Here is a 144,179-nt window from a genome sequence, read left to right on the forward strand (position 1 = left end):
TTTCTATTATTTCACTTTACCATGGCCATGGGCTTAAGGACTTGATCTTTCGATCATCATAGGACTACTCCTCTCATCTATTGAGGTTGATAGATCCCATCTTGGTGTGACCTAGTTCCTACAATGAATATGCTACAGCCAACATATACCTCAGGATTTTAAATGGCTAGGAGATCGAGTTATGGTATAGTCAAACTATAACACACTCAAAGTGAACTATCGATGTACTTTAGATCAAAGAACTAGACATACAACTGCAGCATCGAGCTAGTCATTGATGAGAAGGTAGACTTCCTTATGACTGCTCGAAGTGGTCATGCTCAGTACTCTTGTTCTCAATGAATACCTGTACTCTCACTCTGGTGTCTCCACACTGTAGACTCAAGATATATCTATCCTAAGAAAGTGATCATACACCAACCTTTCAGATCGATCACCATCCTCGTGATGATCCTATGGTCAGGAGCTGTTTATGAGTTAGTTATGTAAATTCATGCTTTAAATTTTTAACTCTTAAAAATATGAATTGACATTCCTACTAACTTAAAGGATGTATCACAGATACAATGTACATAATGTGATAGAAGAATAACTCATTTATTGATTTATAATCAAAATTATAAATTTGCCCTTAGATTTGTACAGGAATGTGTCAGCCAATCTGGCATCTAGGGCACACATTTAACACCAACACCCACATGCCAAGCCTCTTCTCCATGTCTCTTTGGAAGAGATTTTTTAGAGCTTATGCTGCTGGTTCTTAGGTGTCAAAGAGAGGCTCCTCTGTTGATTTTATAGTAGAAAGTTAGAGAAGAAAAGTTTTTTCTAACAAGAGAAGGAGAAGGAAGAAGAAGGGTCTTCTTTCTTGTGCGCAGCCTTGGAGAAGAAGGAGTTCTTCTTTCTATTTTTTTTTAATTTTTTTTAGAATAAAAATTAGATTGGATTAGATTTTTAACATAAATATTTAAAGAAAAAATATCAAAAAAATATGGTTGGATGTTTGGTGCTTCCTAGAATTCTAGATCAAGGAGAAAAAGGGAGAAGAAGAGTGAAGAACGGTTCTTCTCTTGGGTCTCTCTTTTGGGTTCTTCTAGGGCTTAGAATTTTATATAGTTTTTAACATGAGAAATTAGATTAGATCTGATTTTCATCATAAAAAATTAGAGAAGAAAAGTTCTTCTTAAAGGTGCGAAAGGAAGAGAGAAAAGTTCTCTCTTATGTGTGGGAGAATTGAGAAGAAATGGTTCTTCTCTTTATCTCTATCATTGAGATTTGATACGTAGATCCAGAAAGAAAAGGAGAGGATCTTCTTATTCTTCATCTTCTTCATGGTCCTCTTAGATTAGCCAAAGCATAGTATCTTCATGAGTTAGTACTCTCGGGTCATCGATCAGCATAAGGGCTTCATGTGGATACCGTAGACATCAGACATGTGTGCGGCTGTCGAGCATCATGAATAACCAACTATTACAGATTTTGGATGTGGTGATCTACTACCCACACTCAGGTATAGCATTTTAAACTTAATTCATATTTAGATATGATCAAATTACGTATAGATATGATCCATACTTGCTGAATTTTAGATTTCAGATTTACATACATATATATTAGCTCATGTCATAGATCCTGTATGGTAGTTTTAGATTTGATCTATGCATGTATTATAGATTAAATTATTTAATTTATATATATTTTACTATAAAATTTAAAAAATACATATACAAAACTATCACGCTTCCCTTCAATTGCTTGGCCAGCTCTATGAGAGTTTCGAGAATTAGGATTTTTATTCCTAAAACAATCATGGCTGAGTTTTGATAATAATATGATTTTGGATATTAGATTTTAAAAGAGAATTTTTGGGACTAGTTGGATTTGTCAACCATTGTTCATGCAAGAAGGCTCCATATCAGATAAAAAAGATATCTTGAAGTGCTGCAAGGAGATATGATACCAATAAGATAGTGGTACCGCTCAGTAAGTTAGTAGCATGCCTCAACATGGGGGAGTCATTAATCCTGCCAGGAACACTTTGGCTGAGTAGCAAGAACTAACATGGCCCAATTAATGTACACCTTAGTTGCTTTGATACAATTATAATAGCAGTTGCAACAATAGTTATTGCAACAACGACAAGTGCAACGACAAACACCACCTCCATAAGGATGTGGAGAGCATGAGGAGCAACGAAGCAATATTATAGAATTTAAGAAGTTGTCTCCACCAGCTTTTAAGGGGACAATTAAACTTTTAGAAGTTGAAATTAGATTATGAAGATAGAGAAAGCATTTATTATTAAGAAATGTCATAATGATGGATAGATTTTATATGTATCGTACATGTTGCAAAATGAGGTATTCAATAGATGGCTGAGACTAAAACACAAATATAAATAAGATGGGGAACAACTTATCAGAAGAGATTCTAAAGGATATTTTATGATCAGTATTTTTTGTTAGACTATAAGGACTCAAAAAGTACAGGATTTTCTTTTTATCTCAAATAAAGTAATATGACAGTTGCAAATATGAAGCTAAATTTACAGAGCTTACTAAGTTTATCCCAAGATTAGTTGAGGATGAGAAGTTCGAGTGCATAAATTTGAAATATGACTGAGGATAGAAAATAGAAAATAAATGGTACCATATGAATTAACTATTTATACAATGTGGTGAATAAAATACTGATAATTGAAAGAGAAGTTAATAAAGAACACATTGAAAGAAGAATGTTAATCTAAAAACTGATTTTGATGATATCCAAGGTATTTGAGCATAAATTATATTTACTAATGATATTTTTGAGAGTGATTGTAGGATTTCTCAATGTGCTCCATTGGTTTACTCAAAAAGAGGTCTTCTCAAGAAATTTTATGTTCCCAAGTTAAAGACCTTCAGTTGCAAGTAAAGAAACTAAGTTTTCAAAGGAAACTTTAGTCTAGAAGTACCTCTTAATAAGCCAACATATGCATAAATTAAGTTTGAGAAAATAAGTCTAGTCTGAAATAAGACTGATCAAGAAAAGCTATCTAAAATATTTTGTGGCACTCTTGGTACTATTGGAATTTCAATGTCAGGGCATGCATGTATGTTTCAATTTTTTTTTTCTAAACATTACAGTAGAATAAAAGATTAAAATATTTTTTAATCTATATCATGCATGTATAAAACATAAACTATTAGGATCTACTTTATATGCTGAAATTGAACATATACTGAAATTAAATATGTGATCGAATCACATACCTATTTCATATTTTTTTTTTTAAAATCTATATCTGAAAGAGAAGAGGCTCTCTCTTAACCACACAAGTATCCGACCTCTATGGATATCCACTCAGGACCAGTCTAGCATAGTCTTCTTTAATATTAATTTTTTTTCTCTAAAAAAAATTAGCCTGTGAATCTGAACGAAATCTAGATCACAATCAACTCTTTGATCATTTTCTTGATCTTCTTCTTCTTCTCTTGCTTTTCTTTACTAGATTATGAGGCAACCAGATATTAAAAATCAACAATCAATATGGGACACCCAAACACCTTGGGGCATTGAAGATGGAGGATGCGAAGGTATGGGCGTTGGATCTCCAAGGGAGAAGAGAGAGAGAAGAGAAAGAGGGGGCATGAGCTCTTCAAGGGAGGCATGGGGGCTGCTGGTTGAATTACTTAGAGGCTTTAGAGAAGGCCCCTTTAAATAGACATAATGTTTGAATCCTATTCAAAACCAAACAACCACTTAATACAACTCCTACTTGCATTAGGAATCCTTATTCCTTTAGTTATTTGACTCCCTTTAGGAGATCCTTTAGGTGCCAACTATTAGAGCCTTTGTACCCACAAATACACACACCACATGGCACCCATGGGACACCCATGCTGGTTCCACACATCCTCTAATAGGTGGGCATGTCCAACTTGATCAAATCAGGTGGTGCCTAATTAAAACTATCAAGAAAATTAATTAAGGGCTTGAATCTTTAATTCATTTGATCCAAAATCCTAGATATCCAACTATTAGAATCCAATGAATCTAATTCATTTAAGTTATTAGTAAGTAATTAAATTTAAATTAATCTTATCAAATAAGAAATTCAAATGTAAAAAGAAAATAGGTCCAACCATGTGCTAGCAAGGTTATCCTGAATCCAGTAAGATTTCTCTAAATCCAATTAAGACTTTATAAGTCCAATTGCTTATTCCAGATCTAATTTCTTTGTTGTGTAATCTCATAGGTTCAATTCTATCTAGTAGTGAGATATACAATGATTACTATCATAATATCATTGAAACTCTTTTCAATGGATCGAAATAATTTCACTCTAACTCATCAAGAATTGTTGATCCTAAGCAATCCTAGTGAGTTCTCACAACACCTAATAGTATATAGTGGCAATCCAGTAGAATCGAAAAAAATCTCAAGGTATAGTTCATGTGTAATTCAGTCCCTTTATCGTGTCCGGACTATATGGTAGGTCATAGATTCGATCAGCTCAAGTCTAATTGTGATCTTTATGGAAACTCTTTTCCATCAATCACATTGTTGTGGCCACAGACTCTGAGACTTAGCCTCTCAAATCCATAGAACTACTCCTTTCTATCAAGATCGATAGATTCCATCTCGATACGCATTCTACTCCTACAGTGGATCAACTATCGCCAACATCCATTACAAGAGCTCATTGAGATCATGTTTATATATCAGTCAAACTCCAGTAGCCTCACTGTGAGTAGTCATATCATTGTAGGTCAAAGGATCATTCATACAACTACAGCATCAAGACAATCACTGATGATCGAGTAATAATTCAAGTGATCTCTCATATGGTCATACTCAGTACTAGTTATTCTCTAACAACTATCCGCACTCATCACTTAGTGTTTCTAGACTGTAGATCAGAGACTCATCTATCTCGAAAGAAGCAATCTGTGTGTCAGTCTATCCGGATCGAATATTGTTCTTATGATGATACTATAACCGAGAGCATTTATGAATTAAATACATGTCTCTAATTTTTAATACTTTGAGAATATGTATTGAAATATTAATTTCATGGACGATTCAAGGACACATTACACTTGAATGAAAAGTAAACTTATTTTTTTATTAATTAAATCAATGTATTAAGTATAAAATTATGTTTTAGTTTATTACAATGCGTCAGTCATATTGGCTTTTAAGACATACATCTAACAATCTCCCACTTGGACTAAAGTCAATTGGCCATTAATCTAAGTCCCATCTTCTCAAGGTGGACTTCTATTTTTGGCTGGCTCAATGGCTTTGTCAGCGGATCAGCCACATTGTCCTGGAGTCTACTCTTCGCACCTCGATATATTTCTTTTCGAGGTAGTCACATATAATATAATACCGCCGTTCGATATGCTTTCATTTCTGATAAGACCTTGGTTCTTTAGCAAATGCTATGGCTCCATTTTGTCGCAGTAAAATGATATGGTATCTGATGTCATAACCTTAAGTTCCATAATAAATTTTTTGAACCAAAAGCCTTCCTTTGCAGCATCCGAAGCAGCAACATATTCAACCTCTGTGGTCGAATCTGCTATGATGGATTGCTTGAAATTCTTTCAGCTGACTGTGCCACCATTATATATGAACATATATCTTGACATAGACTTTCTATCATCAGGATCAGACATGAAGTCTGAATCATTATACCCCTCGACTCATAATTTAAAACCTCCTTCAAAGATCAAGAATAAATCCTTAATTATTCTCAAGTACTTAAGGATATTTTTTACAGCTATCTAGTGCTCCTCGTCTGGATTCGACTGATACCTGCTTGTGACACTCAAAGTAAGAGTAATATCAGGTCGAGTATACAGCATGACATACATGAGGCTCTCTATGGTTGAAGCATAAAGAATCCTACTCATGCACTGAACTTCCTTAGATGTGGTCGGATACATTGTCTTGAAAAGATAAATACCATGCCTAAGAGGTAAAAGTTTTTTTTTAGAATTTTTCATGCTGAACCTCTTCAGTATTTTCTCTATATACAGCTTTTGTGATAGGCCTAGCATCCTTTTAGATCTATCCTTATAGATCTTTATTCCAAGAATATAAGATGCTTTTTCTAGATCTTTCATGGAGAATTTCTTAGACAACCATCTTTTGACCATGGTCAATATAGAAATATCATTTTCAATAAGAAGAATATCATCCACGTACAATACGAGGAATGTTATTACGCTTCCATTGACCCTTTTGTATACACAAAGTTCCTCTTCATTCTTGATGGAATCAAACAATTTGATTGCATCATCAAAATGATGATTCCAACTCCAAAAAACTTGCTTTAATCTGTATGTAGACCTTTGCAGCTTGCAGACTCTATGATCACCATCACCAGATGTGAAACCCAAAGGCTGCACCATATAGATATCTTCTTCAAGATATCCATTCAGAAAAGCAGTTTTCACATCCATCTATCAGATTTTATAATTATAATAAGTTGCAATAGCAAGCAGAGTGTGGATGAATTTCAGCATGGCTACAGACGAAAAGGTTTTTTGATAGTCAATGCCCTCACGCTGGCTATAATCTTTTGCTATAAGCCTAGCTTTATAAGTCTCTACCTTACCATCGATACCTATTTTTCTTTTGTAGATCTATTTACACTCAATGGGTACTATACCCTCGGGCGAATCCACCAAGATCCATACTTAGTTCGAATGCATTGAGTCAATTTCTGACTTCATTGCATCCAACCATTTCTCGAAATCGATATCAGATATCACCTAGTCAAAGATATTAGAATCATTACCATGACCCTTATCTCCCATAAGGAATTTTCTTTACTCCCTCCATAAGTATACTTATGTACCTTTCAAGAGGTCGGGAGATCTTGCTAGATCTATGAGGTGGTAGAGGAATATTAACTACTGACTCATGAATAATGGATTTCTAAGGATCTATAGCTCTTTGCTCTTTAGAGACCTTCTCTTCGAGCTCAACTAATCTTCCACTGCCACCATCCTAGATAAACTATTTTTTTAGAAATATGGCGTTCTAACTCACAATCACATTATGATCTTGTGAAAAGTTGAAGCAGTATCTAATTGATTTTTTTAGATAGCCTATAAAATGAGCTATTACAGATCTATTCTTCAATTTATCAACCATTTGTCTCTTGACATAGGTCGGACATCCCCAAGTCTTAAGATAACCTAGACTCGGCTTTGATGGAATCCTATTCAACGGGTGAATAGCAGTTAATAAGGCATATCTCCAAAGATATAAGGGTAGATCAGTGAAGCTCATCATAGATCTGATCATATCTAATAGGGTTCTATTCCTCCTTTCGGATACCTCATTAAGCTGAGGTGTTTCAGAAGGAGTCTATTGAGAGACTATACTGTTGTCTTTAAGATATCTCAAAAATTTTTAACTAAGATATTCTTCTCCTCAATCAGATCAAAGAACCTTAATGGGCTTGTCTGTTTATTTTTCTACTTTATTTCTGAATTTTTTAAACTTTTCAAAAGCTTCAGACCTGTATTTCATCAGATACACATACCCATATCTAGATAGATCATTGGTAAAGATAATGAAGTAGTTATAACCATCCCTACCGGTACATCAAATGGCCCACACACATCGGTGTGTATCAGAGCAAGTAACTCAATGACCTTTTGCCCATGTCTTACAAAGGATACTTGATCATTTTTTCTCGAAGGCAAGATTCATAAGCTGGATACGACTCTGGATAAAGAGAGCCAAGGATTCCATCTTTTTTTAGTTTGTTCATCCTATCCTCTCTAATATGGCTTAATCTATGATGTTATAAGTACTTCTGATTAATTTTATCTCTAGATCTCTTTTGACCTACAGCACTCATTATTTGCTCGTTCAAATTTACATTCGCATCAACATGCAAGTAATATAGATTGTCAATTAAAAGATCACGTGCAACTAATTTATTTTATAAATAAATAGAATAAATTTTTATTGAAATTAAATTCAAAACCATCCTGTGCTAGCACAGATACAGAAATTAAATTTTGACTAGCTATAGAAATAAAATAATAATATTTTAAATTTAATCTAAAATCTGATGGTAATTAAAGAGAATAAGTGCCAACAGCTTATGCAGCAACTTTTGCTCTATTGTCGATCCAAAGAATCATGTCATCTTCCCTCAACCTCCAACTTTCTATTAGACCCTATATTGAGGTACATATATGAGCACTCGAATCAGAGTCTAATACCCAACTAGAAGTAGAAGAAATCGTAATGTTAGATTCAATTACGAATATATCTTTTGAAGGTTTATCACCCTTCTTGATCTTTAGACTCTTCAGATAAAGTGGACAGTTCCTCCTCCAGTGGCCTTCAGCATCATAGTGGAGATACTTTCTTTTTGGTTTAGCCTTCTTAAAAATATCCTTCTTTGGCTTATTCTCTTTTTTTTACTTCTTAGTAGATTTTATCTTCTTCTTCCAACTAGATTTTTTCTTGGAAGAAGTCTGCTCCATAGTGAGAACAATGCCCCTTGAACTCTTCAAGGTTCCTTCTACAGTGACCAACATATTGACCAGTTTGGGTATAGTGCAATCGAGTTTATTCATATGAAAATTTATAATAAATTGACTATATGAACTCATAAGGGATTGAAGGATCAAATCCATCTGCAATTCTTTTTGCATATTAATCTCTAAATTTCCAAGCTCCTCAATATCCTTAATTACTGTCATACAGTGCTCATAGATTGTCTGTCCTTCACGCATCTTCAAATTGAAGAGTCTCTTGGATACTTCGAAGTGCACTGTATGGCTCTACTCACCATACAACTTTTGTAGGTGAGTGATCATAACCCTGATAGTAGGCATATGCTTATGTTGACTCTACAATTCATTTGACATAGATGCCAGCACATAGCATTTGACCTGACTGTCTTCATCCTTCACTTTTCATAAACAACTTTTTGCTCAGCAATAGGACGATTTGGTAACACTAGGAGTTTCTGATCGAGTACATGACCTAATTTTTTAGAAGTCAGAACAATCTTGAGATTTTTTAACCAGTCTTTATAGTTTATTTCGATCAAATGATTGAATTCAAGGATGCGGACTAGAGGGTTTGAGGCAGACATTGTTTAACTGCAAGAGTAAAAATTCAAGTTAGACTTTTGTACTTTAAAATTATATTTACTTCTAAAAACTTTAAGATGCAAACAATGACTCCCACTAATTTGTCGAATCCCTCCATTCTTCGGGTGGAAAATGAAAACCCTAACGTGATAAATAGATTTTTTATGGTGCTGCAGTCCCATCGATACCATGTACCTCATCTAACAGTTATTGGTAACATGCAAACTGATGTATGGACAACTCTTTGCTCAGATACTTCTCTAAGCATGTTGCAGCGACTTGGTCTCTAAGTTATGTGGGCTCACCTAATAGTTATTGACCACACTTCTTAGTTAAGCCCGACCCACTATTCACAAATAGGTACAAAGCCATTATTGGATCCCTCACCTAACAATTATTGGGGCCCAACCCCATCCTTACCTTGGAGTAACTTTTTGCTAATAGAGTAGTTGCATATTTTCGGTGCAACTGAACTACTGTAATCAGCCGAGAACAATCAACACCAGTAGCATACCCGCACATCTACAATGGTGAAAGACCGATGAACTTAATATTTATGAAGAGGTTTAGGTTTAGATCTTATCTAATCAATCATCATATGACCGATCTAATTGGCATAGACTAAATCAAAATGCCAAGCAACCTTATTCTAGACTCAATCTTTCAAATTGGCCAGATAAGTGGAGATCGGTTGGGATCCCTTTGTTGCTTTTTATAGACACCAATAGATTGGCCAGATCAGCTAACAGAACTAATTAAATAATCACTTTTCAATTGCTCTTCTTAGACACCAATAGATCAATTGATCCAAATAGATTAGCTCAAGCGAATCAAGCTCAAGCCATCGAGCTGAATTAGGTCCTTAGGTTAATCGATTTTACATAGAATTCAATCGATTTGATCAATAACAATTATATGATCATATAACTTAATTGATCTAGTCCTAATCAATACTTAACTCGATTTGATCAATTACTTAATCAAATTAAATTCATAACGTTAAAATCAGAAGCTCTAGATGTAATCTAATTACATGACCTAATTTTTGATTTTTTTATAACCAAAATTCTTATGCACAAACATAAATTTTAGATTTCAAAATTAAATTTTAGATATAAATTTATATAAAAAATAAGTTTTAAATCATGAAACTAATTTTCAGATTTAACATACAAACATATATCTCATATATGTGTATAAAATTTAGATCTAAATAAAATTCAAATCATAACATGATATCATATATCTCATATACAAATCATGAATCATATTGAAAATAATTTTTTAATCTAAATATGTAATCAGATATCTTATATATAAATCATGAATTAGGTCAAATAAAATTTTAAATTTATGCATGTATCTATATATCACATAATTATGAACTAGAAACCATTCTAGAATAAAATTCAGATTTATGTATGCTTTTACATATCCACTATATATTTTAAAAATTAAATCTAAAATAAATTTTGGATTCAAAATACTCATCTATATATCTCATGTATTAAAGAAAATCAGATTTTGAAACTCCTTTCAAAATATATATGTTAATTTTATGTATATAAAATCCATGGCTTTGATACCACTATTGGAATTTCAATATCGGGGTATGCATGTATGTTTTAATTTTTTTTTTCTAAATATCATAATGGAATAGAAGATTAAAATATCTTTTAATCTACATCATGCATGCATAAGATATAAACCATTAGGATCTACTTCATTTATTGAAATTTAACATATGCTGAAATTAAATATGTGATCGAATCATATACCTGTTTCATAATTTTTTTTTCAAATTTAGATCTGAAAGAGAAGAGACTCTCTTTTAGCAGCATAAATGTTCGACCTCTATGGATATCTACTTAGGATCAGCCTGGAATAGCCTTCTTTAATATTAATTTTTTTTCTAAGAAAAATCAACCTGCGAATCTAAATGAAGCTTGAATCATGATCAACTCTTTGATCCTTTTCTTGATCTTCTTCTTCTCTTCTTCTCTTGCTTTTTTTTCCTAGATTATGAAGCAACTATGGACTAAAAATTAGCAATCAATAGGAGATGCCCAAATACCTTTGGGTGTTGAAGATGGAGGATGCCTAAAGTATGGGCGTTGGATCTCCAAGGGAGAAGAGAAAGAGGGGGTGTGGGCTCTTTAAGGGAGGCATGGGGGCTGCTGGTTGAATTGCCTAGAGGCCTTAGGGAAGGCCCTTTTAAATACAATATTTGAATCCTATTCAAAATCAAACAACCACTTAATATAACTTTTACTTGCATTAGGAATCTTTATTTCTTTAGTTATTTGACTCCCTTTAGGAGATCCTTTAGGTGCCAACTATTAGAGCCTTTGCACCCACAAATACATACACCACATGGTACCCATGGGATTCCCCATGCTGGTCCCACACACCCTTAATGGGTGGGCACGCCCCATCAAATCGAGTGGCATCTAATCAAAACTATTAAAAAAATTAATTAAGAGCTTGAACCCTTAATTTATTTGATCCAAAATTCTAGGCACCCAATAATTGGAGCTTAATGAATCTAATTCATTTAAATTATTAGTAGATAATTAAATTTAAATTAATCTTATCAAATAAGAAATTCAAATGTAAAGAAAAAATTGGGTCCAACCATGTGCTAGCAAGATTATTTTGAATCCAATAAGATTTCTCTAAACTCAATTGAGACTTCATAAGTTCAATTGTTATTTTAAGTCTAACCCCTTTGTTGTATGACTCCATAGGTTCAATTCTATCTAGTAGTGAGATATACAATGATCTCTATCATAATATCATTAAAACTCTTTTCAATGGGTCGAAATAATTTCACTCTAACTCATCAAGGATTGTCGATCCTGAGCAATCTTAGTGAGTTCTCACAATCCATTAGTGATACCAACAGTATGTAGTAGCAATCTAATAGAAACAAAAAGAACCTCAAGATATAGTTCATGTGTGATTCAGTCCCTCTGTCGTGAGTCCCGACTAGATGGCAGATCATAGATAAATCATCAAACCTCATCATCAGTCATATGATAGATTCGATCAGCTCAAGTTCAATAGTGATCTTTATAAAATTTTTTTTCATCAATCATATTGCTATGGCCACAGACTTTCAAACTTAGCATCTCAAATCCAATAGAACTACTCCTTTCTATTAAGATCGATAGATTCCATCTTGATGTGTATCCTACTCCTACAGTGGATCAACTATCATCAACATCCACTACAAGAGCTCATTGAGATCATATTTATGTATTAGTCAAACTCCAACAGCCTCACTGCAAGCAGTCATACCATCCCAGATCAAAAGATCATTCATACAACTACAGCATCGAGATAATCATTGATGATTGAGTAGAAATCTAAGTGATCTCTCATATGGTCACACTCAGTACTAGTTATTCTCTAACAACTATCCATACTCATAGCTCAATATTTCTACACTGTAGATCAGAGACTCATCTACCTTGAAGGAAGCGATCTGTGCATCGGTCTATCCAGATCGATCACCATCCTCATGTTGATATTATAATCGAAAGTATTTAGAAATTAAATATATGTCTCTAATTTTTAATACTTTAAGAATATATATCAAAATATTAATTTCATGGATGATTCAAGGATACGTCACACTTGAATGAAAAATAAACTTATCTTTTTATCGATTAAATCAATGTATTAAGTATAAAATTGTATTCTAGCTTTATTACAATGTGTCAGCTATATTAGTTTCTAGGACATACATCTAACAGGCACGCCATTGAGTCAACCATGTGAGGAGATTAGCGAATTTGATTTTAGTTTGAGAGAAAGACAGAAATCAAAAAAATTTAGAGAATCTTCCTTAGTAGATCCAGTTTTCATCTTAGTCGATCAAGATAGGATCTCAGGTGAGTCAAAATTTTGGATAACCGATCAAGTCTCAGACTCAGGATGAAGTCAAAAAGATAAAGATTCAAAATATTTTGTGTGAGCCGACCCTGTGATCAAGTTGTAGGAACCAGATCTAGGGTTTTAGGGTTAGATCTTGAAACTTTTTCAAGATCATACGGCGGAAGATTAAAATAAATTAAAATTTATTTTTGAAAACAGAGAATCTCTAGATCTAAGATCTTATTATATGATTATTACATAGCATTAAATCAAAAATTAAAATATATAAATATAGCATGAACTACATGTTGATCATATCAACATGTTTCTATACCACATCTAATGTATGTATTAAATAATAGATCAGATCTATTACCTTGCAAGTTAGATGCTCTAACCTCTCTGATCTGGGCTTAAGGATGATGTTGCAAGACACACACACATCCGGCCTCTAGGAGTCATCCACACGAGCCCACGAATCTCGATCAGAAGTCCTGCTTCAGGAAATCAGCACAGTATGCTAGTACTGCGCTGATCCTTCTTTGATGGTTGATCAGGTGCCTCCTTCTTCTTGATTTGGACTCTTCCAAAGATGGAAAGTAAAAGGAGGAGTTTCAGATCTGAGACGCTCTCAGAAACTCAAGATGGAGGGAGGAAAGATATGAAAACAAAAAACCCTAGAAGAAGACCCTCTTCTTCTTCACATTTTTTTCTCTAAACACCCTAACTTGAATTTTTATATCTCCATGACCCAAAGGTATTTCTCTTTATTTTTGGATGGCTTAAAGGTCTCTCAAATATCTATCTTCTCCAAAACTTTTATTAAGAAACTCATTTTATACAGAGAGATATGATAGAGTCCTTGTCTAGGTCAAATACCTAGTCAAGGCTTATCCAAACATGGCAAGTTAAGGGGCACCCAACTCTTGAGCACCTCCTGCATATTTTCGTGTATGGATCATTAGCAAAGGGTGCACAATGTGTACCCTAAAACCATGAAAATTTTAAAAAAAAATTGAATAAATTCGGTGCAAAATTGAAAGAGTTTTGGATTTCTAAAACTCTATCTCATAGAATTCGAAATCCAAACTTATTCCTTTTTGATTTGATCCAAACCACCTTCCATGTAAGAAAGAAGAGAGAAATCTTTTGTGAATGTGGGAGAGACCTGGGAGAGGGCTTTTGTCGAACAAAATAAGTGGAGATTGGCGTTGAATAAGAGAGAGGGCGTGGGGAAGGCTTATGTGGCGCAAGGTGGAATCCTAGTCTTACTAGGATTCTATCTCATGACTTGTTTTAATTTGGTTTTCCAAACCAAATCAAACCAAAATTAGATCAACCCAATTAAAATAGATCTTAATCCAATTAAAAACTTAATTTAATCAGATTAAATTAGATTTAAATCTGATTTAATTTTCTAATCAAATTAGAAATTAGATTGACCCAAGTCCTAGTTGAACTAGGACTAGTTTTTTCTTACACTTGGCTTATCCAATAAACCAATTGGACTTGATCCAATCAAACCCAAACCAAATATAATTAAATAATATTTAATTAGACTTAATCTCAACCTATTAGCTTAATCAAATTAAGCCAATTAGCAATCGAATTGCTAATCGATCCTCCTGCAACACTTACACTGGGTTAAATATCAATCGTATTGATCATTTAACCCTAGAATGATTCTTAATCATTGATCAACCATCCGATCGGATCATGAACTCTAATGTGTGTGACCTCATAGGTCCGAACTAAGTCGGTAGCATAGAAAAAATTTTTTACCAATCAAAGTGACCATCTAGCAATGGTACCGACGACCGGATAGGTCGAATGTGTAGAACAACATCCTTAGAACCCATGCGGATATAGTTTTCATATAATTCATCCCCTTGACCAAAATAATCATAGGACACCCCAGAGTTCAACTGTCAACTCTGATCAGGTTGTCCACATTGTATTTCAAAATATCAAATCCATCTGATGGATTACCCTGGCCAAGGTTTTGCTAAATTGAAATACAGCGACTCATTCTTCTCCAACTCTTGGAGTGGTCAATCCCATCTCGATCACACTCTGACTTCGCAAGTACTTGACTGTGCCCAGAAGCCTTCCGTCCTGAATTAGAAATTCAGTTAGTCCAGTACCAAAGTACAGTGAGTTGCTTGCAAGTCACTGAGGCGATCTCAGGTCTAAGGGATACTTATACCTATATCCCATCAGAGATATTCTCGACAGCAGAATACTCTGGAGTTGGTCACGTTCAATGATGATGTACCCTTATATCTCATCTGTATGCCATACCAGTGTCTCCACACTCCTTGGTTAAGAGGACAACCAACCCATATGGCCTACAGCGACCTATGCTCGATAGAAGCTGTCGTCCTTATTAACAGCTTATCATTTGGTCATGAATAGTTTTAAGGACTAATCGATAAATCCTCTCTTTATCGAACTTAAATAGTCCTAAGGACTTCATCATAACAACGGAGTTCATTAGAAGATGAAACTTATGATGAAGATGCCAAATGTATTTTATTTATTAACAAATCAATTACAATACTTGGTTGCTCAACCGTCAACAGCTTGACGATTGGCTTTTTGGGACACATTTCCCAACAACTCCACTTGTCCTAAAGCCACTCGGCACAGTATCTAATACCCATCTTTGACTTATGGTTGTCGAACTCCTTTATTGCCAGGGCTTTAGTGAAGGGGTCGGCCAGGTTCTCCTTTTCGTCGATCTTCTGAAGGTGATGTCACCTCGATCCATGATCTCTCGGATCAGGTGGAAGCGGCGCAAGATGTGCTTCGTCCGCTGATGTGCTTTGGATTCCTTCACCTAAGCTATGGTACCAGTGCTGTCATAGTAGAGCAGGACTGGACCATCGAGGGAGGGTGCTACTCCGAGCTCGTTGATGAATTTCTCTGCCACACAGCTTCCTTCGCAGCTTCGATACTGCGATGTACTCCGCTTCACAAACAGAGTCCGCCACAGTATGTTGCTTGGAACTCTTCCAGCAGATGGCTCCACCATTCAGAGTAAAGATATAACCCGACACGCTCCTGCTGTCATCATGGTCAGATTTGAAGCTAGAGTCTGTGAACCCCACAAGTTTCAGATCTGACTCGCCATAAACCAACCATTGGTCCTTAGTATTTCTCAAATACTTAAGGATGGCTTTAACCACTTTCCAGTAATTTTTTTCAGGATCAGATTGGTATCTACTCACTACTCCTAATGAGTATGCCACATCTGATCTTGTACATGTCATGGCGTACATGATAGATCCCACGGTTGAAGTATATGGGACTCTACTCATACGCTCTCTCTCTTCAGGAGTTATCGGACAATCCTTCTTAGAGAGAGAAATTCCATGGCCTATCGGTAGATAGCCCTTCTTGAAATTCTCCATGCTGAACCTCTTCAGCACAGTGTCTATGTACATGGACTGGGATAATCCAAGCATCCTTTTAGATCTATCCCTATAGATCTTCATCCCTATGATGTAGGATGCTTCACCCAAGTCCTTCATGGAGAACTTGATGACAACCAAACTTTTATTCCCTGTAGTGCGGGGATGTCATTTCCGATTAAGAGAATGTCATCCACGTACAAGACAAGGAATACCACAACTGGATCATTTGTCCATTTATAGATGCAGGGCTCTTCTCCATTCTTAATGAAGCCATACGTTTTGATTACCTTATCAAAATGCATGTTTCAACTCTGAGAAGCTTCCTTCAGTCCATAAATAGATCTCTGAAGCTTGCACACCTTGGACTCATCTGTGGATGTAAACCCCTCAGGTTGTATCATATACACCTCTTCGGTCAGCTCTCCATTCAGGAAAGCTGTCTTTACATCCATCTGCCAGATCTCATAATCCAGATGGACAGCTATTGCAAGTATTATCTGAATGGATTTGAGCATTACCACAAGGGAAAATGTCTCATCATCGTCAATACCATAACGTTGACGATATCCCTTGGCGACCAGACGGGCTTTATAGGTCTCCACCTTTTCGTCTGCGCCCCTCTTCCTTTTGAAGACCCATTTACACCTAATGGGTTTAACCCCTTCAGGTGGGTCAACCAATGTCCATACATCGTTGACCTTCATGGACTCCATTTTGGATTTCATGGCTTCAAGCCATTTCTCAGAATTAGGTCTCTGCATTGCATCTATATAGGTGATCGGATCCTCATTATTCTCATCAAGTTCGATGGGATCACCATCCCGGACCAAGAAACCGTAGTATCTGTCCGGCTGATGCGGTACTCTACCAGATCGCCTTAATGGTGCAGGTATATTGGGCTCCAAATCTGATCTAATCATATCCGACTCAGGTTCAGCTATTGGTGTCGATCCTTCTACCTGTTGAACTTCATCAAGTTCAAACTTAGAGGCAACGGTTCCTTCACCAAGGAACTCCTTTTCTAAAATGATTGCCTTAAGGCTGACGAACACCTTTTGTTCATCAGCATGGTAGAAAAAATATCTTTTTATCTCTTTGGGGTACCCTATGAATGAGCATTTGTCAGATCTAGGTCCAAGTTTGTCTGTGACTAATCGTTTGACATAGGCCGGGCACCCCCAGACCCTAAGATGTGAAAGTACTGGCTTACGCCCTGTCCATATCTCATATGGAGTCTTAATTACAGACTTACTTGGAACCCTATTTAACAGATAACAGGTCGATTCGAGTGCATATCCCCAGAAGGATATCGGCAAGCTAGCAAAACACATCATGGATCGGACCATGTCTAACAGAGTCCGATTCCTCCTTTCAGACACACCATTATGCTGTGGTGTTCCTGGAGGAGTCCATTGGGAGAGAATCCCATTCTCTCCTAGATATGTAAAAAATTCACTAGAAAGGTATTCTCCTCCTCGATCAGATCGAAGAGTTTTAATACTCTTCTCAGTTTATTTTTCTACTTCACTTCGGAATCGTTTGAACATTTCAAATGAATCTGACTTATGTTTCATCAGATAGACATATCCATATCGGGATAGGTCATCCGTGAAAGTTATGAAGTAGAAATATCCACCTCTAGCACTGGTGCTCATGGGCCCGCATACATCAGTATGTACTAGGCCCAAGAGCTCAGTAGCTCTCTCACCTTTTCCAATAAAAGGTGACTTGGTCATTTTACCAAGAAGACAGGACTCACAGGTTGGAAGTGATTTACAATCACTGACTTCGAAGATTCCCTCTTGAGTCAACCTGTTTATTCTGTTTTTGTTTATATGACCTAGCCTCCAATGCCATAAGTAGATATCTGACACACTATCTAATCTAGGGTGCTTGCCAGTAGAATAGACTCTTATCAGGCTTGATCTTTTTGGTCTGGCTCTGCACTGATGTCCCAGTCTGAACTTGCACCTTCTTCACTTTCTTCTTCTTGTTCTTCTTCCCTTTCTCAAAGGGTCGAGAACCAGAAGATGAACCTCCCACTGAGTTCACCGACTCCTTGAGGAATTGGTGATCCTTCTCAAAGTTCTGAAGCAACCCCAGTAATCCATGGTAGTTTACTTCAGGCTTTGTCATTCTATAATGAGTGAGGAATGGGAGATAAGACTTGGGCAGTGAGTTCAGTATTGCATCTTTCCCAAGCTGCTCATGCAAGGGAAAGCCGAGCTTGCTCAATCGTTCCATCAGCTCGATCATGTACAATACATGATCAGTGACAGAGGCACCATCCCGCATTTTGGCGTTGAAGATGGCACAACTAGTCTTGTGCCTCTCCACATCATCGGGTGTGCCAAAGGCATCCTCCAACACTTGAAGTATATCCTTTGACTGAGTCATCTCGAATCTGCGACTGAACTCGTCGCTCATGGCAGCCAGCATGATACAGCACACTGTGGTTCGATCACTGAACCACTTTTGGTAAGTATCTCTGACTGTTCCACGTGCATTGACAGCTGGCTCCTCAGGTGTAGGATCCATTATCACATATAGGATCCGTTCATGCTCCAGGACTATCTTCAACTTTCGGTATCAGCTATCGAAGTTGGGTCCCACCAACTTATCATTGTCCAACAATGATCGGAGCGATAGGGAAGTGGCCATATTTGCACAAAGGAGAACCATAACCTAATTAGTAATTGATTCATTAAATCTAAAGATTTGGACTTTAATCAAAAGGTTTCTCCCACTATTTTATTCGAATTGGTAGCCTCTACCTCTAATTCGAGGAATTACCCTAATTCCTTAGTGGGTACTAGAATCCACTTAGACTGCACACAAGCCCAACTTTGGTTGGCCAACCTATGTACATCTAAGGATAGGTTCATAACCAATTGTTTCTCTAAACAATTTCTAGTAATATCAATTTTGCCCCAGAAACCTAATCAGTAGGCTTTGGCCTCCACTGTAAGGATCCGGTTAGGTCCAACCATTAACATGATCATACTTGGTGTATCTAACCAACGAATGATTAAGCCTAACTTTGGTTGGCTCACCTAACCACCATTAGAGAGACACTTTCAAGTCATCATATGATGAGTGATAATTCCATTAGTCAACAAGCACCAGGCCTTTGGGTCTGTAATGATTATTGAGTTAATGGACTCATTATCAAATACCTTAATGGGAGGCTATGACTCAGTTATCTCCATAACTTTATCATTTTAAGGACCTAATAATTTTAGAGGATTTAAATAATATAGAGGATGAGGTCAGATGAACCAGCTTATCATGATCCTCCCACTGGCTTCACCAAGTCAGCTTAAGGGAAACCATTAAAAGGGCTGGTCTAGGAGCACCTAAATCAGTCACACTGATTTACCTAGCTGACATGGGTCAACTCGAACAGTCAAGTGATCCGATCAAAACATAATTTCACCAAGAGGTCAGGTAAGTTCGATCAGTGGGAGGATCTGCCAAAACTTACCTTAGACACCATCAGAAATGGCCAGGTAAGCGGGCTCCCAATTAAAAACCACCGGTCTGGTTTACCTTAGACATCAACTGGTTTAATTAGTTTCGATTAGATCAACCTATCAGTTCATGCTAGACCGCTTAGCCAAGAATCAAGTCCATTTGATTCTCGTTAAAGACATGGACTTGACCAACTACAACTATTGTAATTGATCTAGAGAATCCTTGACCTAATCTAAGACAACAATTGATTAGATTTAGTCAATTCTCTAATTAAGTCCATCTTTAATCTAACCATAGGTCTAACCCAATTAATGGACCTAATTCCCACTAACTCATTAACCCAATGTGTTATGATTTGTGTCTTAGGTTCTTCAATTCACAATCCTAGAACCTAATCAAACAACTTCTTAATTCTTAATTAAGTTTTGGGCTGAGGGTTGGGTTCGGCTTTTCAAAAAATAATTTTCATATTTGTAAAATAATTTTACAATATGATTATACCAACCATATTGCATGTTTGATTCATAATCAAGATACAAGTGAATTAAACATGAAACTACTTTAGATCTAATCTAAACAGGTTCATGTAATTGAAACAATTTCAACTTTAAATAATTTCTTTGCACAAAAATTATTAACAAAGAGATTTTATTTTAGATTTAAATATCTTTTAAATCTAGTAAATCATAAATTTAATCTAGATCATATCTAATAAATTTATGATTAAAGATAGATCTACACAAACTAGGACAACCTTTGCACTGTAAGGGGTAAACCTTACAGCAGGACAACCTTGCAGTTTGTGATTGATCTAAAATTTTAATTTTAGATTTAATAATCAGATTATAAATTAAATCTAATCTAAGAAATAATTTAAGCATATATAAATAATCATGTAATAAAGAACCTGGGCTCTGATACTAATTGTAGGAACCAGATCTAGGGTTTTAGGGTTAGATCTTGAAACTTTTTCAAGATCATACAGCGGAAGACTAAAATAAATCAAAATTTATTTTCTAAAACCAGAGAATCCCTAGATCTAAGATTTTATTACATGATTATTACATAGCATTAAATCAAAAATTAAAATATATAAATATAGCATGAACTACATGTTGATCATATCAATATGTTTCTATACCACATCTAATGTATGTATTAAACAATAGATCAGATCTATTACCTTGCAAGTTAGATGCTCTAACCTCGCTGATCTGGGCTTAAGGATGATGTTGCAAGCTGCACATGCATCCGGCCTCTAGGAGTCATCCACATGAGCCCACGAATCTCGATCAGAAGTCCTGCTTCAGGAAATCAACACAGTATGCTAGTACTGCGCTGATCCTTCTTTGATGGTTGATCAGGTGCCTCCTTCTTCTTGATTTGGACTCTTCCAAAGATGAAAAGTAAAAGAAAGAGTTTTAGATCTGAGATGCTCTCAGGAAACTCAAGATGGAGGGAGAAAAGATATGAAAACAAAAAACCCTAGAAGAAGACCCTCTTCTTCTTCACATTTTTTTCTCTAGACACCCTAACTTGTGTCTTTTATATCTCCACGACCCAAAGGTCTTTATCTCTGATTTTTATATGGATCAAAGGTATCTCAAATATCTATCTTTTCCAAAACTTTTATGAAGAAACTCATTTTATACAAAGAGATATGATAGAGTCCTTGTCTAGGTCAAATACCTAGTCAAGGCTTATCCAAACATGGCAAGTTAAGGGGTGCCCAACTCTTGAGCACCTCCTGTATATTTTCGTGTATGGATTACAAGCAAAGGGTGCACAATGTGTATCTTAAAATCCATAAAAATTTAAAAAAAAAATTGGATAAATTTGGTGCAAAATTGAAAGAGTTTTGGATTTCTAAAACTCTATCTCATAGAATTCGAAATCCAAACTTATTCCTTTTTGATTTGATCCAAACCATCTTCCATGTAAGAAAGAAGAGAGAAAACCTTTTGTGAACATGGGAGAGACCTGGGAGAGGGCTTTTGTCACACAAAATAAGTGGAGATTGGCGTTGAATAAGAGAGAGGGCGTGGGGAAGGCTTATGTGGTGCAAGGTGGAATCCTAGTCTTACTAGGATTCTATCTCATGACTTGTTTTAATTTGGTTTTCCAAACCAAATCAAACCAAAATTAGATCAACCCAATTAAAATAAATTTTAACCCAATTAAAAACCTAATTTAATCAGATTAAATTATATTTAAATCTGATTTAATTTTCTAATCAAATTAGAAATTAGATTGACCCAAGTCCTAGTTGAACTAGGACTAGTTTTTCCTTGCACTTGGCTTATCCAATAAACCAATTGGACTTGATCCAATCAAGCCAAAACCAAATCTAATTAAATTATATTTAATTAGACTTAATCTCAGCCTATTGGCTTAATCAAATTAAGCCAATTAGCAATCAAATTGCTAATCGATCCTCCTGCAATACTTGCACTGGGTTAAATGTCAATCGTATTGATCATTTAACCCTAGAACGATTCTTAATCATTGATCAACCATCCGATCAGATCATGAACTTTAATGTGTGTAATCTCATAGGTCTAAATCTAAGCCGGTAGCACAGAAATAAATTTTTATACCAATCGAAGTGACCATCTAGCAATGGTACCCAACGACCGGATAGGTCGAATGTGTAGAACAACATCCTTAGAACCCATGCGGATATAGTTTTCATATAATTCATCCCCTTGACCAAAATGATCATAGGACACCCCAGAGTTCAACTATCAACTCTGATCAGGTTGTCCACATTGTATTTCAAAATATCAAATCCATTTGATGGATTATCCTGACCAAGATTTTGCTAAATTAAAATACAGCGACTCATTCTTCTCCAACTTTGGAGTGGTCAATCCCATCTCGATCACACTCTGACTTCACAAGTATTTGACTGTGCCCAGAAGCCTTCCATCTCTGAATTAGAAATTCAGTTAGTCCAGTACCAAAGCACAGAGAGTTGCTTGCAAGTCACTGAGGCGATCTCAGGTCTAAGGGACACTTATACCTATATCCCATCAGAGACATTCTCGACAGCAGAATACTCTGAAGTTGGTCACGTTCAATGATGATGTATCCTTACATCTCACCTGTATGCCATACCAGTGTCTTCACACTCTTTGGTTAAGAGGACAACCAACCCATATGGCCTACAGCGACCTATGCTCGATAGAAGCTGTCGTCCTTATTAACAGCTTATCATTTGATTGTGAACAGTTTTAAGGACTAATCGATAAATCCTCTCTTTATCGAACTTAAATAGTCCTAAGGACTTCATCATAACAACGGAGTTCATTAGAAGATGAAAGCTTATGATGAAGATGCCAAATGTATTTTATTTATTAACAAATCAATTACAATACTTGGTTGCTCAACCGTCAACAGCTTGACGATTGACTTTTTGGGATACATTTCCCAACACAAGTTAGCTGATCAAAACTGAAGGTTAGCCAACTCAAAAAGAAAGATAGCCAACTCAGCCTCAAAGACAGAAGAATACAACAAACAATATAAATCAGCAAGTCTTTTGCACTGACCTAAAGAATCAGTTAGCTGATCTAGTAATGAAGTTAGCTAATTAATAAGAGATCTAAACTGACCTAGTCTCAGATAGACAGAATAGATAGAAAGATAGAATATTGGCATCTACTATTGAGCCATCTTAGAGTCTTCACTCAATCGATTTAATGTTGAAAGTTAGTTGACTAAGAGCTTGGGTGAGTTGACTCATAAAATTCTGATAGAATAATAAATAATTTTTTTAAATTTTTAAAATCTATCTAAAATAATTTTAATTACTATTTTTAAGCTTCTAATGTCTAGTGCATTAATTGTAGATATTTTGAGACCATAATTATGAAGAATTCATGGAGGGAACACAAGGTTTTGAAGTTTAAGAAGTTTATTGAGTTATTTTCTTTAAGCTAGTGTGTGGAACTCAAAAAGAAAAAGGAAGGAATTCAAGAGTGCACTAAATTTAGTCCTTCCCATATTTTATTAATTTGAAAGAGAAGAAGATAGCATTAATTCAAGCCAACTACTCTTGAGCAAAAGCATTGAAGGCTTCTTCAATCCTCTCAAGCATTCAAGGAAGAAATCCAAGCATTGAAAGATCATCTATCTCAACTTTTTCAGAGCTTAAAAGAATTTTATTATTTTTAAATTTTTATTTCTATATATCCTTATTTGTTATTATTATGTCAAGTTTCTTATATATAGAAACTTGGGGTCGGTCCAAATCTAAAGTTGGATAATGTAAGGTTTTGATTGATATCTCCATAAAAATCAATTGGGGTTGATTGTGAACTGAGATAAAATAATCAGATATAAAGTTATGGTTGATAATCCAGATAAAATTAATTGGGTTAGATTATGAACTTGAGAAAATAATTAGGCTATAATCTTAAAAAAATTATAGTTAAAATTTTTAAGTGGGTTTTCTTGGAAAGTGGACGTAGGTACTGAATTTAGCATCGAACTACTATAAATCTTTATGTATTTATGATTGTATTATTTTACTTATTTTATTATTTTGGCTATTTTTTTAATTTGTTAAGCATTTCACAATACTTTTGAAATTATTATTCGGCATAAGTAGCTTAATTTATTTTTAAGAATCCAATTTATCCCCCTTTTGGATTGCTATCTCTGGAAAATAAATGGCATTAGAGTAGGTACTCAATCCAATTGATCTAATCATCAAGAGTTAAAGATCAATGGCAACCTAAATTAGTATATCATTGATTGGGGGCCAATCAACCAATAGACCTCTATTATTTAATGGCATAAATTATACACACTGGAAAGCATGTATGAAAATATTTATTCAAGCCAAAACTATGATATGTGAAATATTATAGTAAATGATCCTCACAACTCCATAATTTTAATTGATGGCATGCCTTCACCCAAACCTGAAAAGGATTAGGATGAATTAGATAAAAGGTTAGCATAACTAAATACCAAAGTTATGAATATTTTGTATTGTGCTTTAGATGCTAACGAATTCAATCGTATTTTTACTTATTTATCTGCTAAAGAAATATGAGATTGACTTGAAGTTATCTATGAGGATGTGAATCAAGTCAAAGAATCTAAAATAAATATGTTTATTCATAAATATGAACTTATAGAACCTAATAAAAATATCACTGATATGTTCACTAGATTTACAGCTATATAATTAATGGTTTGAAAAGTCTTGATAAGGACTATACTAATATAGTAAACTTGTTCGTAAAATTTTTAGATCATTATCAAAGAGTTGGGAGGCCAATTAACTATAATTCAAGAAGTCAAAGATCTCAACAAATTAGTCTTGGAAGAACTCATTGGCACACTCATGACTCATGAGTTGAGCATGAATCAAAATATTGAAAAAGAAGTGAAGAAGAAGAAAATAATTGCTGGGAAATCAATGGCAATCTTAGATTTGAAGTATGAACCAAAATGTGAGATTGTTTATCGATCTTAGATATTATACTCGAATGTTCATTTATTGAGAATATAGTAAAGTTTGTTTAGGATCTTATGATAGATCAATTAAATCGAGAGCAGTTGATATTTTGGATGAGAAACTTGATATCTTTATTTGAAATTAAGATATTAATTTTGATTTCAAGATATGAATGGTTTTGATTCAGATCAATTCTTGACTTATTGATCTTTTTTCTATAAAATGATTTAATGATGAATTTGCATTGAGAATTAAAATATTAAAAAGTTTGAGGTTTAGATCAGAACTGTAAATCCTTATCTTTTGGAGGTACAGATAAGAAAATCTTGAGGATGAAATTTTTTTTTAGAGGAGAGAATGTAATACCCCAGCCCAACTTTTAAAGCACTAAAAAAAGAAGAAGAAATTTTTAAGCTAGCACATGCTCTACATGTGCTGGGCTATGGATGCTTTGCTAGAACTCTCATAGGAGTTCTTTTCCTTCCCGATTGATACTCCTATCTTAGATGGGAGTCAAATTTCTTTCCACTTCTACATCCTTTGATCGGCCATATATTTAAAGGATTGGCCTCTTCATAGAGGTAGCCATCAGAGAACATCACTGATCAATCCCATCTCTTTTCTTCTTCTTATTTGTGAAAGCCTTTCACCGTGCTTGATAGAAATTGGGTTGGAGAGGCCACCGAAGCCCAAGGTAAGCCCTATCCCTCCTTCGTCTCTCTTTTCCCCTTCTTTCTTTCATGTTAGACAATGCCATTGGCCATCGATTTCACTGGGAAAGTTGAAAACGAGAATCCCCTATTTTTCACTTACTTTCGTCCCTCCTTTTTTTTATTTTTCGATGACGGTGGTCACCACTGACCATCGATTTGGGATCTTTGGGCTGCACCACTGTAGCCCAACCATTACTGGCTAGACGGTGCTCTTCTATTCCAAAAATAAAAGGGAAAAAATTATCTCCTATTTCATCGTAGAACCAAGAGAGAGAAAAAGAAGGAAAAAAAGAAAAGAAAGAAGGAAAAAAAGAAAGAAAAAGAGAGGAGAGTTTCTCTCTCCTCTTTATTCCCACTTTTCCTCTCCACCTTCTCTCTCTATTTTCTCTCTATAAATTTCTCTCTCTAAAATTATTTCTCTCTCTATAAAGTTTATCTCTCTAAGATTAATCAAGTAAAGGGCATTCTTTCAATGATTTTGATTGAGCTTAGTGAAGGATTCTAATTTGCGATCACTGGACAATATTATACTAACATCCACCTTAGCTGGATCCGGATACCATTATATTTGATCTATTTAACCTCTATGAAGCCAATTGTATCTTAATTCGATCTTGATTAAATAAAATTATTTAATCAAACCGACTTTTGATTGTCGAGCACCATCTTGGCCTCCATCTTGACTTTTGTTAAACTCTGTTGATTTGACATCCTTAATTAAAAAAAGTTAACATGATTGGACCAATCTAGATTGTAGGATGTGACTATCGTTCATCATATCTTCCTTAATTATTCATATCTTTTTTTATTATTAGACTTAATTATGTATAGAGGTATAGTTGCCTCAACAAAAAGATGTATAGTAGTGAGATACTGCGATGTGATATATGAATTAAAGATTTTGAAATTTTTTTTTTAAAATTATATAAATTCATTGGAGTACATATAAGGTAAGTAATGATTCACTTTGTATAGATTTTTTATTTATATAATATTATTTTAAATATCAAATAAATTATTATGGATTTATATATGATTTATCAATCTTATGAAATATATTTTGAATAAAATTTGATATAAAATTTTGAAGTAATATTTTTTTATACTATTACTGTACTTATTTATTGATCTAAAATTGTGCATGCATATTTTGATTTGATTATGAAATATATATTATTCTATGAAAAGAATTTTGACACGAATCAGACTTGGACTCTTAGCCTGACTATATTCTGAATCCTGTCAATTGGAGGTTATGCATTGATACTTTGAGCTTATGATTCTATTTTTGATCTTGCTATAAGATATAAGTGTAGTATCTTAGTCCTGTCATAGGATATAAGTATGATATTTTGATCCGATCATAAGGTACAAGTATGATATTCCGTCCCGCCATAAGATACTAGTATGGTATTTTGACTGGGTCACAGGATATAAGTGTAGTATTTTGATCTGACCAAAAGATATAAGTATGGTCATAGTTAAAGGCTGATGAATTAAATAAAATTTATTTTGAATCAAAATTTTGAATATGATTGGTTTCAAAATAAGATATATGATTATATATATAAATATTCGAAAGATACTGGCATCATTGAATTCATGTTTTGAAAATAAGTTTTGATTGTGTTTGTGCACTGATTAATAACACATTATACTTTGATATTTACAATTGATATTATCATATTAATTATGTAATCAAGGTATTCATTATTTACTGGACTATCTAGTTTATTACTCTATATTTTATTATTTTTACAGATTCAAAAGACCAGCTTGATTCAGAGATTCGATATTAGAGAGCAAATTAGAGGTAAACTTTGATATTTTATTTTAGATTATGATTTATAAAAATTTAATGCAAGATTATTTAAATATTATTTTATAAGATATTTGATTTAACTATTTGATATAAAGTTGAATATTAATTATTTAAATTTTGTTGCATTGTTACTTTATGATATCATGATGAGATGTCTTGCATACTTATGGAGAGAGTTGTCCATGAGTATGCGGTGGTTGCTATGACTTTTGGCTCATGATCTCGGACTGGAGGTGTAACAATTTTGGTTTTGAAGAATTTATGATCTAAATCTTATGGTGGTGTGTGTTTTCTTTCAGACAATATGGAGGGTGCTGGCCTTTGGTTTTTAGGAGATGATAAATATCAAAAGTTGATTTATTTACATGCAAATGGCGTTGGGCTACTAATATATCCAAAATATTTTAGGGAAATGTCAAAACTTTTTTCCAATATCTTTAAATGGACTTGCAATAGAGAAAGGTTGGCTAGATTTTAAGCAAAGATCATAAACTTTCCTATTTGTAGGTGAGGTATAAAAGATCATAACCATAAACATTATCAACCAAGATTTGCCAAATTGGTACCTGGTGCCATACCGGTTGCCCACTAGTATGGTATGGTAATTGTTTGGTTTGTCCAACACTCGGTACAAGCTGGCTTACCTATCATCTAATTGGTATGCCATTTTCTTTTTTCTTTTTTAATTTTTCTATTTCCTTAAAGTTTTCACTTATGAATTTGATGTTTATGGTTGTTTAATTTGTAACTTTAGCATTATTTTCATGTCTTTTGACCATAAAATGGAATTAAAGTATAACTAAAGTATTTAAAGGTGAGCATGCATGCAATACAACATATGGAGCCAAGTTAATATATTTAAAATATAAAATATATGAGTCGATTTAATTAGCTCAGGTGGCCAAGATCAGCCATCCCTCATCATCAGAGATGACCTTGAGGACTTTAGATACCTGAGACTCCCTCTCTGCTCGTGTAGCAATCCATAGGATTTTTATCAGTTGGAAACCCCCTCCCCTAACCTATCTCAGAGTCAACTTTGATGGCAATGTGATGGTAGTAGAGATGGTGCTAGTTATATGATCCATGGGCTAGATTCTAGATTGGTGGCTATAGATAGGAGTCATTTGTTTGAGCATACCATCCTAAGAGCAGAGTTATGGAATGCTTGGGTCGCGATCGTATATGTGAGGCTTATGTCGGGTGCTAACTATCTCATCAAAAAAGGGAGACTCATCTATTATGGTGAGATGGATCAAAAGGTACAAAAGGGGGACTTCACTCATCCCCTCTTGTAGGATATGTTAAAGCTACTGACGGGGACTACTCTTGTTGTTAGATATGTCTTTCAAAAGGTGAACAGCATTGTTGAGAGTGGCAACATTTGTTGTGGAGCACTTAGAGGATGTGTTGTGGATGGACATGAAGTCGGCATCGAGGTCATTCTGTGACATTTTAATTTTTCCATCCTTTTGGTTGTAGTCATACTAGACTTGTATGAATGCTTTGTTTTATCAAAAAAAGTATAAAATATGTACTATCATTTGAATTTCTAGAGTATTAATCTAGGAGAATAATTAGACTCAATGTGGACTGCTTTAGCCACTATAGATAAGACTGGACAAGGTCCAAAAGCAAGATCCATCATATTGTGAAGCTGAATCATATACTAAACTTTTAAAGATCATAACTTGGCTATAGATACCTAGTTGAGATGATCTTTTTTTTTTTTAAAAATGATAACTTTTCAAGATATGTAATGTAGCACTACCTGTAAAGGATGTAATGTAACTAGTATTTAGGCTCAAATTTCATCACTCGGGCTCCATAATAGGCTAATCAAATTAAAACCTTTGTTTTCAAGAAAGATTTTGAGTGGACATATCTCCTCATCCAATAAGAATTAGACAGAGTTATAGAAGGCAAAGTAGATATAAGAGTCAGGACCTACCACTTGTAGGATTTTAGTTTTTTGTATTTATTTCTATTAGTAATGCCCATTTTAAGCAAGCTAATCCTATTCGAACTAGAAGAGGAATCCGAGCCAAACCATGCAAGGGTGGACCTCATTATTGTAAATATAGGCTATGTATCCTAATTTATGATCATCAATGAAATAAAAAGGGATCTAGATCATATTTTAATTAAATTCTGTATTTTTCTTATGGCTTTTGAGAGATTCAAGTTGAAAGAGTTAATGAAATTCTTCCTTCTCCCCGATCGAATCAAGTTGTTTGTGGTGGCCTTAGTTTATGGTCTTGATACATCAATGATACAAGTACATATGAGAAGGGCATCAATGTCTTAAGTGCATCGAAGGATGAAGATAAATATAGCTATTAATTCTACCTTAATAGATGATGAGATGAAGAGATGTCTCATATAATTAGAAGTAAAGATTACTTAACTCACTAAGATTATGTCTTGATTGGTAATGTCTTCAACACAAGCACCAACAACTCTTGTGATAAAGTTGTTTCCCACATCTAAAGATGAGGATCTACCCTCTAACAAGGAGGATGGGCCCTGTAGGTCCTCAAAATTTTTCTCTTCATCCTTTTAAAGCTAAGGATTGAATCAAAATTCTTATATGTGATGGGACTATCAACACCAAGAAGGTGGATAACTGGCTAGAACAGTTAGAGATCTACTTCATCATCTATGAACATACAAGAATTTAGAATGTAGCTTTTGTCCATCTCAAACTTGCTAATTATACCCTTGCTTCATGGAATTCATATATGAGAAACAATGACATCTCTAACCTAACATGGAGCAAATTAATGGCTTAGTCAAGAAGCAATTCTACCCAATTGGCTATGTGAAGGATCAGTGAATCAAGTGGCAATACTTATAATACAAGTATGACCAATCTATCAAAGAGTATACCATCAAGTTCGACAAGTAATCTATCTCACTCATGATCTCTATCAATAATCATGTGGTCTTCATGAAATGCATATTGGAGGTCTCTATCTCTTTAAAGTTGAAGATATCATGAAGCTATCCCAATGGTATGGGATCAAGGAGAAGAATCAGCCAAACTAAGGCAAGAAAGGTGATGAGCTTAAGAAAGGCGGTAGAAAGCCATGGCAAAAAGCCAAGCCAAAAAGGGGAGCAAAGCAAGAAGCATGCTAGCATGACTCAAAAAAAATTATTACGACCACTATAGGATCAATGAATATATCAAAACTGCATCTTAAGTTGCAACTAAATAGGAAGAAGTCAAAAGATGAGGATCTTAAAAAGAAAGGAAGATAGTTGTCAATGTAACAGAGGTTGAGAAGCTGCTTAAGCTTGAGAAAGCAGATTCAAAATGAAGTTTAATATTGAGGGAACCTAAGAAGCAACTAAAGTAGATCCAGAAGCATGAGAGGACCTCTTCCACCTAAGCATTCAGGTGAACCAAAGAATTATCAGAGCTATTATAAATCCTAGAAGCCAAAAGAATCTTACCTCTAAAAGTTTGGTTTAGAAACAAGGGTTCAAAACAAGCCTCACAGGCATCCCTAACCTCTTAAGTAGATTCAGAAGAATATAAAGTTGAAAATCACTATGCAGTATACATCCAAATTCACAATAACTAAGAGGTACATTGATGAGATGACTTGTAAAGTTTCCCTTGGATGTTTTTAGTGTCATCCTAAGAGCTCATACCTTTGAGATGAGATGTTATCTTCTATAGATGGCAAAAAAATAGTGTGTCATAAAGAAAGAGGACTTTATGATCAACACCTCTAGAATACAAGAAATATAGATCTTATGACCACTGCTCAGCTGAAGCAACTTGTTAACATCTGCAATAAGTTTATGACAATAATATAAGAAGCCAATACCATATGAGAGGCCAAACTCTTGCCCCTTGTTTTCATAGATTGATCATCTTAGTTCGAGATTGAGGGAAAGCTACCATCACCATCATTACAAAAGAAAGATGGTGAAGAGTATCCTTTGTTAGATGTGTGCCCTAGAAAGTCAATTGTTGGCTGACACATTTATATTTTCAGGACTTGTATTTGAACTTGTAAAACTTTTATTATTAATAAAGGGCATTCTTATTTCCAATCATGTTTATGTATTCATGATTTATCCTAGAAATTAACAAAGATAATTTTGCATATTCTTAAGGTATTGAGAATTTGAGAAATATACTATTAGTGGTTAATTTTTAAATACTTTCGATCAAAAAATCATCATAGAGGATAGTGATCGATTCAGTTAGATCGATGCACGATCACCTCCTTTACAAACAGATGAGTCTCGAGTCTGTAGTATGGTGACATTAGGGTGATAATGTAGGTAGTTATTAGAGAACAACTGTAGGGTTCTAGTGGCATAGCAGAAGAATTAGGTGTTTAAAATTTTTATTAAAAACACCCGATGCATCAAAAATTCTAAAGTCCCGAAACTCTTGACTACTTCAATCAAAGTATAATAAAATAAATTTGAATTAAAAAATACCTATAATGCTAATCTAATTTTCATGAGACATCCAAATGTCCACCCTCCAATGGTGATCCATACGAAAATTGAACCAAGGACAGTGCTCCTTCTTCAACTTGCTTCAAGAGTTCTAGTCCCTAGAACTCAACCAACTACCAATTGATCAGATCTTCCTCCAGACCTGAGTCTAAATCTTTCTGAACTATTCACTAGACCTGACCACCTTTTTCTAGACCTCTTAAACCCTTAGAGTTATTAAGATTAGGCTTGTCTTAAAAGAACAAGCCTTGTCCTAAAATCTAGAGTTGTAAGAGAGGGAGTGGATAGGGGATGTAAGAATTGAATGATCAACCCATCTGTCGTCCCCTATTTATAGCACTAGATAGGGCACTAATAGAGAAGGCATGCCTCATCTGGAAAGGTATATCAAGTCCTCATATCACTTATCTGAGAGTCCTTAAACAAAAGGACTCTTCAGGGGGTGATATGTCGATTCCTGCCTTCTCACGTGTGCACGCCCAGAATGAGATGCTTTTTGCATCTCTTCACACATCAGATTAGTATGAAATTTTTCCACATAAACTTTTATTCAAATAGAAAGGCCATCACTAAATGACACATTATTTGGATAAGAGTTCATATGTGAGAAGGATTCTTCACCGAAGAGATGTGCGAGGACCTTGTCCCTGTCGCACGCATGCATGCCCAGAAAAGGGTGTGAAAAGCAATCTTTCTTAATCTGATAATTTTTTATATTTTTACCACATGATTAGTATTTAAAAATAATCTTTATTACAAAAATTATAGATAAAAGTCTAAGACTCCCTAAATAGGAGTCTTCGCGTCCCTTCGTGCATCCAGAAAAACCTGTTGCACATGCAGCAATATTTCAAGAAATTTTTTCATACACAATCTGGTAGATTTTTCATACTTCAAAAGATGTGGTAGGTGGCTCATCATCTGATTTACTTATCATAAAAAAATAGAGGCCCAAAATAGAAGGATTCTTAGTCCTTCTCTACACCACAAATAAAGTGTGCAAGCATTCTGCATATTAGTGCCAAGAGTCCTTCTTAAGTTGGACTCTTAGTTATTTGGCATGTACACCAGATATGGTGCCTCTTTTTAGTTGCTTCCAGGTAGCTTAATCTGACCCAAATGTCAACCAAATTGAGCTAGCAAATAAGCAAGGCATGAGACCAAATTGATCTCTAAAAGAGCTAGGGATTCCACACATGCTAGCATGCTTACCGAAACCCCAATTGAATCCAAAATTCCAATCAACCTTTTTAAAAAGGATCCTTGGCCAATTTCTATATATGTGTGACCTATTGAGTTCCATATTTAGTTAGTAGTAGATTTGGATACAAGTTGATCTAATTTGATTAGAATTTAATCTAACCGATTTAGGTCCAATCGAGCTAACTCGATTTCAGTAATTAAAACTCTTTCTAATTGATGTATGAATTAAATTTTTTAATTTGATCAAAAATTTATAAGTCAAGATTGATATCTAACAACATATCATGACTATCCAAAAGATATAAAAATTTAGTAAAAATACTAAATATGCCATTCAGTGGCAAGTTACCGTGCAATACAATCTTTCGATCATCCCAGCACCTTGAATATGTTCATGAGTATGGAATCATGTCAAACTCAAACACACATTCATATTGATTCTCAATTAACCAATGATGACTCCAATGAAGAAGAATTAGAAACTCTTTCTAATCTCCTTCCTATTTTTGACCAAAAATTTTTTTTCTGAGTCATCTATGAATGAGAATACACAGGATACGATCTCCTCTTACTAGGAGTGATCGATTTCATATTGACCTACTCATAACCTTCGTACATACTCCTACTATATCCAGAACACCCCGTACATATCTTAAAGCCATGCTTGACTATGAACCAAAATATGGATTCATGTGCACAAGATTTTATGGTGATCTCAGGTCTAAGGATCACTTACATAACTCTCACTTAGAGAATCATTTTGGACATGCAAGTAAGACTTTCATAAGATGTTCTTTTTCATCGAGTCAATTCAATGGATTTATTTCTCAAATAAGTACTCACATCCTTGTATTAGTGTCCTACATAAGTGGCTAGTGAGATCTGCCACCCTCTCCATCGAGCATACATAGGATATGCCATTCTATTCGGAACATTGATCTCCGACTCAATATTCCTATGATCAAGAATATTTAAGATTAAGATTTTAAGATTTTAGGTCTTACTAGCATGACCCATTCATGTCTTCTAAAATTATTGTCATAATATTTGAGGTTTATCATAATCTTAGTCATAATAAGAAGCAGCTAATATGATGAATCAATGCCTCATTTTATTATCCAATAATAAATATCATTACATGAGTTGAAAAATTACAAAGAAAAGTTTCATCACAATACACTTGTGATTGGCTTATAGGGCACTCTTCTTTCAATCTCTCACTTGCACTAAAGCTAATCGCCTTTCTATCTCAATCCCATACAATCAAGATGGCAATCAAATAGCTGTTGTGGTATGACCTTAGTGAATGGGTTTGTTATATTATTCTTTGTATCTACTCGTTCAAGGGCAACATCTTGTCTCTCTATAATTTTTCGAATGAGATGGAAGCATCTGAGGATGTGCTTGGATCTTTGATGAGACTTAGATTCTTTAGCTTGAATAACGACCCCAGTGTTATCACAATAGAGTGGCACCAGTTCTTCAATCTCAGGAACTACTCCTAAATCTATGATGAACTTCTTCATCCAGATAGCTTCCTTAATGACTTCATTAGCAGTGATGTACTCTACCTCAGTAATTGAGCCAGATACTATCTGCTGCTTGGAGGTCTTTCAACTCACTATCCCATCATTTAAGGTAAACACATATCCTGATATTGACTTGCTATCATCCGCTTTTCAATGATCCTCCCTTGGATCAGCTTGAAATCTGATAGCTATGCCCAAAGTATAAGCTATATCAGGCCTGGTACATAACATGGCATACATAATTGATCCGATAGCCAAAGCATAAGGAATTTCATTCATCCTCTTTCTCTCCTTTAATATCTTAGGACATATTTTCTTGGAGAGACGTATACCATGACTTGCAGGCAAGTAATCTCTCTTACTAGCCTCCATATTAAACCTCTTTAATATGAGATCTATATACCGTGACTGAGATAAGCCTAACATCCTTTTAGATCTATCTTTATAGATCTTTATACACAGTATATAGGATTCTTCACCCAAGTCTTTCATAAAAAACTTATTCGATAGCCAAGTCTTGACCGATTGCATTATTGGGATATCATTTTCAATGAATAGTATGTCATCGACATACAAAATCAAGAAGAGAATAGCACTCCCATTTATCTTCTTATACACACATGGTTCATCCTTATTTTTGATAAAGCCAAACTCTTTGACTGTCATATCAAATCAGATGTTCCAGCTCCTCGAAGCCTGCTTTAATCCATAGATGGATCTCTTTAGCTTGCATACTTGATTTGCCCTCTCACTTGAGATAAATCTCTCTGGCTGAGTCATATAGACTTCTTCCTTTAGATTATCATTAAGGAATACAGCCTTGACATCCATCTGTCAGATCTCATAATCGTAGTATGCTGCTATAGCAAGCAAAATTTTGATGGACTTGAGCATAGCCACTGGTGAGAAAGTTTCATCATAGTCAATTCTTTACTTTTGTCTGAAATCCTTCGCCACCAACCTAGCTTTGTAGGTTTCTACTTAGCTATCTGCTCCGATCTTCTTTTTGAAGACCCACTTGCACCCTATTGGGGTTACATCCTTAGGTGCATCAACCAAGGTCCATACTTGGTTGGTGTACATCGAGTCCATCTCAAATTTCATAGCTTCTAGCCATCTATCTGAGTCTTTACTCATGACAACTTTCGAATAGGTCAGTGAATCATCATCTTGAATGATATTGATCGAATTGTCATTCTCAATGACAAAACCATATCTCAGAGGTGCTTGACGTACTTTATCTGATCTTTGGAGAGGAGATGTGTATTATGAATGTACCTTATCTTTAGGTACTTCTGATTGAGGATCTTCTTGTGGTCCAACCACTGATATTTCTAGATCGATTTACAAATCATGAACTTTAGTAAGTTCAATATTCCTCTCACTGCTTCCTTCTTGGATGAATTCATTCTCCAAGAAAGTGACGTATCTACTAACAAATACTTTTTGATCAGTAGAGTAGTAGAAATAGTATCCATTAGTTTTCTTAGGATATCTTACAAATCTATACTTGTCTGATTTAATACTAAGCTTATATCCAAAAATATTTTTGACATAAGCTAGACAGCCCCAAATCTTAAGATGTTTAAGATTAGGCTTCCTTCCCTTTCATATCTCATATGGTGTACTTGCAACAGACTTTGAAGGTACTCTGTTTAATATGTATGCGGCAGTCTCTTGGATATATCTCCAAAAAGATATTGAAAGATCAGTGAAGCACATCATAAACCGCACCATATCCATTAAAGTATGATTTTTTCTTTCTGCTACACCATTTAACTGAGGTGTATAAGGAGGGATCCATTTAGAGAGAATACTTTTACTTTTAAGATGATCAAAAAATTCACTGGATAAGTATTCTCCTCGATCAGATCGAAGAATCTTGATACTTTTTTTAGTTTGTTTCTCAACCATACATTGATACTCCTTGAACTTATCAAAGGCTTCAGATTTATGTTTTATAAGATATACATACCCGAATCTTGATAAATCATCTGTAAAGGTAATAAAATAGGAGTATCCACCTCTAGCCTGAGTTATCATTGGTCTACATATATTCATATATACTAGGGCTAACAACTCACTTGCCCTCTTTCCATATTTAGAAAATGGAGTCTTGATCATCTTATTGTGGGAAAAATTCAGTGCAAGGGTAAAATAATAATTTTAAAACTTTTTTAAAATTATTATTTTATAGTAAAAATTATTAATTAATCTAATTAATTAATAAAAATTTATCCTACACTAGAATCTAAATATGATATATAGCATGCATGCATTTAAATTTGAAATTCAAATTTGAACAGTAAACACTTTACTGTAATGTGTTTAGAACATAATACTTTTGTGCGGGTAGTAGATCATCGTAATCTGATCACCGTCAGAAGAGTTTGATCATCGTGATGCAGTCACACAGTATGTCTGACCTCTGCAGATCATCCACACGAAGCTCCCAGTCTGATCGACTCCTCACGAGTGCTAGCTCGTTGTAGAGCCCTTTCGACGATCGATGCTGATCGAACTCTTTCGATCGATGTCTGTCGATTTTTTAAATACTCCAGATCATCAGTAGATGTGCTTGAGAGGATGTTGAAGATCTGTCTAAAATTTGGTGGGCTCACGCACTCGTAGCTCACCTTCTCACTTTTCGAACTCCAGGCTGAAACCCTGAAGAACTCACTGAAATCCTGCGCACACTTTTTCTTTCTTTTCTTTCTTTTTCTCTCAAAAGGATATTGACCTTCACCTTGCACACAAGGATTCCTCATGCCTAGATTTTCTCTCTAAAATTTTTCTTGCACACATCCCACTCTTCTCCTCCTTTTAAAATAATGTCAAACATCTTATCCACGTGAGAGGATAAAGATGAGTAATTGCACATTTAAATTCAAATCAAATTTTGAATTCAAATAGAAACCAATTTATCCCTATCCACTAAGGGCTGAGAAGAGGAGGGTGTGGATTAATTTGTGTGTGAGTATTTTCATGAGAAACATTCTCTCGTGTAATAAATGGGGCGTTAAAAGAGGATAAGGTCAAGGCGCTAAGATTGGTTGCTCATTCAAATTCAAACTTTATTTTGAATTTGAATGGCCAACCAATCATCCTTATCCACTCATAAGGTGCATTAAAGTAGGGCATGAGGAGGGCTTTGCATGAGAAAAAATTCATGAGAACTTCCTTCTCGTGAATTCAAATGGGCGCAGTGGAAGTGAGGTGGCGCAGGGAGAATGGGTCAAGGTGGTTTCATTATTTAAACCAACCTAATTGAACCAAATAAGTTAGGCCCAATTATACTAATTTAAACTCAACTAAATTAGGCTTAATTAGGCTCAATAAAATCCTAATCAAATCAGAATTGATTAAGCCCAACCCCTGATCAAACAGAAACCAAACCATCTCGATGATTAGGTCAACTCTTAGCCTAATCGGGTCAAACCCAACTGAATCCAATTCAATTAGACTTGATCCAAAAATAATTACTCAATAAATTGAGTTAATTAGTGATAAAATCATTAATTAAACCTCTCATAAATATTGAGTCCAAATCTGATGGATAATAGGGCATTAGAATTCATTGATATGTAACCCTGATCGAAGAGTCCCAAACCAGTGGGACTCTTGACCTGGTACCCAAAATATGTGGAATTCATGATCAGAGAATCTTGATTCTCGATCACAGAATCTCAGACATGAAGGACTCTTCACCAGCTATCAGATCAGATAGGAATCTCTAATATGTGTGACTCCGCAGGTTCGAACCTAAGCCAGTAGCACAGGAACCAATTCCTGTACTAATCGAAGTGACCATCTAGCAATGGTACCCGACGACCGGATAGGTCGAATGGTCGCAATCGCAACATTCAGAACCTATGTGAATATGGTTACTGTATAATTCATCCTTTTGACCTCTGTGTTTAGGATGACTCAGGGTTAAACTGTCAACCCTGATTAGATCATCCAAATCGTTCTCAACTCAAATAGTCCTGTGACTCCTCACAAAGACTACTCTGGCCAGGATTTTGCTAAATTGAAACATGACTGTACACAGCTCCTAAACTGGAGTGGTCAATCTCATCTTGACACACGCACCAACAAGTCAAGTACTTGACTACACCCAGCAGCCTTCCATCACTGAATTAAAAATTCAGGTAGTCCAGTGCCTAAGTGCAGTGAGTTGCTTGCAAGTCACCGTGGCGGTCTCAGATCAGAGGGATATTTATACCCATATTCCATCGGAGCAAATTTTGACAGCAGAAATAGCTCCAGAGTCGGTCACGTTCAGTGCAGATGTATCCTTACATCTCACCTGTATGCCATACCAGTGTCTCCACACTCATTGGTTAAGAGGACAACCAACCTATATGGCACACAACGACCTATGCTTGATAAACGTTGTCGTCCTTGGTAATAACGTATCATTTGATCGCGAATAGATTTAAGGATTAAACGACAAATCCTCCTTTGTCGAGTCTAAATAGTTCTAAGGACTTCACCACAACATAGGAGTTCATTAGAAGATGAAACATTTTGTGATGAAAAATGCTAAAATAATTTTTATTAATTCATAATTTATGTACATATACAAAAATGAGCACAACTGTCAATAGATTGATGATTGACTTTGGGACACTATTCCCAACAATCTTCCACTTGGCCTAAAGCCAATTGGTGCAGTATCTAATACCCATCTTCGACTTGTAGTCGTCGAACTCCTTCACCGCAATGGCTTTAGTGAATGGGTCGGCTAGGTTCTCCTTTTCGTCGATCTTCTGAAGGTCGACGTCACCTCAATCCATAATTTCTTGGATGAGATGGTAGCGGTGCAGAATATGCTTCGTCCGCTGGTGTGCCTTGGGTTCCTTCATCTGAGCAATGGCTCCAGAGCTGTCACAGTAGAGCAGAACTGGACCATTAGCCCACTTATAAATGCAGGACTCTTCTCCATTCTTAACGAAGCCATACGTCTTGATCGTCCTATCAAAATGTATGTTCCAACTCCAGGATGCCTACTTAAGTCCATAAATGGACCTCTGTAGTCTGCACATCTTAGACTCATCAGTGGATGTGAATCCTTCAGGTTGTATCATATACACCTCTTTATCCAGCTCTCTGTTTAGAAAAGCTATCTTCACATCCATCTGCTAGATTTCATAGTCCAGATGGGCAGCTATCGCAAGCACAATCCAAATGGATTTGAGCATTGCCACAGGAGAAAATATCTCATCATAGTCTATACCATAACGTTGATGATATTCCTTGGCAACCAAACGGGCTTTATAGGTTTCTACCTTTTCGTCTGCGCCCCTCTTTTTCTTGAAGACCCACTTACACCCTATGGGTTTTACTCCTTCGGGTGGATCAATCAATGTCCACATATCGTTGATCTTCATGGACTCCATTTCGGATTTCATAGCCTCTAGCTATTTCTCAGAGTCGGATCTCTGCATTGCATCCATGTAGGTGATCGGATCCTCATCATTTTCATCAAGTTCGATAGGATCGTCATCTCGGATCAAGAAACCATAGTATCTGTCCGGTTGACGTGGTACTCTACCAGATCGCCTTAAGGGTGCTTGATCAATGGGCTCCGGATCTGATCTAATCAAATCTGGTTCAGCAACTTGCGTTGGATTTTTCACCTATCGAATTTCATCAAGTTCGACCTTAGAGGCAACAGTCTCTTCACCAAGGAACTCCTTTTTCAAAAAGATTGCTTTAAGGCTGACAAACACCTTTTGCTCATCAGCCAGGTAGAAATAATACCCTTTGATCTCTTTTGGGTATCCTATAAAATTACACTTGTCAGACCTAGGTCCTAGTTTGTCTGTAATTAAACGTTTAACATAAGCCGGACACCCCCAAACCCTAAGGTGCGAGAGTACTGGCTTACGTCCTATCCATATCTCATATGGCGTTTTGGTTACAAACTTACTCGGAACTCTATTTAGAAGGTAACAGCCAATTCGTGCGCATATCCCCAGAGGGAGATCAGCAGACCAGCAAACCCCATCATGGATCGAACCATGTCCAACAAGGTCCGATTTCTCCTTTCAGATACACCATTATGTTGTGGTGTTCCAGGAGGAGTCCATTGAGAAAGAATCCTATTCTCCCCAAGATATGTCAGAAATTCATTGGAAAGGTATTTACCTCCTCGATCAAATCGAAGAGTTTTAATATACTTCCCAGTTTATTTTTCTACCTCATTTCAGAATAGTTTGAACATTTCAAACGACTCCGACTTATGCTTCATTAAATAGACATACCCATACCTCGATAGGTTGTCTGTGAAGGTTATGAAGTAAAAATATCCACCTCTTGCACTTGAGCTCATGGGTCCACATACATCAGAATGTACCAGACCCAAGAGTTCACTGGCTTGCTCACCTTTTCCAGTAAAAGGTGACTTGGTCATTTTACCAAGAAGACAAGACTCACAGGTTGAAAGTGATTCACAATCACCTAATTCAAAAATTCTTTCTTGAGCCAACCTGTTTATCCTGTTCTTATTGATATGACCTAGCCTACAGTGCCAAAGGTAGACTTCTGACATATTATCTATTCTAGGGCATTTACTGGAGGTTTGAACCATATTAACAAGTTATGATAGAAAGTAAATTCCATTATTAAGTTATCCAACAAACATTGTAACACCATTCAAAATGATATTGCAAATATTTTCTTTTATTAAAAAATGATAACCGTATATGGCCAAAAGGCCTACAGAAATAATATTTAATAAAAAGCTTGGACAATAGTGACATTCACTCAGAATTATATTTCGAGAATTGATTACAAGGTTCATGATTCCTAATGCTAGAACTGAAACTTTGCTTCCATCTCCAACGTTCAGGAACCTCTCGCCTTCATCAAATCTCCTACTGACCTGCAGACCCTGCATCGAATTGCAAATATGATAAGGACTTTCAGTATCCAATACCCAGGTAGTAGTTTCACAAATGGAAAAGTTGCAAAGTATTATCATATAAGTACCTTGCTTCTTCTTTGGCCTGTTCGGGTCCAGTGAGGTAATGTATAGAGGACAGTTCCTCTTCCAGTGCCCCTGCTTCTTGCAAAAGAAGCACTCCGCCTGGCTCTGATCGGGCTTGCGCTTCTTGGTCTGACCCTGTGCAGACGTCCCAGCATGCAGCTGCACCTTCTTATTCTTCTTCTTCTTGTTCTTCTTCCCTTTCTTAAAGGGTTGACGACCAGAAGAAGACCCTCCTACAACATTCACCAACTCCTTATGGAGTTGGTGGTCCTTCTCAAAGTTCTGCAGCAACCCCAATAAGCCGTGGTAGTTCACTGCAGGCTTTGTCATTCAAAAATGAGTAAGGAAGGAAAGGTAGGACTTGTGCAGAGAATTAAGGATCGCATCCCTACCGAGCTGCTCATGCAAGGGAAAGCTCAGTTTACTTGGGCACTCAATCATTTCGATCATGTACAGTACATGATCAGTGCAAAAGAAGCACTCCACCTGGCTCTGATCGGGCTTGCACTTCTTGGTCTGACCCTGTGCAGACATCCCAGCATGCAGCTGTACCTTCTTATTCTTCTTCTTCTTGTTCTTCTTCCCTTTCTTAAAGGGTTGACGACCAGAAGAAGACCTCCAACAACATTCACCGACTCCTTATGGAGTTGGTGGTCCTTCTCAAAGTTCTGCAGCAACCCCAACAAGCCGTGATAGTTCACTACAGGCTTTGTCATTCGAAAATGAGTAAGGAAGGGAAGGTAGGACTTGGGCAGAGAATTAAGGATCGCATCCTTACCGAGCTGCTCGTGCAAGGGAAAGCTCAGTTTACTTAGGCACTCAATCATTTCGATCATGTATAGTACATGATCAGTGCAAAAGAAGCACTCCGCTGGCTCTGATCGGGCTTGCGCTTCTTGGTCTGACCCTGTGCAGACGTCCCAGCATGCAGCTGCACCTTCTTATTCTTCTTCTTCTTGTTCTTCTTCCCTTTCTTAAAGGGTTGACGACTAGAAGAAGACCCTCCTACAACATTCACCGACTCCTTTTGGAGTTGGTGGTCCTTCTCAAAGTTCTGCAGCAACCCCAACAAGTCGTGGTAGTTCACTGCAGGCTTTGTCATTCGAAAATGAGTAAGGAAGGGAAGGTAGGACTTGGGCAGAGAATTAAAGATCGCATCCTTACCGAGCTGCTCGTGCAAGGGAAAGCTCAGTTTACTTAGGCACTCAATCATTTCGATCATGTACAGTACATGATCAGTGACTGAGGCTCCATCCCTCATCCGAGCATTGAAAATGGCACAACTAGTTTTGTGCCTTTCAACATCGTCAGGTATGCCAAAAGAGTCGTTCAAGATTTGAAGCATCTCCTGTGGCTGGACGTTCTCGAACCTGCGACTAAACTCATCATTCATTGCTGCCAGCATTATGCACCAGACGTTGGTGTGGTCGTTGAGCCACTTCTGGTAAGTGTCTCGGACCGTCCCTCTAGCGTTCAGGACTGGCTCCTCAGGTGTCGGATCCATTACTACATAAAGGATCCGCTCATGCTCAAGGATGATTTTTAATTTTCGATACCAGCTATCGAAATTAGGTCCTATGAGCTTGTCATTATCTAATAATGACTAGAGCGACAGGGTAGTGGCCATAGCTGCATAAAAGAAAACCAGACCTATATTAGTACATAAATTATTAATACTAAAGACTTGGACTTTAGTCTAAAATTTCTTCCAGTATTTTTACGAATTGGTAGCCTCAACCTCCAATTCGAGGAATTACTTTAATTCCTTAGTGGGTACTAGAATCCACACAGACTACACACGAGCCCAACTTTGGTTGGTCAACCCATGTGCATCTATGGGTAGGTTCATAACCAGTTGTTTCTCTAAACAACTTCTAGTAATTAATTTTGCCCCAGAATCTAATCAGTAGGCTTTGGCCTCCACTGAAAAAATCTGGTTAGGTCCAACCATTAACATGATTTGATTTGGTGAATCGGACCAATAAATGATCAAGCTCGACTTTGGTCGGCCAACCTAACCACCATCAGAAAGACTCAAACCAAATTATCATACTATGAATGATAATTCCATTAGTTAATAAGCACCAGACCTTTGGGCCTCCAATGATTATTAAACTAATGGACTCATTATCACTCACTTAATGGGAGGCTATGACTTAGTTATCACTATAACATAATCATTTTAGGGACCTAATAATTTTGAGGATTTTATTAAGGGATAGAAGAGAAGAAATTAACCAGCCAATTTCAATCCTCCCACTGACTTCACCAAGTCAGATTAAAAAGAATTTACTAAAAGCTGGCATTAGGAGCATCTAAATCAGTCAAACTAATTTACCTAATGACATGGGTGAGCCCTAATCACTAAGTGATCTAATCAAAACCTAATTCACCAGGTTGGCCAGGTAAGTGAGATCAGTGGTGGGGATAAGCCATTAACTCGTTAGAGATCGAATCACTGCGAGTAGCTCCTGCTTAAAAACCACTGGTTAAATTGCCAAACTTACCTTAGACACCAATCGGTTCATTAGTTTCAATTTGATCAATTTAGTAAATAGAGTTTCACCGCGTAGCCATGAATTAAGTCCATCTTGGTCTAGTTAAAGACATAGACCCTGTTGGGTATAAAATACCCACAGTCGAAATCCTCGACGGAATCGATTACGAACAGAACGGCTCCGCCCGGACTCCTACGGGAGTCGGGCTCCGCCTCCGACATCAACTACAGAACAGCTCCGCCCGGACTCCTACGGGAGCCGGACTTCGCCTCCGACATCAACTACAGAACGGCTCCGCCCGGACTCCTACGGGAGCCGGGCTCCGCCTCCGACATCAACTACAGAACAGCTCCGCCCGGACTCCTACGGGAGCCGGACTCCGCCTCCGACATCAACTACAGAACGGCTCCGCCCGGACTCCTACGGGAGCCGGGCTCCGCCCCCGACATCAACTACAGAACGGCTCCGCCTGGACTCCTACGGGAGCCGGGCTCCACCTTCGACATCAACTACAGAACAGATCCGCCCGGACTCCTACGGGAGCCGGGCTCCACCTCCGACATCAACTACAGAACAGCTCCGCCCGGACTCCTACGGGAGCCGGACTCCGCCTCCGACATCAACTACAGAACGGCTCCACCCAGACTCCTACGGGAGCCGGGCTCCGCCTCCGACATCAACTACAGAACGGCTCCGCCCGGACTCCTACGGGAGCCGGGCTCCGCCTCCGACATTAACTACAGAACAGCTCCGCCCGGACTCCTACGGGAGCCGGGCTCCACCTCCGACATCAACTACAGAACGGCTCCGCCCGAACTCCTACGGGAGCCGGGCTCCACCTCCGACATCAACTACAGAACAACTCTGCCCGGACTCCTACGGGAGCCGGGCTTCGCCTCCGACATCAACTACAGAACAGCTCCGCTCGGACTCCTACAGGAGCCGGGCTCCACCTCCGACATCAACTACAGAACAGCTCTGCCCGGACTCCTACGGGAGCCGGACTCTGCCTCCGACATCAACTACAGAACGGCTCTGCCCGGACTCCTACGGGAGCCAGGCTCCGCCTCCGACATCAACTACAGAACAGCTCCGCCCGGACTCCTACGGGAGCCGGGCTCTGCCTCCGACATCAACTACAGAACAGCTCCGCTCGGACTCCTACGGGAGCCGGGCTCCGCCTCCGACATCAACTACAGAACGGCTCCGCCCGGACTCCTACGGGAGCCGGGCTCTGCCTCCGACATCAACTACAGAATGGCTCCGCCCGGACTCCTACGGAAGCCGGGCTCCGCCTCCGACATCAACTACAGAACAGCTCCGCCTGGACTCCTACGGGAGCCGGGCTTCACCTCCGACATCAACTACAGAGCAGCTCCGCCCGGACTCCTACGGGAGCCGGGCTCCGCCGCCGACATCGACTGCAGCACGGCTCTGCCCGGACTCCTACGGGAGCCAGGCTCCGCTCTCAGTATCAACTGCTGGTAAGCTCCGTCCGGACTCCTACGGGAGCCGGACTTCACCTCTAACTTTGATTGCAGAGGACTCCACCCGGACTCCTACGGGAGCCGGGTTCCGCCCGCAATTTCAGCTCCGAGAGGGTTCCGCCCGGACTCCCACGGAAGTCAGACTCCACCCACGACCCCAACCGCCAGGAGGACCTCTCTCGGACCTCCACAGAGGCTGGGCTCCGACCGCTGCCGAGCTTCAATCAATAGATCCGTGCCCCCTGGCAGGCCACCATAACGGCCGCGATCCTGCTCCACTTCCTGTGGCGGATTCCGTGCAGCTCCATCATTCCCTGACAGGCCGCAGTAACCATCGCAGCTCTGCTTCACTTCCTGTGGCGGATTCCGCACAGCTCCACTACCCCCTGGCAGGCAACCATAACGGCCACGGACGCTGCTCCACCCCTCGTAACAGATTCCACGTGGCGAGCTGCGGTGATGGCCATGATTCCGCTCCACTACCTCTCGCAATAAATTTCCCCTGACTACGGGCAGCTCACGATCCGACGGTTACAGACGTCGCCATCGATCCGTTACCTCCTCCGCCTATAAAATGGGGGGGATCCAGATACGTTATTCTCTAAGCTCATTTCTTATCTCAAAACTCTGCTAAATTCTCCGTTCGAGCACTCCATTCTTGTTGAGGCAGAGAACTGACTTGAGCGTCGGAGGGTCTTGCCGGAGCAACCCCACCTCCGGTTTAGACTTCCTTTGCAGGTCCCGACGGCGACCGCGGCTTCCCCGACTCCAGCTTCTCCGGCGCAAGCAGATTTCTGCAAGGACAGATAGAGAATTACGACAAAGGCTGAGTGACCGTGTAAATGAATATCTGCTTACCTCGAGGAAGGACCCCAAAGAGTCCCAAGCCCGCTGCTCAGGATCGGCGCGGTCGATCCTCTCCACGACGTCGGACAGGATGCAGCCATCGAGCAGCCGCCTGATCAAGTCCCTATCGTTGAAGGGGTTCTCCGATCCTCCCTCGGAGCAGACGGACTCGTCTGCAGCAGCTCGATGGCTACTCGCCCTACGAGCCACCAATTTCCTCCTCCTCCCCGCAGCGGGCGCCTCCGTGGGGCGAACCCCCGGGGCGGGGGCCCCAGTCGGCGGGCTCCTCGAGGAAGCTCGGGGAGCCGCTGGCTCGGCATCTGAAGGAATGTCGATGGCCGGGGCCGCCTGGACGGGCGTAGCCAAGCTCGTCTCCTCCGCCCTGGCCCTCTTCGCCGATCCGGAGGCCGCCGCGCCCTTTCTCTTCTGAGCTCTCATGCCCTTGGCGAGCATCCGCGTTGCTTCGGCGTCCATTGCTAAAAAAAAAAAAAAAAAAAAAGAAGAAGAAAAAGGAAAAAAAGAAGCGACACCGATCAGTCCAGAGTCAAAAAAAAAAAAAAAAAGAGAGAGAGAAAAAGAAAGAAGAAAGAAAGAAAAAGAAAAGAGTGGGAAGGAAAAAGAAGTAAAGAGAAGAAGAAGAGGAAGGCAAGAAAAGAAAAGATAAGACAAGTACTCGCTGGATCCTGGGGGCTCAGACCGATGTTGAAAAGAAGCTGCTCCCTCAGAAGGTTAGGAAGGGAAGGAGCGGGATAAGTTAGAAGCTTCTGGGCGGCCTGGAGGTCGTCCTCCCCCAGGCTGGGAGCCCGGCGAACGGAATCCCTCAGAGAACCCCAAGGGGCAGGCCCAGTTCCAAAGTCGGGCAGTGGACGAAGAGGTATTTCCCCTTCCAATTGTGAATCGAAGAAGGGGCGCCCTTCAGCAACCCCTTCTTACCGAACTGGGGAAAGAAGTACCACCAGTCCTTCGCCGAAGGATGGCGTTTGAAGGTATAAAAATGCCTAAACAAGGAGAGGGATGGCTGAACCTCGACTATGTGGCAGAGGGAGAGAAACCCTATCAGAAACCTAAAGGAGTTCGGGGCCACGGAAGCAAGAGAGATGTCTAAGAAGTGGAAGAAGGCAGCGATGAAGGCAGAAAGCGGAAGCCGGAGTTCGGCACGGAACGCTTCCTGATACAAACAGAAGCGACTGGGAGGAGGAGTGCAGGCCCGGTCAGAGAGACCAGGAAGCTCCAGGTCGTACTCCGGAGGAATCCCATACCGAACCCTTACCAGAAGAAGCTCCTCCGAAGTCGACGAACATGGAATAACGCCCGGCGCGAAAATCGGGCGAGGCTCAACCCCGGACGCGGGTTCGTCCACAGGGAACTGGGGATTTGAAGCAGAAGAACTCTCGGAACTGCCGGGGGCAGAAGAGCCAGAGGACATTTTGAGAAGTCTAAAGGACCCTAAAAAGACAGACCGAAGGGGGAACGAGTAGTCGGAGGCTAACTCGGAGGGACGCACAAAAGTGATGATGAGAGGAGAAGCCCCTAGGCGGTGAGGGGAAGGCTGGCACTAACCTATGTTGCTCTGAGGGACCTGGGGGACGAGAAACAGGAGGCGCCTACGGCTCGAGAAGACGCTCACTAAAGCAGGGCTCTCGAAGAGAAGACGGACACCAGCGAAAACTCAGAAATGGAGTGGGACGCCTGAAGGAGGGAGGACGGGTTTAAATAGACCCTGGGATCCGGTGCCATAATGATCGCGAATCCCCCAGACCAGTCCGCATCCGACACGTGTCCCACTCCCCCTGGCAGACGGCTAAAAGTGGCTGACGGTTGGCAGGATCATAATTGCATCGTACCTAGGCCAGTGTACCTGCAAGATTTTCGAAGCATCTCCTCGTACCGCTCCAATTCGAAAAGACTCCGGCACGCGCTCATTTAATGCCATAATATCTGGAGGCGGCAGTGCGCAGGATTCAAAGGGACGGTTCCGGCTGTACCCATCTCTCTCTGTGTACTTCCTTCGCTTGAAATTCAAACTCGGAAGTAGGGGGACTGATGTTGGGTATAAAATACCCACAGCCGAAATCCTCGGCGGAATCGACTACGAACAGAATGGCTCCGCCCGGACTCCTACGGGAGCCGGGCTCCGTCTCTGACATCAACTACAGAATAGCTCCGCCCGGACTCCTACGGGAGCCGGACTCCGCCTCCGAAATCAACTACAGAACGGCTCCGCCCGGACTCCTACGGGAGCCGGGCTCCGCCTCCGACATCAACTACAGAACAGCTCCGCCCGGACTCCTACGGGAGCCGGACTCCGCCTCCGACATCAACTACAGAACGGCTCCGCCCGGACTCCTACGGGAGCCGGGCTCCACCTCCGACATCAACTACAGAACGGCTCCGCCCGGACTCCTACGGGAGCCGGGCTCCGCCTCCGACATCAACTACAGAACAGCTCCGCCCGGACTCCTACGGGAGCCGGGCTCCGCCTCCGACATCAACTACAGAACAGCTCCGTTCGGACTCCTACGGGAGCCGGACTCCACCTCCGACATCAACTACAGAATGGCTCCGTCCGGACTCCTACGGGAGCCGGACTCCGCCTCCGACATCAACTACAGAACGGCTCCGCCCGGACTCCTACGGGAGCCGGGCTCCGCCTCCGACATCAACTACAGAACAGCTCCGCCCGGACTCCTACGGGAGCCGGGCTCCGCCTCCGACATCAACTACAGAACGGCTCCGCCCGGACTCCTACGGGAGCCGGGCTCCGCCTCCGACATCAACTACAGAACAGCTCCGCCCGGACTCCTACGGGAGCCGGGCTCTGCCTCCGACATCAACTACAGAACAGCTCCGCCCGGACTCCTACGGGAGCCGGGCTCCGCCTCCGACATCAACTACAGAACAGCTCCGCCCGGACTCCTACGGGAGCCAGACTCCGCCTCCGACATCAACTACAGAACGGCTCCGCCCGGACTCCTACGGGAGCCAGGCTCTGCCTCCGACATCAACTACAGAACGGCTCCGCCCGGACTCCTACGGGAGCCGGGCTCCGCCTCCGACATCAACTACAGAACAGCTCCGCCCGGACTCCTACGGGAGCCGGGCTCCGCCTCCGACATCAACTACAAAACAGCTCCGCCCGGACTCCTACGGGAGCCGGGCTCCGCCTCCGACATCAACTACAGAACGGCTCCGCCCGGACTCCTACGGGAGCCGGGCTCCACCTCCGACATCAACTACAGAACGGCTCCGCCCGGACTCCTACGGGAGTCAGGCTCCGCCTCCGACATCAACTACAGAACAGCTCCACCCGGACTCCTACGGGAGCCGGGCTCCGCCTCCAACATCAACTACAGAGCAGCTCCGCCCAGACTCCTACGGGAGCCGGGCTCCGCCACCGACATCGACTGCAGCACGGCTCCGCCCGGACTCCTACGGGAGCCAGGGTCTGCTCTCAGTATCAACTGCTGGTAAGCTCCGTCCGGACTCCTATGGGAGCCGGACTTCACCTCTAACTTTGATTGCAGAGGACTCCGCCCGGACTCCTACGGGAGCCGGGTTCCGCCCGCAACTTCAGCTCCGAGAGGGTTCCGCCCGGACTCCCACGGAAGTCAGACTCCACCCACGACCCCAACTGCCAGGAGGACCTCTCCCGGACCTCCACAGAGGCCAGGCTCCGACCGCTGCCGAGCTTCAATCAACAGATCCGCGCCCCCTGGCAGGCCACCATAACGGCCGCGATCCTGCTCCACTTCCTGTGGTGGATTCCGTACAGCTCCATCATTCCCTGACAGGCCGCAGTAACCATCGCAGCTCTGCTCCACTTCCTGTGGCGGATTCCGCACAGCTCCACTACCCCCTGGCAGGCCACCATAACGGCCACGGACGCTGCTCCACCCCTCGTAACAGATTCCACATGGCGAGCTACGGTGATGGCCACGATTCCGCTCCACTACCTCTCGCAATAAATTTTTCTGACTATGGGCGGCCCACGATCCGACGGTTACAGACGTCACCATCGATCCGTTACCTCCTCCACCTATAAAAAGGGGGGGATCCAGATACGTTATTCTCTAAGCTCATTTCTTATCTCAAAACTCTGCTAAATTCTCCGTTCGAGCACTCCATTCTTGTTGAGGCAGAGAACTGACTTGAGCGTCGGAGGGTCTTGCCGGAGCAACCCCACCTCCGGTTTAGACTTCCTTTGCAGGTCCCGCGGCGACCGCGGCTTCCCCGACTCCAGCTTCTCCAGCGCAAGCAGATTTTTGCACCAACAGACCCATTCAACTACAACTATTGGAGTTGAGTCTAGAGTATCCTTGACCTAATCTAATTCAACTTTTGATTAGATTTGATCAATTACTCTAATTTAGTCCATTTCTTTAAGCTAACCTTAGGTCTAATCCAATTATGGACCTAATCTATTTAACCCATTGACCCACAAGTTTATGCAATTGTCTTAGGTCTTAATTCACAATTCTAGACCTACTAAACAACACTTAATTTTTTTAATTAAGTATTTGGACTGATGGGTCAGGGTTTGGCATTTCGAAAATAATTTTCAAATTTGAAAGATTTTATTTTTTATTCATCAAATATGTTAACTCATTACACAAATAGATCAGCACATTCCATAAATAGCAATCCTATTGCTAATTACATAACAAAAAATAACTCAATCAAAATAAATCATGAATATTTCTTTAGATCTAATCTAACACATTCATGATAAAGTTCACAATTAAACCTATACAATTAATTTCTTTCACTGCTTCATCTGCATGGGATATAATTACAGCGGCACCCCTACCGCCATAGGAGACCCCATCGAATGGGAGGAGAGGGCCTTTAAACTCTACTTTTCTCCTATGACTGGACGACCATGGAAACCAACCCAATTCGATTACTTGCTACTTGAATCAAGTATATCTAAATATACCAATTTTAAAATTTAAATTTCAAATTTCAAATTTTAAATTTCAAATTTTGAAATTTAAATTTCAAATAAATTTCAAATTTTAAATTTCAAATTTTGAATTTCAAATTTTTGAATTTTGAATTTCAAATTTTAAAATTTAAATTTCAAATTTTGAATTTCAAATTTTTAAATTTTGAATTTCGAACAACTTTCAAAATTCAAAATTTAAATTTTGAATTTTAAATTTTAAATTTAAATTTTTAGATTACAACTTAATCTGCGCATGCAAATATATATTTCATATCTTAGAACCTTGCTCTGATACCATTTGTGGAGAAAATTCAATGCAGGGGTAAAATGGTAATTTTAAAACTTTTTTAAAATCATTATTTTATAGCAAAAATTATTAATTAATCTAATTAATTAATAAAAATTTATCCTACACTAGAATCTAAATATGATATATAGCATGCATGTATTTAAATTTAAAATTTAAATTTGAACAGTAAATACTTTACTGTAATGTGTTCAGAACACAATACCTTTGTGCAGGTAGTAGATCACCGCAATCTGATCACCGTCGGGAGAGTCTGATCATCATGATACAGCCACACAGTGTGTCTGGTCTCTACGGATCATCCACATGAAGCTTTCGGTCTGATCGACTCCTCACGAGTGCTAGCTCGTTGTAGAGCCCTTTCGATGGCCGATGCTGATCGAACTCCTTCGATCGATGTCTATCGATTTTTTGGATGCTTTGGATCATCAACAGACGTGCTTGAGAGGATGTTGAAGATCTTCCTAAAATTTGGTGGGCTCACGACACTCGTAGCTCACCTTCTCACCTTTCGAACTCCAGACTGAAACCCTGAAGAACTCACTGAAACCCTGCGCATATTTTTTCTTTCTTTTCTTTCTTTTTCTCTCGGAAGGATATTGACCTTCACCTTGCACACAAGGATTCCTCACGCCTAGATTTTCTCTCCAAAATTTTTTTTGCACACGCCCCACTCTTCTCCTCCTTTTAAAATAATGTCAAACGTCTTATCCATGTGAGAGGATAAAGATGAGTAATTGCACATTTGAATTCAAATCAAATTTTGAATTCAAATGGAAACCAATTTATCCCTATCCACTAAGGGCATGAGAAGAAGAGGGCATGGCTTAATTTGTGTGTGAGTGTTTTCATGAGAAACATTCTCTCGTGTAATAAATGGGGCGTTAAAAGAGGATAAGGTCAAGGTGCTAAGATTGGTTGCTCATTCAAATTCAAACTTTGTTTTGAATTTGAATGGCCAACCAATCATCCTTATCCACTCATAAGGTGCATTAAAGTAGGGTGTGAGGAGGGCTTTGCATGAGAAAAAATTCATGAGAACTTCCTTCTCATGAATTCAAATGGGCGCAGTGGAAGTGAGGTGGCGCAGGGAGAATGGGTCAAGGTGGTTTCATTATTTAAACCAACCTAATTGAACCAAATAAGTTAGGCCCAATTATACTAATTTAAATCCAACTAAATTAGGCTTAATTAGGCTCAATAAAATCCTAATCAAATCAGGAATTGATTAAGCCCAACCCCTGATCAAATCAGGGACCAAACCATCTTGACGATTAGGTCAACTCTTAACCTAATCGGGTCAAACCCAACTGAATCCAATTCAATTGGACTTGATTCAAAAATAATTACTCAATCAAATTGAGTTAATTAGTGATCAAATCACTAATTAAACCTCTCATAAATATTGAGTCCAAATTCGATGGATAATCGGACATCAGAATTCATCGATATATAATCCTGATCGAAGAGTCCCAAACCAGTGGGACTCTTGACCCTGGTACCCAAAATGTGTGAAATTCATGATCATAAAATCTTGATTCTCGATCACAGAATCTCAGACATGAAGGACTCTTCACTAGCTATCAGATCAGATAAAAACCTCTAATATGTGTGATCCCGTAGGTTCGAACCTAAGCCGGTAGCACAGGAACCAATTCCTGTACTAATCAAAGTGACCATCTAGCAATGGTACCCGATGATCGGATAGGTCGAATGGTTGCAATCGCAACACTCAGAACCTACATGAATATGGTTACTGTATAATTCATCCTTTTGATCTCTATGTTTAGGATGACTCAGGGTTAAACTATCAACCCTGATTAGATCATCCGAATCGTGCTCAACTCAAACAGTCCTGTGACTCCTCACAAAGACTACCCTGGCTAGGATTTTGCTAAATTGAAACACGACTGTACACAGCTCCTAAACTGGAGTGGTCAATCCCATCTTGACACACGCACTGACAAGTCAAGTACTTGACTACACCCAGCAGCCTTCCATCACTGAATTAGAAATTCAGGTAGTCCAGTGCCTAAGTGCAGTGAGTTGCTTGCAAGTCATCATGGCGGTCTCAGGTTCGAGAGATATTTATATCCATATTCCATCGGAGCAAATTTTGACAGCAGAAATAGCTCCAGAGTCGGTCACGTTCAGTGCAGATGTACCCTTACATCTCACCTGTATGCCATACCAGTGTCTCCACACTCATTGGTTAAGAGGACAACCAACCTATATGGCACACAACGACCTATGCTTGATAAATGTTGTCATCCTTGATAACAACGTATCATTTGGTTGCGAACAGATTTAAGGACTAAATGACAAATCCTCCTTTGTCGAGTCTAAATAGTCCTAAGGACTTCACCACAACATAGGAGTTCATTAGAAGATGAAATATTTTGTGATGAAAAATACTAAAATAATTTTTATTAATTCATAATTTATGTACATATACAAAAATGAGCACAACCGTCAACAGGCTGACGATTGGCTTAGGGACACTATTCTCAACACTTATCTATGAGACAAGATTCACAAGTTCCGAATGATTCATAATCACATGGATCAAAGAATTCCTCTTTGTATAACTTGTTTATCCTTGACTCACTAATATGATCAAGGCGGCTGATGTATTGCATTTTTATAGTAATTATTATTATTAGTTTTTAATAATTTTGATGAAATTGGTATAATAATTAACTAAATAAATGTAAGAACATGATATGTTTTATGTCAATTGCAGGTAATTGAGCCAGGTCATACCTAATTGGGCTTAACCATATTTTAAAGGTTAAATTAAGTGAAATTGGTTGAGTCCGATTCAGCAGGGTTTGTCATCCGGAGTTATCAGGTCTTGCATCAAAATCAGAGTCTACCTCAAAGCAGAATAACCAACTCAAGATATCAATGGACCCCATACCTTATCCTTTTTGGCATCATCAGTCAAAAAAGAAACTAGAGATGCAGAAAATAAATCAAGCAGTTAATCTCTCCCATCTAGTCAACCAATCTAAATTCTGGATATTTTGGTGTGAGGACCCCTAAAAGGCAAGCTACAGGACTCCAAATTGAGCAAGATTAGATCCTACAGAATTTTGAGAGAAGCAAGAAAGGAACATAATTTATAGAATTAAATTTGAATTTCAGATGAGGTGACTACAGTAGGTTGAAGTTGGTAACAATGTTGGACACAACAAGAAACACCCGATACACCCAGATTCTTCTTAGTGTTTCTTGGCACAAAGATCTGAGATGGCAACCAATTTTGGGTGGCAAAGAGCTATCTTGGAAAGAATTAAATAGAAGAAAATCAGAGTCCAAACTAATTCTGCATGAGGAGCAAACTGAGAAAGAATTGAAACTAATTCTTGAAAAACTTGATTTGGACAGCCGAAACCTTACCTTGTTTTGCAGATTCTGTGGACCCAGAAAGGAAGAAATTCTTCTCCTCTAATTAACCATGCCTCCTTTCCTTCTTTTACTAGCGGCAATGCCAGAGATATGTGATATTCACATATTCTTTCTTTCTTTTCATATTTTTTTTAATATGAAAAATATTTTCATTGAGTGCAAGAATTAAAAGATTGTTATCAATATAACCACTACCATAAAATTCATTAGAAAAGAAAATGGAGCATCCATTTTCCATTAGCCTTATTTCATAATCATGTTTTAATAATAAAGGTATAGAATTAATATTTCTAATGACCTTTGGCATGTAATAACAGTCTTTCAATACTAAAGTTTTACTTGAAGGTAAATCAAGCATACAGATTTCTACAGCCTCTGCACTAATGGACTCTCTACTTGCACTATAAAGCTCGAGGTCACCTCTTTTCAGACCTTTGATATTCTGTAGTTGCTGTAATGAATTACAAATATATGATCTACAGGTGGTATCGAATATCCAGATATCAGAGTCTGAACCACTCAATGAAAAATAGATCTGTATCATATACATATCTTTTGGTGCTGCAGATGTATCCTACTTCAATCTTGTAAGATTATTCTTATAATTATACTCTCAATGACCAAATTTTTTACAAAATGAATAGATGATATCCTTAAGGATATCTTTTGACCTTTTCATTATTACTGACCATCCCAAGGTCAGGAATATCCAGAACATCAGAGTTCTTCTCCAATACGAACCTTATTTGCAAGTTCCTCAACCAATCTACAAAATTGGATTGGTCAACATATTTTTATTTATGATATTATGCAATAAAAATAAAGAAGCCATAATATAGACTTAAATCTACATAAATAAAGAACAATAGTATAAGTAGACCACTCATATTTGACATGCATAACTAAATAAGAACTTTTAAACTAGTTATGTCTCTCACTATTTTATCAAATACCATAGCCCTCTTCTATAGTAAACAAGAAATCTTAATCTGATTTCTTAATGGGATTGAGATCCTAATCCCTCAATGAAGCCTTGTGGATATCACAACAAACCTCAATGAGTTCAAAGATAGAAAAATCTATCTAATTACTTCTCATGCAACTATTAACATAACCTATCTCTAAAAATACTCATAGCTTATGGATATCACAATAAACTATAGTATTTTTTAGTTAAGTTAGACCCTTCATTTTCATACAGTCATATCTAAAAAATGATGCCCTTGTGGATATCACAATAAAATAACATATCTAAATATGTCATAAAGCATATAATATACACCAAGATAAATCTATATCAATCCCCATAGCAAGTCTTGTGGATATCACAACAAACCTACTATGATTTTTAATAGGATATTGACTAGGCATGAAAGAAGGCATATATAGTGTTCAAAATACTAAGCTACCTTCATTCAAGATTTGAACTAATTCAATTAGTCAGAAAAGTGTTAAGATTAGTGGGGGTCCTCCCGTTGCTTTTCTTAGACACCAATAAAATTGGTCAGGCCAGCAATGGAACCAATTAAATAACCACCGTACTTGAAACACTCCTTAGACACCAATTGATTAATTGATTCAAAAAATAGGTCAGCTACTGATTCATAATACTACGACTTAATATGATTTTTATGAGGACTTTAACGATCTCAAGCACATCTTAAATCAATCAATCACAATGATGCAAAAATATAGTTGTATCTTAAAAATCATAACAACTAAACATAGCATCCAGTCATATCTTTAAGATATGAAAAATATAATCATACAATATGACTATAACTAGAATTTTAAGCATATCACATATACATGAAGTTCTAATAATATGCATGAATATAAAATACTCTTTTTACAGTTCTTCTTCTTGGGCATCACAGTGGCACCTGTACATATCATAAGAATATCCTATTGAATAGGAAGAGAGGGTCTCTGAACCCTACTTGCTCTTATGATCGGACGGCCTAATGATAAACCTCAATTAGAGTACTAAGCTACTAAAAAAATTCTATACATACATCATACATTTTATATTTAAAATATATCTCTAAGACATACTAGGGTTTGGATGTTCAATCAGGTTCAATCCTTGAACCGACTTGAACCAAACTAAAAATTCATGCTTGATCATAATCAAGATAATAATTTAATCTTTGATTATATAGATCAAGGTAGGCTCTGATACCACTATTGGGTTTCAATGGTGCAGCAGAAGGATTAGGTGTTTAAAATTTTTATTAAAAATACCCGATGCACCAGAAATCCTAAAGCCCAAAAACTCTTGACTATATCAATCAAAGTATAATAAAATAAATTTGGATCAGAAGAATACGTATAATACTAATCTAATTTTTATAAGATGTCCAAATATCCACCCTCTAATGGTGATTCACACAAAAATTGAACCAAGGACAGCGCTCCTTCACCTTGCTTCAAGAGTTCTAGCCCCTAGAACTCAACCAGCCACCAATCGATCAGATCTTCTTCCAGATCTGAGTCTGAACCTTTCTGAACCATCCATTAGACTTGACCATTTTTTTCTAGACCTCTTAAACCCTTAGAGTTATTAGGATTAGGCTTGTCTTAAAAGAACAAGCCTTGTCCTAAAATCTAGAGTTGTAAGAGAGGGAGAGAGGGAGTGGATAGGGGATGTAAGAATTGAATGATCACCCCATCTGCCATCCCCTATTTATAGCCCTAGATGGTGCACTAACAGAGAAGGCACGCCTTATCTGGAAAGATATATCAAGTCTTCATATCACTTATCTGAGAGTCTTTAAATAGAAGGACTCTTCAGGGGGTGATACGTCGATTCCTGCCTTCTCAGCGTGCATGCCCAAAACGAGATGCTTTTTGCATCTCTTCACACATCAGATTAGCATAAAATTTTTTCACATAAACCTTTATTCAAATAGAAAGGCCATCATCAAATGACACATTATTTGGATAAGAGTTCATATGTGAGAAGGATTCTTCACCGAAGAGACGCACGAGCACCTTCTCCCTGTCACGCGCATGCACGCCCAGAAAAGGGTGTGAAAAGTAGCCTTTCTTAATCTGATAATTTTTTAAATTTTTACCACATGATCAACACTTAAAACCAATCCTTATCACAAAAATTATCAAATAAAAAGTTGCTTAAGACTCCCTAAACAGAAGGAGTCTTCACATCCCTTCACATGTCCAAAAAAACCTATTGCGCGTGTAGCAATGTTTCGAGAAATTTTTTCATGCACAATTTGGTAGATTTTTTATACTTCAAAAGATATGCTAAGTGGCTAATCATTTGATCTACTTGCCATAAAAGATAAAGGCCCAAAACAGAAGGATTCTTAGTCCTTCTTCATGTCACAAATAAAGTGCACATGCATTCTACAAATTAGCGCCAAGAGTCCTTCTTAAGTTAGACTCTTAGTTATTTGGCATGTACACCAGATATGGTGCCTCTTTTTAGCTGCTTCTAGGTAGCTAACCCAAATGTCCACCAAATTGAGCTAGTAAATTAGCAAGGTATGAGACCAAATTGATCTCTAAAAGAGCTAGGAATTCCACACGTGCTAGCATGCTTACCGAAACTCCGATTGAATCCAAAATTCCAATCAACCTTGTTAAAAAGGATCCTTAGCTAATTTTCATATGTGTGTGACCCATTGGATTCTACATCTAGCTAGTAGTAAGTTCGGATGTAAGTTGATCTAATTTGATTAGAATTTAATCTAACTAATTTAGGTCCAATCGAGCTAACCCGATTTCAGTAATTAGAACTCTTTCTAATTGGTGTTTGAATTAAAACTTTTTAATTCGATCGAAAACCTACAAGTCAAGATTGATGTCTAGCAACATATCATGACTATTCAGAAGATATAAAAATTTGATAAAAATATTGAATTTATCCTTCAAGTTACCATGCAATACAATCCTTCGATCTTTCCAGCACCCTGAATATCTTCATGAGTATGGAATCATGTCAAACTCAAACACATATTCATATCGATTCTCAATTAATCAATGATGACTTCAATGAAGAAGTATTAGAAACTCTTTTTAATCTCCTTCCTATTTTTGGCCAAAAGATTTTTTCTGAGTCATCTATGAATGAGAATACATAGGATGCGATCTCCTCTTACTAGGAGCGATCGATTCCATGTTGACCTACTCATAACCTTCATACACATACCTACCATATCCAGAACATCCCATACATATCTTAAAGCTATGCTTGAGTATGAACCAAAATATGATTTCATGTGCATAAAATTTTATGGTGATCTCAGGTCTAAGGATCACTTGCATAACTTCCACTTAGAGAACCATCTTTGACATGCAAGTAAGGCTTCAATAAGATGTTCTCTTTCATTAAGTCAATTCGATAGACTCATTTCTCAAATGAGCATCCACATCCTTGTATTAGTATCCCACATAAGTGGCTAGTGAGATCTGCCACCCTCTCCATCGAGCATACATAGGATGTACCAGTCTATCCAGAACATTGATCTCCGACTCAATATTTCTACGACCAAAAATATTAAAGATTAGGATTTTAGGTCTCACTAGCATGATTCATTCATGTCTTCTAAAATCATTACCCTAATCTTTAGGGTTCATCATAATCTTAGTCATAATAAGAAGCAGCTAATATAATGAATCAATACTTTATTTTATTATCAAATAATAAGTGTCATTACATGAGTTAGAAAATTATAAAGAAAAGTTTCATCGCAACACACTTGCGATTGACTTATAGGGCACTTTTCTTTCAACAACTTGCATTGAGCATGATCATTACAAAAAATTATTTGGATGTCTACTCACTCATCAGTGATATTCTCGATGCTATAGTAGTATGACTAGTTCTTTGACCTACAGTGCATTGGCTATTTATAGTAATACTATTATAGTTTGACTGCATGTCTACTTGGTCTCTAGCCATTCGAGTCTTTGCTGTGTTTGTTGGCTATGGTGGATTCAGGTTCATTGTTAAGAGTAGGATACACTTAGATGGAATCTATCAACCTTAATAAAAAAGATATAGTCCTATATGATTTACGAGACTGAGTTCAGTAAGTCTTTGGCCAAAGCAAGAGTGAATTTTGAAAAAGAGTTTCTATGAGATTCACAAGTTAACTGAAGTCAAGCTAATCTTGCATATGACTGGCGATGGAATTTGATGAGTCATCCGTGATCTCCGTCAAGTCTAAACTTTTGATAGAAGGAGTGAATCATATGATAACTGATCTAGAGGTTCATACTTTCATTTTACTGGATTGCCACTACATACTGCTAGGTGTCATTGGTAGATTGTGAGACCCACGAGTATTATCCTGATGATCGATGATTCTCAATGGGCAGTGTTGGAATTATTCCAACCCATCGAAAAGAATTTCGATGATATTATGATAAAGATCATAATGTGTCTCGCTATCAGATAGAATAGAATCTATGAGGTAACACACAAAAAAATTTATGTCTGATCCGATGATTGATCGATGATTATGCATCGTTAAGAATATAATTATCAATAGATTGATAAGTAACCCAATGCAAAAGTTGTAGGAGGATTAATTAATAATTTGATTACTAATTAGACTCAACTTGATTGAGAAATAAATTTTAGATTAAGTTTAATTGAAATGGATTTAGTTTGACTTGAATTGGGTTTGGTTTGATTGAGTTATGAGATGACTCAATTGCCATGAAATTAATTTTTGATTTGATCTGAATTTAGGTTCAATTAAATCTTAATTAGATTAGGATTTAATCTGATTAGAGATTTAATTAGATTCAGTTCAATTAGGTTTTGGGTCTAAACCAAATTACTTTTAGTTTGAGGCTCAATCCAAAACCCAAGAGTCCATTTTGTAAAAGACTTATCCATGCGCCACCCATTGTCCACGCCCTTCTCTCCTCATGCAAATTTTAGATTTATGTGAGGTTTTTTATTTTTTCCACCTCTTTATCCATCACTTATTTTCTCATTTGAATAAAGATAAGTTTTGGTTTGAATCTAAAATTTAATTTGAATTTTTGATAGAGTTTGACTCTATCAGGACTCTATTAGGTGCCACCTTAAAAGGATCTACCTTTGGGATGCCTCAAGGAGGCTTTTGAGATTAGAACAAAATTTGGCCGACCACTGAGTGAGAGACGGACTTTTTAGCATCCTCCCTTCTAAGTTTAAAGAGAAAACTCTATTGGTACAAAGCATGGGACTTCGAGGAAGAAAGCTGTGCTACTGCTACCTTGCTTCTACCTCCACTGCTTCTTCGATTGAAGATCATCTTCCAGATCTGAAGAAGGATCAATCCAATTATCAAAAGATCTTCTCTGCAAGGGAGTGAAGGAGGGAAAATCGCTTTTCTTCGTAGGATCTTTCAGATTTCATCAAATCTGGGATGGAATAATTTAAAAAAAATTATTCTACATACTTCAGATCAAATTCTCTAGATCTAATTTTATTATCTAATATTTAAAATCTAAAATTAAATCTAAATCTATGATGAAAGAAGAAGTACCTCAAGGGTAATCTGATTACTCTGTAGATGATCTCTACACAGCCCAAGGTTTTGATGTAGCCACGCAAGCACCTGGCCTCTACCGGTATCCACTTGAGTAGGATCTGGAACATCATCTCCTCATGAATCTATGCTCCAAAAATTAGATCTTTATCTGATTTGAAAGTACTTCATAACTCCTTCTGAAGTTGGAGCAGCAGCCTATCGAAGATGTCCTGCAGCCTTCTGTTCCAGGCATCACCACACCTTGGATCTTTGCCAGATGGATGTCCAACTCTTTGGATGTGAAGAGGGGAGAAAGGAGAGCAGGAAGGATATGGAGAAGAGGGGAGGGGGTAGCAGCTATTGGGTTTTGTACATAAAACAATTTCTTCCACGAAACCTTAGGCACAGTAGGGTTTATATAGACCTTGTATGCTGCGCAGTGCCACATCATTCAACCAATCAAAAAATTCCAATAAATTTTGAAAAAATTCTGATTGGTGGAGTAATATCATCTGATCATATTAGATAAGAACCCACCCTCTCTCCTAAGTTGGCGCCAACATTGGATAAGCTCAATCAAGGTGGCACCAAAGAGTCCATGTTTATCAGGACTCTTTGGTTCTTATCCATTTGGGGCGCCCACTTTAATCCAATTGGGCTCATGCCATAATCTGATTATGGCACCCAATTCAATTGGGTTTTGGCATATGGACACTTCACAAAAATCTTCCAATGAACTCTCTTCAGTTTAAGACCCATATGTCAACTTTTGAAGATGTCCTAAAATGAAATTGGCAGGTGCTAGAATTAGCAGGTGTTGTCTTAAATTCATCTCATGAATTAAGACAAACCTTTTCTGAGCTGGACAAGCTTCATTTAGACTGAGAGAAACTTCTAAAGGTTCTCTGGATGAGTCAAATCATATTTGGCTCAGTAGAGACAGAAAAGATTACACGAGGAGAAAGTTAGGCTCAATCATGTGCTAGCACGATTTCCTTAAACCTAATTGGATCTTATCCAAATCAATTGAGTTAGCCTAATTGATGACATCCAGACCCTAACCCTTGTTTGTGTGATCTAGTTAGGTTCAATTCTGTATGGTAATGAGACATGTCATGATCTCATCATCGACATCATCGAAACTCCTTTCGATGGACCAGAACTCTTTTGATTCAGACAATTAGAATGATCGATCATCAATATCATTCTAATTGCTCCCAAAATCTACCAGTGACACCTAGCAGTATGTGGTGGCAACCCATTAAAACTGAAGATGAACCTCTCGGTGTAGCTACCTGTGTGATTGAGTTCCTCTATCATGAGTCCCGACTGAATTAGGGTTAAGGTGAACTCATCAAACCCAACATCAGTCATATGAGTTAATCGATCGATCCGAGTTTGATGTGAAATCTTAATGGAAAACTCTTTTTCATTATTTCACTCTGCCATGGCCATGGGCTTAAGGACTCAATCTTTCAATTATCATAGGACTACTCCTCTCATCTATCAAGGTTGATAGATCCCATCTTGGTGCAACCTAGTTCCTACAATGAATATACTACAGCTAACATACACCTCAGGATTTCGAATGGCTAGGAGATCGAGTTATGGTGTAGTCAAACTATAACACACTCAAGTAAACTATCGATGTACCTCAGGTCAAAGAACTAGACACACAACTGCAACATCGAGCTAGTCATCGATGAGAAAATAGACTTCTTTATGACTGCTCGAAGTGGTCATGCTCAGTACTCTCGTTCTCAATGAATATCTGTACTCTTGCTCTGGTGTCTCCACACCATAGACTCAAGACACATCTACCCTAAGGAAGCGATCATACACCAACCTTCCAGATCGATCACCATCCTCGTGATGATCCTATGGTCAGGAGCTGTTTATGAGTTAGTTATGTAAATTCATGCTTTAAATTTTCAACTCTTAAAAATATGAATTTACATTCCCACTAACTCAAAAGATGTATCACAGACACAATGTACACAATGTGATAGAAGAATAATCTTTTTCATTCATTTATAGTCAAAATTATAAATTTATCCTTAGATTTGTACAGGAATGTGTCAGTCGATCTGGCATCTAGGGCACACATCTAACAAACTCCCATTTGACCTAATGCCAATTGGCTACATATCTAAGTCCCATCTTCTCAAGGTGGGCTTCGATCTTTTGTCAGCCCAATGGCTTAGTCATGGATCTGCCATATTATCTGTGGAGTTGACTCTCTTGACCTTGACATAACCCTTTTCGAGGTAATCACGGATCAAATAGAATCGCCGCTTGATGTGCTTGGACTTCTGGTGAGACCTTGGCTCCTTAGCTAGGGCTATGGCACCATTATTGTCACAGTAAAGAGGTATGGCATCCGATGACATCACTCCAAGCTCTACGGCAAACTTCTTGTACCAAAATGCCTCCTTCGTAGCTTCTGATGCAGCAATGTACTCTGCCTCCATTGTGGAATCAGCAATCACCATCTTTTTGAAACTCTTCCAGCTAACTGCACCACCATTGCAAATGAACAGACTCTCAGATGTCGACTTTTGATCATTTATATAAGACATAAAGTCTGAGTCTGTATATCCCTGAATCTGGAGTTCTCCATTTTAAAGACTAGAAACATATCCTTAATCCTTCTCAAGTACTTAAGGATATATTTCACAGAAGTCCAGTGCTCTTCGCCTGGATTTGACTGATATCTGCTTGTGACACTCACAGCATGGGCTATATTAGGTCGTGTACATAGCATGGCATACATGAGGCTCCCTATTGCCGAAGCATAAGGGATCTTGCTCATGCATTCAATCTCCTCAGGTGTGCTAGGGCACATCTTATTGGAGAGATGAATGCCATGTCTAAAAGGTAATAAACCTCTTTTGAAGTTTTCCATGCTAAACCTTTTTAGCACCTCCTCTATGTACATCTTCTGTGAAAGTTGAGCATCCTATTTGGTCTATCTCTATAGACCTTAATACCCAGTATAAAGGATGCCTCTCCTAGATCTTTCATAGAGAACTCCTTAGACAACCATACTTTGACTGAGGTCAACATGGAAATGTCATTCCCAATTAGAAGGATGTCATCTACATACAATACGAGGAAGATAACTGCGCTCCCACTGACCTTTTTGAACACACATAGTTCCTTCTCGTTCTTGATGAAACCAAACATTTTGATGACATCATTGAAATGAGTATTCCAACTTCGAGATGCTTGCTTAAGTCCATAAATGGACCTTTGCAGCTTGCAGATCTTGTGATCAACATCACTGGATGTGAAATCAAGCGGTTGTTCTATATAGATATCTTTCTCAAGATGTCCATTTAAGAACGTCATTTTCACGTCTATCTGCCATATTCCATAATCAAAATAGGCTACAACAGCAAGCAATGTGCGGATGGATTTTAGCATGGCTACGGGCGAAAAGGTATCCTGATAGTCAATGCCTTCACGCTGACTATAACCTTTTGCTACGAGCCTAGCCTTGAATATCTCCATATTTCCATCTGCACCTATCTTTCTCTTGAAGATCCATTTACACCCAATAGGTACAATACCTTCAGGTGGATCTACCAAGGTCCAGACTTGGTTTGAGTGCATCGAGTCAATTTCTGAACTCATTGCCTCTAACCATTTCTCGGAGTCGATATCTAATATCACCTCGTCATAGGTCTTGAGGTCATCACCATGAGCCCCATTTCCTCTACTTCCTCTTGTATGGTACCTAAGTACCTTTCAGGAGGATGGGAAACCCTAGTCATTCTAGAGGTAAAAGAGGTTGTATTGGGATTGGTTTTGATTGATTAGGTTCCTCAGGTTCTTGAGCTCGTTGCTCTTGGGAGACATTCTCCTTGAGCTTAACTATTCTTTCAATGCCACCATCTTGAATAAACTATTTTTCAAGAAAAATAGTATTTCGACTCACAATCACATTGTTGTCTTCCAGAATATAGAAATAGTATCCTAATGACTCTTTAGGATATCCTATGAATCGAGCTCTAAAAGACCTGAACTCTAACTTGTCCGTCTGCTGTCTCTTGACATGAGCTGGACAACCCCAAATTCTGAGATGATTCAGACTTGGCTTCTTACCATGCCATATCTCATATGGTGTGATAGGAATGATTTTAGAGAGAATCCTATTCAATACATAAATTGCTGTCATGAGACAATATTCTCAAAGAAATTCGGGGAGGTCCGTGAAGCTCATTATGGAACGGACCATATCTAATAGGATCCGATTTCTCCATTCTGAAACCCCATTGAGTTGAGGCATTCCAGGTGGAGTCCATTGAGAGACTATGCTATTGTCCTTAAGATAGTCTAGGAACTCCCGACTAAGGTATTCACCTCCTCGATCTGATCGAAGAACCTTAATGAATTTTTCTGTTTGTTTTTCTACCTCATATCTGAATTCTTTGAACCTTTCAAAAGCTTCAGACTTGTGTTTCATTAGAAACACATATTCATACCTAGATATATCATCGATAAAGGTAATGAAGTAGATGTAGTTGCCTCTAGCCGGCACATCAAATGGGCCGCACACATCCGTATGTACTAGGGCAAGTAGGTCTGTGGCCCTTTCCCCATGTCCCACAAAAGGAAGCTTGGTCATTTTACCTTGAAGGCATGATTCACAAACTGGATATGACTGAGAAGTCAACGAACTCAATAGCCCGAATTTCTCCAATTTGTTAACCCTGTCTTTCGCTATATGACCTAGCCTTAGGTGCCACAGATACTTATCATTTAGACTATCTCTAGGCCTTTTAATTCCTATGACATTCATATTTTGCTCAATATTAAATACAGATACATCAATATGTAGCTGATAGAGACCGTTAATAAGAAAACCATCTGCAACTTTATTATTTTCATAAAAAATATTACAATGATCCTTATAAAAGCTAATCACATAGCCTTCTTATGCTAAACATGAAACAAAAATCAAATTCCTGCTTGCTACAGGCACATAATAATAGTCTCTTAAAACTAAATCTAATCCTAACGATAATTGTAGAGGGTAGGTTCCCACGGCCACAGCAGTAATCTTGCTCCATTCTCGATGCGTAGGATCATCTCCTCATCCCTCAGTCTCCTACTCTCCTCAAGATCTTGCATAGAAGTGCACAAATGAGCACTAGAACCAGAGTCAAGCACCCAACTGGATGCAGAAGAAACCGTAAGATTAGATTCTAAAATGAGCATACCTCCAGAAGGACCATCCTTCTTGTTCTTCAGGGTAGCCAGGTACTGAGGACAGTTCCACTTCCAATGGCCGTTTGATTGGCAGTGAAAATATTTTCCCTTATCAGCAGCCTTCTTCTTCAGTTCTGTCTTTTTCTTCTTGCCATCCACCTTCTGCTTCTTCGCAGACTTCTTTTTCTTTCCAAAAGACTTTCTCTTGAAAGAAGTTTGCTCCATAGTAAGAACTGAGCCTTTTGAACCCTTCATAGAAAGCTCAGCCGTAATCAACATGTTCATTAACTCGGCCAAGATACACTGCATCTTATGCATATGAAAGTTCATGATGAACTGACCATATGCATCGGACAAGGACTGAAAGATCACATCAATCTGAAAATCCTTGTCTAAGATGATATCGAGCTTCTCAAGCTACTCAAGATCCTTGATCATTGTCAAACAATGATCTTGGACTGACTGCCCATCACGCATCTTGGCCTTAAAAAGTCTTTGACAGACTTGATACTTGGCCGTGTGACTCTGTTCACCAAACAACTCTTGCAGGTGAGCCAACATTTGGCGGGTAGTCAAAATATTTTCATGTTGGCACTGCAAGTCATCAGACATTGCACCCAACATGTAGTACCTTGTTTTGTTATCATCATCCATCTACTTTTTCAAAGATGCTCTCTGTTCAGCAGTCGGACGTACTGGCATGGTAGGTGGGTTTTGGTCCAAGACATGACTCAATTTTTTGAAACCCAGAATAATTTTATAGTTCCTCAATCAGTCCTTGAAATTGGGTCCAGTCAGTCTATGGGTGTCTAGAATTTTGGTTAGGAGGTTTGAGGCAGACATATTTTCTATAGAGAGTCAAAAATTTTAGTTAGATTTTGTAATCAGACTCAACCAATTTGTTTAGGATTTTTATTTTTAAACAAATTAGGCTCCCACTATTTTCTCAGATTCTTACACTCCCTTGGTAGAGATGTGAAAATCTCTGTGATCAGTGATTTTTAGTGGGTGGTGCGGTCTCACCGACTGGCTCACCACCTCACCTAACAGTTATTGGTGATGGGTCAACCGATGAGTGGACAACTCTTGTCCAATAATTCTCTTATCATGATGTACCCAAAACTTGATCTCTAATTCATGAAGCTCACCGTGTCTGGGATATTGCTCCAATCCTTAGTTAAGTCAAACCCACCATTTGCATGAACTAGATTTCTGATTGGGTTCCTCACCATATCCGAAATATTGAGCCCAACCCATCCTCTAATCTGTAGCATCCAATGCCTAATGGATATGGTTGCGTCTTCCCGATGCAACTGAGCCACTGTAACCAGTCGAGAACAATCAACCTCGGGAAGGGCCCGCACATCTACAATGGTGAAAGACCTAGACTTAATATTTTCTTAGAGAGATTTATTTAGGTCTCATTAAACTTGACTTGACATAGTCATAACAATTATGACTAACCTAGTGGCATGGGTTAGCTCGAATTGTTAGCCACCTCTAATCATAACTGAGTCGACACATATGGCCAGGTAAGTGAGACCGATGGGAGGGATATGCCATTAACTCAACAAGAACGCATTCGAGTAGAGTAGCTCCCAATTAAAAACTAGTTGGTCGCATCTGCCCAACTTACCTTAGACACCAAATTGTCGAACCAGAACTAATTAGGTTAGCCTACAATCTAGGCTCTAACCACTGAGCCAAATTAGGTCTTAACTTGATCGAGTCACATCTAAATATGATTCGATCTTGATCCAGACTTAATCTTATTAGGCTGGTCAATTATTAGCTTTCATGATCCCACCTAACCAACTCTTGATTCGATTTGATCAACCGCTAGACCTAATTGAGCTACCCAAGCCCGAACCCAATTTTATGAAAATATCTTAGATCTAAAATTTTTAATTTTAGATCTAATTTAATTTTATAAGCTTAATTTATTAATTAAGTTTGGATTCATAAACAAAGCATGTAAAATAAATCTTAGGATTTCAGGATCTAAGATTTTGCAGAAAAGTAAGTTTTGATTTCTAATTAAGGATGAATGCGCGGTACCCCTACACGTCATATGAACACCCCATTGAATGGGAAGAGAGGGTCTTAAAATCTTACTTTGTTCTTATGACTGGACGGCCATGAGGAACACCTTAATCAGAAATATAAATTTAACTACAAAACTAGTTAGATCTAAATTAACATATCACATATACAATTTAAGATCTAACTAATACATGCTTTGCATACATCTCATGTATCAAAAATTAATCTAATTAACATGCTTTCAGATCTGATACATCACATTAATATCTAAAAATAAAATTTAAATTAAACTATTCAAAATAAAAATTATTCTAGATAAGTTACTAGAACAATTCTACAACTAGTCTAGGCATGCAACAGATCAATTTTATGAAAAAATTAAAATTTTATTTTTTATTTTTTGATCTGATTATAATATTTATAATATCAAAAAAAATAAAAAATAAATTAGATTTAATTCATATTTTAATCTCATTAAAATATAAAACTTAAGACCATTCATGGATTCAACTAATCCTAGTCTAGTCATGCATCTTATGCATGTTAGATCTTTTTAGATTTAATTTTAAATATTTTAATTTTAGATCCTATCATATCTGATGTGATATCTAAAATCTTTTAATATTAGATAAATAAAAATTAAAATCAGATCTAAATTAGATCTGAAATAGAGCCAACAATCTGGCTCTGATACCACTTGAAGGAGGGAAAATCGCTTTTCCTCGTAGGATCTTCCAGATTTCATCAAATCTGGGATGAAATAATTTTAAAAGAATTTATCCTACATATTTTAGATCTAATTCTCTAGATCTAATTTTATTATCTAATATTTGAAATTTAAAATTAAATCTAAATCTATGATGAAAGAAGAAGTACCTCAAGGGTAATCTGATTACTCTGTAGATGATCTCTGCACAGCCTGAGGTTCTGATGTAGCCACCAAGTGCCTATCCTCTACCAATATCTACTTAGATAGGATCTAGAACATCTTCTCCTCATGAATCTATACTCCAAAAATTAGATCTTTATCTAATTTGAAAGTGCTTTAGAACTCCTTCTGAAGTTGGAGCAGCAGCCTGTCGAAGATGTCCTGCAGCCTTCTGTTCCAGGTATTACCACACCTTGGATCTTTGCCAGATGGATGTTCAACTCTTTGGATGTGAAGAGGGAGGAAGGAGAGTAGGGAGGATATGGAGAAGAGAGAAGGGGGCAGCAGCTATTGGGTTTTGTGCATAAAATAATTTCTTCCACGAAACCCTAGGCGCAGCAAGGTTTATATAGACCTTGTATGCTGCGCAGTGCCACATCATTCAACCAATCAAAAAATTCCAATAAATTCTAAAAAAAATTTGATTGGTGGAGTGATATTATCTAATTACATCAGATAAGAACCCCACCCTCTCTCCTAAGTTGGCACCAACATTGGATAAGCTCAATCAAGGTGGCGCCAAAGAGTCCATGTTTATCAGGACTCTTTCGTTCTTATCCATTTGGGGCGCCCACTTTAATCCAATTGGGCTCATGCCATAATCTGATTATGGCACCCAATTCAATTGGATTTTGGCATATGGACACTCCACAAAAATCCTCCAATGAACCCTCTTCAGTTTAAGACCCATATGTCAACTTTTGACAGATGTCCTAAAATGAAATTGGCAGGTGCTAGGAATTAGCAGGTGTTGTCTTAAATTCATCTCATGAATTAAGACAAGCCTTTTTTGAGTTGGACAAGCTTCATTTAGACTGAGAAAAACCTTCTCAAGATTCTCTGGATGGGTCAAATCATATTTGACTCAGTAGAGACAGAAAAGATTACATAAGGAGAAAGTTAGGCTCAATCGTGTGCTAGCATGATTTTCTTGAACCTAATTGGATCTTATCCAAATCAATTGAGTTAGCCCAATTGATGATATCCAGACCCTAACTCTTATTTGTGTGATCCAGTTAGGTTCAATTTCGTATGGTAATGAGACATGTCATGATCTCATCATCGACATCATCGAAACTCTTTTCGATGGACTAGAACTCTTCTGATTCAGACAATTAGAATAATCGATCATCAATATCATTCTAATTGCTCTCAAAATTTATCAGTGACACCTAGCAGTATGTGGTGGCAACCCATCAGAACTGAAGATGAACCTCTCGATGCAGCTATCTGTGTGATTGAGTTCCTCTATCATGAGTCTCGACTGAATTAGGGTTAAGGTGAACTCGTCAAATCCAACATCAGTCATATGAGTTAATCGATCGATCCGAGCCCGATGTGAAACCTTAATGGAAAACTCTTTTCCATTATTTCACTCTGCCATGGCCATGGGCTTAAGGACTCGATCTTTCAATTATCATAGGACTACTCCTTTCATCTACCAAGGTTGATAGATCCCATCTTGGTGCGACCTAGTTCTACAATGAATATGCTACAGCCAACATACACCTCAGGATTCTGAATGGCTAGGAGACGAGTTATGGTATAGTCAAACTATAACACACTCAAGGTGAACTGTCGATGCACCTCAGGTCAAACAACTAGATACACAACTGCAGCATCGAGCTAGTCATCGACGAGAAGGTAGACTTCCTTATGACTGCTCGAAGTGGTCACGCTCAGTACTCTCGTTCTCAATGAATACCTGTACTCTCGCTCTGATATCTCCATACCATAGACTCAAACACATCTACCTTAAGAAGCGATCGTACACCAACCTTCTGGATCGATCACTATCCTCGTGATGATCCTATGGTCAGGAGTTGTTTATGAGTTTGTTATGTAAATTCATGCCTTAAATTTTCAACTCTTAAAAATATGAATTTACATTCCACTAACTCAAAAGATGTATCACAGACACAATGTACACAATGTGATAGAAGAATAACCCTTTTCATTCATTTATAGTCAAAATTATAAATTTGCCCTTAGATTTGTACAGGAATGTGTCAGCCGATCTGGCATCTAGGGCACACATCTAACAGGGAGCTAGTATCTTGGGGAGATAGACAGGTCTTGGATCAGATCGAATCTCGTGTGAATATTTGTAGAGGTTGGATATTTGCGTAGCTCCAAGAACCTGTCAAGTTTTTGATCATCGACTACGGAGCTCTTCCACCCGCGATAAGGTATGAGATCTGATCTCTAAATTAATTTTAGATTTCATATGTCTTAGATCCATGTTAGGGATTAGATCTGACTTAATGCATGATAAAAATAGTTAATCTATTTTATTCTGCTGTGATTTCAAAATAGTTTTGAAATACATGCATGTAATCTGCCCTTCCCTTTTTAATAGTTTTGTTAGATATGTGCCCTAGAAAGCTAATTGTTGGCTGACACATTTATATTTTCAAAGTTTGTATTTGAACTTGTAAAACTTTTATTATTAATAAAGGATATTCTTATTTTTAATCATATTTATGTGTACTTGATTTATCTTAAAAATTAATAAAGATGATTTTACATATTCTCAAAGTATTGAGAATTTGAGACATACACTATTAAGTGGTTAATTTTTAAATGCTTTTGATCAGAGGATCATCATGGAGGATAGTGATCAATCCAGTTAGATCTATGCACCATCACCTCCTTTACAGGAAGATGAGTCTCGAGTCTGTATTGTGGTGATACTAGGATGATAATACTGCTGATTGTTAGAGAACAACTTACACTAAGCATGATCATTTTGAGAAATCATTTGGATTGAAGAAAAAATTAGTTTTTTCCTTGTAGGATCTTTCAGATCTAATGAAATCTGGGATAGAATATTTTAAAAAAAAATTATCCTACAATATTTCAGATCTAAGATCTATTAGATCTAATTTCTATTATCTAATATTAAATCTAAAATTAAATCTAAAAATATGAGCAATAGAGAAATACCTCTAGGGTAACTAGATTACCCTGTAGATGATCGCAGCAATGTTCGAGGTTCTAAAATAGCCACGCAGTCGCCTGACCTCTACCGATATCCACTCAAGTAGGATTTGGATCATCTTCTCCTCACGAATCTTTGCTCCAAAAATTAGATCTGGATCTGATCTGAAAGATCTTCTGAAGTTGGAGCAGCAGCTTATCGATAAATCTCTGCAGCCTTCTAATTAGGAAGCCACCACACCTTGGACAAGCACCAGATGGATGCCCAGCCTCTTGGACGTGAAGAGGGGAGGGAGAGGAGTAGAGGGGGCATAGAGAAGTGGAGAGGATTCAGGATTTTGCTAGTTATTGCACAGAGTCTAAACCCTAGGCACAGACAGGATTTAAATAGACCCTGCTGCGCCATGCAGTGCCACATCATTCGATCAATCAAAAATTCTAATTAATTCTGAAAAAATTTGATTGGTGGAGTGATATCATTTGATCATATCATATAAAAATCCCCACAATTCCTCCTACTGTTGGTGCCAACACTAGATAAGCACAGTGAGATTTGTGCCCTACAGTCCAAGTTAATCAAGGGATCAGAGTCCTCATCTCATGGGACTCTATCCTTATCCACTTGGGGCACACGCCTAATCTGAAAATGGCACCCACTTTGAGGCCCAATTTAGCAGGTGGACACTCCACAAAAATCTCCAATGACCTCTTGCCAAGTGGCCTTCAGTCCAAGGTCCATGGGTCAACGTTTGACCAATATCCTAAAACGAAAATAATCGGTGACAGAAATTAGCAAGTGTTGTCTTAAATTCATCTCATGATTTAAGACAAATCTTTTCTGAGATGGATTGGCTCCAATCAGACTGTGAGATATCTTCTCAAGATTTTTTGGGTGAGTCAATTCATATTTGGCTCAGTCGAGATAGAAAAGATTATACGAGGAGAAAGTTAGGCTCAATCGTGTGCTAGCACGATTTTCTTGAAACTAATTGGATCTAATCCAAATCAATCGAACTGGCTAGCTCAATTGATGACATCCAGACTTTAACTCTTATTTGTGTGATCCAGTTAGGTTCATTTCCATATGGTAATGAGATATGTCGTGATCTCATCATCGACATCATCGAAACTCCTTTCGATGGACCAGAACTCTTCTGATTCAGATAATTAGAATGATCAATCATCAAGATCATTCTAATTACTCCCAAAATCTATCAGTGATACCTAGTAGTATATGGTGGCAACCTATCAGAAATGAAGATGAACCTCTCGGTGCAGCTACTTGTGTGATTGAGTTCTTCTATCATGAGTCCTGACTGAATTAGGGTTAAGGTGAACTCATCAAACCCAACATCAGTCATATGAATCAATCGATTGATCTGAGTCTAATGTGAAACCCCAATGGAAAACTCTTTTTCATTATTTCACTCTGTCATGGCCATGGGCTTAAGGACTCGATCTTTCGATCATCATAGGACTACTCCTCTCATCTACCGAGGTTGATAGATCCCTTCTTGATGCGATCTGGTTCCTACAATGAATATACTACAGCCAACATACACCTCAGAGTTCTGAATGGCTAGGAGACCGAGTTATGGTATAGTCAAACTATAACATACTCAAGATGAACTGTCGATGTACCTTAGGTCAAAGAACTAGACACACAGCTGCAGCATCGAGCTAGTCATCGACGAGAAGGTAGATTTTCTTATGACTGCTCGAGGTGGTCACGCTCAGTACTTTTATTCTCAACGAATACCTGTACTCTCACTTCGATATCTCCACATCGTAGACTCAAGACACATCTATCCTAAGAAAGCGATCGTACACCAACCTTCCGGATCGATCACCATCCTCGTGATGATCCTATGGTTAGGAGCTATTTATGAGTTAGTTATGTAAATTTATGCCTTAAATTTTCAACTCTTGAAAATATGAATTAACATTCCTACTAACTCAAAGGATGTATCACAGACATAATGTACACAATGTGATAGTAGAATAACCCTTTTATTCATTTATGGTCAAAATTATAAATTTGCCCTTAGATTTGTACAGGAATGTGTCAGCCATTCTGGCATCTAAGGCACACATCTAACAAACTCCTACTTGATCTAATGCCAATTGGCTACATATTAAAGTCCTATCTTCTCGAGGTGGGCTTCGATCTTCTGTCGGCCTAATGGCTTTATCAGTGGGTCTGCCACATTGTCTGTGGAGTTGACTCTCTTAATCTCGATATAATCTATTTTGAGATAATCACGGATCAGATGGAATCGCCGCTTGATATGCTTGGACTTCTGGTGAGACCTTGGCTCCTTAGCTAGGGTTATGGCACCATTATTGTCACAGTAAAAGGGATGGCATCCGTTGACATCACTCCAAGCTTTGTGGTAAACTTCTTATACCAGAATGCCTCCTTCATAGCTTTCGATGCAGCAATGTACTCTGCCTCCATGATGGAATCAGTAATCACCATCTGTTTGAAACTCTTTCAGCTAACTGCACCACCATTACAAATGAACAGACTTTCAGATGTCGACTTTCGATCATCTATATCAGACATAAAGTCTGAGTCTGTAAATTCCTAAACTTGGAGTTCTCCATTCTCAAAGACTAGAAACATATCCTTAGTCCTTCTCAAGTACTTAAGGATAACAGTACGAGGAAGACAACTGCACTCCCACTGATCTTCTTGAACACACATAGTTTCTCCTTGTTCTTGATGAAACCAAACATTTTGATCATATCATTGAAATGAGTATTCCAGCTCCGAGATGCTTGCTTAAGTCTATAAATGGACCTTTACAGCTTGCAGATCTTGTGATCATCATCACTGGATGTGAAACCAAGCGACTGTTCCATATAGATATCTTCCTCAAGATATCCATTTAAGAATGCCATTTTCACGTCCATCTGCCATATTTCATAATCGAAATAGGCTGCAACAGCAAGTAATGTGCGGATGGATTTTAGCATGGCTACAGACGAAAAGGTATCCTGATAGTCAATGCCTTCGTGCTGACTATAATCTTTTGCTATGAGCCTAGCCTTGAATGTCTCCACATTCCCATCTGCACCTATCTTTCTCTTGAAGATCCATTTACACCTAATAGGTACAATACCTTCAGGTGGATCTACCAAGGTCAGACTTGGTTTGAGTGCATCGAGTCAATTTCTGATCTCATTGCCTCTAACCATTTCTCGAAGTCGATATCTGATATCGCCTCATCATAGGTCTTGGGGTCATCACCATGAGTCTCATTTTTCGTGAGGAACATTTTCTCTACTTCTTCTTGTATAGTACCTAAGTATCTTTCAGGAGGATGGAAAACCTAGTCGATCTACGAGGTGGAAGAGGTTATGTTAGGACTGGTTCTAAATGATTTGGTTCCTCAGGTTCCTTAGCTCGTTGCTCTAAGGAGACATTCTCCTTGAGCTTAATTATTTTTTCGATGCCACTATCTTGAATAAACTATTTTTCAAGAAAATTAGCATGTCAATTCACAATCACATTATGATCTTTTGGAATATAGAAATAGTATCCTAATGACTCTTTAGGATATCCTATGAACTGAGCTCTAAAAGATCTGAACTCTAACTTGTCCGCCTGCTGTCTTTGATATGAGTCGGATAATCCCAAATTCTGAGATGACTCAGATTTGGCTTCTTACCATGCCATATCTCATACAGTGTGGTAGGAACGATTTTAGAAGAAACCCTATTCAATACATATATTGCTGTCATGAGACAATATCTCCAAAAAAACTTAAGAAGGTCGTGAAGCTCATCATGGAACGGACCATATCTAATAAGATCCGATTCCTTCGTTCTGAAACTCCATTGAGTTGTGACATTCCAGGTGGAGTCCATTGAGAGACTATGCCATTGTTCTTAAGATAGTCTAGGAACTTTCGACTAAGGTATTCGCCTCCTCGATCTGATCGAAGAACCTTAATGGGCTTTCCTGTTTGTTTTTCTACCTCATGTCTGAATTCTTTGAACTTTTCAAAAGCTTCAGACTTGTGTTTCATTAGAAACACATATTCGTACCTAGATATATCATCGGTGAAGGTAATGAAGTAGACATAGTTGCCTCTAGTCGGCACATCAAATGGGCCGCACACATCTGTATGTACTAGGACAAGTAGGTCTGGGACCCTTTCCCTATGTCCTGTAAAAGGGAGCTTGATCATTTTGCCTTGAAGGCATGATTCACAAACTGGATATGACTCGAAAGTCAACGGACTCAATAGCCCAGATTTCTCCAATTTGTTAATCCTATCTTCCCTATATGACCTAGCCTTAGGTGCCACAGATACCTATCATTTAGACTATCTCTAGGCCTTTTAATTCCCATAGCATTCACATTTTGCTCGATATGAAATACAGATACATCAATATGTGGCTGATAGAGACCATTAATAAGAAAACCATTTACAACTTTATTATTTTCATAAAATATGTTACAATGGTTCTTATGAAAGCTAATCACATAGCCTTCTTGTGCTAAACATGAAATAGAAATCAAATTCTTGCTTGCTACAGGCACATAATAACAATCTCTAAGAACTAAATCTAATCCTAATGGTAATCGTAGAGGGTAGGTTTTCACGGCCACAGTAGCAACTCTTGCTCTATTTTCGATGCGTAGGATCATATCCCCATCCCTCAGTCTCTTGCTCTCCTCAAGACCCTACATAGAAGTGCACAAATGAGCACTAGAACCAGAGTCAAGTACCCAACTGGATGTAGAGGAAATCGTAAGATTAGATTCTATAACGAGCATTCCTCCAGAAGGACCATCCTTCTTGTTCTTCAGGGTGGCCAGGTACTGAGGACAGTTCCGCTTCCAATGGCTGTCTGAATTATAGTGGAAATATTTTTTCTTTTTAGCAGTCTTCTTCTTCAGTTCCATCTTCTTCTTCTTCCCATCCACCTTGTGCTTCTTCGCAGACTTATTCTTCTTTTCAAAAGACTTTCTCTTGGAAGAATTTCACTCCACAATAAGGACTGAGCCTTTTGAACCCTTCAAAGAAAGCTCAGCCGTAACCAACATGTTCATTAGCTTAGCCAAGGTACACTGCATATTATACATATGGAAGTTCATGATGAACTGATCATATGCATCAGACAAGGATTGAAGGATCACATCAATCTGAAAATTCTTATCTAAGATGACATCGAGCTTCTCAAGCTCCTCAAAGTCCTTGATCATTGACAAATAATGATCTTGGACTGACTGCCCATCATGCATTTTAGCCTTAAAAAGTCTTTGGCAGACTTGATACTTGGCTGCGCGACTTTGTTCACCAAACAACTCTTGTAGGTGAGGCAACATTTGGCGGGTAGTCATAATGTTCTCATGCTGGTATTGCAAGTCATCAGACATGACACCCAACATATAGTACCTGGCTTTGTTATCGTCATCCATCTATTTTTTCAGAGATGCTCTCTATTCAGCAGTCGGACGTGCTGGTATGGCAGGTGGGTCCTGGTCCAAGATATGAGTCAGTTTCTCAGAACCCAGAATAATTTGTAGTTCCTCGATCAGTCCTTGAAATTAGGTCAGTCAATCTGTGGGTGTCTAGTATTTTGGTAGGGGGTTGGACGCAGACATGTTTCCTGTAGAGAGTCAAAAGTTTCTAGTTAGATTTTGTAATCAAACTTAACCAATTTGTTTAGGAGTTTTATTTTTAAATAAATTAGGCTCCCACTATTTTCTCAGATCCCTACACTCCCTAGGTAGAGATGTGAAAATCTCCGTAATTAATGATTTCTAGTGGGTGGTGTAGTCTCACCGACTGCTCACCACCTCACCTAACAGTTATTGATGATGGGTCAATCGATAAGTGGACAACTCTTGTCCAATGATTCTCTAATCATGGTGCACCCAAAACTTGATCTCTAATTCATGAAGCTCATCGTACCCGAAATATTGCTCCAATCCTTAGTTAAGTCAGATCCACCATTTGCATGAATTAGATTCCTGATTGGGTCCCTCACCGTATTTGAAATATTGAGCACAACCCATCCTCTAATCCGTAGCATCCAATGCCTAATGGACATGATTGCATCTTCCCGGTGCAAATGAGCCACTGTAACCAGTTGAGAACAATCAACCCCGGGAAGGGCCCGCACATCCACAATGGTGGAAGACCTTAGACTTAATATTTTCTTAGAGAGATTTGATTTAGTCTCATTAAACTTGACTTGACATAGTCATAACAATTATGACTAACCTAGTGACATGGGTTAGCTCAAATTGTTAGCCACCTCAAATCAAAATTGGGTCGACACATATGGCAAGGTAAGTGAGATCGGTGGGAGGGATATGCCATTAACTCAACAAGAGCACATTCGAGTCGAGTAGCTCCAATTAAAAATCAGTCGATCGTATCTGTCCAACTTATCTTAGATACCAAATTGTCGAACCAGAACCAATTGGGTTAGTCTACAATCCAGGCTCTAACTGCTGAGCCAAATTAGGTCTTAACTTGTTTGAGTCATATCTAAATGTGATTCGATCTTGACCTAGACTTAATCCTATTAGGCTAGTCAATTATTAGCTTTCATGATTCCACCTAACCAACTTTTGATTCGGTTTGATCAACCGCTAGACCTAATTGAGCTATCGAAGCCCGAATCCAATTTTATGAAAATGACTTAGATCTGAAATTCTTAATTTTAGATCTAATTTAATTTTATAAGCTTAATTCATTAATTAAGTCTTGGGTTCATTAACAAAATATGTAAATAAATTCTAGGGTTTCAGGATCTAGAATTTTATAGAAAAATAAATTTTGATTTCTGATTAAGGATGAACATGCAGCACCCCTACACGCCATAAGAACATCCCATTGAATGGGATGAGAGGGTCTTAAACTCTAGTTTGTTCTTATGATTGGATGGCCATGAGGAACACCTTAATCAAAAATATTAATTTAACTACAAAACTAGTTAGATCTAAGTTACATATCACATATATAATTTCAGATCTAACTTATACCTGCTTTGCATACATCTCATGTATTAAAATCTGATCTAATTAGCATGCTTTCAGATCTGATACATCACATATAACATTTAAAAAATAAGATTTAAATTGAACTATTCAATATAAAATCTATTCTAGATAGTTACTAGAGCAATTCTACAACTAGTCTAGGCATGCAACAGATCAATCTTATGTATTAATTAAAATTTTATTTTCTATCTTTTGATCTGAATATAATATTTATAATATCAAAAAATAAAAATAAATTAGATATAATTTATATTTTAATCATATTAAAATATAAAATTATAATACTATTCATAGATCAAACTACTACTAGTCTAATCATGAATCTCATACATGTTAGATCTTCTTAGATTTAATTTTAAATTTTTTTGATTTTAGATCCTATCACATCTAATGTGACATATAAAATTCATTAATATTAGATAAATAAAAATAAAAATTAGATCTAAATTAGATCTGAAATAGAGCCATCAACCTGGCTCTGATATCAGTTGAAGAAAAAATTGGTTTTTTCCTTGTAGGATCTTCCAGATCTAATGAGATCTGGGAGGAAATATTTCAAAAAAAAATTATTATATGATATTTTAGATTTAAAATCTATTAGATTTAATTTTTATTATCTAATATTAAATTTAAAATTAAATCTAAAAATATGAGGAATAGAGAAATACCTCTAGGGTAACTAGATTACCCTGTAGATGATCGCAGCAATGCCCGAGGTTCTAAAATAGCCATGCAGTCATCTGACCTCTATCGATATCCACTCAAGTAAGATCTGGATTGTCTTCTCCTTTGAATTTTTCTCCAAAAATCAGATCTAGATCTGATCTAGAAGATCTTCAAAAGATCTTCTGAAGCTGGAGCAGCAGCTTCTCGACAAATCTCTGCAGCCTTCTAATCAGGAAGCCACCACGCCTTGGACAAGCACCAGATGGATGCCCAACCTCTTGAATGTGAAGAGGGGAGGGAGAGGAGTAGAGGGGGAATGGAGAAGTGGAGAGGATTCAGGCTTTTGCTGGTTATTGCACAGAGTCTAAACCCTAGGCGCAGACAGAGTTTAAATAGATCCTGCTGCACCATGCAGTGCCACATCATTCGACCAATCAAAAAATTTCAATTAATTTTGAAAAAAATTTAATTGGTGGAGTGATGTCATCTGATCATATCAGATAAAAATTCCCACAATTCCTCCTACTGTTGGTGCCAACACTGGATAAACACAGTGAGATTTGTGCCCCACAGTCCAAGTTAATCAAGGGATCAGAGTCCTCATCTCATGGGACTCTATCCTTATCCACTTGGGGCACATGCCCAATATGAATATGGCACCCACTTTGAGGCCCAATTTAGCAGGTGGATACTCCATAAAAATCTCCAATGACCTCTTGCCAAGTGGCCTTCAGTCCAAGGTCCATGGGTCAACGTTTGACCAATGTCCTAAAATGGAAATAGCAGGTGACAGAAATTAGCAGGTGTTGTCTTAAATTCATCTCATGAATTAAGATAAATCTTTTTTGAGATGGATTGGCTTCAGTCAGACTATGAAAAACCTTCTCAAGGTTCTCTGGGTGAGTCAAATCACATTTGGCCTAGTGAGATAGAAAAGATGACACGAGGAGAAAGTTAGGCTCAATCGTGTGCTAGCACGATTTCTTTGAACTTAATTGGATCTAATCCAAATCAATCAAACTGGGCTAGCTCAATTGATGACATTTAAACCCTAACTCTTATTTGTGTGATCCAGTTAGGTTCATTTTTGTATGGTAATGAGAATGTCGTGATCTCATCATCGATATCATCGAAACTCCTTTTGATGGACCAGAACTCTTCTGATTCAGACAATTAGAATGATCGATCATCAAGATCATTCTAATTGCTCTCAAAATTATTAGTGACACCTAGCAGTATATGGTGGCAATCCATCAAAAATAAAGATGAACCTCTCAGTGCAGCTACCTGTGTGATTGAGTTCTTCTATCATGAGTCCCGACTGAATTAAGGTTAAGGTGAACTTGTCAAACCCAACATCAGTCATATGAATCAATCGATTGATCCGAGTCTGATGTAAAACCCCAATGGAAAATTTTTTTCTATTATTTCACTCTGCTATGGCCATGGGTTTAAGACTCGATCTTTCGATCATCATAGGACTACTCCTCTCATCTACCGAGGTTGATAGATTCCTTCTTGGTGCGATCTGGTTCCTACAATGAATATGCTACAGCCAACATACACCTCAGGGTTTCGAATGGCTAGGAGACTGAGTTATGGTGTAGTCAAACTATAACACATTCAAGGTAAACTGTCGATGTATCTTAGGTCAAAAACTAGACACACAGCTGCAGCATCGAGCTAGTCATCGATGAGAAGGTAGATTTTCTTATGACTGCTCGAGGTGGTCATGCTCAGTACTTTCATTCTCAATGAATACCTATACTCTCGCTCTGGTGTCTCCACACCGTAGACTCAAGACACATCTATCCTAAGAAAGCGATCGTACACCAACCTTCCGGATCGATCACCATCCTCGTGATGATCCTATAGTCAGGAGCTATTTATGAGTTAGTTATGTAAATTTATGTCTTAAATTTTCAATTCTTGAAAATATGAATTAACATTCTTACTAACTCAAAGGATATATCACAGACATAATGTATACAATGTGATAGTAGAATAACCCTTTTATTCATTTGTAGTCAAAATTATAAATTTGCCCTTAGATTTGTATAGGAATGTGTCAGCCAATCTGGCATCTAGGGCACACATCTAACATAGATGTCTACTCACTCATCAGTGATATTTTTGATGTTACAGTGGTATGACTAGTCTTTTGACCTGTGGTGCATTGACTATTTGAAGTGAGGCTACTATAGTTTGACTGCATGTCTACTTGATCCCAGCCATTCGGGTCCTTGCTGTGTATGTTGCTATGGTGGGTTCAGGTTCACTGTTAAGAGTAGGATGCACTTAGATAGAATCTATCAATCTTAGTAGAAAAGGTATAGTCTATGTAATTTGTGAGACTAAGTTCAGTAAGTCTTTGGCCAAAGCAAGAGTAAATTCTGGAAAGGAGTTTTCACGAGATTCACAAGAGAACTCAAGTTGAGCCAATCTTGCATATGACTGACGATGGGTTTGACAAGTTATCCATGACCTCCATCAAGTTGAAACTTTCGATAGAAGAACTGAATCATATAATAGATAGAATAGAACCTATGGAGTCTCATACAAAAGAGTTTTCTGTCTGATCCGATGATTATTCGACGATTATGAATCATTAAGGGTATAATTATCAATACGATTGATAATTAACCCAATACAAAAGTTGTGAGCAGATTAATTAGTAATTTGATTACTAATTAGACTCAATTTATTGAGAAATAAGTTTTAAATCAAGTCTAATTGAATTGAATTTAGTTTGACTTAAATTGGGTTTGGTTTGATTGAGTTATGAGATGACTCAATTGCCATGGAATCAATTTTTGATTTGACTTAAATTTGGGTTCAATTAAATCTTAATTGGATTAAGATTAATCTAATTAGAGACCTAATTAGATTAAGTTCAATCAGATGTTTGGGTCTAAACCAAATTACTTTTGGTTTGAGGCTCAATCCAAAACCCTAGAGTCCATTTTGTGAAGGACTCTTCCATGCACCACCCATTATCCACGCCCCTTCTCTCCTCACATAAATTTTAGATTTGTGTGAGGTTTTTTATATTTTTCTACCTTTTGGTCGACCATTTATTCTTTTATTTGGATAGGGATAAGTTTTGGTTTGAATCTGAAACTTAATTTGAATTTTTGATAGAGTTTGACTCTATCAGGACTCTATCAGGCACCACCTTAAAAGGATCTGCCTTTGGGATGCCTCAAGGGGCTTTCAAGATTAGAACAAAATTTATCCAACCACTAGAGTGAGAGAGGAACTTTTTGGCATCCTCTCTTCCTAGTTTGAAGGGAAAACTCCATTGGTACAAGATGTGGGACTTTGAGGAAGAAAACTGCACTGCTACTGCCTTTCTTTTATCTCCACTGCTTTTTTGACTGAAGATCATCTTTCAGATCTGAAGAGGGATCAAACCAATCATCAAGTGATCTTCTCTATAAGGGAGCTAGTATCTTGAGAAGATAGATAAGTCTTGAATCAGATCAGATCTCGTGTGAATACCTATAGAGGCCGGACATTTGTGCGGCTCCAAGAACCTATCAAGTTTTTGATTATCGATTGTGGAGCTCTTCCAGCCACGATAAGTTATGAGATCTGATCTCATAAATTAATTTTAAATTTTATATATCTTAAATTCATATTAGAAAAAGTTTTAGATCTAATTTAATGCATGATAAAAATAGTTAATCTATTTTATTCCACTGTAATTTCAAAATAGTTTTGAAATACATGCATGTACTCTACCCTTCTCTTTCTAATGGTGGTATCAGAGCCATGATTTCAATTAGATATATTTAATCTGATTTTAATCTTAGATCTGAAAGTTAGTTTTTGATTTAAATAATTTATGTCAATTTTATTCAGATCTGAGATTATTAAATCATATATGAGATGCATAGATCTGTATTCTTTATGTGTAGTATTTAGATTGGATTGATGTCTATGGTCATTCGGTCATAAGAGACATATTTAATCTAATTTTAATATTAGATCAGAAAGTTAGTTTTTGATTTAAATAATTTATTTCAATTTTATTCAGATTTAAAAATTATTGAATCATGTATGAGATGCATGGATATTTTAGATCATTGATCTAAAAACCTAGATCTGATTTTTGATAAATAGTTTTTGAATACAGTTTTCAATCATATTTAATCTTTCTTTAGATCTGAATTTTGCATGCATATGATACATGCTTAATTAGTTTTAGATTTAATTTTTTATACATGATATGTGATTTTAATTTAGATCTAAAACAATGCTATATGTCATCTTGTTTGAAAAGTAAACCTAGTGTAGTTTAGATCTGAAATTGTTTCGATATCTAAACTAAACCTAAGATTATAATATACTTAATTAAGAATTAAGATGTGAAATTAAAGATCTAAAATTTAGAATTTAAGATCTAAAATTTACTACATAAAATATGGGTTAATGGGTTAAATAGCTCAATTAGGTCTAGTTTGAGCGATTGATTAAACCGAATCAATAGTTGGTTAGGTTTTTGTCTAATCTCTCATGTCTAACCCAAATAGTTGTAAGTTTGATCAGATTGAGTAAAAACCACATGTTGTCGATCAAATCAAAAGACTTAATTTGGCTCTGTGGTTTGAGCCTAAATTAATTAGCTGACCTGATCAATGCTTATTGATCGATTGGTGTGTAAGGTAAGTTTGGTAGTTCGATCGGTGGTCTTTAATTGGGAGCTACTTGCATGGATCGAGTTAATGGCATACCCTCCCACCAATCTCACTTACCTGGTCAATATGGTTGATTAAGTCTTGACTTAGGTTGCTAATGATTCGAGCTAACCCATGCCACTAGGTTAGTCATATCTAATATGACTAATTAAGGATGAGACCTAACTTAAATCTCCTCAATTAATATTAAGTCCAACAATCTTTCATCATTATAGAGATGCGGGTGCCTACTTGATGTTGATCATTCTCGACTAGTCATAGTAGTTTGATTATATCGGATAGGTACAACCACTCTGTGGCATTGATGTCCCAAGGTAGAGATAGGGATGGGCTCAATAACTATTAGGTGAAGATTTCAATAATAGTTTTGCATCCGCTGGTGTACGATGGATCTGACTTAACTAAAACATATGCCAATAACTGTTAGTGAGGCCATAGGACTTAGAAACCAAACCAGCTGCATCTTGCTTAGTGAAGCAATAGACAAAGAGTTATCCACTCATTGGTTTGTGTGTTACCAATAATTGTTAGATGAGGTGCATATAAATTAGTGGACTGCAGTGTCCACTAGAAACTAATCACATATAGGTTTTCATTTTTTGCACCCGAGAAGTGTGAGAGATCCATAGAAATAGTGGGAACCATTGTTTGTTTATTAAAGTCTCAATAACAAATATTTACATGTTCAAAACATCTAATTAGAAATTATTTCTCTCTGCAGTTAACCATGTCGAGTTTAAATCCATTAGCCCGAATCCTTGACACCAATAGGTTGACTGGAACTAATTACAAGGACTAACTATGAAATTTGAGAATCATTCTTAATTTTAAGAAGCTGAATCATATCCCCGATCAGGATACACCTGTGTTGCCAGCTCATCTATCTTCTGATCAATAAGCCATACTTGAGAAGTGGATGGATGAAGACAATAAGACGAAGTACTATATTCTTACATTTATGTCCAATAATCTTCAGCAATGGCATGAAGATATGAGAACTGCCAAAGACATGCTAACTCACCTGCAAGAGTTGTACGGTGAGCAGAGTCGCCCGGCTTGCTTTGAGGTCTCACGGAGACTTTTCAGAGTAAAGATGCGTAATGGACAGTCCATCCATGATCATTGTTTGACAATGATCAAGGACATTGAGAAGCTTCAGAAGCTAGGCATGAACATAGATAAGGAATTGCAACTGGATATGATCCTGAAATCCCTCTCTGATTCATATGGGCAGTTCATCATGAACTACCATATGAATAAGATTGATAGCTCTTTATCTAAATTATTGAACATATTGGTGTCAGCTGAAAGTACTTTGAAAAGCTCAAAGGATATCATTCTAACTATGGAGCAGGCTTCCTCCAAGAGAAAGTCTTCTTGGAAGAAGAAGAAGAAGAAGCCTGCAAAGAAGCAAAAGATCGGTAGTAAACTCAAGAAGTAGGCTCCAAAGAAGATCAACGATAAAGAAAAATATTTTCACTGCAATATCAAAGGTCACTGGAAAAGAAACTGTCCGGCATACCTGGCCACTTTAAAGAACAAGAAGATAGACACGCCTTCTGAAGGTACATCTGAGTTGCTAATTATTGAAACTAACCTAACGATTTTCTCTTCTTCTAGTTGGGTTCTAGATTCTGGTTCTAGTGCTCACTTGTGCACTTCCATGCAGATCTGTAAGATTAGAGGCTAAGAAGGCGAGATTACTCCAGATCGATAATGGAGCAAGAGTTACTGCTGTAGCCGTCAGAATTTATCCTTTGCGATTATCATTAGAAATTAGCTTGCTTTTAAAAGATTGTTATTATGTATTTGGAGCTAGTAGAAACTTAATTTTTATATCTGTGCTGGCACAGGATAATTATAATTTTTATTTTAATAAAGACTTCTATGCAATTTATTTTGAAAATAAAATTATTGCATTTGCTTTTTTAATTGATGTATTTTATCATTTGCATGAAGATGTGAATATTAATATCAACGGGCAAATTATGAATATCGTAGGGTCTAAGAGACTTAGAGATAGGATTAGCCAAAAGTATCTCTGGCACCTAAAGCTAGACCATATTGGAGAGGACAGACTTAACAAATTAGAAAAAAGATGGCCTTCTCGGATCATTGACTTCCGAGTCTTATCCAATTTGTGAGTCATGTCTTCAAGAAAAGATGGCTAAGCTGCCCTTTGTAGGACATGGAGAAAGAGCCACTGAGATATTAGCTCTGGTACACATTGATGTGTGTGATCCATTCGATGTACAGGCTAGGGGTGGCTATCTCTACTTCATAACCTTTACTAATGATTTCTCATGGTATGGTTTCATGTACCTGATGCATCATAATCTGATATATTTGAAAAGTTTAAAGAATTCAGATGTGAAGTAGAGAAGCAAACTAAAAAACCCATAAAGATTTTCGATCAGATCGAGGAGGAGAAAACCTTAGTGAGAAATTTTAGACCTATCTCAAGAATAACGGCATAATCTCACAATGGACATCTCCAGGGATGCCTCAGCTCAACGAGGTATCCGAAAGGAAGAATCAAACCCTATTAGATATGGTCCGATTCATAATGAGCTTCATAGATCTTTCGATCTTTTTATGGGGATATACGTTGCTTTCTGCTATTCATCTCTTAAATTGGGTTCCCTCTAAATCCGTTCCTGCCACACCATATGAGTTATGGCATGGTAAAAAACTATCTCTTGGGTACCTCAAGATTTAGAGATGTCCGATTTATGTCTAACAACAACAGATAGACAAGTTAGAGGTTAGATCACTTAGGCTCATTTTGATAGGGTATCTTAAAGAATCTATGGGATACTATTTTTATCTTTCAGAGGATCACAATGTGATTGTGAGCCGTCATGCCATCTTTTTGGAAAAAGAGTTTGTCCAAAATGGAGATAGTGGGAGGAAGATTGAGCTCAAAAAGAAAGTCTCTAAAGAGCATCGAGTCCAAGAACCTGAACCCAGTAATGAGCCAGTAAATTTAGTACCTCCTCCACCTCATAGATCAAATAGGATCTCTCGTCTTTCAGAAAGATACTTAGATATACTTACGAAGGATCTAGAGGAAGTATTCCTTGTGGGAGATAGGGATATTAGGAATGATCTCAAAACCTATGATAAGGCGATGTTAGATGTAGACTCCGAGAAATGAATGGAAGCAATGAAGTTAGAAATTGACTCCATACATTCCAACCAAGTATGGTCTTTAGTAGATCCATCTGAAGGTATTATACCTATTGGGTGTAAATGGATCTACAAAAAAAAATTGGGTCGAATGGTAAGGTAGAGACCTATAAAGCAAGGCTGGTGGCAAAAGGTTATAGTCAACGCGAAGGCATTGACTATCAAGAGATTTTTCACCAGTGGCTATATTGAAATCCATCCATACTTTACTTATGATTGTAGCCTATTATGATTACAAGATCTGGCAGATGGATGTGAAAACTGTCTTCCTAAATGAATATCTTGAGAAGATATCTATATAGAGCAGCCTATGGGTTTCACATCCAGTGATAGTGATTACAAAATCTGCAAGCTGCAAAGATCTATTTATGGATTTAAGCAAGTATCCCGGAGTTGGAATAGTCACTTTAATGATGTAATCAAATCATTTATTTCATCAAAAATGAAGAGGAGCCATGTGTATATAAAAAGGTCAGTGGGAGTGCTGTCACATTCTTTAATTATCCATGGATGATATCCTCCTAATTGAAAATAATATTCTCATGTTGACATCGATCAAAATTTGATTGTCAAAAGAATTCTCTATGAAAGACCTAAGAGAAGCTTCCTACATTCTTGGTATTAAGATCTATAGGGATAGATCTAAGAGAATGATAGGACTCTCACAGCGAATGTATATAGAGGAGGTGCTGAAGCATTTCAGCATGGAAAACTCTAAGAGAGGTTTCTTGCCTCTTAGACATGGCATTCATCTTTCGAAAAAGATGTGCTCAGACACACCTGAAGAGATCCAATGCATGAGCAAGATCTTTTATGCTTCGACTATAGGGAGTCTCATGTATGCCATACTGTATACGCGACCTGATATAGCTCTTGTCGTGAGTGTCATGAGCAGATATCAATCAAATCTAGGTGAGGAGCACTGGATTACTATAAAGAACATCTTTAAGTACTTGAGAAGAACTAAGAATTTGTTCTTGATCTTTGGGGGGGTTCAAAACTAAAAGTGAAAGGATATATCGATTCAGACTTCATGTCTGATATCGATGATAGAAGATCTACATCGGGATGCATTTTTTTGTGTAATAGAGGATCGGTTAGCTGAAAAAGTTTCAAACAATCGATCATTATCGATTCAACCATGGAAGTTGAGTACATCGCTGCCTCTGAAGCTGCTAAGCAAGTATTTTGGTTCAAAAAATTTATTACGAAGCTAGGTGTGATGTCATCAAATGCCATTGCACTATACTGCGATAACAACGATGCCATAGCCCTTGTTAAGGAACCCAGGTCTTACCAGAAGTCCAAGCATATTGAACGGTGATTCCACATTATATATGAATATCTCGAAAAGCAGTTCGTCGAGGTGTAGAGAGTCGACTCTGTTGGGAATAGTGTCCCAAAGCTAATCGTCATCCTGTTGATGGTTGTGCTCATTTTTGTATATGTACATGACTTATGAATTAATATAAATTATTTTAGCATTTTTCATCACAAAATTTTCATCTTCTAATGAACTCCTATGTTGTGGTGAAGTCCTTAGACTATTTAGACTCGACAAAGGAGGATTTATCGTTTAGTCCTTAAATCTGTTCGCGACCAAATGATACGTTGTTACCAAGGATGACAATGTTTATCAAGCATAGGTCGTTGTGTGCCATATAGGTTGGTTGTCCTCTTAACCAATGAGTATGGAGACACTGGTATGGCATACAGGTGAGATGTAAGGGTACATCTGTACTAAACGTGATCGACTCCGGAGCTATTTCTGCTGTCAAGATTTGCTCCGATGGAATATGATATAAATATCCCTCCGACCTAAGACCGCCACGATGACTTGCAAGCAACTCACTGCACTTAGGCACTGGACTACCTAAATTTCTAATTAGTGACGGAAGGCTGCTGGGTGTAGTCAAGTACTTGACTTGTCGGTGCGTGTGTCAAGATGGGATTGACCACTCTAGTTTAGGAGCTGTGTACAGTCGTGTTTCAATTTAGCAAAACCTTGGCCAGGGTAGTCCTTGTGAGGAGTCACAGGACTGTTTGAGTTGAGCACGATTTGGATGATCTGATCAGGGTTGACAGTTTAACCCTGAGTCATCCTAAACACAGGGGTCAAAAGGATGAATTATATAGTAATCATATTCATATAGGTTCTGAGTATTGGATTGTGACTCTTCGACCTATCCGATGTCGGGTACCATTGCTACATGGTCACTTCGATTAGTACAGGAATTGGTTCCTGTGCTACTGGCTTAGGTTCGAACTTGCGGGGTCACACACATTACAGGTTCCTATCTGAACTGATGGCTGGTGTAGAATCCTACATGTTTGGGACTCAGTGATCGAGAATCTGGATTCTCTGATCATGAGTTCCACACATTATGGGTACCGGGGTCAAGAGTCCCACTGGTTGGGACTTTTCGATCAGGGTTACATATCGATGAATTTTGATGCCCGATTGCCCATCGGATTTAGACTCAGTATTTATGAGAGGTTTAATTAGTGATTTGATCACTAATTAACTTAATTTGATTGAGTAATTATTTTTGGATCAAGTCCAATTGAATTGGATTCAGTTGGGTTTGACCCGATTAGGTTAAGAGTTGACCTAATCGTCGAGATGGTTTGGTCCCTGATTTGATCAAAGGTTGGGCTTAGTCAATTTTTGATTTGATTAGAATTTTATTGAGCTTAATTAAGCCTAATTTAGTTGGATTTAAATTAGTCTAATTAGACCTAAATTATTTGGTTCAATTAGGTTGGTTTAAATAATTAAACCACCTTGACCCAATCTCCATGCGCCACCTCACTTCCATTGCACCATTTGAATTCATGAGAAGGAATTTCTCATGAATTATTACCTCACACCAAGCCCTCTCCACATCCCACTTTAATGTGCCATATGAATGGATAAAGATGATTGGTTGGCCATTCAAATTCAAAATAAAGTTTGAATTTGAATGGGCAATCAATCTTTGCACCTTATCCCTTTTTTTATGCCCCATTTATTACATGAGAAAAGGTTTCTCATGAAATCACTCCATGCACAATTTAAGTCATGCCTCACACCTTTAGTGGATAAGGGATGAGTTGGTGTCCATTTGAATTCAAAATTTGATTTGAATTCAAATGTGCAATTACTCATCTTTATCATTTTTTTGGATAAGATGTTTGACATGGTTATAAAAGGAGGAGAAGAGTGGGGCATGCAAGAAGAAGATTTTTGAAGAAAAATTCTGGGGCGTGAGAAGTCTTGTGCGTGAGAAGAAAGTCCATATCCTTCCAAGAGAAAAAGAAAGAAAAGTGGGTGCAAGGTTTCCGATGAGTTCCCTAGAGTTTTAGCCTGGAGTTTGGGAAGTGAGAAAGTGAGCTACGAGTGTCGTGAGCCCACAAAATCTCAGAGAGATCTTCAACATCCTCTCAAGCACATCTGTTGATGATCCGAAGTATCTGAAGAATCGACAGACATCGATCGAAAGAGTTCGATCAGCATCGACCGTCAAAAGGGCTCTAAACGAGCTAGCACTCGTGAGGAGTCGATAAGATCGAAAACTTTATGTGGATGATCCACAGAGGCCAGACATACTGTGTAGCTGCGTCATGATGATCAGACTCTCCCAACAATGATCAGATTACGACGATCTACTACTCGCACAAAGGTATTGTGTTCTGAACACATTACAATAAAGTGTTTATTGTTTCAATTTGAATTTTAAATTTAAAGGCATGCATGCTATATATCATATTTAGATCCTAGTGTAGGGTAAATTCATATTAATTAATAAAATTAATTAATATTTTTTACCTGTAAAATCATAATTTTGAAAAAATTTTAAAATTATCATTTTACCCATGCACTGAATTTTCCCACAAATGATATCAGAGCAGGTTCTTAGATATGATATATATATTTGCATGCGTAGATTAAGTTATAATCTAAAAGTTAAAATTTAAAATTTGAAATTCAAAATTTAAAATTCAAAATTTGAAATTCAAAATTTAAAATTCAAAATTTTGAAATTTGAAATTTGAAATTTGTTTGAAATTTGAAATTCAAAATTTAAAATTTAAAATTTGAAATTTAAAATTTAAATTTTGAAATTGATATATTTAGATATACTTGATCCAAGTAGCAAGTAATCGAATTGGGTTGGTTGCCATGGCCGTCCGATCATAGAAGAAAAGCAGGGTTTAAAGGCCCTCTCCTCCCATTCAATGGGGTCTCCTATGGTGGTAGGGGTGCCGCTATAATTATATCCCATGCAGATGAAGCAGCAAAAGAAATTAATTGTAAAGATTCAATTATGAAATTTATCATAAATGTATTAGATTAGATCTAAAGAAATATTCATGATTTATTTTGATTGAGTTATTTTCCGTTATGTAATTAGAAATAGGATTGCTATTTATGAAATGTGCTGATCTATTTGTGAAATGAGTCAACATATTTAGTGAACAAAAAATAAAACCTTTCAAATTTAAAAATTATTTTCAAAATGCCAAATCCTGACCCATCAGCTCAAATACTTAATTAAAAGAATTAAGTGTTGTCTAGTAGGTCTAGAATTATGAATTAAGACCTAAGATAATTGCATAAATTTGTGGGTCAATAGGTTAGATGGATTAGGTCCATAATTGGGTTAGACCTAAGGTTAGCTTAAAGAAATGGACTAAATTAGAGTAATTGATCAAATCTAATCAAAAGTTAAATTAGATGAGGTCAACGATACTCTAGACTCAACTCCAATAGTTGTAGTTGAATGGGTCCATGTCTTTAACTAGACCAAGATGGACTTAATTCATGGCTACGCGGTGGAATCCAATTTACTAAGTTGATCAAATTAAAACTAATGAACCGGTTGGTGTCTAAGGTAAGTTTGACAGTTTGACCAGTGGTTTTTAAGCAGGAGCTACTCGCAGTGATTCGATCTCTGACGAGTTAATGGTATATCCCCACCACTGATCTCACTTACCTGGCCAACCTAGTGAATTAGATTTTGATTAGATCACTTGGTGATTAGGGCTCACCCATGTCATTAGGTAAATCAGTTTGACTGATTTAGGTGCTCCTAATGCCAGCTTTAATTAAATCTTTTTTTTTTAATCTGACTTGGTGAAGTCAGTGGGAGGATTGAAATTGGCTAGATATTTTCTTCTCATCTATCTTTTAATAAAATTTTTAAAAAAAAATTATTAGGTCCCTAAAAATGATTAAGTTATATTGATAACTAAGTCATAGCCTCCCATTAAGTGAGTGATAATGAGTCCATTAGTTTAATAATCATTGGAGGCTTAAAGGCCTGGTGCTTATTGACTAATGGAATTATCATTCATAATATGATAATTTGGTTTGTCTTTCTGATGGTGATCAGGTTGGCCAGCTAAAGTCGGGCCTGATCATTCATTGGTCTGATTCACCAAATCAAATCATGTTAATAGTTGGACCTAACCAGATCTTTTCAGTGGAGGCCAAAGCCTACTGATTAGGTTCTGGGGCAAAATCAATTATTAAAAATTGTTTAGAGAAACAACTGGTTATGAACCTACCCATAGATGCACATGGGTTGACCAACCAAAGTTGGGCTCATGTGTAGTCTGTGTGGATTCTAGTACCCACTAAGGAATTAAAGTAATTTCTCGAATTAGAGGTTGAGGCTACCAGTTCATAAAAATACTGAAAAAAACTTTAGACTAAAGTTCAAGTCTTTAGTATTTATAATTTATGTATTAATAGAGGTCTAATTTTCTTGATGCAGTTATGACCACTACTCTGTCCCTCCGGTCATTATTAGATAATGACAAGCTCATGGGACCTAATTTCGATAGCTGGTATCGAAAATTAAAAATCATCCTTGAGCATGAGCGGATCCTTTATATAGTAACGGATCTGGCACCTGAGGAGCCAGCCCCGAACGTTAGAGGGATGGTCCGAGACACTTATCAGAAGTGGCTCAACGACCGCACCACCATTCGATGCATAATGATGGCGGCAATGAATGATGAGTTCAGCCGTAGGTTCGAGAATGCCCAACCACAGGAGATGCTTCAAATGTTGAACGACTCCTTTGGCACGCCTGACGACATTGAAAGGCACAAAACTAGTTGTGCCATTTTTAATGCTCGGATGAGGGATGGAGCCTCAGTCACTGATCATGTACTGTACATGATCGAAATGATTGAGCGCCTAAGTAAACTGGGCTTTCCCTTACACGAGTAGCTCGGTAAGGATGCGATCCTTAATTCATTGCCCAAGTCCTTCCTCCCCTTCCTTACTCATTTTCGGATGACAAAGCCTACAGTGAACTACCACGGCTTGTTGGGGTTGCTGCAGAACTTTGAGAAGGATCACCAGCTCCATAAAGAGTCGATGAATGTTGTGGGAGGGTCTTCTTCTGGTCGTCGACCCTTTAAGAAAGGGAAGAAGAAGAACAAGAAGAAGAATAATAAGAAGGTGCAGCTGCATGCTGGGACTTCTGCACAGGGTCAGACTACGAAGTGCAAGCCCGACCAGAACCAGGCAGAGTGCTTCTTTTGTAAGAAGCAGGGGCATTAGAAGAGGAACTGTCCTCTATACATTGCTTCCCTGGATCCGAACAGGCCGAAGAAGAAGCAAGGTATTTATATGATAACACCTTGCAACTTTTTCATTTGTGATACTACTACCTGGGTATTGGATACCAGAAGCCCTTATCATATTTGCAATTCGATGCAGGGTCTGCAGGTCAATAGGAGATTTGATAAAGGCGAGAGATTCCTGAACGTTGGAGATAGAAGGAAAGTTTCAGTTCTAGCATTAGGAATCATGAACCTTGTAATCAATTCTCAAAATATAATTCTGAGTGAATGTCACTATTGTCCAAGCTTTTTATTAAATATTATTTCTGTAGGCCTTTTGGCTATGAACGGTTATCAATTTTTAATAAAAAAAATATTTGCAATATCATTTTGAATGGTGTTACAATGTTTGTTAGATAACTTAATAATAGAATTTACTTTCTATCACAACCTGTTAATGTGGTTCAAACCTCCAGTAAATGCCCTAGAATAGATAATATGTCAGAAGTCTACCTTTGGCACTGCAGACTAGGTCATATCAATAAGAACAGGATAAACAGGTTGGTTCAAGAAGAATTCTTGAAGTAGGTGATTGTGAATCACTTCCAACCTGTGAGTCCTATCTTCTTGGTAAAATGACCAAGTCACCTTTTACTGAAAAAGATGAGTGAGCCAGTGAACTCTTGGCTCTAGTACATTCTGTGCATGTGGACCCATGAGCTCAAGTGCAAGAGGTGGATATTTCTACTTCATAACCTTCACAGACGACCTATCAAGGTATGGGTATGTCTATTTAATGAAGCATAAGTCGGAGTCGTTTGAAATGTTTAAACTATTTCAAAATGAGGTAGAAAAATAAACTGAAAAGTATATTAAAACTCTTCAATCTGATCGAGGAGGTGAATACCTTTCCAATGATTTTCTGACATATCTTGGGGATGGGATTCTCTCTCAGTGGACACCTCCTGGAACACCACAGCATAATGGTGTGTCTAAAAGGAGGAATCGGACCTTGTTGGACATGGTTTGATCTATGATAGGGTTTGCTGGTCTGCCGATCTCTCTTTGGAGATATGCGCTCGAATCGGCTTGTTACCTTCTAAATAGGGTTTCGAGTAAGTCTATAACCAAAACGCCATATGAGATATGGATAGGATGTAAGCCAGTACTCTCGCACCTTAGGGTTTGGGGGTGTCCAGCTTATGTTAAATGTTTAATTACGGACAAGCTTGACCTAGGTCTGACAAGTATAATTTTATAGGATACCCAAAAGAGACCAAAGGGTATTACTTCTACCTAGCTGATGAGCAAAAAGTATTTGTCAGCCTTAAGGCAATCTTTTTGGAAAAGGAGTTCCTTGGTGAAGGGACTGTTGCCTCTAAGGTCAAACTTGATGAAGTTCGACAGGTAGAAAAACCGACACAAGTTGCTGAACCTGAACCGAATTTGATTAGATCAGATCCAGAGCCCATTGTTCAAGCACCCTTAAGGTGATCTGGTAGAGTACCATGTCAACCGGACAGATACTATGGTTTCTTGGTCCGGATGACGATCCTATCGAACTTGATGAAAACGATGAGGATCTGATCACCTATATAGATGCAACGCAGAGACCCGACTCTGAGAAATGGCTAAAGGCCATGAAATCCGAAATGGAGTCCATGAAGGTCAACGATGTGTGGACATTGGTTGACCCACCCGAAGGAGTAAAACCCATAGGGTGTAAGTGGGTCTTCAAGAGGAAGAGGGGTGCAGACGGAAATGTGGAAACCTATAAAGCCCGTCTGGTTACCAAAGGATATCGTCAATATTATGGTATAGACTATAACGAGACATTTTCTCCTGTGGCAATGCTCAAATCTATTCGGATTATGCTTGTGATAACTGCCCATCTGGACTATGAAATCTGGCAGATGGATGTAAAGACAGCTTTCCTAAACGGAGAGCTGGATGAAGAGGTGTATATGATACAACCTGAAGGATTCACATCCACAGATGAATCTAAGGTGTGTAGGCTACAGAGGTCCATTTATGGACTTAAGCAGGCATCACGGAGTTGGAACATACGTTTTGATAAGACGATCAAGATGTATGGCTTCGTTAAGAATGGAGAAGAGCCATGCATTTATAAGTGGGCTAATGGTCCAGTAGTAGTATTTCTTGTTTTGTATGTGGATGACATTCTCTTAATCGAGAATGATGTCCCTGCATTACAGGGAATAAAGATTTGACTGTCGTCACAGTTCTCCATGAAGGATCTGGGAGAAGCTTCCTACATCTTAGGGATGAGGATCTATAGGGATAAATCTAAAAGGTTGCTTGATTTATCTCAGTTCACGTATATTGATACTATGCTGAAGAGGTTCAGTATGAAGAATTTCAAAAAAGGCTATCTTCCGATAGGCCATGGAATTTCTCTCTCGAAGAGGGATTGTCTGACAACATCTCAAGAGAGAGAGTGTATGGATAGAATTTTATATGCTTCGACAGTGGGATCTATCATGTACGCCATGACATGTACACGACCAGATGTGGCATACTCACTAGGGGTAGTGAGTAGATACCAATCTGATCCAGGGGAGAATCACTGGAAGGTTGTTAAAACCATCCAGAAGTATTTAAGAAATACTAAAGACCAGTGGCTTGTTTATGGTGAATCAGACTTGAGACTTATAGGGTTTACAGACTCTAGTTTTCAATCTGATCACGATGACAGCAAAAGTATGTCGGGATTTATTTTTACCCTTAATGGTGGGGCTATCTGCTGGAAAAGTTTCAAGTAGCACACAGTGGCTGATTCAGTTTGCGAGACGGAGTATGTCGCTGCATCAGATGCTGCCAAAGAAGCGGTGTAGCTGAGAAAATTCATCACCGAGCTCGAAGTAGCACCCTCCCTTGTTGGTCCAGTTCTACTCTACTGTGACAGCTCTGGAGCCATTGCTCAGGTGAAGGAACCAAAGGCACACTAGCGGACGAAGTATATTCTACGCCACTACCATCTCATTCGAGAAATTATGGATCGAGGTGACATCGATCTTTAGAAGATCGACGGGAAGGAGAACCTGGCTGACCCATTCACTAAAGCCATTGCGGTGAAGGAGTTCGACGACTACAAGTCGAAGATGAGTATTAGATACTGCACCGATTGGCTTTAGGCCAAGTGGGAGATTGTTGAGAATAGTATCCAAAGCCAATCATCAGTCTGTTGATGGTTGTGCTCATTTTTGTATATGTACATGAATTATGAATTAATAAAAAATATTTTGACATTTTTCATCACAAAATATTTCATCTTCTAATGAACTCCTATGTTGTGGTGAAGTCCTTAGGACTATTTAGACTCAACAAAGGAGGATTTATCGTTTAGTCCTTAAATCTGTTCGCGACCAAATGATATGTTGTTACCAAGGACAATAATGTTTATCAAGCATAGGTCATTGTGTGCCATATAGGTTGGTTGTTCTCTTAATCAATGAGTGTGGAGACACTGGTATGGCATACAGGTGAGATGTAAGGGTACATCTGCACTGAACGTGACCGACTCCGGAGCTATTTCTGCTGTCAAGATTTGCTTCGATGGAATATGGGTATAAATGTCCCTCCGACCTGAGACCGCCATGGTGACTTGCAAGCAACTCACTGCACTTAGGCACTGGACTACCTGAATTTCAAATTTAGTGATGGAAGGCTGCTGGATGTAGTCAAGTACTTGACTTGTCGATGCGTATGTCAAGATGGGATTGACCACTCCAGTTTAGGAGCTGTGTACAGTCATGTTTTAATTTAGCAAAACTTTGACCAGGGTAGTCCTTGTGAGGAGTCACAGGATTGTTTGAGTTGAGCACGATTCGGATGATCTGATCAGGGTTGACAGTTTAACCCTGAGTCATCCTAAAACAGGGGTCAAAAGGATGAATTATACAGTAACCAGATTCATGTAGGTTCTGAGTGTTGCGATTGTGACTCTTCGACCTATCCGAAATCGGGTACCATTACTAGATGGTCACTTCGATTAGTACAGAAATTGGTTCTGTGCTACCGGCTTATGTTCGAACCTGCGGGGTCACACACATTAGAGATTCCTATCTAATTGATGGCTGATGTAGAATCTTACATGTTTGGGACTCAGTGATCGAGAATCTGGATTCTCTGATCATGAGTTCCACACATTATGGGTACCGGGGTCAAGAGTCCCATTGGTTGGGACTTTTCGATCACGATTACATATCGATGAATTCTGATGCCCGATTGCCCATCGGATTTAGACTCAGTATTTATGAGAGGTTTAATTAGTGATTTGATCACTAATTAACTCAATTTATTAATAATTATTTTTGGATCAAGTCCAATTGAATTGGATTCAGTTGGGTTTGACCCGATTAGGTTAAGAGTTGGCCTAATCGTCGAGATGGTTTGGTCTCTGATTTGATCAGGGGTTGGACTTAGTCAATTTCTGATTTGATTAGAATTTTATTGAGCCTAATTAAGCCTAATTTAGTTGGGTTTAAATTAGTCTAATTGGACCTAAATTATTTGGTTCAATTAGGTTGGTTTAAATAATTAAACCACCTTGACCCAATCTCCATGCGCCACCTCACTTCCATTGCACCCATTTGAATTCATGAGAAGGAATTTTTCATGAATTATTACCTCACGCCAAGCCCTCTCCATGCCCACTTTAATGTGCCATATGAATGGATAAGGATGATTGGTTGGCCATTCAAATTCAAAATAAAGTTTGAATTTGAATGGGCAATCAATCTTTGCACCTTATCCCTTTTTTTAGCCCCATTTATTACATGAGCAAAGGTTTCTCATGAAATTATTCCATGCATAATTTAAGCCATGCCTCACGCCTTTAGTGGATAAGGGATGAGTTGGTGTCCATTTGAATTCAAAGTTTGATTTGAATTCAAATGTGCAATTACTCATCTTTATCCTTTCTTTTGGATAAGACGTTTGACGTGGTTATAAAAGGAGGAGAAGAGTGGGGCGTGCAAAAAGAAGATTTTTGGAGAAAATTCTGGAGCGTGAGAAGTCTTGTGCGTGAGAAGGAAGTCCATATCCTTCCAAGAGAAAAAGAAAGAAAAGAAAGAAAAGTGGGTGCAAGGTTTCCGGTGAGTTCTCTAGAGTTTTAGCCTGGGTTTGGGAAGTGAAAAAGTGAGCTACGAGTATCGTGAGCCCACAAAATCTCAGAGATATCTTCAACATCCTCTCAAGCATGTCTGTTGATGATCTGGAGTATTCAAAGAATCGACAGACATCGATCGAAGGAGTTCGATCAGCATCGGCCGTCAAAAGGGCTCTACAACTAGCTAACACTCGTGAGGAGTCGATCAGACCAAAAACTTATGTGGAGATCCGCAGAGGCCAGACACACTGTGTGGCTGCTTGTGATGATCAGACTCTCCCAACGATGATCAGATTACGGTGATCTACTATCCACACAAAGGTATTGTGTTCTGAACACATTACAATAAAGTATTTATTATTCCAATTTGAATTTCAAATTTAAAAGCATGCATGCTATATATCATATTTAGATCCTAGTATAGGATAAATTTATATTAATTAATAAGATTAATTAATATTTTTTCACTATAAAATCATAATTTTGAAAAAGTTTTAAAATTACATTTTACCCCTGCACTGAATTTTCCCACAGACTTCACACAAAATGTGGCGGATCCACTGACAAAGTCTCTCAGCTAGCAGAAGATCGAAACTCTCCTTAAAAAGATGGGTCCTAGATTTATGGCCAATTGGCTTTAGGTCAAGTGGGAGTTTGTTAGATGTGTGCCCTAGAAAGTCAATTGTTGGCGACATATTTGTATTTTCAAAGCTTGTATTTGAACTTGTAAAATTTTTATTATTAATAAAGGACATTATTATTTTCAATCATATTTATGTGTCCATGATTTATTCTAAAAATTAACAAAGATGATTTTACATATTCTCAAGGTGTTGAAATTTGAGACATACACTATTAGTGGTTAATTTTTAAATACTCTCAATCAGAGGATCATCACAGAAGACAGTGATCGATCTAGTTAGATCGATGCATGATCACCTCTTTTACAGACAGATGAGTCTCGAGTCTGTAGTATAGTGATACTAGGGTGATAATGTAAGTGGTTGTTAGAGAACAACTTGCATTGAGTGTGACCATTACAAAAAATTATTTGGATGTCTACTCACTCATCAGTGGTATTCTCGATGCTACAATGGTATGACTAGTCTTTTAACCTGTGGTGCATTAACTATTTACAGTGAGGCTACTATAGTTTGACTGCACGTCTACTTGGTCCCTAATCATTCAGGTACTTACTGCGTATGTTGGCTATGGTGGGTTCAGATTCACTGTTAAGAGTAGGATGTACTTAGATGGAATCTATTGACCTAGTAGAAAAGATATAGTCCTATGTGATTCGTGAGACTGAGTTTAGTAAGTCTTTGGCCAAAGCAAGAGTGAATTTTAGAAAGGAGTTTCCATGAGATTCACAAGAGAATTCAAATCGAGCCAATCTTACATATGACTGACGATGGGGTTTGATGAGTCATCCATGACCTCCATCAAGTCAGAACTTTCAATAGAAAGATTGAATCATATGATAACTGTACCTAAAATTTATACTTTCATTCTATTGGATTGCCACTACATACTGCTAGGTGTTACTGATGGATTATAGGACCCACGAGTATTATCTTGATAATCGATGATTCTCAATGGACAATATTGAAATTATTCCAATCCATCGAAAAGAATTTGATGATATTATGATAAAGATCATAATGTATCTCACTACCAGATAGAATAGAACCTATGGGGTCACACTCAAAAGAGTTTAGTCTGATCCGATGATTGATCGACGATTATGAATCGTTAAGGGTATAATTATCAATACGATTAATAATTAACCCAATACAAAAATTATAGGAGGATTAATTAATAATTTGATTACTAATTAGACTCAGATCAAGTTTAATTAAATTGGATTTAGTTTGACTTGAATTGGATTTGATTTGATTGAGTTATGAGATGACTCAATTGCCATGAAATGAATTTCTGATTTGATCTAAATTTGGGTTCAATTAAATTAAGATTTAATCTGATTAGAGACCTAATTAAATTAGGTTCAATCAGGTGTTTGGGTCTAAACCAAATTACTTTTGGTTTGAGGTTCAATCCAAAACCCTAGATCCATTTTGTGAAGGACTTTTCCATGCGCCACCTATTGTCCATGCCCCTTCTCTCCTCACATGAAATTCAGATTTGCATGAGGTTTTTCATATTTTTCTATTTCTTGGTTGACCATTTATTTCTCCATATGGATGGAGATAAGTTTTGGTTTGAATCTGAAATTTAATTTGAATTTTTGATAGAGTTTGACTCTATCAAGACTCTATCAGGTGCTACCTTAAAAGGATCTGCCTTTGGGATGCCTTTAGAGGGCTTTTGAGATCAGAACAAAATTTGACCGATCACTAGAGTGAGAGAGAGACTTTTTGGCATCCTCCTTTCAAAGTTTGAAGAAAAAACTCTATTGGTACAAGATGTGAGACTCCGAGGAAGAAAGCTGCGCTGCTGCTGCCTTTCTTCTACCTCCATTGCTTCTTCGACTGAAGATCATCTTTCAGATCTGAAGAAGGATCAAACCAATCATGAAAAGATCTTCTCTATAAGAGAGCTAGCAGCCTAGAGAGATAGATAAGTTTTGAATCAGATCGGATCTCATGTGGAGCTCTTCCATCCTCGATAAGGTATGAGATCTGATCTTATAAATTAATTTTATATTTCATATGTCTTAGATCAGTGTTAGGGAAGATTTTAAATCTGATTTAATGCATGATAAAATTAGTTAATCTATTTTATTTCACTGCTATTTTAAAACAATTTTGAAATACATGCATGTAATATTCCCTTTCCATTCTAACATCCTTACCATGGGATTTAGATATAAAATGGGGTATGTGGCTCACTAAGATCTTAAAGCAAAAAAGACTAAGATCAAAAAAGGCCGTTGAATTGTATCGTTGAAAGGAATGTCATAGAAATCAAGCATGGGAGGATTGAGTTCTGGATCAATTGAAAGGGTTGGCTTTTAAGAAAAGCCAAATGGTATGAGGTGGAAAGCAAATATTTCTCCATTTTTAGTGCTAATTTAGCAGGAGCTAAATCTCTTAAATAGAGGGAGCCTTGATCTAGAAGGATAATTAAACTTAATATAGACTACTTTGGCTACTATGGATAAGGCTAGACAGGTTTCATGAGGGACATCTGCCATATCAGCAAGTTGAATCGCATGAAAAGTTTTGGAGGCTATAACTTGACCATACGATGCTTGATTGAGATTATTTTTTTAAAAAAAAAATTAGGAAGATTTTTAAGATGTAGGATATGGTGCAACTCCCTAAAGGGTACAGCATAGCTGGCAATCAAGTCCAAATTCTATCATTTGGGCCTTGTAACAGGCCAATCAGATTGAAATTATTATTATTATTTTTTATTTGAGAAAGACTTTGGCTGGATGTATCTTTTAATTTAAGAAGAATTAGATGGAGCAACAGAATAAAAAGTCAATATAGGAGTTATAATCTACCTCTTATAGGATTTTAGTTTTTTTGTATTTATTTCTACTAATTGTGTCTATTTTATGAAAATTAGTCTTGACCAAAATTGTAAAAGGATGGACTCACTAATATAAATATGTACTATGTATCTCAGTTTGTGATAATCAATGGAAAAAAAGAGAGGATCTAGACTGTTCCTTTACCAAATTCTCTACTCTTCCTATATCTTTTTGAGAATTCGAGCTAAAAGGTTAAGAAAATTCTTCTTTTTCTCCAATCAAATCAAGTGTCAATTTCCATCGTAGATATCAAAATCATGATTATAGTCTGAAACTGGAATACCACTCTAAGATTTTAGGACTGCTATATATTCTTGTGCTCCCATTAGATAGCTGCCTTAATATTGTTCCTTACCTAATATGGGGCTGTCCATCCAAACATTGCGGCAATAAAATTCAATCTATAAGTTATCTAAGGTTGTAAAGAATGGTATCCACTTGATAAAATATCTCAAGTAACCATATCTATATGGGTCTGTTGGGAATAGTGTCCCAAAGCCAATCGTCAGCCTGTTGACGGTTGTGCTCCTTTTGTATTAGTACATGAATTATAAATAAATAAAAGTTATTTTGGTATTTTTTCATCACAAATGTTTCATCTTCTAATGAACTCCTGTGTTGTGGTGAAGTCCTTAGGACTATTTAGACTCGACAAAGGAAGATTTGTCGTTTAGTCCTTAAACATGTTCGCGACCAAATGATACGTTGTTACCAAGGACGACAACATTTATCGAGCATAGGTCGTTGTGTGCCATATGGGTTGGTTGTCCTCATAACCAAAGAGTGTGGAGACACTGGTATGGCATACAGGTGAGATGTAATGGTACATCTGCACTGAACGTGACCAACTCGGAGCTATTTCTGCTGTCAAGATTTGCTCCGATGGAATATGGGTATAAATATCCCTCCGACCTGAGACCGCCACGGTGACTTGCAAGCAACTCACTGCACTTAGGCACTGGACTACCTGAATTTCTAATTCAGTGACGGAAGGTTGCTGGGTGTAGTCAAGTACTTGACTTGTCGGTGCGTGTGTCAAGATGGGATTGACCACTCCAGTTTAGGAGCTGTGTACAGTCGTGTTTCAATTTAGCAAAACCTTGGCCAGGGTAGTCCTAGTGAGGAGTCACAGGACTAATTGAGTTGAGCACGATTCGGATGATATCATCAGGGTTGACAGTTTAACTCTGAGTCATCCTAAACACAGGGGTCAAAAGGGATGAATTATACGGTAACCATATTCACGTAGGTTCTGAATGTTGCGATTGGATTATTCGACCTATCCGATCGTCGGGTACCATTGCTAGATGGTCACTTCGATTAGTACAGAAATGAGTTCCTGTGCTACCGGCTTAGGTTCAAACCTGCGGGGTCACACACATTAGAGGTTCCTTTCTGATCTGATGGCTGATTATGAGTCTTATCTATCTGGAACTCTATGATTGAGAATTAGGATTCTCTAATCATGAGTTCCACACATTTTAGGTACCGGGGTCAAAATTTTGAATTTCGAATTTTGAATTTGAAATTTGAACTCTTTGATCAGGGTTTCATATCGATGGTCTCTGATGCCTGATTGCCCATCGGATTTGGACTCAATATTTATGAGAGGTTTAATTAGTGATTTAATCACTAATTAACTCAATTTGATTGAGTAATTATTTTTGGATCAAGTCCAATTGAATTGGATTCAGTTTGGATTGACCCGATTAGGTTAAATGTTGACCTAATCGCTAAGGTGGTTTAGTCCCTGATTTGATCAGGGGTTAGGTTTAGTTAATTTCTGATTTGATTAGGATTTTATTAAGCCTAATTAAGTCTAATTATGTTGGGTTTAATTTGGTCTAATTGTGCTCAACCTATTTTAAACTAGGTTGGCTCAATTTGAATCAAACCACCTTGTTTTAAATTCCCTGCGTCACCCAACTTCCTTGCACCCATTTGAATTCACGAGAAGAAACTTCTCGTGAAATTTTTCTCACGTAAAACCCTTCCCCACATCCTCATTTGTGCACCATATGGATGGATAAATTAATTAGTTAGCCATTCAAATTCAAAGCATGTTTGAATTTGAATGGATAACTTATCACTTGCCCTTTCATCCTTATCCATTTTGTGCGCCACATTACTTACACGAGAAAAGGTTTCTCGTGAAACTTTTCCACGCACAAAGAGCCACGCCCCTTCTCTTCTCACGCCCAAAAGGATAGGGATAAGTTGGTTTTGTTTGAATTCAAATTTGATTTGAATTCAAATGTGTAACCTCTTGTCTTTATCCTCTCACGCGGATAAGACACGTTCGACGTTGTTTTAAAAAGAGGAGAAAGGTGGGACGTGCGTAAAAAAAAATTAGGAGAGAAACTTTGGGGCGTGAGGAAGGCTTCTGCGTAAGGTGAAGGTCCAAAACCTTCCGAGAGAAAAAGAAAGAAAAGAGAGAAAATTAGGCGCAGGGTTTTTGGTGTGTACCCTAGGGTTTCTACCTAGGGTTCGGGAAGTGAGATTGGTGTGCCACGAGTGTCGTGAGTCCACCAAATTTCAGAGAGAGATCCATCAGCCTCTCAAGTAACTGTGCAGACGATCCAGAGCATCCAGAAGTCGGCACACATCGATCGAAGGAGTTCGATCAACATCTGCCATCAAAAGGGTGAAATCAGAACTAGCATTCGTGAGGAGCTGATCAGACGGGAGCTTCGTGTGGACGATCCGCAGAGGCCAGACAGTTGGGTGGCTGCGACGTGATAATCAGAGCCCTCCGACGGTGATCAGATTGCGGTGATCGACTACCCACAAAAGGTGATGTGTTCTGAACACAGTACTGTAAAACGTTTACTGATTCAAATTTGAATTTCAAATTTAAATGCATGCTGTTGTATCATATTTAGATCCTAGTGTAGGTTAATTAGTATTAATTAATGAGATTAATTAATAATTCCGCTGTAAAATAGTAATTTTGAAAAAGTTTTAAAATTACCATTTTGCCCCTGCACTAAATTTTCGCTTCAATTGGTATCAGAGCAGGTTCTAGAATATGATATACATATGCATGCGTAGATTAAGGTGTAATCTATAAGTTTAAATTTGAAATTCAAAATTCAAAATTCGAAATTCAAAAAGATTTGAAATTTGAAATTTGAAATTTGTTAGAAGTTTCAAATTTGAAATTCAAAATTTGAAATTTGAAATTTGGTTGAAATCTCAAATTTGAAATTTGAAATTTGAAATTCAAATTTGAAATTTGAAATTCAAAATTCAAAATTTGAAATTTGAAATTTGGTTGAAATCTCAAATTTGAAATTTGAAATTTGAAATTCGAAATTTAAAATTTGAAATTCAAAATTCAAAATTTAAAATTCAAAGATTGAAAATTCAAAATTTGAAATTTGGTTGAAATCTCAAATTTGAAATTTAAAATTTGAAATTTGAAATTTGAAATTTGAAATTCAAAATTTAAATTTTGAAATTTGTATATTTAGATATACATGATCCAAGTAGCAAGTAATCTAATTGGGTTGGTTGCCATGGCCGTCCGGTCATAGGAGAAAAGTAGGGTTTAAAGGCCCTCTCTTCCCATTCGATGGAGTCTCCTATGGCGGTAGGGGTGCCGATGCAATTATATCCCATGCCGATGAAGCAGCGAAAGGACTTAATTAAGAAATTTATCATGAATGTGTTAGATTAGATCTAAAAGAAAATTTATGATTTATTTTGAGTTATTTTCTGTTATGAAATGAGCAATAGAATTGCTGTTTATGAAATGTGCTGACCCGTTTGTGAAATGAGTTAACACATTTGGTGAACAGAAAATAAAATCTTTCAAATTTGAAAATTATTTTCGAAATGCCAAACCCTGACCCATCAGCCCAAGTACTTAATTAAAAGAATTAAGTGTTGTCTAGTAGGTCTAGAATTGTGAATTAAGACCTAAGACAATTGCATAAACTTTTGGGTCAATGGGTTAGATGAATTAGGTCCATAATTGGGTTAGACCTAAGGTTAGTTTAAAAAATGAACGAATTGGAGTAATTGGTCAAATCTAATCAAAAGTTGAATTAGATTAGGTCAAGGATACTCTAGACTCAACTTCAATAGTTGTAGTTGAATGGGTCCATGTCTTTAACTAGACCAAGATGGACTTAATTCATGGCTACGCGGTGGAGCTCTATTTACTAAGTTGATCAAAATTAAAACTAATAAACCGGTTGGTGTCTAAGGTAAGTTCGGCAGTTTTGACCAGTGGTTCTTAAGCGGGAGCTACTCGCATTGATTCGATCATTGACGAGTTAATGGCAAATCCCCACCACTGATCTCACTTACCTGGCCAATCTGGTAAGTTAGATTTTGATTAGATCACTTGGTGATTAGAGCTCACCCATGTCATTAGGTAAATCAGTATGACTGATTTAGGTGCTCCTAATGCCAGCTTTAATTAAATCCTTTTTAATCTGACTTGGTGAAGTCAGTGGGAGGATTGAAATTAGCTGGATGATTTCTTCTCTACTATTCTTTAATAAAATCCTCAAAAATTATTAGGTCCCTAAAATGATTAAGTTATAATGATAACTAAGTCATAGCCTCCCATTAAGTGAATGATAATGAGTCCATTAGTTCAATGATCATTGGAGGCCCAAAGGCCTGGTGCTCATTGGCTAATGGAATTATTATTCATAATATGATAATTTAATTGAGTCTTTCTGATGGTGGTTAGGTTGGCCGGCCAAAGTCGGGCCTGATCATTTATTGGTCCGATTCACTAAATTAAGTCATGTTAATGGTTGGACCTAACCAGATCTTCTCAGTGGAGGCCAAAGCCTACTGATTAGGTTCTGGGGCAAAATAAATTACTAGAAGTTATTTAGAGAAACAACTGGTTAAGAACCTACCCATAGATGCACATGGGTTGACCAACCAAAGTTGGGCTCGTGTGTAGTCTGTGTGGATTCTAGTACCCATTAAGGAATTAAAGTAATTCCTCGAATTGGAGGATGAGGCTACCAGTTCGTAAAAATATTGGGAAAAATTTTAGACTAAAGTCCAAGTCTTGAGTATTAATTTATGTACTAATAGAGGTCTCGTTTTCCTTTAAGCAGCTATGGCCACTACCCTATCGCTCCGATCATTATTAGATAATGACAAGCTCATGGGACCCAATTTCGATAGCTAGTATCGAAAATTGAAAATCGTCCTTGAGCATGAGCGGATCCTTTATGTAGTAACGGATCCAGCACCTGAGGAGCCAGCTCCGAACGCTAGTAAAGCGATCCGAGACACTTACTTGAAGTGGCTCAATGACCGCACCACCGTTCGATGTATTATGCTGGCAGCAATGAATGACGAGTTCAGCCGAAGGTTTGAGAACGCCCAGCCACAGGAGATGCTTCAAATGTTGAACGACCCTTTGGCACGCCTGACGACGTTGAAAGGCACAAAACTAGTTGTGCTATTTTCAATGCTCGGATGAGGGATGGGGCCTCAGTCACTGATCATGTACTGTATATGATCGAGATGATTGAGCGCCTAAGCAAATTGGGCTTTCCTCTGCATGAGCAGCTCGGTAAGGATGCGATCCTTAATTCCTTGCCCAAGTCCTTCCTCCCATTCCTTACTCATTTTCGAATGACAAAGCCTGCAGTAAACTACCACGGATTGTTGGGGTTGCTGCAGAACTTTGAGAAGGATCACCAACTCCATAAGGAGTCGGTGAATGTAGTGGGAGGGTCTTCTTCTCGTCGTCAACCCTTTGGGAAGGGGAAGAAGAACAAGAAGAAGAAAAATAAGAAGGTACAATCTCATGCTGGGACAGTAGCACGGGGTCAGACCAAGAAGCGCAAGCATGACCAGAGCCAGGCGGAGTGCTTCTTTTGCAAGAAGCACGGGCATTGGAAGAGGAACTGTCCTCAATACATTGCCTCCCTGGACCCGAACAGGCCAAAGAGGAAGCAAGGTAATTATATGATAACTCCTTGCAACTTTTCGATTTGTGATACTACTGCCTGGGTATTGGATACCGGAAGCCCTTATCATATTTGTAATTCGATGCAGGGTCTGCAGGTCAGTAGGAGATTTGATGAAGGCGAGAGGTTCCTGAATGTTGGAGATGGAAGCAAAGTTCCAGTTCTAGCTTTAGGAATCATGAGTCTTGTAATCAATTCTCGTAATGTAATTCTGAGTGAATGTCACTATTGTCCAAGTTTTTTATTAAATATTATTTCTGTAGGCCTTTTGGCCATGTACGGTTATGATTTTTTAATAAAAGGAAATATTTGCAATATCATTTTGAATGGTGTTACAATATTTGTTGGATAATTAAATAATAAATTTACTTACTATCACAGCCTGTTAATGTGGTTCAAAAATTCGGTAAACGCTCTAGAATAGATAATGTGTCAGAAGTCTACCTTTGGCACTGTAGGCTAGGTCATATCAATAAGAACAGGATAAACAGGTTGGCTCAAGAAGGAATTCTTGAAGTTAGTGATTGTGAATCACTTCCAACCTGTGAGTCCTGTCTTCTTGGAAAGATGACCAAGTCACCTTTTACTGGAAAAGGTGAGCGAGCCAGTGAACTCTTAGGTCTGGTACATTCTGATGTATGTGGACCCATGAGCTCAAGTGCAAGAGGTGGATTTTTCTACTTCATAACCTTCACAGACGACCTATCTAGGTATGGGTATGTCTATTTAATGAAGCATAAGTCGGAATCATTTGAAATGTTCAAACTATTCCGAAATGAGGTAGAAAAACAAACTGGGAAGTGTATTAAAACTCTTCGATCTGATCGAGGAGGTGAATACCTTTCCAATGAGTTTCTGACGTATCTAGGGGAGAATGGGATTCTCTCTCAGTGGACTCCTCCTGGAACACCACAGCATAATGGTGTGTCTGAAAGGAGGAATCGGACCCTGTTAGACATGGTTCGATCCATGATGAGGTTTGCTGGTCTGCCGATCTCCCTCTGGGGATATGCGCTCGAATCGGCTTGTTACCTTCTAAATAGAGTTCCGAGTAAGTCTGTAGCCAAAACGCCATATGAGATATGGATAGGACGTAAGCCAGTACTCCGCACTTTAGGGTTTGGGGGTGTCCGGCTTATGTTAAACGTTTAATTACAGACAAGCTTGGACCTAGGTCTGACAAGTGTAATTTTATAGGGTACCCAAAAGAGACCAAAGGGTATTATTTCTACCTTGCTGATGAGCAAAAGGTGTTTGTCAGCCTTAAGGCAATCTTTTTAGAAAAGGAGTTCCTTAGTGAAGGAACTGTTGCCTCTAAAGTCGAACTTGACGAAGTTCGACAGGTGGAAAAACCGACACATGTTACTGAACCTGAACTGGATTTGATTAGATCAGATCTGGAGCCCATTGATTATGCACCCTTAAGGCGGTCTGGTAGAGTACCACATCAACCGGACAAATACTATGGTTTCTTGGTCCGGGATGGTGATCCTATCGAACTTGATGAAAACGATGAGGATCCGATCACCTACATGGATGCAATGCAGAGACCTGACTCTGAGAAATGGCTAGAGGCCATGAAATCCGAAATGGAGTCCATGAAGGTCAACGATGTGTGGACATTGGTTGATCCACCCGAAGGAGTAAAACCCATAGGGTGTAAGTGGGTCTTCAAAAGGAAGAGGGGCGCAGACGGAAAGGTGGAGACCTATAAAGCCCGTCTGGTTGCCAAGGGATATCGTCAACGTTATGGTATAGACTATGACGAGACGTTTTCTCCTGTGGCAATGCTCAAATCCATTCGGATTATGCTTGCGATAGCTGCCCATCTGGACTATGAAATCTGGCAGATGGATGTGAAGACAGCTTTCCTAAACGGAGAGCTGGACGAAGAGGTGTATATGATACAACCTGAAGGGTTCACATCCATAGATGAGTCTAAGGTGTGCAAGCTACAGAGGTCCATTTATGGACTTAAGCAGGCATCTCGGAGTTGGAACATACGTTTTGATAGGACGATCAAAATGTATGGCTTCGTTAAGAACGGAGAAGAACCCTGCATTTATAAGTGGGCTAATGGTCCAGCAGTAGTATTTCTTGTATTGTATGTGGATGACATTCTCTTAATCGGGAATGATGTCCCTGCATTACAGGGAATAAAGATTTGGCTATCGTCACAGTTCTCCATGAAGGATCTGGGAGAAGCTTCCTACATCCTAGGGATGAGGATCTATAGGGATAGATCCAAAAAGTTGCTTGGCTTATCCCAGTCCACGTACATTGATACTATGCTGAAAAGGTTCAGCATGGAAAATTCCAAGAAAGGCTATCTACCGATAGGCCATGGAATTTCTCTCTCGAAGAGGGATTGTCCGACAACACCTCAAGAGAGAGAGCGTATGGGTAGGATTCCATATGCTTCGGCAGTGGGATCTATCATGTACGCCATGACATGTACACGACCAGATGTGGCATACTCACTAGGGGTAGTGAGTAGATACCAATCTGATCCAGGAGAGAATCACTGGAAGGTTGTTAAAACCATCCTGAAGTATTTGAGAAATACTAAGGACCAGTGGCTTATATATGGTGAATCGGACTTGAGACTTATAGGGTTTACAGACTCTAGTTTTCAGTCTGATCGAGATGATAGCAAGAGTGTGTCAGGATTTATTTTTACCCTTAATGGTGGGGCTGTCTGCTGGAAGAGTTCCAAGCAGCACACTGTGGCTGATTCAGTATGCGAGGCGGAGTATATTGCTGCATCAGATGCTGCCAAAGAAGCGGTGTGGCTGAGAAAATTCATCACCGAGCTCGGAGTAGCACCCTCCCTTGTTGGTCCAGTTCTGCTCTACTGTGACAGCTCTGGAGCCATTGCTCAGGCGAAGGAACCAAAGGCACACCAGCGGACGAAGCATATTCTGCGCCGCTACCATCTCATCCGGGAGATCGTGGATCGAGGTGACGTCGACCTTCAGAAGATCGACGGGAAGGAGAACCTGGCCGACCCATTCACTAAAGCCATTGCGGTGAAGGAGTTCAACGACTACAAGTCGAAGATGGGTATTAGATATTGCACCGATAGGCTTTAGGCCAAGTGGGAGATTGTTGGGAATAGTGTCCCAAAGCCAATCGTCAGCCTGTTGACGGTTGTGCTCCTTTTGTATTAGTACATGAATTATAAATAAATAAAAGTTATTTTGGTATTTTTTCATCACAAATGTTTCATCTTCTAATGAACTCCTGTGTTGTGGTGAAGTCCTTAGGACTATTTAGACTCGACAAAGGAGGATTTGTCGTTTAGTCCTTAAACATGTTCGCGACCAAATGATACGTTGTTACCAAGGACGACAACATTTATCGAGCATAGGTCGTTGTGTGCCATATGGGTTGGTTGTCCTCATAACCAAAGAGTGTGGAGACACTGGTATGGCATACAGGTGAGATGTAATGGTACATCTGCACTGAACGTGACCAACTCCAGAGCTATTTCTGCTGTCAAGATTTGCTCCGATGGGATATGGGTATAAATGTCCCTCCGACCTGAGACCGCCACGGTGACTTGCAAGCAACTCACTGCACTTAGGCACTGGACTATCTGAATTTCTAATTCAGTGACGGAAGGTTGCTGGGTGTAGTCAAGTACTTGACTTGTCGGTGCGTGTGTCAAGATGGGATTGACCACTCCAGTTTAGGAGCTGTGTACAGTCGTGTTTCAATTTAGCAAAACTTGGCCAGGGTAGTCCTAGTGAGGAGTCACAGGACTAATTGAGTTGAGCACGATTCGGATGATATCATCAGGGTTGACAGTTTAACTCTGAGTCATCCTAAACACAGGGGTCAAAAGGGATGAATTATACGGTAACCATATTCACGTAGGTTCTGAATGTTGCGATTGCGATTATTCGACCTATCCGATCGTCGGGTACCATTGCTAGATGGTCACTTCGATTAGTACAGAAATGAGTTCCTGTGCTACCGGCTTAGGTTCGAACCTGTGGGGTCACACACATTAGAGGTTCCTTTCTGATCTGATGGCTGATTATGAGTCTTATCTATCTGGAACTCTATGATTGAGAATTAGGATTCTCTAATCATGAGTTCCACACATTTTGGGTACCGGGGTCAAAATTTTGAATTTGAATTTTGAATTTGAAATTTGAACTCTTTGATCAGGGTTTCATATCGATGGTCTCTGATGCCTGATTGCCCATCGGATTTGGACTCAACATTTATGAGAGGTTTAATTAGTGATTTAATCACTAATTAACTCAATTTGATTGAGTAATTATTTTTGGATCAAGTCCAATTGAATTGGATTCAGTTTGGATTGACCCGATTAGGTTAAATGTTGACCTAATCGCTAAGGTGGTTTAGTCCCTGATTTGATCAGGGGTTAGGTTTAGTTAATTTCTGATTTGATTAGGATTTTATTAAGCCTAATTAAGCCTAATTATGTTGGGTTTAATTTGGTCTAATTGTGCTCAACCTATTTTAAACTAGGTTGGCTCAATTTGAATCAAACCACCTTGTTTTAAATTCCTGCGTCACCCAACTTCCTTGCACCCATTTGAATTCACGAGAAGAAACTTCTCGTGAAATTTTTCTCACGTAAAACCCTTCCCCACGTCCTCATTTGTGAGCCATATGGATGGATAAATTAATTAGTTAGCCATTCAAATTCAAAGCATGTTTGAATTTGAATGGATAACTTATCACTTGCCCTTTCATCCTTATCCATTTTGTGCGCCACATTACTTACACGAGAAAAGGTTTCTCGTGAAACTTTTCCACGCACAAAGAGCCACGCCCCTTCTCTTCTCACGCCCAAAAGGATAGGGATAAGTTGGTTTTCGTTTGAATTCAAATTTGATTTGAATTCAAATGTGTAACCTCTTGTCTTTATCCTCTCACGCGGATAAGACACGTTCGACATTGTTTTAAAAAGAGGAGAAAGGTGGGACGTGCGTAAAAAAAAATTAGGAGAGAAACTTTGGGGCGTGAGGAAGGCTTCTGCGTAAGGTGAAGGTCCAAAACCTTCCGAGAGAAAAAGAAAGAAAAGAGAGAAAATTGGCGCAGGGTTTTTGGTGTGTACCCTAGGGTTTCTACCTAGGGTTCGGGAAGTGAGATTGGTGTGCCACGAGTGTCGTGAGTCTACCAAATTTTAGAGAGAGATCCATCAGCCTCTCAAGTAACTGTGCAGACGATCCGAAGCATCCGAGAAGTCGGCACACATCGATCGAAGGAGTTCGATCAACATCTGCCATCAAAAGGGTAAATCACGAACTAGCATTCGTGAGGAGCTGATCAGACGGGAGCTTCGTGTGGACGATCCGCAGAAGCCAGACAGTTGGGTGCTATGACGTGACAATCAGAGCCCTCCAACGGTGATCAGATTGCGGTGATCGACTACCCGCAAAAGGTGATGTGTTCTGAACACAGTACTGTAAAACGTTTACTGATTCAAATTTGAATTTCAAATTTAAATGCATGCTGTTGTATCATATTTAGATCCTAGTGTAGGGTTAATTAGTATTAATTAATGAGATTAATTAATAATTCCGCTGTAAAATAGTAATTTTGAAAAAGTTTTAAAATTACCATTTTGCCCCTGCACTAAATTTTCGCTTCAGGGTCATGTTCTAGTTGTATAGAGCAAGATCCAGTATATGACTCAGGTCCAAATATGTCATCTATAATAATTGCATCATGTCTCGAGCTACCTCAAGGGGTTTCTCTTTTGTATGCAATGGCATCCTTGCAATGCATCTTGGTCCCTATCTTGTATGGCATGAATGAAGCAGGACTCATTTCTTCTAGGTGAGTCCCTATTATGTACGGTATGAATGAAACAGCACATTGGTCCCTATCTTGTATGGTCCCTATTTGAGTTAACAAAGTTTTCTCCTTGAGTCTCTCCTTCAAAACTATAGCTCCTTTTTCTTTTCCTTTTTGTTGATTAGTAAGCTTGCTCATAACTATCAAGATATATTAGTTTACACTTGGTTGGGGCTGGAATTGGGCTCAAGTTGGGCCAAGGCCTATTGAGTCGAGTCGACTTTGGGTCGGGCTCCGAACTAGGCCCAAGCAAGCTTGGACTAGATTTGGGATTAAATATAAAGCCCATTTGCTTTTCAAGCTAGACATGGGTATATTATTGGCCTGGCCTAAGTTCAAGCTCATATAAAGCCTAACACGGAGCCCAATTGAAGAGCTAGACCCAGCCTGATTTAATTAAAAATATGGATCTGACATGATGCAGCTTGACTACATCGTATGCAGGACCAAACCCCCCTCACATGCCCTCCATATGGAGGACCAAAACCCCATTTCTAAGATCAACAAACTAACCTCCCCTCCTTGGCTCCACACTCCTCCGATGCCGATGCTGATACCGAGGCCAATGACCTCCCACTTGCTCGACAAACCCCAGTGCACCTTTGGTGGAAGTAGGAGAAGTGGAGATTAGAAGATCGATTGCAATGATGGTGATGATTTTCCTTCGTCCCCTAATATGAAGGTCGATTCCAATGATGGTGATGATTTTCTTCCTCCTGTAGTAGTGAGCAGAGGTAAGAAGATTATCACACTACTGAGCATGGGTGAGCACCTTATCGATGGAAATTAGTGGTTCGGTAGTGAGGAGGATAAGGAGAATGATAAGTAGGAGGGTGGTGATTGTTTCGATAAGATGGAAACATTTTCTTAGTGATAGACTACTCATTAGATAATGTGCTTTGGCAGAGAAGGATAAGGAGGCAATAGAGGGGGAGGTGGTGAAGTGCTTACCATTGCCAGAGGGGGTGGTAGTGATAGTGCTATGGATGCTAGTGCCATAAGGGCTAGCAGTGGTGGTGGAGGGAAAGATGAGGAGAGCTTTACAGTGGTGATCGAGGCAGTCGAAGGACCAGTAGGTGGACTTTGGTGATCGATGGCAGAGATGTTGGTGGAGGAGACACATGAGCTTGCCCAATTGATTCAAGCTGCACTAGGGCATGGGCTTGGGCTAGGCATAGATCTGAGTTTTCCAAAAAAATTCAGGCCTAAGCTTAGCTTGAAGGCCATAAAAAATTTTGGGATGGCTTGGATAGGGAAATGGCCAAGCTCAGCCCCAGCCTATTTCGCACTACTACAAAAGGGAGTTATTATAGTGCTTATACGATAGCAATTTCTAAAACTGCTATCATAGAACCTACGGCAGTGGTTATTCAAAACTACTGTCATAGGTCAGACCTATGGCAGCGGTTATTTGTAACCACCGCAGTAGACATAACCTACAGCAGCTGTTACAAATAACTGCTACCGTAGGTCCACCTACGTAGTGGTTATCCGTAATCACTATCGTAGATCCCACCTACCATAGCGATTATGAATAATCACTGCTGTAAGTCAGACCTACTACAGCGGTTATGGATAACTGCCACCGTAGGTTGACCTACGGTAGCAGTTACTGTAACTACTGCTGTAGATAAAAATTTTGTCATTCCATAACTTTTGATCTAGAGGTCGGATTTTAGTGAATTTTTTTTTGATTTTATATAACTTTTTGAGATATACATGGTTGCGATGATGATTTTATGAGAAAACATCATTTTACCTATTAAATTAGAGTTTAAAAAAAATTAGTTGATACTTACAAATAATTTTGGATGATTATGTGAATTTGTAATAGTGAAATCGAATTTCAAGCACATCTTCACCATTCATTATCTAAATAATTATCATTAGAGTATCCTCACAAAAGATTGCCTCGATCCGATAGCCTTAGCTTTGTCGATCATTAAGATTTGATTTCGACAGCCACGAACGATCGTGCAATGATCTGATAGATAGAGATCACCGATGGGTTCAAAAATTTATGATGATGATCTCAGTGATATTTATAACACACTATCAAAATTTTACTTAAATCAGACATCATTAGCATATCAATTTAGCATATGATGATTTTGATTGTTAAATAAAAAATGAGTGATCACAAGGCCAATCGACATCCGATTGAGGTGATTTTTTGGATAAATGATCTTTGTTAGTATTTTAATCATTTATACAGTGATGATCATAAAATTCAAATCAAACATATATGTTGGAATCTATTTGAGTACATCTTACAAAAGTATAAGTACAATTACCTAAAAAATTTAAGAATGAGTAGCAAGCGACATATAGTTTTAGATCGTTCATATATATATGGTTTGAATTTTATGATCATCACTATATAAATGATCAAAGTAGTAGCAAAGATTATTTATCTAAAAAATTACCTTATAATCTGATGCCATTTGCCCTTTTCATCACTCATTTTTCATTTGATGACCCAAATCATTCTGTGCTAAATTGATCATGATAATGATGTCGATTAAAGTAAAATTTTGATAGCATAATATAAATATTACTGAGATTATCATTGTAAGTTTTCAGATCCATCGATGATCTCTATCTATCAGATCATTATGCTGCTGTTCGTGACCATCGAAATCAAATTTTAATTATCAACATATTTAGGGCTACCAGATCGAGATGATCTTTTGTGATGATACTCTAACGATAATTATTTAAATAATGAATAGTGAAGATGGATTTTAAATTTTAAAATTATATCATATTCTGAGAAAAATAAAAAAAAATTATATTCTACCTTTATAGCAGCGGTTGCTAATGATCGTTGCTATAGGTTTATGGTAGCGGTTTACCTCTGCCCCCGGTCGATATCTTGGTGGGCCCGACCACCGTCAGCCGGCCACCATCCGTTGCCTACCGACTTTTTTGATCCGTGAAAAACTACGACAGAGGTTTGCCAACTGCTGCCATAGTATTTATGGCAGCGGTTGGCATAACTACTGTCATAGTATCTATGGCAGCGGTTAGAATAACCGTTGTCGTAGCTTGGCGACAGCAGCAGTTGAACAACCGCTGCTATAGGTGTACGGCAGCGGTTGGACAACCGTTGCTATAGCCTCTATGATAGCTATTGATATAGCAGTGGTTACAAAACCGCTGCCATACCATTCTATGGCAGCGATTGATACAACTGCGGCTGTATCCCAAAAAATCACTGGCATAGATCTACGGTGATGGATATTGTGGCAGTGATTTTCTAACCACTGTTGTAGACTATGGCAGTAATTTTTTGGACTGTGGCAGTAGTTTTCAATCGTTGCCGTAGCCCTATTTTGTAGTAATGTCGAGCTTGGCCTACCTTAGTTAACACCCATTTCATATAGCATCTAACTTAGGTCTTTAAGTCATTTATATTTTCATGGGGTATTAGCTGATTTGATGCGGCTTTGCCCCAGGGATCTGTCCAAAATCAAAGGCATGCTTGCTTCTCACCATATACTTTGTCAAGGTTATATATTTAGTTTTATGTGCAGCATGTTATGCTATACCTTATGCCATCTCTTGCACTAGTGCCACATCTTCTGCTGTTGGTCTATGCATCACTATCCAGCTAATCCATTATCTCCTCTATTTTTTTTTTTATACTATGGCTTATAATTGCTGCTATATTATTTATTGCTATGTTTGTTTAAGGGTGTTTAACAATGTCAGGCTATCTCTTTTGCATGTTATTCTATGGGTTTTTCTATATGCAGCACTTCTGTGGATGATTACTTCTACTCCATGGGTTAGTTTTTCATACAGTTATCATGGGATGAGCTTATCACTGCTTTATCCTTGGTGGCTCTATCCTCCAAGCAGTTGCAGATTTAACGTCTTACTTCTTATTATGTTCAGGGGCGGCTGAAGGGTAAGGCCACCGAAGCCTTTGCCTTAGGCCCCCACTCCCAGGAGGCCCTCCGCTCGCACGCATCCGGCATCGCGGTCCAGCCTCCGCCTCCCGCCTCCGGTGTCCCGGTCCAGACGTCCAGCCTCCGCCTCCGGCGTCCCGGTCCACCCCCCGCCTCCACCGGTAAGTTTCTTCATTTTTTTTTGTTTTTCGACACTCCCCCTCCAGCCTCCGCCTCCGGCATTCCGGTCCACCCTCCGGTCTCCACCGGTAAATTTTTTCATTTTTTTTTGTTTTTCGACACTCTCCCTCCGCCCCGATTGTGCGTCGGGCCGACGGTCCGTCGGTCCGCCTTCGTTTCTCGAAAATCGGAGTCCGGAAGAAGGCCCCTTCCCGATCCCGTCTTCGTTTTTAGCTTTAGGCCTCCAAAGATGTTGAGCCGCTCCTGATTATGTTTGGGATAGTCAAACTCTCTTATCGTGCTACTTACTTTTCTCAGGAACAGCAAGAAGATAAACTAATACAGCTCTATCCTATGCCGAAGTGTATGCATTTTGACTTTCTTTCATTGCTACAGAGAACAACCTATTTGCTCTACTGCACATTCACTCTCCTATACTGCTAGTGGACAGCTTGAGGAGCACCCATCCACAAACATCTATTCCTCATTCCCATGGCTGGCTGTTTCAAAGCTCTTTACTAGGTTCTCATGTTCATATTTACAGCAAAAGTGATGCTATATGTTGCCCTTGGCAGGACTTGATATCTACTGTTATCTATGTGGGTTCATTATTTCTTTCAGGATCTGTATTCTAATCCTCGTTCTGGTCCTCTGTTCTGTTTCTTTGTTGTAGTTTGCGTTGTCTTCATTTTGCTCAGGTCCCATGTTCTGTTTCCAAGGCAACTTGGTTTCTGGGTCCATCTTGTACTATATATACTGTATTCAACGACGGAGCCTGACATTAAATATTAAAAAAATAAAATAATAATTTATTAATAATTTTTTAAATAAAATATTTTATAATAAATAATATAATAAAAATATATAAATTAAAATATCATAAAAATATCAATAAATATTTAATTTTATATATAAATAAAAATAAGTAAAAAAAATTATTTTATGCCATCTGTAAAATAATTTTGATTGTGTCAAAATTTAATAATTTCTTCTATATTAAAAATTTAAGATAAATAAAAGATTAAAAAATAAATAAACAATTATTTTTTAAAAAATATTATTTTTAATAAAAAAATAATATATAAATTTATTATATGATCTTTTTTCAAATTGGTGAACTTGTCATGTGTGTAAGATTAAAATATTGGAGAGAGCCACCATATATATAAATATATAAGTAATAAGTATTTTAAAATTTTTTGTAAGAGCAATAATCCCTTCTGATCCCTCTTACGCTCCGCCACTGACTGTGTTTCATCTCTTCGATTTAATACAAGCTCGTTTGTTTCACCCAAAAAAAAAAAAAACTTGTCTTCCTTTAGGGTTTTGATGAAGAATTAAAACTACATGTATTTATTTCTCTACCGAGAATAGTAATAATAACACAAATGTATATAACCATAGACACAATTATAAAAAAAAAAATGCAGCATAACTTTAGGTTTTCAAGATATAACTGCACATGCCAGATTGATTGCATCTTTCCCTGCAAAGTGGATAATCATGATGGAGCGGTCGAGAACCTCAATCCACAGTAAACTAATCTAATGCATGCACTAGGGAAGTGGCTGACCTTTCAAGATGAGTAGCAACTATTCTATCCATTCTAAGTGACCTTAAACACCCTAGTCCCACCATTAATGGTGATAGCCCTCAGATTTGGAGCTATCCAACTTCTTGTTTTAGCCCTTATAAATGCGATACTGAGTACCATGCGGTCGCGATTTCATCCACCAATTAATTAAGCATAACCCACCATCTTAGTTAGGAGCCAAAATCTTTTGATAAGCTTTGCATGTGCATGCACTCGCATTTGACACGTTCTTTCTCGATTCACACCACTACTACGAGTGTACTAACAAATGCTAGGTTGGTCTCTACATGCACATGCGGTTACCCATCATATGCCAGCACCTCAGAGTAGAGAGTGGAAGGCCATGGTAGCCGGTATGTGTACATGTCCTCATCATATACACTTGTTTAACAGTCACTTGAGGGACCTAGTGAGCTTCACTAATCTAATCACCAGGATAACACCAATGCATGCAATGGCAATAATCATACACGTATGCCTGGAGTAGCGGCGTACATATCACGCATGGAATGCATGGCTATTAGATGGATGAAGCCACATGCGATCATATGGTAGTGCGGTAAAGACTCATGTGGTGACGGTAGTGCTACAGATACAACCTGGAGATTTCTTGATCATGTTGATCAACCTGAGGTACCAACTATTTGCCAACCTATGTGAGGGGATGGCTTGGTTCCATGAGCAAAGGTGGCACGGCAGTCAGGCAATCATGAGGGAAAGGACCGGCATGATCGGCTCCCCAGGCGGAAAACGGAGAACGATGGTTTGACAGGAAAATTACGATGGTACGGACATACGGTATGATAACCAACCCAAAAATTGGACCCGGTCCTTTTGACTGCCCAAATATCTGAAAACCGCCCAACAGTAAAAAAAAAAAAAAAAGAAAAAAAAATGATGGGGAGAAATCCTAAAATTTTTTTAAAATATTTTTTTTAAAATTTATTTCTCAATTTACCCCCGCATCCAACTTATTTTTGAAATTATCTTAGTTGTAATAGTTGACAGTGACGTGGTGAAATTGTATGTTGAATATGCGACTGAAATCACATCTTTAACATGCGATTTCAAGCTAAGATGCCACCCCACAAGTAAAATAAAATAAAAAAATAAAATCACATGTAGAAGATGTGATTTCAGATAAAATCGCATCTTGAACATGCGATTTCTCCTACTCTTTCTCCCGTGCATCACACGGCTAGCCTTCTTTCCTTTTTTTTTGCCCGCTCCGTTCTACTGAGGAGCGTGAATGAAGGGGCATGGGCGGTTATCGGTGCTCGCGTGGAGCCATGAAAGCTCAGGTTCGCTGGGGTCAGGGGAGGAAAAGGAAGGGGACAACGGCGGTGTGGGACTACGAAGGGTGTGGGGGGGGTCGTGTGGGGTGCGGGAGACACGGGAGGCACCTGGGGCCGGAGAAGGGAGGAGGGTTGGTGGCACTGAAGCCGGAGGAGGAGAGGAGAGGGGAGGGGGTTTGGTGGTCGTGCGGAGCCGGATGCGGCGGGGATGGCAGATGTGGCGTGGATGACAGTGATGTGGGACGGGGCCACGGCCTGGGCCTCATGAGGTGGCCACGGATTGTTGGTGGCACGGGAGGGGGGCAGCGGGAGAAAGAGAGAAAAAATAAAAAAAAAATATTTTGATGAGGAAAAAAAATATTATTATTTTATTATTAATAATAATTTGAATAATAATAAAATATTATTATTTTATTCATAATAAAATATTATTATTTTATTAATAATAAAATATTATTATTTTTTATTGATAGTAAAATATTATTGTTTGATTAATAATAAAATATTATTTTAGTAATAATAGTAAAATATTATTATTTTATTAATAAAATAATAATATTTTACTATTATTACTAAATAATATTTTATTATTAATCAAATAATAATATTTTGTTATTAATTCAAAATAAAAATATTTTATTATTAATAAAATAATAATAATTTATTATTACTCAAGTTATTATTATTAATAAAATAATAATATATTTTTTCCTTTCCTTCGCCTCTCCCAACCCTGGCGAACCCATGCCCTTTCGTCCTTTGCTCATGCCCCCTCCATCCTCTGTCTGTGCTTGTGCCCATAGTTAGTACTCCCTCGCTCGCTCGATGCTACCACCTGCTTTTTTTCTCTCCCACGGTGCCTTCGCCACCATCCTCTCGATCGAGGGAGATAGAAAAGTCCGTGGATTCTTCGCTTACATATTATCTTTTTAATATAATATTTTATTTTTTAAAAATAATATTTTATTATTATTATTTTCATTTCTTCTCCCTCTACTTTTATTTTTGAAGTATTATTTTGTTTAATTTTTTAAAAATACTACTTTATTATTATTAAAAATAATATTTTTATTATTATTTAAAAATAATATTTTTAAAATAATATTTTATTATTAATATTTTAAAATAATTTTTAAAAAAATAATATATTATTATACAAATAGTATTTTAAAAAAATATTTAAAAAAATTCAGATTTCTTGAGCAAAAATAATCAAAAACAATAATAATATTTTGTTATTATTTTATAAAAATAAAAAATAATCAAAAATAAAAATAACATTTTTTACTATTAATCAAAAATAATAATATTTTATTATAAATAAAATAATAATATTTTATTATTATTCAAATTATTGTTAATAATAAAATAATAATATTTTTTGTCACAAAAATATTTTTTTTCATTTTTCTCCCTTCCTTCCTTTCCTCCCATCGCCCCCTCTCTTGCACCCCCGACGATCCGCGGTCGCCTCGTGAGGCCTAGACCGCCGCCCCATCCTGCCCCACTGTCATCCACGCTACACCTGTCGTCTCTGCCGCACCCGGCTCCATGCAACCACTAAACCCCCTCCCCTCCCCTCCCCAACCCCAGGTGCCTCCCGCACCTACCAAACCCCGCATGACCGTCTCCCACACCCTCTATGGCCCTGCACTATCGTCGTCCCCTCCCCTTCTCTCCTTTGGTCCCAGCGAATCCGAATCTCCACTACTCGCACAAACACCAGTGACCGCCCGCACCCCTCCGTCCGCGCTCCTCGGTAGAGCGAAGCGGAAAAAAAAAAGGAAGGCCTGTCGCGCAATGTGTGGGAGAGAGAAAAAAAAGATAGGATAAATCACATGTTAAAGATGTGATTTTACCTGAAATCGCATCTTCTACATGTGATTTTATTTCGCCTATGGGAGACATCTCAGTTTGTGAACATGCGATTTCAATCTGAAATCACATCTTCAATATGTGATTTTGCCACGTCACTATCATATCATCACAATTAGAATGGTTTCGAAAATAAGTTGGGTTAGAGAGTAGATTGAAAAATAAGTTTTTAAAAAAATATTTAAAAAAAATTCAGAAATCCCATCGTATTCGGACTGATTTCCGATTCCTCCATAGAGTTCGAATCCGTGGAGGACATCAGCCCCCCACCCCCCACCCCCCCCCCCCTCTCACTCTATTTAAGAGACACCAAACCTGATCTAGCCCCATTGCTAATTACATCGGAGAAGCCATCGCTCCTTGCCCTTCTTCTCCTTGAAAATCCTTCACCGTACTTGCCGGATTTCTGCCCAAACCACCGATGATGAGGTTAGGCCCCTCCATTTCTTAAATAATCATCCTCTCTCTCTCTTCCTTAATTGTTGGAGCATGATTTCTGATCAGCCATTGCTGGATAATTCAACATGAAGGACTCTATTCCAATTTTTGTTTCCTCTATTTTTCTACTGTTTTCTTGACTTTTTCTGATGCCAATCATCACTGCCAATTACCTTATGGGATGACCTTCAACTACATCACTATAGCCCACACCCTGGCCACAGCCATAGTCACAGCCAGTTGGGGCTTTCCCTATTCCAAGTAAATAGGGAATAAGAGTCCTGTCGGGTATAAAATACCTTCAACCACAGTTCGCAAAGGACCGACCCTTCCAAGATTCTTCTGGCTTCCGACCTTGTGTGACATCTTTCTGAACTCCCTCGACCGGTTGAGCTTCCATATTACCATCCGGATTTCTCCGATAATAAGCTCCTCCATTCACATACCGGGCTGCTCCAAATGTTCTTTGGGCTTCAATATCAGCCGATTTTCTGCAGTGATCGACTATTCTCCGAATCTCTTTCAGACTTCTTCCAGCCACGATCGACTCTACTCCGAACTTCCTTCGAACTTCGTCAATGGCCGAGCTTCCCCAACAGCAGGACTTCTACAGTAACCAGACTCCATCTAAGTTTCTACGGCGGTCAACCGCCTTTTGAATTTCACCCGAGCTCCCGCGAGAGCCGGACCTCTACCCCGAATTTTTATTGCAGGTGGACTTCATCCGAACTGCTACCAAGGCCAGGCTTCGTCTGAATTTCTACACTGGGTGGATCACAGACGAGCTTCTACGACGAACAGCCTCCACCAGCAGGATCTCTACTCCGAACCTCTACTACAAGCAATCTACTCCGAACTTCTACTACGAGCAGTCTACTCCGGATCTCTACTGTAAGCGAATTCCATCTGAGCTTCTACTGTAAACGAATTTCTTCCGAACTCCTGTTATAGGTGGACTTCAGTCGAGCTTCTTCAATAAGCGGTCCCCATACGGACTTCAACAACGCCAACCGGACTTCCACAGGACCCTTCAGGCTCCTTTAGTGGACGAACCTCTGCAACGCCATCCGAAGTCCATTGCCGGTCGACCCTCTGTCGGACTCCTCATGAAATCGGATTTTTTCAATAGAAAGTCCCCGTCCGAGCTTCTACAGCAGATGACTCCCGCCTGCAGCATCAGCGCTCTAGGCACCCGACAACAGTAGACCCGTTAGCAACCTCGAAAACTTTCGAGCTTCTCCTGGATTGATGAGACAGAGAGCCATTCCGCTCCATCAGACATCCCAGCCGAGCTTCAGCCGACAGATCCGAACTCTCTGGCAAGTCACGGCAATAGCCACTACCCTACTCCACTCTCTGTAACGGATTTCGTGTGGCTCCACCACTCTCTGGCAAGTCACGACAACGGACACCTCTCCACTCTCCGTAACACTCTACGTGGCTCTGAACGGCCCTCTGACGCCACTACTCTCCGTAACAAACTCCGTATGGCCCTGAACGGCCCACTACCAGGCGGTTATAGATGTCGTTGTCAATCAGTTACGCTCTCCATCTATAAAAAGGGACCCCGAGATACATTTTTCTCTAAGCTCAAAATTCTATCTCGAAACTCTACTAAAATTTCCATTTGAGCACTCCATTTCTGTTGAGGCAGAGTACTGACTTGAGCGTCGGAGGGTCTTGCTGGAACACCCCCAACTCCGGTTTAGACTTTCCTTGCAGGTCCCAGCGGCGGCCGCGGTCATCTCAACTCCAGCTTTTCCGGCGTTGGCGGAATTCTGCACCAACAGAATTGAACAAGTCCCTTAAAAAAAAAAAGAAAAGGGAAAAGAAGAAAGGTAAAACAAAAGAAGGAAAAAAAAAGAAAGAAAAAGATAAGAAAATTTTTCTCTCCTCTTATTTTTCTCTCTCTTCTCACTTTCTCTCTTTAGTTTTTCTCTAAAAAATTCTACTTTTTTTTCTTTATAAATTTCTCTCTTTAGATTGTTCTCTCCGTGGGTTTTTAGGATCTCCTAAAGGACTCTTAATGATTTTGATCAAGCTTAGTGAAGGCTTCTGGCCCATGGTCGTGAGGCAATATATCAATATCCATCTTGGCCAAGATTGAATCTAGTAGATTTAAACATCCAAGCATATTGAACCATCTATACACTGGTTCAACAATGATTTAATTAAATCATTCTGATTGGAATATCGGATAGTGTCACCTTATCAGCCATATTCCATCTTATTAATTTCTCTCTCTTCTTACATTCTCTATCTACTTAATTTATGAACTCAATGAAGGATCTGAGTCCTATTCCTTTGAATCCAAGTTAATCAGATAGAGAGCTTCAAATCATCTTATTGATTAAGCAACTCCGCACCATCTGAGCTTTTATCAACCATCACAGGATCTAATTTTTATTGGCTGCTATTGAATCTTTGTATCTTTAGTGATCTTGATTAAATGAAGTTATTTGATCAAATAACCTCTGATCGTTAGATGGCATATTGACCTCTATCTTGACTCTTGTTGGATACTATTGATTTAATCATGCTTGATCTTTATTGGATAATCTGTATCCTAATTTGATCTTGATTGAATAAAGTTATGATGATTGGACCAACTCAGTCCGTTAGATGCGACTACACATCAATCATGTCTTTCTTAATTATCCATATTTTTTCTAATTATTAGACTCGATTATGCATAAGATTATAATTATCTCAACAAGAAGATGTCTAGTAGTGGGATACTATGGTATGATCTATGAATTGAAGATTTTGAAAAGAAAATTTTAAAATTATTTGGATTTATTAGAATATTGTGAGATAAGTAAGGATTCATTTTTTCTAGATTTATTAATGAATTGTCAAGTATTTTCTATATTGAATTATTCATGATTTATAAATTTGATGCATGATATTTTGAATTGATAAATTATTTTTTTTGAAATATTAAATAAATTATTATCAAATATATTGAATTTGATATGGATTATCTGATTGATTTTAATGTTGCATGGTTTATGAGCCTTTTGATTTAGAATCTGAAATATGTTTTCAAAAAACTTGTTTTAATTTGACATGGATTTTGACTTGCAATCAAACTTTATTTTCGATACCTTGTCGGGGGGGGGGGTTGTACGCTGGTACTTTGATATCCTGTCCGTGCAAGTTATATACTGATATTTCAACACTCTATTGGTGAGAGTCCTAGACTGGTATTTCGATACTATGCTAGTGGGATTGTATGCTGATATTTCAATATCCTATCAGTAGGAGTTGTGTGCAGGTACTTTGATACCCTACCATTGAGGATTATATGGTGGCATTTTGATTGAGTTCATAATTGTAGAGATGAATGTGATGTTTTGAAATAAATTGATTTGTGAACAAAATAAAATTTTGATGAGATTGAATTCGTATAGGATCTTATTTTGATTAGTGCTTTGTATCTTGAATTGATGCATATTGCATGCTTAATTTTAGTATATTATTATTGCTAAAGTGTTCATTCTTTACTAGCTATCTAATTCATTACTTTATATTTTACTATTTGTATAAATTCAATAGATTAACTTGACTTAAAAATTCATTGTGAGAAAGCAAATTAGAAGCAGAATTTGATATCTTTATTTATATTATGATTTATTGAAGTTGATGCAAACTATGGAATATTATTTTGTAAGTTATTTGATTTAGTTATTTAAATTAAATTTTAATGTTAATTTATTGATTATTTATTTAATTGTTGCTTTATAATATCTTGAAGAGATGCTTCACATGCTTAATGTTTCACTGGCTGCCTCATTACAGAAAATGATCTCATATGCTAAGTCCATGAAGCAGGGGAAGATAAGCAAACCTCTACGTCCTAAGCCGAAGTTTGAACATAAATTTATGGCTCCACAAACTAAGCTGGGCCGCATGTTGGAGGAAGGGAAGAAAGAGATGAAGGCTGACTAATCTGCCTGCAGCCCAAATGAACCATCCCTACAGCTTGGTTGTTCACCATTAGATGGGCATCTAATAGTAATTTGGTCATTGACGGTTCATGGTTGCCTCAGAATTATGCTTCGCGTCAACCTGAAGTAGTCAACTAATGGCCCATGGAAGCATGGTGCCGATTGCCAACAAACAGGCCCTAGGCATGCTAACAGGTCACACCTAGTTTAGGTTATTGATGCATGATGCGGGATGCTTGTGAGTGATCAATGGGCATGGGGCACGATACCGCTATGATAAACCTGACAAGAGCCGAGAAAACCCTCATATCACCCTGTTCAGGAATTGGGGATTTTAATGCACTCACAAGGCAAGAAGCAAATAAAATAGTTAGAATTCAAAAGAAACTAGGAAACTAAAAGCAACTATGAAAGGGGGAACCCCATGTCTCACTGTTGGGAGCTGACAAGTGCAATGCCCGACCTCGTTTATAGTTGTGAGCAAATTTTGATACCTATACTAAAGTCCCGATAAAAAACATCCTCCGTGTGGATAAAACCTCAGGGGTACTCGTACTCTTTTCTGGCTCTATGATAGATGTGTAATGCATATCTTGCACCATATATGATTGTTTGGATAGGAGTAGCGCTGCAATTGAATTGAGCCGAATTGAATAACTGAAAGCTCAAATTTGACTCAATTAAAAATATTCGAATCTAAAACTTAGCTTGAAATCGATCGAGCCTTAATATATCTGAAGCTCATGTTGGATTCAATGAAAAATAGACAAAAGTCGAGAACGACTCGACTTGAAAATCAACTGAGCCATAATCAAGCTTGAGTTTGAGCTCAAAATAGAACCTTAGTCTACTAATAATATATATATATATTATAAATAAAAATAATAATATTAAAAATATATATGAATTTGAGTAGTCTCGCGAGCTTTCGATTCAAGTATCTTGCGACTCAAGTTTGACTCGAGCTCAATAATAATCAAGTCGAGTCGAGTTGAGCATGGACTCAAATTGAACTCGAGTAGCTGGTGAGTAGCTTGACTCATTTGCACTCCTACATAGGAGATAGTCATCATATATTATTAGCTCTAAATATACAAATATCATTTAAGGCATATCCTACTTCTAACAAATCTCGAGATTGAGAGATAAGTTTATCTGAGTTGAGTTGTACGTAGTCGTAACTGCAGTTTAATATGTAAATAGAACGTAGCTAGTGTGTGAGAATCATGAAACCTTTATATAAATTTTGGTTGTTTGTATATGAATAGGTTCTGTAAAATATTGGAGGGAACATATGTCATGCCTCCGATCTGAGGTTGTGAATCAAGGGTCATGGCAACCGCCGCATACTCATAGGAAATCTTTCCATAAGCATGCAAGATATCTTATCATGCTATTCTAAAACAACAGCGGAATAATTAGTCAATAATTAAAATCTAAAATATAACAATCTAAATTTTAACTTTAATATCTCAATAAAGTCAATAAAGTTCATAGGCCTTACATCAAATACAATAAGACTTTCAACCTAAAATAAAAGTATGAAAATTCTGCTTTTAATCACTCTTCCATTTACATCTTGTATCATCTTAATTCCTCAACATCTGTAAAAACAGTAAAATATGAGGTAATGAGCTAGACAGCCCAGTAAGCAATGATCACTTTCAACAGATTTCATCAGGCATTAAAGTAAATAATCATTTATAGAAAATAAGCATATAGAGTTCATCAATTTGAAATCAATTTCGATTATGCAATATAGTTCATGCCAAATTTATTTTTTTTTCAAAATTCGAGTTTCTTTCGAGATTTCAATTTCTTTCATTCTTAAATTTTTTTCATCAACTATGAGCTATGACTATATTTTTCCTATGGTAGGATCATAACACCACGTATCTTCTTGTGGTGAGCTACGAATCATTTGACAGCAAAGTCCTTCAGAACCGCTGGTTTCTCTTGGCGGTTTATTGCTGGTCTCTCTGGCGACATGTCGCTGGTCTCGCTGGCGACATAAACCCTTAGGACAAATCAATTGCCAACGTATATGCCCCCATTGGCGGGGTCCTTTACATAGTCAGGTTGTCAATTCATATTGCTCTTATATCAGAATTCTTCATAAATCATGTTTCATATTCTAATTTCAATAAGAAAATATATAATTATATAGTATCGAAATCAATCAATATAATGCATCATGAAATCAATATGTTCAATCATGCTTCATCATAACATATCAAAATATGATATTTTCATAACAAAATATCATTTCATCCAATTCATGCATCATTTTTTAAATCATGTCAAAAAAATATATTATAATTTATCGATAAATCTAGAAAAAGTGAAACATTACTTATCTCGAATGCATTCTAATAAATCCACATATATTCTATATATTTTCCTTCTAAAATTTTTTAGTTCATAAATCATATCACAATATCCGATTATCAGATGTCAACGATACCTATACGAGATCAAATTTAATAATCAAAAAGAATATGAATACCATATTTTAATGGTTTAGATTAGGTCCGATCATCTAATTTCATCTACTCAAAATCTAATTAGGACATAAATGATCCAAAGTTTAACTATCAGATTAAATCGGATTCGAAGTGATAGGATCGAGGTTTCTTCATTGGTTTTATAAAATCAAATAGAGAGAGAAAATCAGAGGAGAGAGAATTCATGAGGTACAATTCGAATTGATCAGGTGACACAATCCATCATTACGATTGGTCCAATATCTCGATTTATGAAATCAACATGATCTAATCAAGTCATGGCTAGATCGAGATCATGGATGATCAAATCTAAAGATTCATGGTCTGATCAAGGTACTGGCATACTACCTGACAACCACGAATCAGGATGCTTTCACTAGAATCATTCAAACTCATCAAAATAAATTTTTTTTCTTGATAAATTTAAAAAAAAATAAACTTCTAGAGAGATATAATTCTAGAGAAAAATTCATGAAGATGAATCTGTACTAATCAGATGATACGGTTCAACAAATTCGATTGATCAGATCAAGATAAATTAATCAAATCATACTGAAATTATCACATAGATAATTCAATAGAATCATGGGCGATAAAATCTAAAGATATTTGATCTGATCAAGGTGAGTGCCAATATGTTGTCCGACAATCATGGATCAGGATTCTTAATCAGATCAGAAATATTAAAAAAAAAATTTTATCGATCAAGAGAGAGAAATAATTTTAGAGAGAGAAAATTTTAAAGAGAAATTCATCTTGGACTCTTCAGACGATATGATTCAACAAATCCTATCGATCAGATCAAATCATACTAAGATTATCATATGGATAATTCAATAAAATCATGAAAAATAGAATCTTAAAAATACCTAATCTGATCAAAGTGGGTGCCGGTGTACCATCCGACGATCACAGATCAAAAATTCATCACTAGGATCATTTAAATTCATCATCATTCTTCTCAAAATTTTAAAAAATCTTAAGAGAGAGAAATAACTTAGAGAGAGAAAGTAGAGAGAGACTAGAGAGAAAGAGAAAGTAGAGAGAAGAAAAGAGGGGGAGAGAGAAAGTAGAGAGAGAAAATCTTTCTCGTTCTTCTTCTTTTTTTTTCTCTCTTTTTTTTTCTTTTTCTTTTCCTTCTTCTTCTTCTTTTCCTTTTCTTTTTCTCATGGCTTGCCTTGGACTGAAACAGGGGACCTCATAGTCCCCTTGATTAGTCAGCCGATCGATTGATATGAGATTGGCCAGCGATAAGAGGGTGACGACGAGCGGCTCAGAGGGACCCAAACTGGTGGCCGACGGTGACCACCGATGCCCGAAAAATTGAAGAAAAGAGGGTAAAAATAGAGGTTTCTTCTGCAACAAAATTCGGCGACTCTGATTACCGACGATCATGCACACGAGCATGGGAAGGAAGGAAGAGAAGAGAGGGAGAGAAATCGAGCTTACCTTGAGCTCCGGTGACCGCTGTGGTGAGGAATCGAGGCGAGCATAGTGACGGACTCTTGCTAGTGATTTCTGGCGATCCTCGCTGTTTGGCTCCGATTTTCTTCATGGAAAAAAGGGAGAAGGGGTCTCCCCTTTAAATAGAGCCAGAGGGGAGGAGTTTGACTCCTCTCCATGGTGATTTTCAACTCCAATTAGGAGTCGGTCGAGAGGAAGAAGACTCCCTAAGGGAGTCTTCTTCGATTTTCTTTTTTTTTTTTTTGGGCTTTGTGGGCTGGGTTTAAGGCCTAATTGGGTTGGGCCATAACAATATATTGACACATGAGTTCATTTTCTGCTTGCCAAATAAGATGTTTCTACAAAAAATTTAAAGAAATGAATAACTATTTGATAGGTTTCTATTGTTGAGCAGTAGCAAAAATAACAATATTCTATTTTCAGGTTTTCCAAAAAGAAATTTGTATGAGGTGACATGTAATCTAAGGTCATGTTTGGTATTCTTTTTTCTTCTTTTGAAAATATGAGACTGAGCCAAAAAGATACATTTTATATATTTTTATTTTTAAATTATTTTTTGTAATTTCTAGAAAGTGTAAAAGTTAGGTTTTCTTGCTTTTAATTTTTTTTTTGTTTAAAGAGAAACTCGATTTGTTATCATTGCCATTGCCGCCACCACCAACATCTAAGGATGGCAACTTGTGACAGGACCAGCGCAATTGATCTTAGATAAATGGATTCAAGTTTAGGAAGGAAAAATGGATTCGAGTTACAACCAGCAATAGACCTTGGATAAATGGGTTCAACCTAACTTATTCTATTTATTAATTGGTTTAAGTTCATTTTATCATCCTAACCTATTTAAACTTATTTTGATCCATTTAACAATTGAATAGGGTCAATAAGGTTATGACTTGACTTGTCTAAGACTCCTTTAACTTGCTTAAAACCTATTTAACAATGGACTTGATCTAGCATATTTATGAAATAGGTTATGTTTGTCAAGTTATGTTACCCATTTAAAAAAGAAGTTAGGTTTGGTTTTAAATTTCTAACCCATATTTTAATAAATTTCTTAATACCTATATCTTAACCTAAGAAATCCATTGTTACCCCTATTATTATCTCCCACCATCACCATCATTGCCATTGCCACCATTGTTTCCACTGTTAATTTTGTTGTTGTTGCTAACACCACCACTATACCACTACCACCGCCACCATCATCCTCACCCTGATCATCACCCTAACCACTGCTACCATCACCACTATCATCAATTATCAATAGACAAACTTTATTCTATATTTTCAAAAATAATTGATTAGACCAAATATATTTATGATTTTAAAAATGAGAAAAATAGAAATATTTTTTTAAGAAATAGAAAAAGTAATACCGATGTCAAATGCAACCAAAATTATTTCTTAGCATGCATTGCATGTGCCTAATTTGATAGAAAATGTTTTTAGGAAAGTTGCAAGTAAATCTAGAAGGTGAGCTTGTTTTAGCGCATCTAACCATTCTCTTACTTCAATTTGCACTCTATTGCTGCAGATTTGTGGCTTTAGTCAGAGTAGTTGGAGTCGACTAGGAATCACCAGCATGACGAGACCTACAAAATAAGTCCAGACTAGAGTTATCTCTGACGGAGACCCTCCGATGGTCAAATCAGAAAACTGGAATAGACGAGAAAGAGTGCAAGAGGGTAACATGGCGCGAGTGTGCATATTTGAAGTCTCTTTTTTACCACTATTTATAGAGAGGTGAGAGCAATAAGGGGAAAAGTAGTGGCAGGCCAAAATATTGTACCATCTCATGATGTCTGATCTGATTTTTGATGACGGACGTCACCTTATCTAATGCACAGCTAGCAACTCTTAGGGGTGGCATGATTTAATAGGACTTCATCTGACGTGCAGCCAGTCGTTGGAGAGGCGTGGTCCCACGTGGAGTAACGTGACTTGATGGGACTGCATGATGGTCAACCCTTCCAAATATGGTAGCTAGCAATAGTTGAAGAAAATACAGCCTGCAACTAAGGATGAGGATCGGTGAGGGATCGTTCGGTCGAAGAGGATGCTGGGCTCAGGATCCTTTTTGGATCGATGTCCAATGTTCGGGTGTCACCCCGATGCCAGTGGCTAAGAACCTATGAGCGGAGCCAAAATTGATAACCAAAGCCTAAGTTAACGGTTTGAAGTTAAGATTGTTGGATGTATGCCCTAGAAGTCAATCTTGGCTGACACATATCATATTTCTAGGATATAATTTTGTACTTATTGGACATTTATGTTACCATTCATGTTTATGTGTCTATGAATCATCCAAGAGATTAACAAGATGATGATACATATTCTCAACGAGTTGAGAATTTGAGACATGTATTATTGATAGTTGATTCCTAAATTGCTCCTGATCATAGGATTATCATGAGGATGGTGATTAATCCGGATAGATCAGTGTACGGATCACTTTCTTTGGACAGATGGATCTCGAGTCTATAGTATAGAGATACTGGAGCGAGAGTGCAGGTGGTTGTTGGAGAATAACTACCATTGAGTGTAACCAACATGAGAAGTCACATGGATGTCTGCTCACTCATTAGTGACTTTCTCGATGCTGTAGTTGTATGACTGATCTTTTGACCTGAGATGGTACAACTGCTTACAGTGAGACTGCTAGAGTTTGACTGATCATCAACGTGGATCTTAATAACCTTTATAGTGGATGTTGGCGATAGTTGGTTCACTGTAGGAGTGAGGTGTGCATCAAGATGGGATCTATCGACTCTAGTAGAAGAAAGTAGTCCTATGGGATTTAAGAGGCCGAGTCCTTAAGTCTATGACCATTGCAGTATAATTAATGAAAAAAAAATTTCATGAAAATCACATATGGACTCAAACTGATTAAATCTATCATATGACGATGATGAGATTTGACGATTCATCCATGACCTACCATCCGATCGAGACTCACGATAAAGGGACTATATCATACGTTAACTGAACCTAAAGGTTCATCATCTTTTATTCTGCTGGCTTGCCGCTACATACTGCTAGGTGTCACTGATGGATTGTGAGACCCACAAGCATTTTCTTGATGATCGATGATCTTTGATGGACAGAGTTAGAACTGTTCCAACCTATTGAAAAAGTTTCAATAATATTGTGATAGGGATCATAATATATCTCACTATCAAATAGAATAGAATCTATGAGATCATACACAAAAGAAGATTTTGACTGATCAGATGGTTGAATTATGATTATAAATCATAACAGAATTTGATTATCAATTTGATTGATGATTGATCTAATACAAATATTGCATTATGTAACTCGCTAAAGAGTTAGTGAGTTAAAAGAGGATTAATTAGCAATTAGATTGCTAAGTGGCTCAATTTGATTGAGCTATGGGACTTGCATCAAATCTAATTAAATTGAATTTAATTTGACTTGACATGGGTTTGATTTGATCAAACTTGATTGGGTTATAAGATAACCTAAATTATATGGGAGAATGATTCCTAGTTAAATTAGGATTTGAATTTGACTCAATTTCTAATTAGACTAGGATGAATGAGTTTCTATTTAGACTAAAAATTCTCATTTTTATAGGTGCATCAAATCCTAATTAGATTAGGATTAAATTGAGTTTGACTCAAGCACCAAGAGAGAGTCCAAAAGGACTAGGACTCCTTCTCCAATTAGGTGACATCTAATCTAAATAGGTTGGATTTCAAATTAAATTTAGATTTTCATCTATTTAGATCTAATCTAGTTTTAATATGATTAAGATTGATTGATATTTTATTGGGTTTAAAACAGCCACCTAAAGGAGAGTCCCATGTGATTTAAATACCTTCCTTTCCATGCACCAACTAAGTCCCACGCCACAACTAGTTTGGATGCCACATCTCCACTTCCTTTTAGTGTGTAAGAATCCTTATTAAACCACCTTTCTTCTATGTAAAACCTGGGTGGAAATATGTTTGGGGTGGGCAGCGTCAAAAGGGTAGAGTCCTAAGTTATTTGGACTCCTATTTTTCTTATCCAAACTCTATCTCTTCTTCATCTATTTAAACACCACCTTTAAGGCATTAGATGGCAAAGATAGGGGATTAGGTTTGATGCCAAAAGGAGGGCCTTGTGTATGAAATAATCAAGAGAGAAAAAAAGAGGACGGCGTGAAGGTGGAGGCATGAGGTTTGTTTTGCTTTTCATCCTTTCTTTCTTACACAACCAAGAGTTGGTTGTTAGGACATCTCTCCCTCCCTCTTGTCCATGTTTAGACATGAATGTCTCCTCTTCTCTTTATCCAAAAGTTGGATAAAATTTTTACATCTCTATTGTAGAGATTTGGTGCATGAATTTTAGGAAGAAAAGAGAAGAAAGAGTTCTTCTCATGATCCCTAGCGTAGAGATCAAGATCCTCCTACGTCTTCTTCTTCTCTAAGAGTGTCTTGAGAGAAAAAAATTTTTTTAACTATCAAGATGTGATCTCTGCAAGGGAGCTAGCACTTTGGTAAGATCAAAATATTTCTGATCAGATCAGAGTCTCGTGTGGATACTCGTAGAGCCTGGATGCTTGTGCGGTTACAAGGGACCTTCGGAAGATATCCATGATCATCAATTCGCATTGAAGATTGATCCATACCAAGGTATATTTTTATTTATTTTTTATTTAATTTTTATATCTAAATCTTATCTCACATATGATGATCCTATTTATGGTTTGAAGATATGATCTTATGCATGCTTGGATTAAATTAGATTTAATCTGAAAAATTTTAAATTCTGCTGTATACTTATTTGAAAAAAAATTATATGCATAAGATCATAAAACTCCAACAGTGATATTAGAGCCACATCATATGCATGAGATTAAGATTTAGATCTAAAATTTATAGAAAAAAAATTTCAGATCTGAAAGATTTTGATATCATTCTGACATAAGGTTGTCCTGGCATAACTTATTATGCTGAATGGTTGTCCTAGAATAAGTTAAAATTTTTAATTAAATTAGACTTTTAGATCTGATTTTCCAGCATATATGTGATATATATTTTGTTAGTTAGATCTAAAAAGAGTTTTGAGATCTATTTTGATTCATATATATGATATATGAAAGTATGTTTAGGGTTGAAATTTGTTTCTATAACCTGAATTTGTTCATGTATGTGATATATATTTGTATGCATGATCTGAAATTATTTTGAAATCAAAATTTACTCTTCATGCAAAGAATTTAGATCTAAAAATTTAGATTTAAGATCTAAAATTAGTGTTTGTACATGAGGGATTAGTCATGGGTAGATCCAATTAGATCATGTAATTGGATTACATCAAAAAATTTTGATTTAATCATATTGGATCTAAATCGATTTAGTTGTTGATCAAATCGAGTCAAGTATTGATTAGGATAAGATCAATAGAGCTTAAGATTATACAATTATTGTTGATCGAAATGATTGATACCCATATGTAGAATCGATTAACCTAAGGACCTAATTTGGATCTATGGCTCAAATCTGATTCACCTAAGCTAACCTATTTGAATCAATTATCCAATTGGTATCTAAGGCAAGTAATTGAAAGGTGGTTATTTAATTAATTTTGTTCGCTTATCTGACCGATTTATTGGTGTCTAAAGAAAGCAACGGGGGGAACCCCACCAATCTTCACTTATTTGGCCAATTTGGAAGATTGAGCCTCAAATATGGTTGCTTGGTGGTTTAATTTAGCCCATGTCAATTACATCAGTCATGTGATGACTGATTAGATGAGATCTAAACCTAAATCTCTCCATAAATATTAAGTCTAAGGTCTTCCATCATTATAGAAGTGTGGGCGTGCTACCGACGTTGATTGTTCTCGATTGGTTACAGTGGTTCAGTTGCATCGAAAATATGCAACCACTTTATTAGCAAAGAGTTACTCTAGGATAAAGATGGGGTTGGGCCTAATAATTATTAGGTGAGAGAACTAATGATGGCTTTGCACTTGCTAGCGAATGATGGGTCTGACTTAACTAAGGAGTGTGGATAATAACTGTTAGGTGAGCCCACATGACTTAGAAACTAAATGGCTGCAACATGCTTAATTCTAGATATCAATCGATTAACCGAAATTGATTACATAGACTGGCTCACAAATCAAAGAATTATTTTTAATTTTAAAAAATTAAGCAATATTCTCTACCAGATTATTCTAATGTTCACAACCCGTCCAATCCATAGTCAACGAGCTATACTTGATGGATGGATAATGTCAATAAAGATAGGTACTATATGTTGAAGTCCATATTAGATGAACTCTAATGCATGCATGAGCACATGTTCACCGTCAACGATACATTGATTCATCTATCGGTGTTGTGAGATGATCAAAGTCGCACAGTGCATCTAATGCGTGATGGACAGTCAGTCTATAATCGTTATTTGATAATGATCAAAGATATTAAGGAGCTTGAAAGGCTCGACATGACCATGCACAAGGTATTGCTTGTGGATTTGATCCTACAATTTTTGGTTAGTCTATATGGATAGTTCATGGTAAACTACCACATGAAAGACCATCATGGCATCATATTTGAATTGGTCAAAGTGTTACTAACAAAGGAACCTTGAAAGAGTTCAAAGGTAAATACTCAGAGAGCCTAAAGAAACAATGCACACCTAGAGTAGGCATGTCAAAATTGCTCAATACTATCCTTATGATTTTTTTTTCTCCCAGTTGAGCTATGGACTCTAGTGTAGAGTCGATGGAAAGGTAGAGAGCTGAGGAAGTAACCCTTAAATTGGTAATAGGATAAGAGTTGCTGCTGTGGCCATGGATATCGATCCTTTATGCTTATCATTTGGATTTAGTTCTTAGAGACAGTCTCTATCATTTGCATGGTGATGCATCTGTGAACTCAATTGAGCAAGCAGTGAATGTTATTGGATTTGAGAGATCCAGAATTAAGATAAATCTAAAGTATATATGGAACCTATGGCTAAGTTGTATGGGAGAAGAAATGATTAACAAACTAGAGAATTATGAGCTTTTGGGCTCATTGACTGTTGAGTCATATTTAGTTTGTACATCATCTCTTTGAGAAAATATGACCAAGCTAGTCTTATGGGATAAGAGAAAAATGACCACTGAGATACTTATCCTTGTATACATTTGATGTGTGTAGCCCATATGATGTGCTAACTAAGGAGTTGTCTCTACTTTGTTACCTTTACCGATGATCAATCATGGTATAGGTAACTATATGAGAAATAAATCTAAAATTATTGAAAGGTTCAAAGAATTCAGATATAAAGTAGAGAAGCAAATCAAAAAATTTTAAAGATACTTCGATCGGATCGAGGATTCAATACTAATGAAAAGAATTTCTCAGTTATCTTATAAAATGGCATAGGTTCATATTGGACCGCTCTTAGTACATCTCAGCTCAACGAGATAAGAAGAGTCATGGGACTATATTCGATATGGTCTGGTCCATGATGAAAATCACTGATTTATTATATTTTTTTAGGGATATACTTTATTTCTATGAAAATTGGATTCACTCTAAGCCTGTTCCGACTACACCGTATGAGATATGACATGGTGAGAACTGAATCTTAATTATTTTGAGATTCAAGTATGTCCAGCCCATGTCTAGGATAGTAGATGGATATGTTAGAGAAAAGATCTACAAAGTTCATCCTAAAAGAGTTTGGGATACTACTTTTCTTCTGAAAAGATTACAATATGATTGTGACCTGATATGCTATCTTTTTGAAAAATTATTTAACCAAGATGAAATAGTGAGAGGAAAGTTAAGCTCTAAGAGAGTATCTCTAAAGAGCAACGAGCCATATGACCTAAAGAACATATTCATGATGAACCAGTAGACGTATATTCCTCCTCCACTTTGTACATATAGTAGGATCTCTAATTCTCTCAAAAGGTACTTGAGTATGCTTAACAGAGGATATAGAGAAAATCATTTCTCATGGGAGATGGAGAGCATATAGATGATCTCAGAACCTACAACGAGGCGATATTCGACATCGACTCCAAGAAAGGGATGTGAAATAGCTTTTCTAAGAAGAGATCTTTTGAAGATTTTTGTATGGAATAGCTTATGGATTTTACTTCTTATGATAGGAGATCATAAAGTCTATAATAATCTTAGAGTTGGAACATTGATATGATCAAATTGTTTGATCAGAAAAAAGGAATTATGTGATTTTCTAAAGGGTCAGTGGGAGTGTCCAATATTGACATCGGTTAAAATATGGTTGAATATAGATTTCTCCATAAAAGATATAAAATGAGTATCTTAAAGATCTATAGAGATAGATATAATTAGATGCTTGTGTTTTCACAGATAAAGTACAGAGAGTAGATGTTGAAAGAATTCAGTATAAAAATCTCGAAGAGGGGCCTGCTACCCTCTCGAACATAGATATGTACCATGTAATATACTTAAACTAATATAGATAATACTGTGAATGTCATAAGTAGATATCAGTTGTATCTAGACTGTGAGCGCTGGATTGCTATGAAATATCCTTGAGATCTTGAAAAGAACTAAAATTTTATTCTTAATTTGAAGAAGGATCAAAGCTAGAAGTGAGAGGATACACCAATTCAGATTTTATGTCTGACATTGATAGGAGAATGTCTACATCATGGAATGTATTCCTGTGTCGATATTTTGGAAGGATTCCAAATAATCGATCAATGAAAGCTGAGTATACTGTAGATATATAGGATGTATTCTGGTTCTAATGCTAGTTGCAGAATTGATTGTCATGCTCTCAGATACTGTGACACTACATTGCAAAGATAATGGCACCATAGCCCTTGCTAAGGAACTTGGGTCTCACCAGATATCCAAGCACAGAGAGCAATAAAACATGCGACTACCTCCAGTAGAAATACACAGAGGTGCAGAAAGCAAACTCCACATATGATGTGGTTGATCCACTGGTAAGTTACTTAGCTAGCCTAAGATAAAGCCTGTCTTGTGAAGATGGGGCTTGGTACATGACAAATTGGTCTTAGTGTAAGTGGAAGATTGTTGGATGTATGTCTTAGAAGTCAATTTTGATTGATACATATCATATTTCTCGGACATAGTTTTATACTTATTAGGCATTTATGTTACCATTCATGTTTATGTGTGCATGAATCATCCAAAGGATTAACAAGATGATGATACATATTCTCAAAGAGTTCAAAATTTGAGACATATGTCATTGATAGTTGATTACTTCTGGTCATAGGATCATCATAGGGATGGTGATTGATCCGAATAGACTAGTGCACGAATCGCTTCCTTCGGACAGATGAATCTCGAGTATGCAGTGTAGAGACACTGGAGTGAGAGTACAGGTGGTTGTTGGAGAACAACTACCACTGAGCGTGACCAACATGAGAAGTCACATAGATGTCTGCTCACTCGTTAGTGACTTTCTTGATGCTGCAGTTGTATGACTGATCTTTTGACCTAAGATGGCATTACTACTTGTAGTGAGATTGTTAGAGTTTGACTAACACATCAACATGGATCTCAATGAGTCCTTGCAGTGGATGTTGGTGACAGTTGATCCACTGTAGGAGTGGGGTGTGCATCAAGATGGGATCTATCGACTCTAGCAAAAGAAAGTAGTCCTATGGGATTTAAAAGGCTGAGTTCTTAAGTCTATGACTATAGCAATGTGATTAATGGAAAAGAGTTTTTATGAGAATCATATATAGACTCAAGCTGATTGAATTTATCATATAACCGATGATGAAGTTTGATGATTCATCTATGATCTGCCATCTGATCGAGACTCATGATAGAAGGACTGTATCATACGTTAATTGCACCTAGAGATTCATCATATTTTATTCTGTTGAATTGTCACTACATACTGTTAGGTATCACTGATGGATTGTGAGACCCACAAGCATCATCTTGATGATTGATGATCCTTGATGGGCAGAGTTGGAACCGTTCCAACCTATTGAAAGGAGTTTCAATGATATTGTGATAGAGATCATAATATCTCACTATCAGACAGAATAGAACCTATAGGGTCATACATTAAAGAGACTTTTGACTGATCAGATAGTTGAATTACGATTATAAATCGTAACAGGATTTGATTATTAATTTGATTGATAATTGATCTAATGCAAATGTTGCATTATGTAACTCGCTAAAGAGTTAGTGAGTTAAAGAAGGATTAATTAGTAATTGAATTGCTAAGTGGCTCAATTTGATGGAGCTATGGGACTTGCATCAAGTCTAATTAAATTAGATTTAATTTGACTTGACATGAGTTTGATTTGATCAAATCTGATTGGATTATAAGATAACCTAAATTGTATGGAAGAATGATTCCTATTTAAATTATGATTTAGATTTGACTCAATTTCTAATTAGACTAGGATGAATGAGTTCCTATTTGGACTAAAAATTCTTATTTCCATAGGTGCATCAAATTCTAATTAGATTAGGATTAAAGTGAGTTTGAATCAAGCACCAAGGGAGAGTCAAAAAGGACTAGGACTCCTTCTCTAATTAGATGACATCTAATCTAAATAGGTTGGACCTAAAATAAGATTTGGATTCCTATCTATTTGGGTCTAATCTGATCCTAATATGATTAGGATTGATTGATATTTTATTGGGTTTAAAACAGCCACCTAAAGGAGAGTCCCATGTGATTTAAATACCTTTCTTTCCATGCGCCAACTAAGTCCCATGCCACAACTAGTTTGGATGCCACATCTCCACTTCTTTTTAGCGTGTAAGAATTCTTATTAAACCACCTTTCTTTCATGTAAAATCTGGGTAGAAATATGTTTGGGGTGGGCGGCATCAAAAGGGTAGAGTCCTAAGTTGTTTGGACTCCTATTTTTCTTATCCAAACTCTATCTCTTCTTCATCTATTTAATACCACCTTTGAGGTGTTAGATGGTGGAGATAAGGGTTCAGGTTTGATGCCAAAAAGAGGGCCTTGTGTGTGAAATAATCAAGAGAGAAAAAAAGAGGACGGCGTGAAGGTGGAAGCATAAGGTTTGTTTTGCTTTTCATCCTTCCTTTCTTACACAACCAAGAGTTGGTTGTTAGGACATCTCTCCCTTCCTCTTGTCCATGTTTAGACATGAATGTCTCCTCTTCTCTTTATCCAAAAGTTGGATAAAATTTTTACATCTCTATTGTAGAGATTTGGTGCATGAATTTTAGGAAGAAAAGAGAAGAA

The sequence above is a fragment of the Elaeis guineensis genome, chromosome 8 (genome assembly GCF_000442705.2).
Source record: "Elaeis guineensis isolate ETL-2024a chromosome 8, EG11, whole genome shotgun sequence".
Lineage (NCBI taxonomy): Eukaryota > Viridiplantae > Streptophyta > Magnoliopsida > Arecales > Arecaceae > Elaeis > Elaeis guineensis.